Source organism: Castor canadensis, chromosome 1 (assembly GCF_047511655.1).
Source record: "Castor canadensis chromosome 1, mCasCan1.hap1v2, whole genome shotgun sequence".
Taxonomy (NCBI): Eukaryota; Metazoa; Chordata; class Mammalia; order Rodentia; family Castoridae; genus Castor; species Castor canadensis.
The window spans coordinates 156,389,009-156,516,454 of NC_133386.1; the positions used below are offsets into that span (position 1 = coordinate 156,389,009).

The 127,446-nt window shown below is 38.8% G+C and overlaps 3 protein-coding genes across 4 annotated transcripts; all 3 read left to right on the forward strand.

Annotated features, from left to right (window-relative positions):
* The first annotated feature begins 25,689 nt into the window (after positions 1 to 25,689).
* Ldha (lactate dehydrogenase A) lies at positions 25,690 to 37,844 on the forward strand. The gene is made up of 8 exons (XM_020178833.2): positions 25,690 to 25,848; positions 28,339 to 28,488; positions 30,374 to 30,491; positions 32,228 to 32,401; positions 32,854 to 33,027; positions 33,777 to 33,894; positions 36,453 to 36,576; positions 37,139 to 37,844. Exons 2-8 carry the CDS (start codon positions 28,363 to 28,365, stop codon positions 37,301 to 37,303), a joined length of 999 nt encoding a protein of 332 aa, XP_020034422.1. The 5' UTR covers positions 25,690 to 25,848; positions 28,339 to 28,362; the 3' UTR covers positions 37,304 to 37,844.
* Positions 37,845 to 41,140: 3,296 nt separating this feature from the next.
* On the forward strand, positions 41,141 to 68,082 carry LOC141421491 (L-lactate dehydrogenase C chain-like). 2 transcript variants are annotated; one of them, XM_074067220.1, is made up of 7 exons: positions 41,141 to 41,278; positions 47,104 to 47,221; positions 51,255 to 51,428; positions 53,926 to 54,099; positions 59,404 to 59,521; positions 63,412 to 63,535; positions 67,918 to 68,082. In XM_074067220.1, exons 1-7 carry the CDS (start codon positions 41,153 to 41,155, stop codon positions 68,080 to 68,082), a joined length of 999 nt encoding a protein of 332 aa, XP_073923321.1. In that variant the 5' UTR covers positions 41,141 to 41,152. The 2 variants fall into 2 exon arrangements, with proteins under 2 accessions (XP_073923321.1, XP_073923318.1); XM_074067217.1 differs by lacking the exon at positions 51,255 to 51,428 and having other exon boundaries at positions 41,153 to 41,278.
* Positions 68,083 to 80,115: 12,033 nt separating this feature from the next.
* LOC109696003 (L-lactate dehydrogenase C chain-like) lies at positions 80,116 to 112,717 on the forward strand. Its single transcript, XM_074067227.1, is given in 8 exon segments — positions 80,116 to 80,241; positions 90,948 to 91,065; positions 93,470 to 93,643; positions 94,081 to 94,254; positions 102,361 to 102,478; positions 106,361 to 106,407; positions 106,410 to 106,480; positions 112,553 to 112,717. Coding segments are annotated over 8 exon segments (993 nt in total).
* The last annotated feature ends 14,729 nt before the right edge of the window (positions 112,718 to 127,446 follow it).

Here is a 127,446-nt window from a genome sequence, read left to right on the forward strand (position 1 = left end):
TCTCAAAGTGCTTTTCAAATGTGTTATTACCACAGTCACTCTGAGTAATAGTGGAGCAAATAGAAAAAGCATTTTGAAGTAGGGATCTACTGGGAAAGGCAGACATAAACATAATATGCCTTGTTAAGTAAGTGCTGTGTTTAAAGATTAAATGATACATACAGTGGAGCTTGGGGAAGAAAAGATAATTTGGGTGTGGTGGTACACATTTATAATCCCAGCAGGAGGATTGAGAGTTCAAGGACAGACTGGGCTGCATAGCAAGACTCTGTCTCAAAAAAAAAAAAGTAATAATTGTAACTAAACCATAGAGATTGAATAGAATTTTGCAGGATAAAGAAGGAAGCCATTTGTTCTAACTGAGGGAAAAATATGGTTCTGAAAGACCCCATTGTGTTAGAGGAACAGGATGAATTTAAGATTGAAGGGTTGATGATAACAAGGGAGAGGCTGGGAAAATGGTTTTAATTCGGATTGCGAATACCTTTGTATATCAAGGTAAGAAATTTAGACCTTACTTAACCATTAGGCATGGGGACCTGGGAGAAACAAAAAAAAGGTCTGGCAGTCAGGAAGGCCAGACTGGAAATTAAGTGAAAATTAAAGTGGACTTCTGATAAATACAAAGAGGGACAGGGGTGAGTGAAGATATTTCATATTCCTAAAGTGTTTGTGACCAACTCTCAAAAATTCAAGGGTGGTTTCACCAGAGGTCTTAATTATATATTAAGCTTGTAATGTCCTTTAAAAATAAACTTTAGCAGCTGCATAGGCCAACTACAGCCCAGCCACCTTCTCGTTATGGAAGATGATAGCAGCCGCTGGTGATTGAGGGTCACCATAAGCCAGCACTGTACCGAACACTTTTCTTGCTTCATTCTCACACCAATGAAGCAGATACTACACGTTATTTTACAGATTAAAAATGGCTTAGACGTTAAGTCATTTTCTTAAATTCATCTCGCTAGAGCTGAGATTTACCCTAAATTGCTCAGCCTTCTCCAGTCACTTATACATGTGGTTTGAGCTTTTATTCCTGAGCCCATTCCTAGCCCATTGCCTAGTTCTCCTTTGACTACTACATCATTTCTGCCTCAGATTGTGTTGTATGCAAATCACGTTACAGGTTAGTAGATCCCATCAGCCTAGTGTGCTGCAAAACCTCATACAGAATGTATGTCTTGCCTGGGCAGAGTTTCTTCTGGAAGGAAGCATAAAGTCAGTAGTATTAGTCTATTTTGGACTATACAAAATGAGTAGGTACCTTGTGATACTCAGTCTGGAACAAAAGGAATATCAGAACATTGATATCTAGAAAGGTAACCAACCCTGTATCCAGACTGAAGATTTAATCCAGAAAGTGACTTCTCGTTGATGCATATGCCATCTCTGGAGCTGATGGTGCTCTGGGCTGGAAAATTGCCTGTTTTAAACTTAGATCTGCTGTCTCCAGTGTCAGGTCTTGCATGGGATTCCACAGGATTACCTCTGCCCTTTCCCAGTTTAGCTCATTTCAAGACTCAGCTGTTCTCCCAGTTCTTGAGGCCAAAGCAGCCTTAGTTATTTTCAGCTCTTAAATCGTCCAAAGCGTTGCCTTAACCTGGTTAAAGAATGATCAGCCTCAGTTTGTAGTCCAGTTCCTTGTTTGGGTGTGTATTAAGTCACAAAAAGGACTTTGGAAATCTTCCAAATAATGGTTTTCAAACTTTACAACCACAGAACCTTGTTTTTGTGAAGCCTTTCATAGACTTTTAATACTTATGCTAGACAAGGGATTATATGTGTTGAGATCTAGCTCCTCCCACCCTCCCTATCAGAATACAACATGAAAAATCCATACACTTGGGCTTGGGACTGCTTTCCTCTAGTCCCTCCCACAGAGAAGCCTTTGCTTTCCTTTCCTAATAAAATTTCTGCTGCTTTGCATCTCAAAAAAACAACCACCGCCATCAATACCCTCTTGGGCCACCTGTCAACCTGCTGTGTTTGTTGAGAGGCTGATACAAGGAGTGGGCAAAGTCGAAGTATTAGGATAAATTCTAGGCTGGCACAAGTGGTTCATGCCTGTTATCCTAGCTACTTGGGAGGCTGAGATCAGGAGGATTTAGGTTTGAGGCCAACCTGGGCAAATAGTTCCGAAGACCCCCATCTCAACCAATATCTGCACAGTTGCATGTACTTGTCATCCCAAGTTACACAGGAAAGTGAGATCAGGAGGATCACAGTTCCAGAGAGCCCTGGTCAAAAAGTTTAGGAGACCCCCATCTCAGTGGTCAAGATCTGGGTGTGGTGGTGTGTGCCTATAATCCCAGCGGTAATGGAAAGCCCAAAATAGGAGGACCTTGGTCCAGGCCAGCCTAGGCAAAAAGTAAGACCCCTAGCTGCAGAAAGAGCTGGAGGCTTGAGCATGTTTCCTGCAAGTACAAAGCCCTAAACCTCACTCAGTACCATCAAAAAAAAAAAAAATCTGGCTTCTATTTTACTTGTCTGTTGTCAAAAAAAATAAATGGCAAAATGGTAAAAAGCTGTAGTCTATCATCCATTACATTAAATGTAAATATACTGAACACTTGGGTAATACAACAAAACAACGTATGTTAGCTGTAATCACAGAAATATCCACACTTATCTCTGGCTTGTCATCCCATCGGGTATCAAATTCAGGTTCACTAGGTGTTAGATTTCAAAGGCCTTCATTACTCAGAAATTTACTTCTTTTTGGTCTTAGTAGCTAAGTGGGGAACACAGCTGACCATTATTACTGACCAATAATGACAACTTTAAAAACTAAAAGTGGCTGGATGTGTGACTCAAGCCGTAGAGTGCCTTCCTAGCAAGTGGGAAGCCCTGAGTTCAAATCCCAGCACAGCCAAAAAAATAAAAGCAAGTTGGCATGGCAGTTCATGCCTCTAATCTCAGCTACTTGAGAGGCTGAGGCAGGAGGATAATGCATTCAAGGCTAGCCTGTGCAAAGTGCAACTCCATGTCAAAAAAAAATTGGATGGGGCACAGCTCCAGTAGTAAGAGTGCTTGCCTACCATGCACAAATCCTGGGTTCAGTCCCCAGTACTCCCCACCAAAAAAAAAAAAAAACCTTAAAAGCATAATTCATGTTATTTGTTTGGGTAGTACTGAAGCATATAAAGTAGTATCTCTACCCTTACTTAACCTAAGTCTCTCCCTGGTAGTAACATTCTGCTTTATTTTCTGTATGTTTCTCTGCTCTTAAATTCTGTTCCTAACCTGCAGCCTGAGACTTTTCTTGCAGATACCTGTGCACATGGCCATGCCCTTTAATCCTTGACAAAGAAGCTCTCCTCCTAGGAGGAGAGTCCGTTAGCGCCCTATTTCTGTAAGCATATTTCTGAATGTTGTTGTTCTCTGTTAGCTTCAATTTCTCGCACCTGGTTACTTGTAAGAACAGGTTATGTCTGGGCTGAATACAAATCCTCAGAATTTCACCTGTACCAACCGGACCCTAATTGTGCTAGGACATTGAAACCCACAGAGCAGGAGTAGAGAGAATGAGTGTTCCAACGGACCTTCCCAGGCTTCATTGACTTCTTGACAGTAATAGACACATGATACATCAGAGCTGTCCAGCAGAGCACAGACTCTGGACTTAGGCTGTTTGGGTTCACATCCTAGCTGCATTGACCTCGAACAGTTTAGTTAACCTGTATGTCATCTAAAATAGACCTCACAGCAGCACTTAACTGATAGGGATATTGGGAGGGTTAACAGATTAGTCAATAATGTACTTGTAATATCTTACAACACAGTACTAAGTGAGTGTCTGCTATAACTGATGCTGATACAGGCTCCCTCCGGCCATACAATTCAAAGGCTACCACATCCTGATCTCATTGTCTAGTCTTAGAAGAAGATTCCCTCAAAGGACAACTGGGGATCTGGACGTGTTGCTCAGTGGTAGAGTGCTTGCCTAGCATGAGCAAAGACTCTAGGTTCAATCTCCAACATGACTAGGGGGAGGGGAGAGGGAGGAAGCTGAGTTCACAGGAAAGTAACCTTGATTCAGTAAGTACAAAGGGTTCACCTTCAAAACAAAGTCACTATCAGGCTGTAACTAGCATATCCTTAGACCTAAATATGGTGGTTTGACATCAAACAATTGTCATATCACAATTACAACTTAAGCAAAAGGAATTTCTGTAAAAACACAGTGATCCATTTTCAAGTCTGAAAAAAGGACAATCTCCTTAATGAACATTGACGCAAAAATCCTCAACAAAATAACGGCAAACCGAATTCAACAACACATCAAAAAGATTATTCACCACGACCAAGTAGGCTTCATCCCAGGGATGCAGGGGTGGTTCAACATACGAAAATCAATAAACATAATAAACCACATTAACAGAAGCAAAGACAAAAACCACTTGATCATCTCAATAGATGCAGAAAAAGCCTTTGATAAGAGCCAACATAATTTCATGATGAAAGCTCTAAGAAAACTAGGAATAGAAGGAAAGTTCCTCAACATTATAAAAGCTATATATGACAAACCTACAGCCAGCATTATACTTAACAGTGAAAAACTGAAACCATTCCCTCTAAAATCAGGAACCAGACAAGGATGCCCACTATCTCCACTCCTATTCAACATAGTACTGGAATTCCTAGCCAGAGCAATTAGGCAAGAAGAAGGAATAAAAGGAATACAAATAGGTAAAGAAACTGTCAAAATATCCCTATTTGCAGATGACATGATCCTATACCTTAAAGACACAAAAAACTCTACTCAGAAGCTTCTAGACATCATCAATAGCTATAGCAAGGTAGCAGGATATAAAATCAACATAGAAAAATCATTAGCATTTCTATACACTAACAATGAGCAAACTGAAAAAGAATGTATGAAAACAATACCATTTACAATAGCCACAAAAAAAACCAAATACCTAGGTATAAACCTAACAAAAGATGTGAAAGACCTCTACAAGGAAAACTATACACTTCTGAAGAAAGAGATTGAGGAAGACTATAGAAAGTGGAGAGATCTCCCATGCTCATGGATTGGTAGAATCAACATAGTAAAAATGTCTATACTCCCAAAAGTAATCTACATGTTTAATGCAATTCCCATCAAAATTCCAATGACATTCATTAAAGAGATTGAAAAATCTACCGTGAAATTTATATGGAAACACAAGAGGCCACGAATAGCCAAGGCAATACTCAGTCAAAAGAACAATGCAGGAGGTATCACAATACCTGACTTCAAACTATATTACAGAGCAATAACAATAAAAACAGCATGGTACTGGCACAAAAAAAGACATGAAGACCAGTGGAACAGAATAGAAGATCCAGATATGAAGCCACGCAACTATAACCAACTTGTCTTTGACAAAGGAGCTAAAAATATACGATGGAGAAATAGCAGCCTCTTCAACAAAAACTGCTGGGAAAACTAGTTAACAGTCTGCAAAAAACTGAAACTAGATCCATGTATATCACCCTATACCAAGATTAACTCAAAATGGATCAAGGATCTTAATATCAGACCACAAACTCTAAAGTTGATACAGGAAAGAGTAGGAAATACTCTGGAGTTAGTAGGTATAGGTAAGAACTTTCTCAACGAAACCCCAGCAGCACAGCAACTAAGAGATAGCATAGATAAATGGGACCTCATAAAGCTAAAAAGCTTCTGTTCATCAAAAGAAATGGTCTCTAAACTGAAGAGAACACCCACAGAGTGGGAGAAAATATTTGCCAGCTATACATCAGACAAAGGACTGATAACCAGAATATACAGGGAACTTAAAAAACTAAATTCTCCCAAAACTAATGAACCAATAAAGAAATGGACAAGTGAACTAAACAGAACTTTCTCAAAAGAAGAAATTCAAATGGCCAAAAAACACATGAAAAAATGCTCACCATCTCTAACAATAAAGGAAATGCAAATTAAAACCACACTAAGATTCCACCTCACTCCTGTTAGAATAGCCATCATCAGCAACACCACCAACAACAGGTGTTGGCAAGGATGTGGGGAAAAAGGAACCCTCTTACACTGTTGGTGGGAATGTAAACTAGTATAACCACTCTGGAAAAAAATTTTGAGACTACTTAAAAAGCTAGACATTGATCTACCATTTGATCCAGCAATACCACTCTTGGGGATATACGCAAAAGACTGTTACTCCAGAGGCACCTGCACACCCATGTTTATTGTGGCACTATTCACAATGGCCAAGTTATGGAAACAGCTAAGATGCCCCAGCACTGACGAATGGATTAAGAAAATGTGGTATCTATACACAATGGAATTTTATGCAGCCATGAAGAAGAACGAAATGTTATCATTTGCTGGTAAATGGATGGAATTGGAGAACATCATTCTGAGTGAGGTTAGCCTAGCCCAAAAGACCAAAAATCGTATGTTCTTCCTCATATGTAGACATTAGATCAAGGGCACACACAACAAGGGAATTGGACTTTGAGCACATGATAAAAGCTTTAGCACACAAGGGAGGGGTGAAGATAGGTAAGACACCTAAAAAATTAGCTAGCATTTGTTGCCCTTAACGCAGAGAAACTAGATACCTTAAAAGCAACTGAGGCCAGTAGGAAAAGGGGACCAGGAACTAGAGAAAAGGTGAGATCAAAAAGAATTAACCTAGAAGGTAACACACACCCACAGGAAATCAATGTGAGTCAATGCCCTGTATAGCTATCCTTATCTCAACCAGCAATAACCCTTGTTTCTTCCTATTATTGCTTATACTCTCTCTACAACAAAATTAGAAATAAGGGCAGAATAGTATCTGCTGGGTATTGAGGGGGTGGGGGGGGAGGGAGGGGGTGGAGTGGGTGGTAAGGGAGGGGGTGGGGGCAGGGGGGAGAAATGACCCAAGCCTTGTATGCACATATAAATAATAAAAGAAAAAAAGTTCATCTGGACGCTGGTGGTTCACCTGTCATCCTAGCTACTCAGGAGGGAAAGATCAGGAGGATCTCAGTTCCAAACCTTCTCTATACCCTGTATCAAAAATACCCAAAATAAAAAGGACTAGGGAGAAAAAAAAATTTTTTTTAACTTAAATGCTCAATTTCTACAGTTGAGCTCCATGGATTCAAATCCTAATTCTGCCACCTATAAGCTGTGTGTTTTTTGTTTTGTTTTTTTGGCGACACTGGGGTTTCAACTTAGGGCCTCATACTTGCGAGGCAGACTCTCTACCACCAGAGCCATTCTGCTAGCCCTGTTTTGTGTTGAGTTTTTTGGAGATAAAGTCTCGTGAACTATTTGCCTGTGCTGGCTTTGAACTGTGATCCTCCTGATCTCTGCCTCCTGAGTAGTTTTGATTACAGGCGTTGAGCCACCAGTAACTGGCATAGCTGTGTGATTTAGCACTCCATGCTTCAGTTCCTTAATTTGTAAAATGGACATGATAGTAATACAAGATTTATTGTGAAGATTAAATGAGCTTAATAGGTAAATGCTTAGGACAGGCTGTGACCCAAAATGAGACCTCAATAAATGTTCTTCCTACCGTTTGTTATTACCTATTACTAGGCTTCAGTTCAAAGCTTATTGACTCAGGCTGGTGTATGATAACAATATTGGCGGACTGCCAAGGCAAAGAGTAAGGGAAACAATCTAATATCTGTTAGATCCATTTAGCAATTATTTATCATGCTATATAGCCATATTTAATCCTTATGATTCATTCAATAATCTTAAGCTACTGTGTACCTTAGAGCTTTTATAAAGTCTCAGATTATTAAACAGCATTGTCATAGCCTGGCACAGTGGCTCACACCAGTAATCCCGGCTACTCCAGAGACAGAGATTAGGAGTATTTTGGTTTAAGGCCAGCCAGGGCATAAAAGTACAGACCCCCATCTCAACCAATAAAGCTGGGTGTGGTGGCCCCCATTACCTATCATCCCAACTACATGGGAAGGTAAATAGGATTGTGGTCCAAGTCAGCCCCTGCATAAACTCAAGACCCTATTTGAAAATTAAAGCAAAAATTGGACAGGGGCATGGCTCAAGCAGTGCAGTGCCTGCCTAGCAAGTGTGAGGCCCTGAGTTCAAACTCCCAATACCACCAAAAAAAGAACTACCCTCCCCTTCCTCCCCCCCAAAAAAGGAAAGCACTCTCCAAGAAGAGGTGTTGAATACACAGCTGCCCACATGGGGCCTACTTTCCAATAAAGTGAGGCTCAGCAAAGTGAAACAAACTGCCTGAAGAACCTAACTCCAACTTGAGAGTGGAGCGCTGAGATTCAGGCTCAGCTCTGGAATGCAAACTGCATCTGGAGAGTACTGACCTCTCCCGCCACTCCTCATCATCTCCCTACCTTGCATGCAGGCTGGAGGTTTTTCTTCTATCTGCTATAAATAATGGAAAGCCAGAGAGCTATGTTATTCTATCAGGCCACACATGACAAGCACAGATGGCTCTGAGTCTGACAGACTGCTTCACTTTCCTGATGTGCAATGAAGAGATGCTTAGATCTGAAGCTACTAGGGAGGACACACAGGCTTGAATTCTGCTTTTGGTACATGAAGATCTGTTGTACACTAGGCCCTTGGAAGAATTCAGTAAAAACTATCCTGTGTTTTCTGCCAACACCAACATTTGACTTTTAAATTTAATTTTGTTTTTTTACCAAAAATACATACACGTCCATAATTTTAAAAAATCAAAAGCACTGAAAGACTGGGTACTGGTGACTCACACCTATAATCCTAACTACTTGGGAGGCTGAGATGAGGAGAATGACAATTTGAGGCCAGCCCAGGCAAATACTTCGTAAGACCCCACCTCTAAAACAACCAGGGCAAAATGGACTGGAGATGTGGCTCAAGCAGTATAGCCCCTGTTTTACAATTGTAAAGTCCCAAGTTCAAACCCCAGCTCATCAAAAAAAAAAAAAAAAAGCACTAAAGGGTGCATTCCAAAGCATCATATCCACCAACCCACCACCACCCTGCCCCTTACTCCTTCTTCACTTTCAATTCCTTTAGCTTATGTTGTACCACTCTTCACTGGCTTACCAGTTTTATCTGCTGACTTTATTATGATAGATGAAGATTTACTCTTCTTACATCATTACTCTCTTTTCCTTGTCTCTAGCCTCCTATATATAGTAAAACTGTCTCATGGGCTTTTATAATTAACAGTGTTTATAGTTTTATTATGTAAATATTATTTAGTGCTTCGAACAGTGACCTGGCATCTTCAATTTGGGTAATTTGAGGAATTTTTGGTTTTTTCTTTTTTGGCAGTACTGGAGTTTGAATTCAGGGCCTTGTTCTTGCTAGGCAGATGCTCTACCACTTTAGCCACACCGCCAGTCCTTTTTGCCTAAGTTATTTTTCAGGTAAGGACTTGTATTTATGCCCGAACCAGCCTGGACTATAATCCTTTTATTTATGCTTCCTAAATAGGTGGGATGACAGGTGCATGTTATTACACCCAGCTTGTTAGTGGTGAGAATGGGTCTTCCTTGCTGTTTGCTGGGGCTGGCCTCGAACCTCAGTCCTCCAGACCTCTGCCTCCTGAGTAGTTAGGCAAAGAGATTGTGCCTGGTGAGGAGATTGTTACTGGGACTGTTTACAAAGGTGTGGGCAGCATATAGAGAAACCATAAGGACAGTGCATAACCCAAGCCTTAGGCCCATACATAGGCAGTGGAAGGAAGTGTTGCCAAAAGAGAAGACTCCAAGGACAGTAAAGGAGCATAGTCTGCCATGGTCCCACAGAGAGGGTGCATCATGCTCTCCCCCTCCCAGTCTTCACCAATAAGGGCGGGGAACATGTGACACTGCTGCTCTGTGTTTGGTTCTTCAGCCCTTGCCTCCCATAGCCCAGAGTGGTATAGAGAAGAAAAGAGTAGACCTGTAGAACAAATAGAAAACGCCCAGCACCATAGCCAGGCAGGGTATACTGTCAAGCCCCAGCTGGCCTTTTGATTTCAGTGAGATCTTTAAAGCTGACAAGAATGTCAGCTCAATGTCTATAGGCGGATCTGTCAGGAAAAGGGCTTCACTGGAGCAGGATTCCATGAAAGCTGCTCTTCCACCTGAAATCTCTGACATCAGTATTTATGAGACTTTCCTCTGAGGCCATTCTGACTCTCCAGAGAATAAGTCCCCAGGTTCCTATGTGGGAATGGAAGCTTGGATGCTAAGTTTTCTGGGAATTGCCTGGGGAAGTAGGCTGTCTGTATGTGACCATCCTCTATGCTCCTGCTGTTGGTCAGTACCTGTAACTGTTGTGCTGGTGCTTGGGCCCTGATTGCATTTCTTTTTTATTTTTATTTATTTATTTTTTTGAGGTCCTGGGGTTTGAACTCAGTGTCTACACCTTGAGCCACTCCACCAGCCCTTTTTTGTGATGGTCTCGTGAACTATTTGCCTGTGCTGGCTTTGAACTGTGATCCTCCTGATCTCTGCCTCCTGAGTAGTTTTGATTACAGGCGTTGAGCCACCAGTAACTGGCATAGCTGTGTGATTTAGCACTCCATGCTTCAGTTCCTTAATTTGTAAAATGGACATGATAGTAATACAAGATTTATTGTGAAGATTAAATGAGCTTAATAGGTAAATGCTTAGGACAGGCTGTGACCCAAAATGAGACCTCAATAAATGTTCTTCCTACCGTTTGTTATTACCTATTACTAGGCTTCAGTTCAAAGCTTATTGACTCAGGCTGGTGTATGATAACAATATTGGCGGACTGCCAAGGCAAAGAGTAAGGGAAACAATCTAATATCTGTTAGATCCATTTAGCAATTATTTATCATGCTATATAGCCATATTTAATCCTTATGATTCATTCAATAATCTTAAGCTACTGTGTACCTTAGAGCTTTTATAAAGTCTCAGATTATTAAACAGCATTGTCATAGCCTGGCACAGTGGCTCACACCAGTAATCCCGGCTACTCCAGAGACAGAGATTAGGAGTATTTTGGTTTAAGGCCAGCCAGGGCATAAAAGTACAGACCCCCATCTCAACCAATAAAGCTGGGTGTGGTGGCCCCCATTACCTATCATCCCAACTACATGGGAAGGTAAATAGGATTGTGGTCCAAGTCAGCCCCTGCATAAACTCAAGACCCTATTTGAAAATTAAAGCAAAAATTGGACAGGGGCATGGCTCAAGCAGTGCAGTGCCTGCCTAGCAAGTGTGAGGCCCTGAGTTCAAACTCCCAATACCACCAAAAAAAGAACTACCCTCCCCTTCCTCCCCCCCAAAAAAGGAAAGCACTCTCCAAGAAGAGGTGTTGAATACACAGCTGCCCACATGGGGCCTACTTTCCAATAAAGTGAGGCTCAGCAAAGTGAAACAAACTGCCTGAAGAACCTAACTCCAACTTGAGAGTGGAGCGCTGAGATTCAGGCTCAGCTCTGGAATGCAAACTGCATCTGGAGAGTACTGACCTCTCCCGCCACTCCTCATCATCTCCCTACCTTGCATGCAGGCTGGAGGTTTTTCTTCTATCTGCTATAAATAATGGAAAGCCAGAGAGCTATGTTATTCTATCAGGCCACACATGACAAGCACAGATGGCTCTGAGTCTGACAGACTGCTTCACTTTCCTGATGTGCAATGAAGAGATGCTTAGATCTGAAGCTACTAGGGAGGACACACAGGCTTGAATTCTGCTTTTGGTACATGAAGATCTGTTGTACACTAGGCCCTTGGAAGAATTCAGTAAAAACTATCCTGTGTTTTCTGCCAACACCAACATTTGACTTTTAAATTTAATTTTGTTTTTTTACCAAAAATACATACACGTCCATAATTTTAAAAAATCAAAAGCACTGAAAGACTGGGTACTGGTGACTCACACCTATAATCCTAACTACTTGGGAGGCTGAGATGAGGAGAATGACAATTTGAGGCCAGCCCAGGCAAATACTTCGTAAGACCCCACCTCTAAAACAACCAGGGCAAAATGGACTGGAGATGTGGCTCAAGCAGTATAGCCCTGCTTTACAATTGTAAAGTCCCAAGTTCAAACCCCAGCTCATCAAAAAAAAAAAAAAAGCACTAAAGGGTGCATTCCAAAGCATCATATCCACCAACCCACCACCACCCTGCCCCTTACTCCTTCTTCACTTTCAATTCCTTTAGCTTATGTTGTACCACTCTTCACTGGCTTACCAGTTTTATCTGCTGACTTTATTATGATAGATGAAGATTTACTCTTCTTACACCATTACTCTCTTTTCCTTGTCTCTAGCCTCCTATATATAGTAAAACTGTCTCATGGGCTTTTATAATTAACAGTGTTTATAGTTTTATTATGTAAATATTATTTAGTGCTTCAAACAGTGGCCTGGCATCTTCAATTTGGGTAATTTGAGGAATTTTTGGTTTTTTCTTTTTTGGCAGTACTGGAGTTTGAATTCAGGGCCTTGTTCTTGCTAGGCAGACGCTCTACCACTTTAGCCACATAAAAATGAATTAAAATAAAATGGAAAATAGAAAATTAAAAAAAAAAACAAAAAACTTCCAAGTTTATATGCAATGCAGTTTCAGTCTTAATAATTTGGGTGTCCATCTCAATCTCCAGTCCTGGAGTTGGTGCCTCAGATGTTGTTCTGTAGTTGTCTCATCAAAGGGGATGCATAAAGTAGAACAAAACTACACACTCACACACACACACACACACACACACATGCACGCACACACACACAAAAAGCCCCACCAAGTGTCCCCAGTTCAAATGCAATACAGTTTCAGTAAGTTTTTCGGCTTGCAGGTGTAATTCAGATGTTCTCTCATCAAAGGTAGGGAGAAAAAGAAAAAAAAGAGTCTGGAGACAGTTCTGAGAGTGGTATCTGCAACTGTGGCTTGCCTGCCTGCTGCTCTCAGCCTGTAGCTGGCGTTATTTATGCAGATCTCTGGGGTGAGCTAGCACTCACCTGGTCGCACAGGCTTTGTTTGCTCAGAGTTCTCCTGTGCGGGAGCCTCTGCTACAGGCTTTCCCCTTTCCAAGCACTGGGAAAGGTGACACTGCCCCCGCGTTGTCAGGCCTGCGTGTTTATTTACAGTTCATGTGGGAGGTGGGTCTCCCCCCTCTCCTCTGAAGTTTTCCTCCCACTGCCACTTTCAGCAGCTTTCCTGCTCCTGCTTACTGGGCGGTGCTGCTGCTCCTGCCAGCCACCATGTTTGTTTACAGTTCATGTGGGAAGTGGGTCTTCCCTCCTCTCACAAGCTTCCCCGCTTCTGGTTGCTGGGCGAGCGCCCCGCTCCCGCCAGAGCCTCTCCGGCCCGCCCGGCTTGTTTATTTACAGTCCCGGGAAGGGTTCCCTTCCCCCAATCTTCAGTGCTCAGGGTGCCCCACCCTCTTTCCAGCGTTTCTTAACAGTTCTTATTGCTTATTACTTAGTTTCTCTTTTTTTTTTTTTTCCCGGGTGGAGGTCAGTCTGTCCAGGGGGCTATGCTGCTCTGGTTGAGCCTTTTTTGTGTTTGATATTTTCAAGATAGGGTTTCTTGAACTATTTGCCCAGGCTGGCTTTAAACTGTGATCTTACTGATCTCTGCCTCCAGAGTAGCTAGCATTATAGGCATGAGCCACTGGCACCCAGCTTCAATTTATATTTTTAAAAATGTAACTACGTACCAGGCCCATATTTTGCTAAGTAAGAATCTAACTAAAAATAGTCAATTTAAAGTAAAGTGTAAAATAATAGGGTAAGTGCTAGTCAAGAATGGTAAACATTGTGACAATGACTCCACTTTGGTAAACACTAATCCTGCTGAAGAGCAGCTAGTTAGTGCTGCATGATCCAATACAGACTTTAGAAGCACAATTACTTCCAAAATAAGCCCAGGACTTGGGCACTTCTGTCTCCCAATCCCTCAAATGGAATGGAGCCTGTAAATAGTGTGCAATGCCAGCCCCCTTAACCTAGAAAATCACTATTTGTTCTGTGGAATGATGGAGACAAGTTTCTGTTCTGGTTTGAGCCTGTTGGTAGCAAAAAGTTCCCTGCAGATGGTGAGGACTAGAAAACAATGAATGACACCTTAGAGCCAAGTTTTCACTCTCTTCCTTTGCACCTTGCTCTGCTGCTCTGAGATGATGGCCAAGGATATGGGAGGAGCTGGTAGTTGACAGTTACTTGGGGTTCTGTTCTTAGCCTCCAGGAGAGGCTGACTCAAACTGCTCTGACAGTCAGCAGCAGGTTGGGAAGCAGTGGTGCTAAAGGTCTCTCCTGGCTCTTCCACCATCCTGCTAAAGTTGGGGGAGTGCCAACTACCTGAGTTCACCAAGGTTATTAGTTATCTTCAGTTCAACATCCCAAATTGGCTCAAAGGATAAAAGAAAAAGAAAAAAAGGCAATTAGCACTCAATGAGCAGATACTGGGTGTCCAGGTCCTAACATTTAAACCTCACAACAACCTCTAAGATGGCATTATCCCCATTCTACAAAGACCCTATAAGATCATGTACTTGTACAAGTTCTCCCAGTGAGTAGCAAAGGCAGGAATCAGACCAGGGCCATGTGAGACCAGAGCAAAGAGTGTGGTGGGAGAAAGACAATGAGCAAGACTTCCTGGAGACTCATGCCTCACTTCGCTACTGTCTGGAAAATACATGGCTGCCTCTTTCCAACCACAGGAAGGCCGGAACCTCCTGGGCAGGGACTGCCTGACTTTCTGAATCCATGTGAGGGTCAGAGATCAGGAAGCATGTGGCAATAGCCAAAAATATCCAGGCATTTACAGAAGACTAAGACACCATAAAAAACAGAAGCTGCTAGCCTCTCCCTGAACAGGCCGGCCCAGCCCTGTATATATAATTGCCTGTAGTGCTAAGTAATGTGTTCCTCTTTTATAAAAAAAAAGGGGGGGGTGGGTGGAGTGGGGACAGGTTCTAAAACAGTACACTCTTCACCTGAGCAAGGAGGCAAGGAGTCATACCTAGGCCTGCTTGCAAAGCCAAGAATTCTGAGCATCAATTACAGTCCAAAATAAATTAAACTGTTAGGACAGTGACCACAAATGCCTCTTCCTTCTAACTCATTTCCTGCGATAGGAGTATGGTTTGTTGAACAATCACCCTGTACCAAAGTCCTTGTTTGCTTTAACCTGACCTATTAGGTGGAGGTTATTATTTTTCCTATTTCAAAGGTACTTAAGGCTCTTAACAGTTAAATTCCTTGCCCAGAAGCACATAACAGTTTGAACCCAAGTCTTTCTGGTCCCCACATCTAAGGCTACCACTGTGTCATGATTACTGCCTGGGACCCTCCTCCTTGAGGATAAGGCAGTGCAGCTGGAGGCCCTGCTCTCTGCTCCTCCTTGTCCCTTGGAGATGTAATGAGCATCTCTCCAGGCATATGAAGAGGGGTGATATCTAAATTCTGAGAGGTCTAGGCAGAAAAACAGAAAGATAGGGCCTCCTCTAGGGAAAGGGAAGGAGCTCAGTCTGGACTCTGTGTCCCCCACTTTGCTCCAAAACACATGCTGGCAGGAGCCACTCGGCAAATGGCCACTTGGGCCCCCATGCATTCCTGGTGCTCAGTTCAGTGAGTGAGCAGCCTCTAGGCAGCCATGCAGCGTGTCACCTTCATTGGTTTTCTGCTTCATTAGGTCACTGAGAGCCCTCTTCAGCAAGGCCTGGCAGTTGGAGGCACTGTCCTGGCTGATACCAGAGGCAGTAGTTTGCCCCAGGTCACCAAGTGTGCCTGCCCAGATGCCGCATGGATTCCATGTCTTTAAAAACCTGTCTCTAGCACATTTGGCTTTGTGACTTGACTTCTGTAAGACTTGCTTCCTATAAAATGGGGATAATGATGTCCCCTACTGTATGGAACAGTTGTAAAGATTACATTAGATAGTGCACTTAAATATGAGTGATTATTATTGCAATTGTCACAGACTGGGTCCAGGAGGTTTGGTCTCCCATCACTGACTAAAGAAGCACTCTTCACAGTCAAAAGTAATTTCAAAACAGCTCAAATCTGTGTCTTTCCATTCTACATAGTGATGGCAGAGAAGCCGGGGGTATTTCCAGTAGCACTTAAGGAGAGTAGAGAGGCCAGACTTCTTCTGTAATCCACCCTGACTACAGTCCACTGAAGTTAAGACATCTCTTCTAATCTCTTCCCCATGTCCCCCAAGCTCCCATAGTTTTCTCTCCCTCTTTATTATAGAGATTAATACCTTATAGACCAAATCCTTCTCCCCTCCTTACTGTCCTTTATAGTCTTCTCCAATCTGGTAATCTTTATTCTGCATCACGGAAAGGCAAAGAACAAACTGAACAAAAACCCAACTTCCCTCTGAGGTTAGAAAAAGAAGCTGAAGGAATGCTTCAGAGAGACGTGAACTCTCGCCTGGTCCAGGAGTAATATGATTGAACCGTAGGCCCACTCTGGTCCTCGTGCCTTGAGAGTGCTGTAGTTGCAAGCAGAGAAGATGGGCGGGAGTGTGGGGGGGTGCGGGGACAACGACAGGAGGATCGGGAGTAACTGGCAGCAGTTCCAGTTTGTATGTGGATTTGTTTTTCTACTGGAAACAGAATCTCTCAGAACAGACCTCACCACCCCCACCACCAAGCCCTGCTCTTTGTTGGCTGATTCTCACTCTCTCTATCAAACCAACCATTTTATGGGGGGAGGGGAGAGTGGAAAAATGGATTGTTGCCTAGTGATTACAATCTATCTCCTGTACTCCTACTCCCACCCCTCCAGAGTAAAGTCTAAAGCCAATGAACAAAGTGGATTTTAATCTTTCACCCACTGCCCTAAAAAAAGTTTTAACCCTAGAACCACATAGCCTACCCTCAAGAATCATTTCCACCTAGGAGGGAAAGGGCTAGTTCCAAAAGAGGCCTTCCTAGCCTCCCACAACTCCTGTTGCATCTGAAATACTCCAGGGCAATCTAGCTGGACAGCCTCCTTAAGTGCAGGCTTGACTGCAGAGTATGTTGGGCCTGCTGCAAGAGCCAGCCTTCTTGGGGTCTGGGTGCAAGCTGTGGATCTAAGCAGGAAGGCAGGAAATTGCAGCCTCTAGTTACCATGGAGAGGCTGGCATCACAGCATGTGCCCATCTGTGATTGACAGCAGCCTCCCAAGGGAAATGGGAAGACGCATTTGGGTGCTTGAGAACCAGACCAGCTTGGGGAGGGGACAGTGTGGGACATCTTGAGCTTACAGATCTGAGGGCTGAGGCGGAAGCTGGGGCTGGCAACTTGCCACTAAAGTGGCCACCAGCTAACCCTGCAGCTTTAAAGGCTGGGCGTGGCCTCCTGCAGAGTAAGGAGCTGCCAACTCCAAGCAAGGGCTTCTGGAAGAGGCCTCAGTACAGTGGAAAAACCCAGTTGTCAGAGATTGGCAGGAGAGCCACACCCTAGGGTTGGGGAAAAGCCTAGACTTGTTGATTAGCAAGAGGAGAAAGCAGGAAACCAGGTGGGAGTTTCTGGTCCCTTAGTCACTACCACTGAAAAACTAAGGGAGCCAGGAGCACTTCTCTTCCCTTCTCTGCACCCTAGGCCCTCACTCTGTGAATAATGTCTGCTCTGTGGGCAGGGTAAGTGAAACAGAGGGTGAGGCGTGAGGGAGTCTGGAGGCTCCCAGTAAAGAAGTAAATGAGTCCCCTGGCCTCAATACCAATTCACAAATAACAAGAACAGGGTTTTGAGGAAAAAGAAATAAGGGTCCAGTGCTGGAGGCTCACGCCTCTAATCTTAGCTACTCAGGAGGCAGAAATCAGGAGGATCAGGATATGAAACCAGGCCAGGCAAACAGTTCGTAAGACCCTATCTTGAAAAAAACGGTCACAAAAAAAGGGGCTAGTGGAGTGCCTCAAGGTGTAGGCCCTGAGTTCAAACCTCAGTACTGAAAAAAAAAAGAGGAAATAAGGTTTATTATTCATGATGGTACTGGATTGCTATTCCCTGGGTTCATGTCCTGATGTAGTTGATGATTGAAAACGCCAGCCCAGGAGTTAAGAGTTAAAGCAAGCACAAAGTGTATTGAAAAGATAGCATAGCAAAACACCCTGACAGGTGGGACTCAGTGAGAGGACTAAGTCAAAGAAAGACTGAAGTACAGGAGATAATATAGGGCATTAATGGCTTAGGTCCAACTATTCTATATTTGTGATTGTTTGGCGCCTAGTCAATATCTCATTAAATCCGACCACCTGTCCACCCCTCTCCTTATCGAACTGGACATTCCAGGAGTGTCTGGTCAGCTCATCCTGGCCTTGGATGTTTGCCCAACTCGTGGTCTTAAGGCCTACTACCCACATTGTGCAGCTGCATCTTGTTACTATGGTGAGAGGCTTGTATTTCTCTGAGAAGCCCATTGTTTCCCATGCCTCTGTAGATGCCTGCTTTTAAAATGCCTCTCTCACCCAAAATGGAGTCACCTCTGTCACTGCTCACCTTACAATCAGATGAAGAGGAGCATGGGGATAGTCAACCTCCCAAAGCTCTTTCATCCCACTTCCATGAGAAAATGTCCACTTTTTAAAGGGGAGTTCATGGGCTCAGATTTTATTATAAAACTAACATCCTTCAATAGGTGCCAGCCTTGGTTCTCCCAGGTTACTGGTGCCACATCTCCAAATGTAACCTTGGTCTCTCCAGCATGGAAAGAGAGAGAGAGAGAGAAGAAGAGAGTGGAAAAAATGTCAGTTTGAATAAAAAGCACAGCAACCTAGCCAGCATGCAAGTTGGCCACACCAAAAGGTTGTTTTTATTTTATTTTTTTAGTCCTGGTTACATAAAGAAGGGCCAAGGCTGTGAGGACCTCCGGGCTTCCATCACTTCTGTGGCTAGCACTGGGAAATGAGCTAAGTTAAAATGTCCTTTGAAACTCCCTGACACTGCAAATGTTTATACAAAAGGCAGAGCTTGGCCCTGCTCACATGGGTCATGCAAGGCTAACACAGTGCTAGGCAAGAAGGAAGCTGACTAGACAGGGCCCTGAAGTACTCTGTGACCAGGTGAGCTGACTGGACCTCCCTGGCACCCTGGTTGACAAGGCTGGGCAGGACTGATCACCTTTGCCCTTGAATAGCCGAGAAACAAAGGGCTAACTGCTTTCTTGTTGGCAATAATGGCGCCGATAGGTTTCGGGTCTTATTGCACCCTTAAGCTTCCGTTTCCCCGGGTCACAGTCCTGCCTCAAGTCTAGCCTGAATCTTCCTTGTGCCCCAACCTCCAATCAGCATGAACCACAAGATCCTAACCAATCAGATCATGCTGAGTCTCACTGAGGGGTATTTAAGCCCCTTCTCTCTCTCTCTCTCTCTCTCTCTCTCTCTCTCTCCCTCCCCTCTCCCCTCTCCCCTCTCCCTTCTCCCTTCTCCCTTCTCCCCTCTCTCCCTCTCCCACCTGGCAATAAAGAATCTCTTGGCCAGATCAGTTCTCTCCACGTGGTCATTTTGGGGCCTACATTTCCAACAAAAATGATGTGCGTGGAAGCTTGGCTCACAAATTCAGAGCCTCCTTTGGATATAAGAACTTGAAGGGAGGCCAGGAGTTATGGTTTAAACCTGTAATCCTAGGTACTTGGAAATCAGGCTGAAGGCTACCCTGGGCAAAAAGTTGTCAAAATCCCATTTCAATCAATGGTTGTCATTCTTGTCATTCTTGTCATGAGGGAAATATAAATAGGAGGATCATGGTCAAGGCCAATCCCTGCATAAGGCAAGACCTGTGAAAAAGGGATGGCAGAGTGGCCAAGTGGTAAAACACCTGCCTAGCAAGAGTAAGGACTTGAGTTTAATTAAGAAGGAAGGAAGGAAGGAAGGAAGGAAGGAAGGAAGGAAGGAAGGAAGGAAGGAAGGAAGGAGGAGACCCTTTTTAGATCCTTTTATGTTTACAGTTGAGAATGCTGATGATACAGAGGGAATACAAAAGTCTCAGTGTCACCTGGGGACCCATGACCCTCTCCTTCAAGCTGCCCACTCATCTTTGTAAAATCATGTCCATCACTGTTCTTGCCACCCAAAATGTTAGAAAGAAAAGCTGTCACAGATTCCCATGGTCCTTCCCTGCTGTGATTAGGGACACTTTCTGCAAGGGGTTCCCACACTTGAACTGGAAGGGCCAGGATGCCCTTTGTAGCACTGGTTTCAGGGGTCCTCAGTTTGGAAGTCACTTATGTTTCTGGTCATAATTTTGCCTGGGAACCTAACTATAGTATATGAGGCTTGGGTCCCAGCTCCCCCAGCTCCCCCAGATCCTCCAGGGAAGGATGGAAAGAAAGGGGCACAGCTGTTACCTCTTTCTAGCATTAAGAAGATCCTGGGAGGGAAACCGGAGTTTCCCAGACAGGTTATCTTAGGAAATCAGGTGAGGAATGAACTTAGGAGGAAAGGACAAAAAGTCCAAGCCCAAAAGGAAAACAAGCAGCATCTAGTACTTGAGGATGAGCCTGGTCTGTATGGGCACAGGTGGGTGAGGAGGTGTCAGAGTCCCAGGAGATGTCACCAGGAGAGTTTGAGCTGTAAGGGTAGACTCTTCAGGCTTCACAGCCCATCCATCATCTGAGGGATGGATGGCTGGGGACCAGGGAGGAGTGTGTGTGACGCAAAGCAGCTTCTAAAGAGCAGGTGCCCCTCTCCTGCTAGAGAGAGGAACCTCTACTTTGGCACGTACACAGTGTGTCCTGGTGTGTCAAGGACAGACTGATGAGGTCGTCTGCATCTTGGGCACTGCAACTCTGGAAAGCCATCAATTTTGCAACCACAGAAAAGGTGAAAACAATCAGGCTGTCAGTGAGTGTTCAGAGGGGCTGTGGTACCGTGGGGCTGTGGAGGGCTGTGTCAGAAGTGTGTGTCCTATAACGGTGTGGCTGGAGCTGGAGCTCCTCTGCATATGTCATATGTGTATATTCTGTTCATTATCACAAAATAAGGTGCCTCCTTTCCACCACCTTGCTTTCATCCTATCCCTCTCTTTCTCCAAAAACTTCAGTGGCTTCTCCTGACCACCAAAAGCAAACAAAAAAACCATACCCAAATGTCTTAGGCTGGCATTTAAGGCTAAAGATTCCCCAGACATGCCTTGTATCTTCTGGTTTCAGTGCATTGCTTCATTCTATGTTCTCTGCTTTCTCAACATGAGCTTCACCAATTGAAGTCTTTTTCTAGAACCAGTTCAGATGCTGCCTCTTCCAGGAAGCCTTCTCTGATTTCCCTGACTAAATGCACTCTCTCTCCTCTGAATGCTACCTCTTGTGGTAGCCTTACAGTCTATCTTGTATTTTAACTATTGAGGGGGATGCTGTCAGTCTTCCCACTTTGGTCTCTGAAAGCTTATACATGTGTCTTTTTTTTTTTTTAATTTTGAGATAGGATCTTGCTATGTTGCATAGGCTGGTCCCGAGCTCATGAGCTCAAGCCATCTTCCCACCTCACCTCCTGAGTACCTGAAACTATAGGTGTGTGCCATCACTCCTAGCTGTCATCCATTTTTGTATCCTCAACAACTACCCTAGTGCCTTTATGTAAGAGGTATTTAATTCCAAATAAAATGTGTTAAACAATATGTTTGTGTTGGGATTTTGGAGGTGAAGGAGCTATTAGGAGCTTATAGTTTATTAGTGAGAGAAAAGGATGCACAGTTATAAGAATCAATTTAATGTGAAATCCAAGGAATTGAGCTGTGAATATGTGAGGCTCAGAGGGCCGGGGAGAGGACATTCAGGTGGAAGGCTGGAGATAGGACAGGGCAGGACACACTGGGGGGATGTGATGACTAGCTTTGAGACTGATATGCAGGAAGCACAAAGGACAATAGGAGATAAGGTTAGAGGGAGGGAACATAGGTCCTGGATCACAGAGGGCCTGATGTACCTGTCCAAGGACTTTGAATTTTATTCTGGAGACGACAAGGAACCATTGAATGGTTTTGAGGAAGGCTGTCACAAATAATAAAAGAATGACGCAGCACTGTGTTTTGGCCATTCTCTGGCCAGGCCCATTAAAAAAAAAATCTTACAGTGGTGTACCAGCCATTCTTTGAGGCCTGTCTGTCTCTGTGTTGACAGGGATTTTTGTCAACATTTGTAGGATTTTCCCTTTTAAAAGGGCCACATCCAAAGAATGCTTGGTCAGGTTGAAAAGTCAGTTCTACCCTCTGAAACAGTGTTTTCTGACCCATTCCACACTCTGCTTTGGCTTGAGTACAGAAGTTCTACTGCATGGGTTATATTAGTCAGGGTTCTCCAGAGAAATGGAACCAATAGCAGGTTTTATGTAAAGAGATGTATTTGTCAGGAATCGGCTCACAGAATTATGGAGGCTGAGAAGCCCTCATGATCTGTCATCTACAAACTGGAAAGCCAGTGGTGTAAATTCTCGTCCGAATCTGAAAACCTGAGAGCCAGGAGCACTGATGTCATAAGTCCCAGTTTAAGGGCAGAGGATTGCCAGTGTCACAGCTGAGGCAGGAAGGCAGAGACACCCATAGACACACACTGCTACTGTGCCTGAGACTGGCTTGAGCCTCCTGGGTAATTTCTTGCCCTATGCAGGAGATTGGGGTGTGATAACATCCTGGAGAGAGAAAATCATAAGCTTTGGTGTCAGTCAGTCCTGGGTTAAATTCCCAGCTAAAATCACATTATAGCTGGACAACCTTGGCAAACCCAGTAATCTCTCTGAGCCTTGGTTTGCTTATCTGGAAAATGGTACTAATTATCCCTACCCCAAAGAATTAAAGAGTATGAGTAATTCCTAAACTGCTGCCTGACATGTTAGCAGGTCCTCAGCAAATGGCATTTGTTTTATTTGTATGTGTGGAGTCAAATAGTGGCTGTTGTGCATTGGAAAAGCGAAGCTGTGCTTGGAGTGAGCTATTGTCAGGTGTTTTTGAAAGTGGAGTTTTGGACCCAAGGCCCAAACTCTTAGGCTTCTGCATGTCAGGTCTGGTGGCTCACCTCTACACATCAAACAAAGAAACATGGTGGAGCTGGACGTCAGTGGCTCACACCTATAATCCTAGCTACTCAGGAGGCAGAGATCAGAAGGACTGAAGGCAGCTCAGGCAAATGGTTTGTGAGACCCTATCTCAAAAAACCCTTCACAAAAATAGGGCTGGTGGAGTGGCTCAAGGTGAAGGCCATGAGTTCAAGCCCCAATACCACAAAATAACAAAATAAAGTAAAGAGATATGGTGGAGAGCAGAGAAAGGAGATTTGTTACATGGCCCACGACACACTGTGGGGAGAGGCAAAGTAAGCACTCAGCCCATCTTTAACTGTCTTTGCTTTAAATAGATAAAGAATTAGGGCAGGTGACAAAAGGTATGCATAACTAAGCAGTCCCAGTCACTAGTATGCCCTGGTTGGTCATTATCTCAGTCCTTGGTCTTCAAGGGTTCTGGAGAAGTTGTTATCACTACCATTACCTGAGGGGAATAATCTGGTCCAGACTGCAGCCTCATTATTATAGATAATTGTCCTCCTTTGGAGGGGTGGTCTGTCCTGAAGGGTTCTGCTGTTCCTTAGGAGTTTCAGTCCCTTGTCATAAAGAGGTCATCGATCATTCTTATTCTTCCTTGATTTCAAGGTGGCTGCAGAAGAGAATGACTCAGAGTAAAGGACAACAGGTACAAAATGGAGGCAGGGATGCCAAGCTTTTCTCCTGTGTTTAGTTAATTCATGGGTCCATGTAAAGAGTCAACTTTTCAAAAAAAAAGCAGTTTATGCACCTCATACACCTTGATTCAAGAATGAAGACTTGGTCTAGTGCGTTTTCACAGGTCATATCAGAGCTGCCCAGTCTCCAGGTGAAAATTCTCACCTCTCAGCCTGATTCCACTCTTGGCCTTCTGCCTGCACATTCTCAGCAGCTGTGGGTGTATCTGATAGGCAGGAAAAGCTTCCATGCCTTCTCTGGGCCCTGCATTTCTGGAGCTGGTGTTAATTTTCCCTTTGAAACCAAGAAACCCACAACTATGGATCTTTCTCAGGGTTGAACCCATGCTTAAAGTACAGGGAGAAAGTAGTCCCATCCATGTCCTAGAAGGGCTCACTGTATGATAGGAGAACAGAGTCCATGCCCTCTATTGCAAGTCTGTTTAAGGAATGTACAGACCAGTGTGAGGAGCAGAGAGGAGGGAGGTACCCACCTAGTGGGTATATGGATGGGTGGGTGTAAAGGAAAAAGCAAAGTTTTTCTCCTCTTACACTTACTCAGAACACTTCTGTGACCAGATGTGTGCATTTTTCCATACCAAGCAATTCTCCAGAGAACATCAGATGGATGTTCTATAATTCAGTTGTGACACTATCTACCTAGAGATAGCATCAGATTCCACAGGTTAAGGGCTCAGTCCCACAAGACTTACCCCCTACACACACTTCACACCTAATCACAATTAGTATGGTGTGATCTGTGCTTCTGACCATCTACTATAAACTGGGGTGTCCTTAACCCTCCACTTCTGGTTTGATCACTTGCTTGGATGGCAAAATAAATAACATTAAATTTTTTACGTATTTATTTATTGTGTGGTGGTGGGGATAGAACCCAGGGCCTTGTGCATACAGCCCAGTGCTCTACCACTATCATTGTAAAAGACAGGATACAGATGAACAGCCAAGTGAACAAACACATGGGGTATGGGAGAGAGAGCAAAGACCTTCCACGCCCTCTCTGGATGCTACAGTACCCTCTGAGCACTTACAATATTCAGCAACAGGAAGCACATGAAATGTTCAAGAGTTTTTCTAGAGCTCAATCTCTACCCTCTACTTCCTTTCCTGGAGGTTGGTGAGTGGAACTGAAAGTTACAACCCTCTATTTGCTTGGTCTTTCCTATCACTAAGGAAATTCCAAGGGTTTACCAAACATATTACATATTATACCTTAGTGGGAGAATACCATAGCTGAAAGGAGAAGCTAAAAGAACTAGCAATGAGTAAAGGTGCATAGGTGTAGGTAGGTAATTTGCTTGTATGTGTGGCAGTACTGGGGTTTGAACTCGACCTCATACTTGCTACGCAGACTACCACTTGAGCCACTTCACCAGCCCTTTTTTTGTGCTGACCTAAACCACAATCCTCCTGATCTCTGCCTCCCAAGTACTAGGATTGCAGCTGCTAGTCAGGCTGAAAATATGTTTAAAAGCCAAAAAGCTGAACTCAGAAGTAGAGGATAGAATGGCAGTTAGGGGCTAGGGAGGAGGTGATGGAGAGATGTTAAAACAAAATGCTGCCCTTATAGCTCTTGAGTGTGGCTAGAACACCATATGCCTGTGAGGTACAGTGGTAGGGAGTGCAGTCATGGATGGCATGACCTCACCTGAGAGGCCATGGCTCCTCTATGAGTTTGGGACTTGGAAGCTAAGCAGCAGGGGGAAAGGAGCATCAGAATGACTGACCATAAGACTGGACAGTCTGATGCTGTGCTAGGTATTTTCTTTTTCTCATTCAACAAAATAGTTATCGAATGCCTATTACGTGCCAGAAGCTGTTCCCTGCACTGGGAAATAGCAATGAAGAAACAGGCTAGGGGTTTCCTGTGAGTAACCTCCACATTTTACGAAAGGGGACACTGAAGGCCTGCCGGATTTGGGCTCACGGCTCTGGCCCAGGCCTCTGCGGCTGGAGGGCAGCATAGCTTTGGGCATTCCCTTAGATGTCCGGGCGCACGTGGGCCTGCCTGCTGCGCTGCCATCCGGCTGCGCGCGCCTCTCCACTCCCCAGCCCAGCCCACACGTGGGTTCCCGCACGTCCGCCTGGCTCTTGTCCTGACGTCAGCCTCGCAGTTCCATTTAAGGCCCCTCCCGCGTCCACTTCTGAGTGCTGGAGCGGTTGCCGCCGAGTCCGGATCCTAATCTGCTGCGTGTGCCCGACGCCCGCCCATCGTGCATTCCCGGTATGGTCAGGCTCCGCGTGCACTGTGGCCGAAGGGGAGGGAGAGCAAACTGCTTGTGGCTCCGCTGGCCGGGCGCTGCCCGCAAAGGGGTCCCTGCTTCCGGGGGTTGTAGGCGCCGTTTCACAGATGCAGAGTTTGCAGACCTGGGCGGTGGCCCACCACGCGTGGGATCGGAGCCCTCTGCGCTCGGCTCTTGCTCTAAGTGGCGTTCGTGGCCTCTGGCCGTGCTAGGGGACTGAGCTGGCGGCCCCACCCAACCTGGGGTAGAAAGCCTGGGTGGATGCGGAAGGACTAGATGAGCAGGTCTGAAGGGAGGGGGACATCTCAGGGCTCCAAATCCTCGAACCGCGCAAAACTTGAGGTACGGTTACCGGAGCCCATGGGGCTGAAAAAGCCTCACTCAGCAGATAACGGGGCGGGTTCTTGGAAGCCGGAAAGCCGCCAAGCCGCGCGGTTTGCATTTTTTTCCCTGGGACCCTGGAGAGGTTGGCTTCACGTGAACGGCTGCTGCCTGCAAAATTATAGGACGCTTTTTGTATAAGTGACGTTTATTAAGAAGTTCCTGGGCTTTCCAAAGGTGAAGCAAGCACAGTAGGATCGTCCCTTACGTGCTGTCTTTTGGAGAAATATGGAAGCCTAAAGCTAAGAGAGGGTTAGGGTCTCTCAGGTCACACGGAGTGGGTGGGCAGAGGTAGGTGCTTTCACCACAAGACGCACCCTCACCCCTACATTGAAGGGGATCCCGGGGCTGAGGTTTGGTGAAGCCGGTTCTCTGTAGCGAGAACCCTTCCCTTCCTCCAGACAGCCTGCAGAAACCTTACAAGACTGTCTAGAAATAGCAGTGATTTGTAAGGAGAGACTCAATTCCAGGTTGGTGACTGGGCTGCTTGCCTGGAGGTCCTCTCGGATATTTTTACTCTTTGGAACCATGTCAAAACTAGACACTTTGCTTTGGGGGTGCAACCAGTGATATTCCTTCCAGTGAGTGCAGTGCAGAGTCGGATGAGCAGAGTTGGAGGCCCGTCCCCTCCTCCTTCCCCCACCCCTCAAAAATTCGAGAGTTCCACCCAATATCTGTTAACTTTCGGCTTCAGGCCCTCTGCATCCTTTTTCTGCACTTCCTGTTACGACAAAATTTCCTCATGTTGGGCCTCATGCCTATGCAACAAGAAGTACTGCAGAAGCCACACCAGGCCTGCATTGTGATTGAAGTCTGGAGACCCGCCAGGCCGGCTTCACGATGCTCGCATGTGCTTCGGGGCACTAGTAAAGTCTAAAGTCTGGCCCACAGAGCCCGATCGCTACTGGTTGTCTCTAATCTAGAGCGGACGGAACATCGTCCAGTCTGGCGGAGTGCCTCTTAAAGACCAGAGGCCACTAGACTGCTCTGTTCAACCCCTACCCCGCTAGGCGGAGCATAAAACTGGCTCCTGGAAGCTGTGGGTTAGAATGCGCATGCGTAGACCTCAGAGCACGTTGTTTCACATTGGGATCTTGTGGCCGTTAGTGGCGCTTTCTGTGCTTAGTTTTAGTCCTTATGTGAGGGGCTTGGCACTGTACTTGCTGTAGGGTCCTGAGTGACCGTAGGAGAGTGGTACACAGTGATCTTGTCTAAGGAGAAGCTAGACTCTTTTGGGGTTAGCAGCCAAGATGAGTGAGCCCTCAGGAAGCTATACTTACACTGAAACATCAGTATTATTTTTCCATGCCAAGGTGAGGTCTTACATACCACGATTCTAGCCAGACCAGACCCTGGCATTATTCCTCTAAACGAGTTTGGACACCTTTTGGGTTTTTTTCTTCCACTCTGTTATCGTGACTTTTAGTGGCAAGTGTTCAAAAGAAAGTAAAATAAGCCTTTTATTCATTTTAAACATTTTATTAGCATATACTAGTTGTATAGGTGGGTTTCTTTGATTATATTGACCTCCCTTCATCATTCCTCATCTCCCCTTCCTCCTTCTTACAAATTTGAACAGGTTTCATTGTTCTATTTTCATGCAAGTGTACAAAATACATGAACATATTCACCCTCTTTCACCTCAGTTCCCCTCCCACCCCCTCTAGTACTGATTCCTGGTCAGGACCTGTTTCACATTCTTGACTTTCGTTTTTTTAGTGTATATTAATTGTTCAAAGGGGTTTTACTGTGTAATTTCATACATGCATATATTGTACTTTAATCAGATTAATCCCCTTTATTATTATATTTCTCTATCCCACCTGTCTCCCTAATACTCAACAGCTTTCAGTGTGGTTTGTTATGCTATTTTCATACACAGATGCAACGTATATTTACACTTTTATTCTCTTTCTCCCCTGCCTCCCCTTGGTCTCCTCAAACCCTCAAACAGTTATACTATTACAAACGTGTTTTTATATACATATATATGTATGTATATTTGTTAAAATAAGCTTTTAAAAAGAATAACTCTTGGTAAATGAACATTAAAGAGGATGCAGTGACACTGAATGTTTTTGCTCCTATAGAGTCCTTTTGGTTCCAAGTCCAGGATGGCAAGCCTCAAGGATCAGCTGATTGTGAATCTTCTTAAGGAGGAGCAGGTCCCCCAGAATAAGATTACAGTTGTTGGGGTTGGTGCTGTTGGCATGGCCTGTGCCATCAGTATCTTAATGAAGGTAAGTGAGAGCTCCCACTCTGGAAGCCCATACATTAGCCCCACCTTTCCCCCTCCCCAAAAACTGCCTTATCACACTGTATATAAAAATATTTAGGTTCATGCATTCATTCAGAAAACTTTATGTGAAACAACATTTTGAAGTATGGTATTACACCAAAAAGGTTATGTGAAATAAAAAGTATCAAAAGTTATCAGAGTAGACAGTTCCTAAAATTTGCTGTACTATATTAGTTCTACCAATGAGAAGAGTCTATGCCTTTAAATGAGCCAAAACTCTTTTAAAAGTAATTTTTAATTGAAAATAACATGTACATGTGATACAATTTAAATCATGTAAAGAATTTTAAGCCTTATTCCCATCCAAACTCTATTTTTTTCCTCTGCCCCTGCATAACAATCTATCAATTATGTAGCTAAACTTTATTTTTTTTTTGTAGCTAAACTTTAATTAGAAAAAGAGAACTTGTGAATATAAAACTTTTTACAGTATTCAAATCTGGTTTACATATTTATATATAATATATAGTATATTTATAGTATACATATATAGTATATATATAGTAGTATATATATACTATATATGTAGTTTATATATATATGTAAACTAAGGCAGATTTATTACTCATTTATTTGTAGACAAGGTCTCAGTATGTACTGCAATCTGGTCTCAAACTCATGATCCTTTTGCCTTAGCCTCCTGAGTACTGGGATTACAGGTGTGTACCACCATGTCCAGCTAAGGCAGCTTTCCATATTAAAATATTTTAAGTTTAGATTTAAAATTCCTAACAATAGCAAAATATCAAATTCTGTGTTCTGAACAGAAATGAATTAAAGTGAGAAGGAACTGATGGCAGAAGTGAGTACTGTAGAAATCTAATAACAACACAGCTTGTTCTTTATGTATTATACTTCTTTCTTATCCACTGGATCAGAAATCTGATGCTGTCTTCCCACATGTATGAACCACCATGGTCTTTTTGTCTCTGGTCTCTGACTCAGGTGTGGGTAAGAAGAATATCTAATAGGCTGGGTGCCAGTGTCTCATGCCTGTAATCCTAGCTACTCAGGAGGCAGAGATCAGGAGGATCTTGACTTCGAAGCCAGCTGGGGCACATAGTTCAAGAGATCTTATCTTGAAAAAACCCATCACAAAAAAGGGCTGATGAAGTGGCTAAAGGTGTAGACCCTGAGTTCAAGCCCCATACTGCCAAAAGAAAGAAAAAGTAGAGCACTGACCAGATCATTCATTTTACTATAGTTGGTTTTGGGGGTAAATCTGCAGATAAGATAACCTTTGTGGTAATTACTGACCATATTTCATTTGTATTAAAGCTATTGTTGGTGCTCCTGCTCCAACTTAAAGGTTCTATTGGAAGGATATTCTTCACCCATATTAGGCAATGCACAAGTCTTAGCTATACAAAACTGTTAGTATTGGTTTGTTTGTGGAAAATAACAAGAGAATGATCCAGACTATTGCTTTTTAATTCCAAAGTTTTGATACTGTTTGACAGCACCTATTTAATGAATACCAACCTAAAACTGACGTGTAAAACTGAGTTTGACAAAGTAAATAAAGCAGTTTTGCACACTTGGAAGTTATTTTGACTATTGCCAATCAGTATTCTGTTTTCACACCAGCAGTGGGAGTGGAAGAACTCCTGTAGAAGTTGTTCCAGTGGGAACATAGGGCTGGAAAGAGGATCAGTGCTATGTAGGGGGCCATCTGTGAATCTGCTTTTTAAATGGTGGCCTATCTCTAGTTTGAAGTGTATCCTGATACTAATACTGATACCAAAGTAGCAGATCTCTTGCATAGGTTTCTAAAAAATCTAGAAATAGCAATTTCTCATTTAACTAAAATTTTTTATGTCTTTTAGGACTTGGCAGATGAACTTGCTCTTGTTGATGTCATAGAAGACAAACTGAAGGGAGAGATGATGGATCTCCAACATGGCAGTCTTTTCCTTAGAACACCAAAGATTGTCTCTGGCAAAGGTTGATTTCAACAAGTTTTTATTATAGTCCATGCTAGATCTAAATTCTTTATCAAATTGAAATCCTAGCTCTTCACAGATTTTCTTTTTCATACAGAATAGGAGTGCCTTGGAATAATTTTGCCTTGGTACCTATGAATATCAAAGTTTCAATTTCTAGTAAATGGTTTTAAAGGGGCATCCAATTTGTCTGTGATGTGGAAACCTTCTGAAATAGAATGCAATGAGGAAAGCTCCAAAACTTAGGTCCATATTTGACCACATTGTTTCAAATACTTTTTTTGTGTGTGGCTGGTAATGGGTTCCAACCCAGGTCCTGCATGAGCTAATAAGCAAGTGCTCTTCTGCTGAGCTATATTACCAGCCTTGATTTTTTTTTTAATTTTTATTTTATTCATATGTGCATACAATGTTTGGGTCATTTCTCCCCCCTTCCCCCCACCCCCTCCCTTACTCCCACACCCCCTCCCTCTCCCCTCCACCCCCTCGCTACCAGGCAGAAACTGTTTTGCCCTTATCTCTAATTTTGTTGAAGAGAGTATAAGCAATAATAGGAAGGAACAAGGGTTTTTGCTAGTTGAGATAAGGATAGCTTTACTGGGAGTTTACTTGCATTGCTTTCCTGTGCATGTGTGTTACCTTCTAAGTTAATTCTTCTTGAACTAACCTTTTCTCTAGTTCCTGGTCCCCTTCTCCTATTGGCCTCAGTTGCTTTAAAGTATCTGCTTTTGTTTCTCTGCATTGAGGGCAACAAATGCTATCTAGTTTTTTAGGTGTCTTACCTATCTTCATACCTCCCTTGTGTGCTCTCGCTTTATCATGTGATCAAAGTCTAATCCCTTTGTTGTGTTTGCCCTTGATCTAATGTGTGCATATGAGGGAGAACATAGGATTTTTGGTCTTTTGGGCCAGGCTAACCTCACTAAGAATGATGTTCTCCAATTCCATCCATTTATCTGTGAATGATAACATTTCATTCTTCTTCATGGCTGCATAAAATTCCATTGTGTATAGATACCACATGTTCTTAATCCATTCGTCAGTGGTGGGGCATCTTGGCTATTTCCATAACTTGGCTATTGTGAACAGTACCAGCCTTGCTTTAAATCTTTAAATGTTCTTACCTCTCTATTCCCCTTCCTTTCATACACTAACACATGTTTGAGAAAAGGGTAACTAAGCCTGTTTCACAGATTTTCTTGGCTTTGCCTTTTCACAGTTAAGTAGCACCAAGTGGAACTGAAAGTCTTTGGCTTCTTACATGATAGGCAGCTTCCTGGGTCAAGTGTCCTGTGCCACAGGGTATCAAGAAGAGAGAGAGAGGAAAGAATTGCTTGTCTCTTGGTAACAACTAAGTAGCTAAGTAAAAATAGGAGTAGGAAATGTATGACCTTTGAGCTTAGGTAGAAAAAAATTGGAGCATCTATAAGAATTTTATATGAGAATTAAACAAATTTGATTCCTTCCAATCCTCCCAATTACAATTAAATAAAGTTAAAGTGTGACTAAAAACAACATTATAAGGAAGGCATTGACATACTCCCTCCACGTAAGGGGATACAATTATAAAACTCCAAAAACCAAAGGAAAGGTCTAGGAGGCATAGTCATTTATCTGCCACATACACAAAATCTGTATGTGACTGTCCACAAAAGACATTTATCGAACAAATTTTTGCTGGCTCGATAAAAGTTCTCTTAAAGGCCTTAACCTAATTATCGTTTCCTTTTTCTCTAGACTACAGTGTGACTGCAAACTCCAAGCTGGTTATTATCACAGCAGGGGCACGTCAGCAAGAGGGAGAAAGTCGTCTTAATTTGGTCCAGCGTAATGTGAACATCTTTAAGTTCATCATTCCTAATGTTGTGAAGTACAGCCCAAACTGCAAATTGCTTATTGTTTCCAATCCAGGTGAGTTTTCACTACAAGAAAACAGTCAAGCCACAGTAAAACTGATAGTATATGTTATAGTCTGTATATACATGTACACTGATTAATTTCTTATGTTTCATTTCCCTCCTGAGAGTAGATTTGTGTTTTAAAAAAATATTTAACTTAAAAATTAAAGGAACATAATAGTTCTGAACATAGTTGGAATTTAAAAATAGTTACTTACCCAAGATCTTGGGTAAGAAGTAAGTTTCTGAATAATCATATTCTCTTAATTGGTGGGCAATTTATTTTCACAAAATAATACTTCTTGAATAGTTGATGGACTTGAGATAACTAGTACAGAAATTTAAAAATATTAACAAAAATACTGACTAGTCATGAATCATATCAAAATCCATACAAAAACATATCTTGAGAGCCAGTTGTATATTGAGTCACTTAGTATCTTTGCCTAATTATTTTCTACATAGTGGATATCTTGACCTATGTGGCTTGGAAGATAAGTGGCTTTCCCAAAAACCGTGTTATTGGAAGTGGATGTAATCTGGATTCAGCCCGGTTCCGTTACCTGATGGGGGAAAGGCTGGGAGTTCACCCATTAAGCTGTCATGGATGGGTCCTTGGGGAGCATGGAGACTCTAGTGGTAAGCATAACTTATTTTTGCTTTTTGTTGCCAAAGGAGTTTGTAAAAATTTTCCAGCTATTTCATTATCAAATTAGAGCCTAGTTCAATTATCCACTAAGTTGGATAGAATGGTTTCCTGGAATCTACCATTTGTATAATTATAAACTAAGGATTGTTCAGATTTTAGTCATTTTATGGCAAGGAAGATAGGAAATTAATTACATTTCAAGGAAAGTAAGTAAATAACTATGGACATGTTACTTATTTTGGTGCTGGGTGGTGAACCCCCAGGCCTTGTGTATGCTAAGCACACACAATACCATGGTGTTGTATCCCCAGCCCCAGGATATGTTAAAACCTCAGTTCTATCAGAGTTGTTTATACTTGACTTGATCTGCTACACCCTGAAAAAGTCATGCAGCCTAAATGGAGTGCATGAAAACATTCTGTTATTGTCACACTGAAAGATATTACATTTTGTATAGAGTTCTCAGAGTTCCCTATGCCAAGAAAATTCTCAATGTTCATAATCCCTGATGTCTTTATATGTTAGATGTAAATGGACTAAACATTTCCACAGATAAGAAAAACAAGTTAGAATGCATAATTCCTAACTAAATGAAAATCTAAAATCTAACACTAAGGACATTAGCAGTCTTGACCCTCTACTAAAAGTGGGTAACCTTCCTCTGCAGGTAAGAGAATTAAAATTATCACAATTACTATTGGTGCATGGAAATAAATATATTATGTACTATTTCTTTTAGTGCCTGTATGGAGTGGAGTGAATGTTGCTGGTGTCTCCCTGAAGAATCTGCACCCAGATTTAGGCACTGATGCAGATAAGGAACAGTGGAAAGCGGTTCATAAACAGGTGGTTGACAGGTAATAGATTTCACAATTTAACAACATGGAAGATTAAAATTATTTTTATCTAAAAGATTAAGATTTTAATAGCATTTGCAATTGAGTACTTTTTGTTAGAGAGAAAACTTTTTTTTAAAGCTTTGTTTAAAATCCTAATATAAATGAACCAAGCCTTGTATGCACATATGAATAATAAAAGAAAAATGAAGAAAAAAAAAGGAATAAACATAACAAAAATAAATAAATAAATAAAATCCTAATATAAAAACCAAAAGAAAAGATTGGCTAAAAAAACAATACACCAACCAGCAATGTTGTAATTAAGAGGCAAACCCATAGGGAGAGGCATATAAGAGATCAACCTAACTGAGGTATTCCAGCTGATATTATACAATAATGATGAGTAGTGTACATGCCTCAAAGACCCAGGATTTAGTTCTAGCTGTGTTGGGTAAGCAAACATCTTGCAAAACTGGAAGAGTAATCCAAATCTTGTTTATCTCCTGGGGAAATGCTATAAAGCTCACATGAAACCATGTGCAGAAATGCATCTTATCAACTAAAAAAATGTTATAAAATGATAGTTACAAAGCTAACAGTGAAGACTGGGGAAACAAAACAATAGCACCAAAAGTTGGCATAATGTGGAGATACTGGATCACTTATACACTGTTGGTAGGAATCCAATATGGTACCCTAGGTTGGCAGTTCCTTTAAAACTAAAAATGGATTTATCAGAAACTGCAGATAATGGATTTCAGAGAAATAAAGCACATAAATTAGTAAAAATATGAAAAGTTAATGGTAAAGTATCTTTTTTTTAATGCCATAATTCTTTAAAGTCTGATAAATCAACACTTTTCAGCATTTTGGCAAAGATAAAGTAGTCTGATAAATCTTCCTTTGCCTATATTATAAACTATTAACATAATCAAGTTGGGTTAAGTCTACCCTACTGAAGGATAGTGTTTACCTCAACAACATATGTGATTCATCTGCTTGAGACTTAAGATCTTTTATTTATTTTATCTTATTTATTTTGGTAGTACTTGGGGTTGAACTCTGGGCCTCCTGCTTGCTAGACAGGTGCTCTACCATTTGACCCATGCACCCTAGATCTTTTTGTTTTGGATTATTATTTTTTTTCGGGGGGGGGGAGGTGGGACTGGGGTTTGAACCCAGGGCTTTGCTCTTGCTAAGCAGACACTTGACTGCTTGAGCCATACCACCAACCCTACTTTGATTATTTTTGAGATAGACCTGCCTGAACTGTGATCCTCCTATTTATGCTTCCCAGGCAGCTGGAATGCCAGGAGCATACTACCATTCCCCATTTTTTTTCTGTTGAACTTTTTTCATGAACTGTTTTGCCTGGATTGGCTTCAAACTGAGGTCCTCACGATCTCTGCCTCCCACCTGTGCCCAGCATGAAGTAAGATCTTTTAAATCAAAGTTTATATTAACATCACACATGCTAAGCAGGCAATCTTACCACTTGACCTGCACCACTGACCCTTAAGTGTGTACTTTTGTTTTTGAGATAGGGTCTTGCTAACTTTGCCCAGACTGGCTTCAAACTCACAATCCTCCTGCCTCTGACTTTGGAATAGCTGGGATTTGTAGGCATGAACCACCTAGCCCACCTCCCCTATTACACTCTTTATGAACAGAAACACAGCTAGCTTGTTTATTCAGATAATAAAAGTTATAAGCAAGGTCTAGGTTCACAGTGGTACTGAAAAAATAATCACTATTAGAAATAGTTGAAATAGGGAAGGCTTCAACTTTCAACTTGGTGGCATTATTTTATAAACTTGTCATATGTGGACATCAGGTCTATAAAACTGAAAAATAACTCATAATCCTTGGTTCATGATATTTTCATGATTGGTCTCGTTATGTAGTCCAGGCTGGCCTCAACTTATGATCCTCCTGCCTTAGTCTCCTGAGTACTGGGATTACATGCATGAACCACTCTGCCCAGCTCTGGGTTTATTTTTCATTTTATTTTATGGTAAAAATAAATTAACTGAGGCCTACTACACCTTGAGCCACTCCACCAGCCCTTTTTTCGTGATTTTTTTTCAAGATAGGGTCTCATAAACTATTTGCTAGGGGCTGGCTTCAAACCTAGATCCTTCTGATCTCTGCCTCCTGAGTAGCTAGGATTACAGGTGTGAGTCACTGGTACCTGGCTCTGGGTTTACTTTTTAAAATTCAGTGTTGTGCTTTTTTTTTTTCTGTGCTGCTACCACTCTTATTGTATTTCTAAGAATCACCAATTTTGTTGTAGGTAGCTACACTTAATTGTTTTGAGTTATGTAATATTCCTTACATGAATACAAAACAATTCATCCCTTCTGTTGAAGATCACTGGACTCACTATCTTATTTTGCTATTACTAATAGTATTGTTGTGAATATTTCTCTTTTGTAATGTCTTGGTGTTCATGTGCAAGGGTTACTGCTACATATATAATGCAACATGAATTCAGGGAAAGCTTGGTTTTTCTGTATTTTCCCTCCATGCTTTTTTCTGTCCTTGCTCACCCTTTCCTATCCTTATCTATTCTACAGTGCTTATGAGGTGATCAAACTGAAAGGCTATACATCCTGGGCCATTGGACTGTCTGTGGCAGATTTGGCAGAAAGTATAATGAAGAACCTTAGGAGGGTGCATCCAATTTCCACCATGATTAAGGTAGGTTTGTGTAGTGATAATATGTATTCCAATGCTTTTTTCCCTGGTTTTTTAAAGAAAAGATTCTTCTGAGAAAGTCGTTAGATTAATGGAAGTCCACAATCACTGATTGAAATGAAATAGATTAAATGCACTCACAACTTTCTCTGTTAGAAATAAATGATTGACCCATAGGATTCATCTCCACTAGGACTATTTAGCATATAGTTACGTGATTATTTTATTCAGAAACTCTCATTGAGTTATGTTGAGGTAGGTGGAAGACTGTAACACAGATTTTTTATTGGGAAAAACAGAAATCACAGTTATCACACTGTTATACAATAAAAACTGGAACGTACTATGTATAATGGTAATAATTAAGGGTTTCTTTTAGAATGGACATCTTACTGCCAATTTAATGACTTCCTTTGACCTTGTTCATTGCATCATATCCTATTATCAGGAAACGATTTTCTTCTTACCAAGTTGTACCAAATAAGCTTCATAATTATAGAGAATATAAATCTTGGGAAACCCAGAATGTACAGACAATGTAAAATGTTTTTCATTTTGTTTTCAGGGTCTCTATGGAATACAGGAAGATGTCTTCCTTAGTGTTCCTTGTATCTTGGGACAGAATGGAATCTCAGATGTTGTGAAGGTGACTCTGACTCCTGAGGAAGAGGCTCGTTTGAAGAAGAGTGCAGATACACTTTGGGGGATCCAAAAAGAGCTGCAATTTTAAAGTCTTCCAATGTACCACTTCACTGTTTAGGCTATGATGGGATTTTAGTTGGAGGTTATGCATGTTGTCCCTTACATCTGATCTGTGATTAAAGCAGTAGTATTAAGATAACCTGGGAAAAGCATCACTTTCCTAAAGTTATAAATACAATTGGTTCATAAAACCCTGTATCCTGATGCTGGATGGTACTTACCTTGTGTAGTCGTAAACTGCTTAGTGAAAAATAGTTCCACTTTCTCTGAGATACCACTGCCAGTGCTGTACAGGCTCTAGTTGTCCTTCGAACCAGATGTGTTACTGTGTGCTATAGAACTTCAGCAAATGCCTACTCCAACATTTTCTCCAACCATACATCCTGGAATCCATTGTATAAATCCATTATTGCATGTCTTGTGCATAACTGTTCTAAAGGATCTTATTTTGTGTATTATATGTATCAGTGTATATTATCGTATAATGTAAAAAGAAAATCTACATATGAACAGTACAACCATCTTAAATGTCATACGAACTAAAACACCAAATAAACCTTGAACAGTGACTACTGTGATTACTCTGTTAACTTATGAAGATTTAAAGTCATGAAGCTATTTTTTACATTAGTTTATTTGGGTATATTAAGTTCTTCTTGGATGACCCTTCAATGACTTTTTTTTTTAAGTAGGGTACTATTTACTAAAGAGCAGATTATGGTTTGATAATGAATTTATATATTAAGGGTATAACTAGATGAACTGGGTTGTTCTGATATTTCCATTATAATCAAGCTTTTAATATATTAAACTCAAGGTATATACTTGATGTTAATTCTAATCATAATCAGTACCCTAAAATTCATGTAGGTATTGTTTTATACATGAGTGTAAATACTTCAAACTGAACATAAGCAGTGGTATTTTGTCACTATATTGGACACTTTTTTTTTTTTTGATAGTACTGAGGTTTGAACTCAGGGCCTCACAATTGCTAGGCAGGCACTCTACCACTTGAGACACTCCACTAACCCTTTTTTGTGTCACATACTTCTGAGATAGGATCTAACAGACTATTTGCCTGGGCTGGCATCAAGCCTCAAATCCTGATTTCTGCCTTGTGAGCAGCTAGGATTGCAGGTGTGATCCCTGCACCCAGCAATGGGACATATTTTTGAGGTTCTTTGACATTGGGAGGTAACGATGCCTAACATAGTTTTTTCTTTTTCCTAGAAAACATGTTTATCAATTTTTGTATGTATGGTAGTGGAGTTTGAACTCAGGGCCTTGCACTTGCAAAGAAAATACTCTTATCACTTGAGCCACCCCTTACTCCATATAGCCTTTTGGCTTTAGTTTACTTTTTAGAGTCTTTCACTTTTGCCTTGGGCCAGCCTTAGTCTGGCATTCCTACCTCCATGTACTGTGTAACTGGGATTACAGCTGTGCCCCACCACACCCACCTTTTTTTTTGAGATAGGGTCTGGTGATTTGTTCAGGTTGGCCTCAAATTATGATCCTCCTATCTTTACCTCCAGAGTAGCTGGGGTTACAGATGTGAACACTCCACTCAGATCCTATCTATTTTTAAATAAGTGGTGAAGCTCCTGTTCAAGGAACAATGCTTAACAATTCTAACCCAAGTAGCCCTGGTGGTGCATAACTCAGTAGTTTTCCTCTGAATTCCTTCAAAATGTTTCTGTGACTGACTTTTACCCAGATCTAAAAATGACAGAAATTTACTTTAATAACCTTATCGTCATCATTCCTGCTTCCAGGATCTTTTTCCAAAGTCTTCTTCCACAGAGCTAGTCAAGAGAAGGAAAATTAGGGGTCTTTCCACTCAAATATGAAAAGACAGGATTGGTCAAGGTGGTCTTGACAATTAACTATTATAATTGAACTTGCTATCCTATAGGCTTAACTTTAAAAAAAACAAGGCTTGTTAAGGTAATTTACATTACATACAATATAGGTGTATGTTTCTGTGAATTTTTTTCTTTTTTCCCCCTCCCTCACTTCTGTGAATTTAATGCTCCCAGAAGAAACCAGTACTAGCAATGAACAATGTAACCTATTATTCAAGTGCCACATCATGCCCATGAACTTCTGTAAATTTTGAAGTGCCTTCAGTCTTTTTTGGAAAAAAATGGTACTAACATTTATTTTTAATTTCTTATTTGATATAATAAATTAGTTGACATTACTAAATATTAAGAAATACATTTATTCAATTACTCTCTGATAAATTTAGATTTAATCTTGTAAAGCTTTGTTACTTTGGCATAGTAAGTATTCCTGGTTCACTTCAGACCGTCCTGCCCCAGGCAAGAAATAGTCCAACTCTGTAAGCAGTTCTTTTCTGTCTTAGTAACAATGGGGAGTGGATTAAACAGGCCCTAGACCTACCTTCTCATATTGACCATAATCAAGTAAAGTACTAAGCAAGCCTGGAGGCATGAACAGTTATTTTTCTTTACCTAGTAGTCTGGTCACTACCAAGATGATACCTCTTTTTGCTACCAGGGGCATGAGGCAAGTGTATAGTTGGAATTTGCAGGTATTCTATGCCTTCGGTATCCCTCTCAGCCTGGTGGTGTAAGATTGCTCTAGAAGCAACTCAAATGGTGGTACCAACATGTAGGTGCCACTCTTGCCTTCTATGTAAGCCTCTAGCTTGGGGTTGGTAGAGGGTTGAGAAAAGTGCCACAGAAGAAATAGGAGAGAGAAGGGAAGTTGTGGTAGTCCACACTTTAACCAAGGAACGCTAGAGTGAATTCAACTTACCTGCAAACTGGAAATAAGTACCTCAAAGCCTGGGGGAAGAACATTCCAGAGACAGAGAACAGTAAAAAGTTCTGAGTCAAGCTGTTCAAATCCTGGTTGGAAGAGAGTTTGGTGAGTTCTTGGGATGAAGTGGGAGTAGATTAAGGCCAAATGTTGAAAGTATTCTAGGTAAAACTTGGTTATTCTAAGTATAATTACAAAGTAAGAATGGTTTTCAGTAGGATTATTGGGTGATCTCAACTACATTAAAGCCTACAATCACCACAGGCTACTGTGTATGGAAAACATATCATTTCTGTTTTGCAAAAGGCTCAATCGCAAATACTTAGCAAGGTGATTTAGGAGATTGTGACTGCTTCTGTGAGTTATACATCCTCGGTGTAAATCATGGTGCCCTTGGAAAACTAGACATGGCCTTTGCATTTCATCACTACCCTGTGTTCTCTCAGGAGAAAGTCAAGCAGCAAGTTCGGGGGGCTCAGGTCAGGGCTCCTTTTGAGACTAGCTGCCTGTCTTCAGCCTAGGGGCAGCAAACACCACACACACTGCAGACAGCACTTGGACGCCATTAGTAGCAACCCTCGTGGCCCCAGGGCTGCAAGGCCGGCGCGGGCCAATGCGCCTGCGCATGTTGGGGGCGGAGCTTGCATGCTGACGCACGCAGGACGGCTGTGCGTGCGTCCCTCTGCCCGTCGGTTTGCCGCCTCCCGCAGAGCATAACGGTTACCCAGCTTCGCACCTCAGCTGCTGCTGGTGCAGTTTTCTGATGTCCCTGCTTTTGTTTCCATAGTGGCAGTGCGTTGTGTTTCCAGCCTCAGAGTGGCAGCAATCACAGCATTTGTGAGCGTCTGTGGGGGTGGGGGAGGGGAAGGTCAGCCTGTGGGTGCCCTGGCCCATGGCCAGACGCTGGGCCTTGCTGAACCCACACTCTCTGGCCAGGGACTCCTTTCCTTGGCTTCCCTCCACGCTGGGCCCCGCATTCTGCAAACCCAAGAGTGGTACCCAGGTGGTTGGCACAGCCCACTGAGAGAGTGGTTGGTTTAGGGCGTTTGATTCTGCTGCAGTAGCGTTCTCCCCATCAGGTCTCACAATGCCAACTGTCAAGGAGCAGCTCATTGCGAGCATAAGTGCAGAAGATAAAGGCTCCCAGTGCAAGGTCACCGTTGTTGGAGCTGGCTCTGTAGGCATGGCCTGTGCTATTTGTATCTTACTGAAGGTTAGTGAAAAACATCCATGGCTGCGGGACAAGTCCGTCGACAGCAGATATATATCTTCTCCTCTGATTTTGGTCCAAGATAAGATGCATTTAGCCTGGGATGGTGCACACCGTAGCTGTAGGCTTAGGTAGGAGGGTCACCTTCGTATATAGTCTAGGCAAAAGCATGAGACCCTGTCTGAAAAAGAACTGAATCAAAAAGGACTGGGGGCGTGGGTCAAGTGGTAAACCACTTTCTACAAGTTAGGAGGCCCTAAATTCAATTGCCCAGTAAACTCTCTCCTCCCCCCAGCCAAAAAAAGAAAGAGAAAGCCATTTATTAGGACATTGCTAGAGTGTTTAAATTTACTCATAGGAGGGAGATTTATGTAATGTTAATATTATTACATTTTCTGTGGAAATTATTCAGTACCTTGTATTCCTTGAAGAATAATGGATGAAATTCGTATTTTCTAAGGGGTTATTATTGTTTTAGATGTACATAATTATTACATGCTCATTGTTAAAAAAAGTACCAAATTTGATTAAATAGCAATAGAAGTCCTTTCCTTTTTCTTTCTCCTTTCTGTTTTCAGAACATCTTTTTTATGTGCTTATTGACCATTTGTACATAATCTTTAGAAAATACTAAATTCTTTTGTTAATTAAATAAGGTTATTTTTGTTGTTGAATTGTGGCATTGTTTGTATATCTTCGACATTAACCATGTGTCATATATATGATTTGCAAATATTTTCATCCATGCCTTATGTTTTATTTTCAGTCTGATGACTTGTCTTTTTGATACACTGATGTTTTACAATTTAATGTCTAATTTATTTTTGCTTTTTTGCCTGTGCTTTTATTATATCCAAAAACATGATTGCCACACTTGGAGGTATGGCAAAGTGGTAGAATGCCTGCATTCTAGCAAGCACAAGGTCCTGAGTTCAAACTGCAGTACCACCAAAAAGAAAAAAAAAAAACCGATTGACAAATTCAATATTGGGGAACTTTTCTCCAGTGTTTTTCTAGGACTTTTATAGTTTTGGGTCTTACATTTAGGTCTTTGGTCCGTTGATTGATCTGTTGATTGGTGGGACTGGAGTTCAAACTCAGGGCTTTTTGTTTGCAAAGCAAGAGCTCCATTGCTTGAGCTACACCTCCAGTCCATTTTTCTCTGGTTGCTTTGGAGATAGGCTCTGGAAAACTATTTGCCTGGTTGGGCCTTGAACTGAGATCTTCTCATCTCCATCTTCCTAGTAGTTAGTGTGGGGAGGCTACTGGCACCAGGCTTTGGTTCATTTTGAATTAACTTTGTATATGAGTAAAGCAAGAGTCTATAATCATCCTTTTGCATGTAAATAGCCAGTTCCCCCAATACCCTTTGTTGAAAGATTATCGTTTCACATTATATGATTTCAGTACCCTTGTTGAAATTTTCTGGACTTCTTATTCTATTCCAGAAGTCTTTGTGTGTCTTTATGCTAGTTCTACGCTGTTTTGAGTACTGTATCTTTGTAAAATGTTTTGAAATCATGCAATATAATACCTCTAACAGTGTTCCTAATCAAGATTGTTTTGGCTATTTGAGGTCCCTTCAGATTCCATATAAATTTAGGAAGTATTTTTTTTCTGTAAAAAATGTTGGACTTTGATAGGAATTCATTAAATTTTAGGTTGTTTGGGGTAATAGTGACATCTTAACAGTATTAAGTCTTCCACTTCATAATCATGGGCATCACTCCACTTATTTGTGTCTTAATTTTTTAGCAACATTTTGTAGTTTTTATTGTACAAGCCTTTCACCTGTATAAGTATTTAAAAAGTATTATTTAAGTTTTATTTCAACCTTTAGAGATGAGTAGTGTTATCTTTTTCATTTATAAATGAGAATATTGAAGCACTGATGTAAAATAACTTGCCTGTGTCCAAATACCTAGTAGAAAGAAAGGATATAAATCATGGGAATCTTAAAGATCCTGTGCTTTTAAGTACCTCAATCTGTTAGACAATTTTGGGAAACTTGTAGGTTGAGATAATGAGAAGAAGCAAAGCCAATTCAATTCCAGAGCCAGAAAGGCTCATGAATGGGAAGTATGAGGTACTTCACAAGGTGGGGAGGTGAGGGAGATAGGGCCAATAACAGGAGGATTGGTTGAAATTTTATATGAGGAGAAGGAAAACATCCGCATTCTCTTCTGTATACTTATCAACCACACACCCATCTCTCACATCCCTGTAGGCAAGGGGATGGAGTTTATTCTTTGGGGAAATTGAATCAGGTTCTGTATTGAAGTTACCAAGGATAGTGGAGGACCAGCATCTTATTGAAAGCCATAGGAGTAAGTGAAAGTTTACATGTCGGACAGTGAGGTGCAGGCTTTCTTAACTCCCATTGGGCTACTAGAAAGCATACTGTCAGACAAATACTGAATATAGGAAAGATGGAATTAGGGGATCAGTCAGGAATTCCAGGATGATTAACGTTTTAGTATGAAACAAGAATGAGAGTGAAGAAAATTAGTAAAGATAAAAACCAAAATTCTGAAATGGAATGACATTGAGTGGTGGCACTGCAAATCAAGAAGAACTAGTCTACCCAGACTCAGGAGTCAGAGACAGGGGATTGTACATTCAAGGCTAGCATGGGATACATAGTAAGTTTGAGGTCAGCCTGGGCTACATAGTGAGACTCTGTCTGAAAAAAAAAATAAGGTATACTCCAAAGCATATTATAATGAAATTTTAGCACTCTTAACTGTGAGAGTTCTGATACTTTCGGATTTTTTTTAACTAGAATTCACTATATTGTGGCAAATAGCCAATAGAGCAGAGTAATTTTGGACATGCTCTTCAGGTCATATTCATGTATATTATGGGATAAATGTAATACTGAAAGATATTAAAATATACATATTAATATATTCTGTTGATGTCAAGGAAGGTGGACTGTAATAAGAAACATGACATCTGTATATGTCACTAAGAGGTGCATTTTAAAGCATTTAAAAGTGTTCAGGAGTAGGTAACATTACGACCTAGTTCCTTGTCCTGGATAGAGCAAAGTGGTCATTGCAGTTTTCCTTAGGCAGATTTTAACGCTCTTGTTCTTTACCTTACTGTGGTTACTCTGGTACTCCCTGGAAAAAGATCCTGGAACACTCATTATAATTAAAAGATTCTGGCACTCTAAGCAAGCCTAAGCTGCTTCTTTGGAATTCTTTTTGAGAAATGTCTCACAAGATGCAGTAAAAGTTTTTTGGTGGTACTGTGGGTTGATCTCATGGCCTTGTGCTTGCTATGCAGGCACTCTACCACTTGAGCCACTCCACCTACCAAAAATGTAGTAAAATCTTTATTTTTATTTTTTGGTGCTGGTGATCAGACTCAGGGCCTCACACATGCTAGGCAAGCACCCTGTCACTGTTGTATACCCCTATTACTGAAGGTTACTGTTATAAAACAAACAAGCAAGTAAACAAATGTTTTAGAGATTATTTGAGCTCTATTTTTAACAAACAATTGCAGCTAGAAACATTCCTTAATAAAAGAATTTCCTGGTAACTCGTTGAAAGTGAAAAAAAATCAAGTTGGAAATAAAATTTAAAATCAAACTGTCATGGCTATAAAATTATTACTCTGCTTCTAGACTCTCTATATTCTGCTTTGTGATGTTTCTGCTAGATCTCTGCATATTTTCTTTGTCAGTTTGCATCTTGTTAGGTTCTGCCAACAAGAGACCTTAGAGGGAAGTTGAAAGACAAGAAGAGAAGATAGGTCACCTCCTCATTTGCTTGTTGTTCTGGTCATTGATAAACCACATATTTTTGTTCTAATTTTAGAGATTAGTTCTAGCTTCCAACTTCTTTTGGAACTCCTGGCATTGGCCTCATTGTTCCCATTCAGTGGTATCAGAGGCACCCAAGCTTTACCTGGCCTCAGAGGTCTTAGCAAAGCTCCGTGAGGTACTTCTTTTAGTCTTTTTTTTTTTTCCTGTTCCCTCAACCTTAGGTTCTAAGCAGTTGCTGTTTCTGGGTTATCCCAAATGTTCCCTTTTTGTTCTGGTCCTCCAATATCTGTTTAACCAATTCCCTATATTAAATTCCCTCTGTTGAAACACTTAAAGTGGTTGCTGTTTTTCTGACCAGACCCAGGAGGAGGTGGACTGATGTAAAAATTGACTTGTAGAGATAATCTGGTTTTATTATCAGTAGAATGAGAAGTATTATGTGGCCCTTTAGAGTGAAATTTCTTATCCTTCTCCCATTCCTGATATACACACATGATTTGGTAAATTTTGGAATATGTTCTGTGTATACAGATTCAACCAATAATGGACTGAGCTTTAAAAAAGTTTTGCTTCCTGAACTTGTATAGATTTTTTGTGTCATTATTCTCCCAAACATCACAGAGTAACAACTATTTGTATAGTATTTATATTGTTTTAGATATTAGAAGTGTTGACATTATTCAAAATATAGTTGGAGGATGTACTTGCATCATGCAAATAGTATACTGTTTTATAGAAGAGTTGTTAGCATCCTCTAATTTGGTATCTGATGCTAGTTTTGTAACCAGTCCCTTTGCATACTGAAAGATACTTTTATACAGTGTTTCAGAAAGGCTACAAGGTACTTGATCTCAGAAAAAAACATAGTAGTATATAGGGCCTTTGACCCTTTATTGTGCATCATTGGAATCTAACCTCTGGAATCTAAGGGAATACATTCCTTCTGTATAGTGTTGTGCTGTATTGCATGTGATTAAAAAGTCAATGGAAATTAGAGTAAGCAGGCTGGCTGTGGTGTTCCCACCTGTAATCCTAGGTTGAGGCAAGGGGATCACAAGTTCTAGGCCAGTTTTTGCTACTTAGCGAGACCCTGCCCTAAAAAAATAAAGAAAAACAAAGCAAAAAGAAATTAGGGCAAGCAATAAAGAGACTATATATTGTTCATGTAACTGGAAAATCTAAGAACCAAACTAGCTTTAGGTACTATTGCATCTTGGAGTTCAGGCATATCAAGATGTCATCTACTGACTTAATTGTTAGGCAGGGTCTTTCTGTGTGATGGTCAAGATAGGTACACAGTTTATTCTTAGAGTTTTATGTCATTCTTGAGTTTGTGATTCCAAAGAAAAGTGAGACCTAACCTCCCATTTTCCATGTTCTAACCTCATAAGACATTGAGTTCATTAATTATGCCTAGGCCATATGCTCATTTGTGAACTAGTTGCTGTGCCTAGGGGAAAGAATGGAATAGTTGCCTGGGTTTAGTTATGTTTTGGAGGAACAATGTTAAATTTTATCGTCCTGAGCCACATGCAATGTGTTCCCATTAAAAATAATTCTATTACCAGAAAAGGGACAATATGAAAAAAATAACAAGTGAAACAATATTCATCATAAGTGGCTTGCTTTCTATTTTGTCAATGAATGTATATTTAAGAGCAGCTTCAGCCAAGGCAGAAATTTGGTTTAATGTTAAATACAATAACATTATTGAATTTTACAACTTTTCTAATATAGAGTAGTAACCTATTGAATTACATAGAATTTTGAAAGAATTTTACAACTTTTCATGGGTTGTAAACTGTTGTTTAAAAGGTAAAAACCCCAACTCTTAAAAAATTCTAACAATGATGTAGATGCAACCAATAATTTTTCCTATATCCTATTGTTTACATTGACTTTCGTTCACTCTTGGTCCATTCAGCATGTACCTTTATCATTTTTTCCCAATTAAAAATATGACTCCTTTGATTATAATGTAGCCATTTGAAAATTCTTCTTATTCTTTTAAAGCTTAAGTAGGAACATTTCATTCAAAACTTTTATTTTTTAGGATTTGACTGATGAACTTGCCATTGTTGATGTTGAAGAGGAAAAATTGAAGGGAGAAACATTGGATCTTCTGCATGGCAGTGTTTTCCTTAGTACTCCAAAGATTATCTGTGGAAAAGGTTAATTTTAGCTTTATAAAGTTATTTTCAGAAAGTATAAATTTTACTAACATACTGTCAATAAATATAAAATTCAAAATATCAGTATGTCATTAGGACATATAGACACTTTTTTAAAAAAGTATATTTCATTGTAATTAGAGGAGATTTGGAAAATACAGAAAAGTGTAAAGAGTAAAAAAATTTTGAATCTCTTCAGCCAATGACATCATTTACTTTTTTTTTCTATGCATTTTTTTTTAACTTTACTGCATATCCCAGGGATATATGGTTTTGAATAGCTTTGTAACATACTCTTTCACTTGGGTTTCTTTTTATGTTTGTAGAGGTCCAGGTTTCAAGGCATTGAATAAAGCCAAAGAATACAGGAGATGGAGAAGTTGGCTCTATTAGCGTTAGCATCATGTATTGACCAACTAAGAAACCTCAGAAAACTGGGGAAATAATTATTTTGTCATACACTAGAGTGAATAGTACACTTTTTGGAAATGTAACTCAATAGGTTACTACTCTACATTAGAAATTCTCCTATCTAACATGATTGGCACTGAAGGTGATTATTTCATTTTAAGTGTTAGGAAGAGCCATCATGAACATATTATGTTGACCTAAGACATGTAAATGTACTTAGGAGTTTATTTGCTGATCTTCTGATTCTAGGTTAAGACCTTTGAGTATAGCTTAGCTGATTGAAGTTTTGTGATCAGAGTCTTTCTTAAAGCACACCAGTAGTGATCATTTTGATTTTTTTTTTCCAGAGCTGGGGTTTGAACTGAGGGCTTCATGCTTGCTAACCAGGTGCATTACTGTGTAAGCAACACCTCTAGCCCTTGATTTTTTCTTAAAAAAGAACAATAAATTTAAAGGCACTCATAAAGCAAATTGATAATGAATCTCTACTAAATTTTCCTTTGTTTTTGTTTCTCTTAATACTAAAAGGACAATTTTAATTTTTTTCTTTTTACTAGCATATATTAATTGTGTAAAATAATAAGTTCCATTGTGATATTTTTGTACAAGTGCATAATCTACTCTTCCCTTATCCCCTTTTTCATCTTTTTAATGGTCTCCTTCTTTATTTTCTGTATTCTAAGTTTTTGTTTTGTTTTTTTGAGATAGCTGCTGGCAGCTGCCATCACTTACAAATTCCTGAACAATACTGTAGTATACAGATGACCTAGAAAGAACTCTCCTCCGCCTACTTCTGGGAACCATGAAAGTAAAATTGAGTTTTTTAGACACTTAAGTGGCTGCTAAGGATTTTGAGCAACAAACTAGCTCTTATTTGAGTTTCAAAAAATCTTAACTAATCAGCTGGTCTCTGGAGGAATGTCACTTTATTTCATGTCTCAAAGAACTTCCACAAATAAAATTTCAAGGAAAATGAACATCTCTAAGTAGGAATAATTAAATCTATAAGAAAATGCATGACAAGGACCAGCAGACATGGGAGAAACAGGCCATTATAGATTTCAAAATTATCAAACACAGCCAGGTGCCAGTGGTTCACACCAGTAATCCTAGCTACTTGGGAGACTGAGATTGGGTGAATTGCAGTTCAAGGCCAGTCCAGGCAACTAAGTCATGAGACTCCATCTCCATAATAACCGGAGCAAAATGGACTTGGAGGCATGGCTCAAGTGGTAGAGTACCTACCTTGCAAGTGTGAAGCCCTGATTTCAAACCCTAGTCCCACCCCTCCAAAAAATGATCAAATTACAAAGCAAGATAGGATTATTCCATTTAAAGAAACAAAATATGAACTTGAAAGTAGTATGGAACTTTAAAACAATAAAAATCAAATATAACTTCTAAGTATGCAATATAATGAAATAAAAACTCGAATTGTTTAATAACAAATAGATTTAAAGAAAGAAATGGTAAATCTAAAGCAATCACCCCAAAGTCATCAAGCACTGGAAAATATGGTAGGTTGAGTCACAGAGTATAGAATGATAAAGTGTAATGTAGCTCTAATTAGAAAAGTGAAGGGAGACGAGCAAATATTTGAAGATATTCTGATTGAGTATTTTTAAGAACTACTGAAAAACAGCAACCCACATATTTAAGATGCTAAATAATTTTAAGAAGGATAAATATGAAATCCCCACCTGGACACATTCTTATGAAATTAGAGAACACTAAAGGCAAAGAGAAGATAAAAAATCATCAGAGGAACAGGGCACAGTGCACTGCACCTGTAGTCCCAGCTACTTGGGAGACTGAGGCAGGAGGATGGCTTGAAGCTAGGAGTTTGAGGACAGCCTGGGTGACATAATGAGAACCTGGCTCTTGAAAAAAATTACAGAAAAGAGTCTTGAAAAACAAGGTTGGGTACTTGCTTTACTATGTATTAAGACTTATAAAGCTAAAGTAATTAAATGAGACAAAACATGGTTCTATAACACTAATAATATCTAAGCAAATGGGAAATTTATGAGCTTACAAAATTTTACAAATTTTTTAGTTATGGCAATGATTATTTTTATGGAAGGAAATAAAATTGAACCCATACCTGAAACTCCACACAAAAATTACCTCAAGGTTGATGAAAGTCCAAAATGTGAAAAGCAAAATTTCAAAGCTTCTGCTGACAAGATAACAGAGTATCTATGACCTCTTGAATAGGGAATAATCTCTTACTAATACACAAGAAACAAACAAACTAAAAAGAACGTAAATTAAGAGTTTGTGTTAAAAAAGGCATTTCCATAAAAAGTGAAGAAATAAGCCATAAACTGACAGAAGATATTTGCAGTATAACTGACAAAGGAATAGTACTCAGAATAAAAATAGTTGTACAATAAATAAGATAAATATACATAGCCTAATTGAAAAATGGGAAAAGTATTTCAGAAAAGATAAAACTCAAATGTCCTATATTATTTTCCTACATTAAATACAGGAAAATACTATCGCATATACATACCAAGGAAAGGAAAATAAAAATCCTTACCAATACCCTTTTACATACTTGGCAAAACACCAAGTGTTTGTGAGGAGGTTCTCAAGTATGGCCTGTGGGAATATGTCATCGTAAAACCATTTAAAAAAATTCTCAGCACCTGGTTGGCTTGAATAGAATCTACCTGATAACATAGAAATTCCACTCCTAGGTATGTTCCCAAAAGAAACTTTTGCACATTTATGGAAGAATACATAACACAAGAATGTATTGTGGTTTAACTTGTAATATGCCCAAAATGAATATTATAGTGAATATCAAGACTAAGTTTTATAATTTACTCAATATAATATTATAGAGCAATGAAAGTGAATGAACTACAGAGACACTCATTAACATGGATGATATCAGAAGCATACTATTTAGCAAATGGAATATATAACTTATGGCTCAAAAATAGATAAAACTTAGTTATTTAAATATGCATAAAGGTAAGGTGGTGATTTTCACCAATCAGAAGAGTGTTTGATAATCTCTGAATATAAAAGATGGATTTAATTTATTAGGGGTACACAGGGGTGTTCAGGTGTTGACAATAAAGAAGTGCTTGACTATAATAATAATAAGCATTGTGTCATAGCCATTGGATTAAAAAAGTAATAGAATTTTAAGATTGGTTATATTTCATATTTTCTTGTGAAGATCAAAAACTTGTTTTGATCTCAAATACAGTCCCTTATAATTAAAAGTAAATATATTCTCATTTTTGGCATCCTAAAATAGACACACAAATCCTGAGTGCTAAGCTTCTGATTCATGATGGTGTTTGTAAGATGATTATTTTCATTGCCTTGAGCCTAAATAACTAATGGGAATGTGGGTAAAAGAGAGTGATAGCTTCCGTCATTATAAGAACTTTGGAGGTGCCTATGTGAAAATTGGCAAGTAGTATTGACAAGCCTTCCTTCTGTTCATACAAGGTAATATTACTTCATGGTAAATCTGTCAATCTCTAGATGCCAGACATGAAGGTAGATGAGTACTTCAATATCATGAGTATACAACAGACTTAAGGCACAGTGACTATGACAGTCTAGATCCAAATACTGTCTTTTATTTCCTTTTTAGATTTCAAGGTATCTGAAAACTCCAAGTTGGTTATTGTCACAGCAGGTGCAAGGCAGAAGGAAGGAGAAACTCGCCTTGACCTGGTCCAACGTAATGTAGCCATCATGAAATCAATCATTCCTAATCTGGTCCATCATAGTCCTGACTGTAAAATGATTATTGTTACAAACCCAGGTGAGTATTTTCTCCTTCTTTTAACTGCATAAGGATGACCACTTCATATCATTTCCTGTTTTTAAAACTTCATTGAGGTAATATGTATAATAAACTGCACTCATTCAAACTATATCATGCACTGAGTTTTCGTAGATATAATCACTCATGACACCCCACAAACCAAGATACAGAACATTTCTGTTACCTTTGACACATTCCTTGTGCTCCTTTGCAGTTCATTCCTCATTCCACCTCTAGCCTCATTTTCTGAAATTTATATAAATAGAATCATAGTGCATACAATCTTTTCTATCTTACTCCTTATTTTGAAATTCATCCATGCTGTTGGGTATATCAGTGATTTGTTACTTTTTTTTATTGAAGACTAATCTTTTGTTTATATTTTTAAAACACTTTTCTGACCTGTTGCCATTTAGGCTACTTCCAGTTGGGGCTACTGGGAAAAAAAACTGATATGAACATTTGTGTATAAGTATTTGCATTTTCCTGTGTTTTCATTTGTGTAAATACCTGTGAGGAACATAGCTGGGTTATATGATTGATATATTTTGTTTAGCCCTATTAGGAACAACCAAAGAGATTTTTAAAGTGGCTGTTCCTTTTTGCATTCCCATCAGCACTATTAGAAAGTTCCAGTGTTCTTGGGCTGGCAGAGTAGTTTAAGTTGTAGTGTGCCTGCCTAGCAAGTGTGAAGCCCTGAGTTCAAACCTCAGTGCTGCCAAAAAAAAAAGTTCTAAAGTTCTAGTGTTCTGCATCTTCCTGAGATTTGGTATTATCGGTCTTTTTAATTTTAGCTTCAATTTCTTCATTTTTGATAGTTTTTCCAGATAAAGTATATACTGGTACCCTTAGTATGGCTCAGAAGACTCTTAAGCTCTATTCATTTTTCATCATTTAAAAAAATGAATGAAATCCATATAACATACAGTTAATTAAAGTGTACAGTTACGGTTGGGGACACATGACTCAAGTGGTAGAGTGCCTGCCTAGCAAGCATAATGCCCTGAGTTCAAACACCAATAGTGCTAAAATAAACAAGCAGAAATGTGTACAGTTAAATGATATTTAGTGTGTTCACAATATTTTGCAACTATAGCTCCTCATTTTTCTTTCTGTTCTTCGGATTGAAACACTTCAGTTTATCCATATTTTAGTCTGCTGTTGAACTCTTCTAGTGAGTTTTCATTAGTTCCCTTTTCATAATTTGTATTTATTTGTTGATATTCTATATTTGGTGAGGCCACTTTCTTTTATTTCCTTTAAATACTTTTTTTAAGCACTACCAGGTCTTAAACTCAACCTCATGCTTGCTAGGCAGATGCTCTATCACTTGAGCCACTTCACAGGTCCCTTTTTTTATGTGTTGAGTATTTTTGAGATAGGATCTTACTTTTTGCCTGAGTTGGCTTCAAACCTAGATCCTCCTGATCTCTGCGTCCTGAGTAGCTAGGATCACAGACATGAGCCAACAGAGCCTGGTTCCTTTAAATCTTTAAACATGCATTCCTTTGGCTCTTTATGTATATTTCAAATAGTCGATTTAAAGTATTTGTCTAGTAAATCTTTTCTGGACTTTCTTTGGAACAGTTTCTATTGATTAGGTTTTTTTTCCTGTGCATGGGATATACTTTTTTGTTTCTTTGTGTTTCTTACAATGTTTTGTTGAAAGCTGATCATTTAAAACTTACATGAAAACTCTGTAACTCAAATTCTCTCTATCTACCAAGTTTGTTGTCATTGCTACTTCTTGTAGTTGTTTGTTTCATGAGTTTTATGAAGTAATTTTGTTAAGTCTATTTTTGTTGTGCATGGCCATAGAAGTTCTGGTTCCATTTGATTAGTGGTCAGCCAATGACCTTTCCTCAAATGTCTGGAAGCAAAAACTATCTCCCAGTTTTGCCGGAGAGCTGTGTAGGTATGCTGGGACATGTCTTCAGCACTTAAGAAGTTGACAACTTCCTGCTTGCATAGAGCTCCAAGGTCAGACAGAATAAAGCTTAGGGATTTCTCTTGTTTCTTGAGCAGTCACACTTGGAGACAGCCCGGGGCAGGCCCATGGGATCATTCTAAGTAGCAGATGTTGATAGCTTAGATAAGGGAGGCTGTGGCAACTTGAGAGAAGACTCTAGGATATTAATTAAGGAGGTAGAATTGAGGGGCTGGGATGTAACTCAGTGTTTTAGTCTTTGCATAGTATGCATGAAGCCCTAGATTCGATCCCCAGTACTGAAAAAAAAAAAAAAAGAGGTAGAATTGAGTAACTGATTACCAGATATACAGATAGGCACTTACAATATTTTAAAAAAGGAGTTTTTTGTTTTCAAATTCTAGTAGTGAATTTTAAAAAGTTGTGTAAGTGATTATATTTCTTTGCTTCCCTTTTAACTCTGTAATGAATCTGTATTTGGCTCCCAAGACAATTCATCTATTCAGAATAAAATATAAAAAGATGTTACTGTTAATCTTTTTTCTAACATAAAATTGTTCTTCCTAGTGGATATTTTGACATATGTGGTCTGGAAGATAAGTGGCCTACCTGTAAGTCGAGTAATTGGAAGTGGTTGTAATCTAGATTCTGCCCGTTTCCGTTACCTAATTGGAGAGAAGCTGGATATCCATCCCACAAGCTGCCATGGTTGGATTATTGGAGAACATGGTGATTCTAGTGGTAAGTATAAACTAATGATCACTATGTAACTATTCTTCTTATCTCTAATGATGCTTATTTTCTTTAAAAGCTCTTTTTTCCTATAAATAGATTTATGTAACTCTCATTATATTGGTATTTCCTAGTGTACCATTTTCCTGTTCCTTTATTTAGTAAAAGTTTTTACACTTAAAACCATAATTAATTGTCATTAGAGGGTACAATGTGATGATCAATACATGTACATTGTTTAATGATCAAATCAGGATAATTATGTTATACATTATCTCACAATTTCTTTGTGGTCAGAGCATTCCAAAACTTCTCTTCTGGCTGTTTCAGAACAGATAATATATTATTATTAACAATAGTCACCCTATTGTGCAATACAGGCCTGGCTTTTATTTATTTATTTTTTTCATTTTTCTTTTATTATTCATATGTGCATACAAGGCTTGGTTCATTTCTCCCCCCTGCCCCCACCCCCTCCCTTACCACCCACTCCACCCCCTCCCGCTCCCCCCCCTCAATACCCAGCAGAAACTATTTTGCCCTTATCTCTAATTTTGTTGTAGAGAGAGTATAAGCAATAATAGGAAGGAGCAAGGGGTTTTGCTGGTTGAGATAAGGATAGCTATACAGGGCATTGACTCACATTGATTTCCTGTGCATGTGTGTTACCTTCTAGGTTAATTCTTTTTGATCTAACCTTTTCTCGAGTTCCTGGTCCCCTTTTCCTATTGGCCTCAGTTGCTCTTAAGGTATCTACTTTAGTTTATCTGCGTTGAGGGCAACAAATGCTAGTTAATTTTTTAGGTGTCTTACCTATCCTAACCCCTCCCTTGTGTGCTCTCGCTTTTATCATGTGCTCATAGTCCAATCCCCTTGTTGTGTTTGCCCTTGATCTAATGTCCACATATGAGGGCGAACATATGATTTTTGGTCTTTTGGGCCTGGCTAACCTCACTCAGAATGATGTTCTCCAATTCCATCCATTTACCAGCGAATGATAACATTTCATTCTTCTTCATGGCTGCATAAAATTCCATTGTGTATAGATACCACATTTTCTTAATCCATTCGTCAATGGTGGGGCATCTTGGCTGTTTCCATAACTTGGCTATTGTGAATAGTGCCGCAATAAACATGGATGTGCAGGTGCCTCTGGAGTAACAGTCTTTTGGGTATATCCCCAAGAGTGGTATTGCTGGATCAAATGGTAGATCGATGTCCAGCTTTTTAAGTAGCCTCCAAATTTTTTTCCAGAGTGGTTGTACTAGTCTACATTCCCACCAACAGTGTAAGAGGGTTCCTTTTTCCCCACATCCTCGCCAACAGGCCTGGCTTTTAGTCTTCTCTCATAAGTTTGTAACTCATTGTCCTTCCTTTTCTCTTCCCTTCATCATGCCACTATTCTATTCTCTAGCTCAATGCTGTCATTATTTTTAGATTTCATATTAAGTGAGACCAATAAGTCTTTCTATGTCTGACTTATTTTGCTTAGTATAATGTCCTCCAGTTCCATCCATGTTGTCACAAATCACAGGATCTAAACTTTTTGATGTCTGAATAAGATTCCATATACTGCTTTTTAAAATTTTTTGGTGGTGGGACTGAGGTTTGAACTCAGAGTTTCACACTTACAAAGCACGGGCTGTACACTTGAGCCATATCTCCTGTCCATTTTGCTGTGGTTATTTTGGAGGTGGTGTCTCTTGAAGTAATTTCCTGGGCTAGTTTCAAATTGTGATTCTCCTGATCTCAACATTCCAAGTAGCTAGGATTACAGGTGTGAGCCACTGATACCTGTCTTACATGAATTTTTAAAAAAATTTTATTTATTTATTAATGTTTAATGATCTGTTTTTAATTATAATTTTTTTATTAGGATATATTCATTATACAGGGGGGGATTCAAAGTGACAATTCCAGTCAGACTTATATTGTACATTATTTACTTTTCCCTCATCATCTCTCCCCTTCAGTCCCCTCCCCACCCCACCCAAAGCAACTGAAAGAGATTTTTTAGTTCTGTTTCATATAGTCCATATATGATGAGCTTCATATATGAAGTCCATGAGCCATATGCCATCACCTTAATCTCCTTCATTCAGCCTCCCTTCTCACTAGTATCCCCCCGACCCTGCAACACTGTGCCTATTTTACAGTGCTGGTTTTCATTATTAATATTTAAGTTGATGTTCAAAGGGATGTCTTAATGTATGCCCACTGTGGGTGTGCTTTATTTTGGGCTGTTTAATCCCTTCAATTGTTCTCTCTTACCCCTTTACCCCACCCCCCTGCTGTTTTTCAACAACTTTCAATACACATCCTTATATCCTCTACCTTCACATCTTATGTTATGTGATATTACTATGCTCTATCATTCTCTTTTCCTTTCCTTCTTTCCCCAAGTTCAATAGCGTAGTTCCACTGTTACAAGCATTACATACATTTTTTAAAATCACTCATCTGTTGCACATTTAGGTTGATCCAAATGTTGGCTATTGTGAATGGTATTGTTTTAAAATTCAGTACCATGGATAAAGATTAAGTAAAAATGGATATACAGATACCTTTTTAATACACTGATCTCATTCCTTTGGATATATTTCTACCCAGTAGTGGGATTGTTGGATCATATGATACTTCTAATTTTAGGGGATTTTTTTCTGTTTGTTTTGTTGTGATGCTGCAGATCAAGCCCAGGCCTTTGCCCCCGTGCTTTATCACTGAGCTATATCCCTAGCCCTAATTTTTGTTTTTTTGAAGTACCTCCACACTGTTTTCTATAATGGTAGTACTAATTTACATTCCCACAAACAGGGCATAAGAATTCCCCTTTCTCCATAGCCTTGCCAGTGTTTGTTATTTCTTACCTTTTTGATAATAACCATTCTGAGTGGTAAGAGATGATATCTAATTGTAGTTTTGGTTTGCATTTCTCTGATCAGTGATGCAAGCATGTTTTCATATACTTGTTGGCCATTTATATATCTTCTTTTTATAAATATCTGTTCAGTGTTTTGCCTAATTTTAAGTTCAGTATGATCTCCCTGCTGGGGGCTGGGTTGGTGGAAGGATACTATCCAGCAAGTGGTACACAGCATAATCTGTGCTGGGGGTGAGATTGCCCTGTGCATATGGGTATGCAGTGGGGGCCTTGGCTTCCCAATCTGGGCTCAGGGCACTGTACCTACTGTGTGAACACAGTGCAGTGGCAGTGAAGCCTTAGGAATGGGGTAATAAGGTGGCCTCTGGTTCCCAGAGCAGCACACTGCCTTGTAGTAATGGATTTAGCCTTAAGATGGTACTATACAGCAGCTGCCTTAGTTCAGTGGAAGGGGGACAACATGTGTCCCTTCGTAAGACCAATGCAACCATGTATGCATCAGGCAGCTCCCTATAGTGGTTTCATGGACTGTGAGGACTATAAAATTCTCCAGCTTTAAAGATTGTGGGTGTTACCCTAAGATTCCACCTCACCCTTGTTAGCCATCATTAGCAACACCACTAACAACAGGTGTTGGCAAGGATGCGGAGAAAAAGGAACCCTTGTACACTGCTGGTGGGAATGTAAACTAGTACAACCACTCTGGAATAATATTTGGAGGCTACTTAAAAATCTAAACAATAGATCTACCATATGATCCAGCAATACCACTCTTGGGGATATACCCAAAAGAATGCGACACAGGTTACTCCAGAGGCACCTGCACTCCCATGTTTATTGCAGCACTATTCACAATAGCCAAGTTATGGAAACAGCCAAGATGCCCCACTACTGACGAATGGATTAAGAAAATGTGGTATCTATACACAATGGAATTTTATGCAGCCATGAAGAAGAACGAAATGTTATCATTCGCTGGTAAATGGATGGAATTGGAGAACATCATTCTGAGTGAGGTTAGCCTGGCCCAAAAAACCAAAAATCATATGTTCTCCCTCATATGCGGACATTAGATCAAGGGCAAACACAACAAGTGGATTGGACTTTGATCACATGGTAAAGTGAGAGCACACAAGGGAGGTATGAGGATAGGTAAGACACCCAAAAAACTAGACAGGATTTGTTGCCCTCAACACAGAGAAACTAATGCAGATACTTTAAAGTGATAGAGGCCAATAGGAGAAGGGGACCAGAAACTAGAGAAAAGGTTAGTTTGAGAAGAATTAATTTAGAAGGTAATACACATGTACAGGAAAGCAATGTGAGTCAACTCCCTGTATAGCTATCCTTATCTCAACCAGCAAAAACCCTTGGTCCTTCCTATTATTGCTTAAACTCTCTCTTCAACAAAATTAGAGATAAGGGCAAAATAGTTTCTGCCTGGAAGCGAGGTGGGGGGAGGGGGGAGGGGTGGGGTTGTTAAGGGAGGGGCGGGGAAGGGGGGAGAAATGACCCAAACATTGTATGTACATATGAATAAAAAAAAAAGATTGTAGGTGTCTGCAGTTTTAGTGGTTGTTTATGTATTGTTTTGGTCCTGTGTGTGTGCGTGTACGTGTGCCTGTGTGTGGTGGAGGAGGTTGACAAGCAGTGGATCTCACTAGATTCAGCCGTGTTTCACTGCCTCCTCTTTTCCTTTCCTTTCAGCATTTTGCATTGTTTACTTAGCTACATTTCATTTAAAAAAAAGTGCATGAATCATGTAGCTGTTTTAAAAGTCATTTTGTTCATGGTAGTATAGGCTGCGGAGGTCTCAAAATAGGGAGAACAGATTGAGACCTGTACTCAATGCTTCAGGTTCTTGTCACTGTCAGAGAAAGAATTCAGAGATGAGACTAAGTGAGGAATTTAGTGGAAATTTGATTGCAGAGTAGAAGTACACACTTGAGAGAATGTGGGCTTTTCAGGAAAGAGTATCATTGTTCAACACTTTGGATAATAATCTTATGAGCAAACTTTAATGGAGGGTATAATTTTTCATGAGTTAAGGGAGAGTAAAGGTGAGGAATTTCAGGAGTAGGTCAGGGTTTTCTGAACATAGGGTTTACTCCCCTTTTTGTCCTTGTATGGAGTTTTTGGATGTGTCATGGCATCAGATGCATGATGGGAATAGCCAATTTTATGAAGCTAATGACGTGGAGATACCATTATAATGATGCAAAGAAGAGTTAGCAGTCCTCTGAGTCAATACCAGCCTGGGTTATATAACAGGACTCGTCCTGAGAAACACACACACACACACACACTTACATAAAATCCATACTTAAAACTAACCAACTAAAACAGAGAAGCCAACAATGAACTAAAAAGATCTGATGTAGTATTTTCAAGAAGTGTTCATTTTGAGATACTTGGGTTTTTTTGTTTTTTAGTGCCCTTATGGAGTGGCGTGAATGTTGCTGGTTTTCCTCTGAAGTCTCTGAACCCTACATTGGGAACTGATTCAGACAAGGAACAATGGAAAATCATCCACAAACAAGTTGTTCAAGGGTAACAGTACTCATTCAATTTCTTAATGCCTTAGATCAGTATTAAGAATAAATGTCACACACAATAAGGCCATATTAAAATTTGTTTTTGTGAGATAAATGACTGTAGGCTTTTGAAAATACCCACATTCAGGCACATTATGCATAACATTAGTTTGAAACAATAAAAAAGTACTTATGTTTTCACAGACTGTTATGTACAGTAGAGGGGTAATAAAACACAGTAATGAAGGGCATGGACTTTGTAGTCAGGTTTGAAACTTTGTTTCACCATTTATTAGTAGCGTGATATTGGGAAATTACTTAGAATATCCAAAGCTCAGTTTATTAAAATGGGGAAAATTATAGAACTTATCTTAGGGGCTTCTTAGGAACAGAAGATAGGTTAGTCCATATAAGATACTGGAATAGTGCCTGAAACTTATTAGATGTGCATCACATGATATAAAAAGAAAATGGAGCTGCCACAGATGACCAGAATTCAACGAACTGTTCTGACTGCTTATATATGTGTGTGTGTGTATATATATATATATATATATATATATATATATATATATATATAATGCCTTAACAAACACAGATCTCCTCATGCTTTAGCCAGGTGTGTATTAGAAGAAGTCTAAAACTTAAGGACAATTTTTGGATATTTACAACTTCTATATTAAATCTAAAAAAGCCACAAGTCTGCTCTATGTATACTTATGATAACAACCCTCCAAAAATGTGGAAGAGTTGGGGCAGAGTCTAAAACGTCACAAATATGACAAAAAAGTAATTAGGGACAAGTTTTTATTCTTTAAATGCCTTTCAGTTTAAAACGTTAAAATGATTTTTTATTTCCTGGTTCTAAAACCTAATATGGGCACCTGAATGAGTATAGACTTTCAGTTTGGGAAGGTGAAAATGGAGAAGATGGTGGGAATGATTGCACAGCAATGTAAATTTTCTTAAGTTCACTGAAGTGTATACTTAACCTTGGTTAAAAAGGTGAATTTGGGGTTGGGGTAGAGTTCATGTTTAGCATTCACAAGACCCTGGGTTCAATCCTGAACACTACAAAAAGAGGCAAACTTAATATAGTTTAAAAAATACATAGTAATTAATAGTGGTCCGAATGAAATTTAATCTACATCAGGTTTATCTAGTGTTTTGAAAGGATGCCAGGTAGAAAACATAATATAGAGTATCACATTTTGTTCAGGAGGTATTGCAAATGCTTAGGTATAGTTTCTTGGCATTATCACTGCATGGGACATACTATCTAAGAGAGGAAAGCTGCATACAGCCTTTGCATCTTTACAGATTTAAATATGGTTCTTGTCACATCACCCTTAGAGTCTTCATGCTTCCTCCCAGGCCTCCCAGTCTGATGCAGTACACAAATCAAGGGTTTCATAGTATTAGATATAGATAGCCTAGTTCTATTATGGTTAATATTCCACATTCATCTGAACTCATTTTTATACCTAGAAAACTGTTGCACAAAGGCAAACTGAGGGTCACCTTCCCAGTTACTACTGGCTTTTTGAAAAGACCTTTGTGGTTCATTCCTGCTGTCAACCTCTATCCATGGTATCTCTCCATGACCTTTGTACCATGTTTGCCAAAGTTACTTTGACAAACATCTATGAGATTTTTTTTTTTTTGACGGCACTGGAGTTTGAACTCAGGGCCTCACACTTGCTAGGCAGATGCTTTTATCACTTGAACTACTCCACCAGCCCTTTTTTTGTGATTGTTTTTTTGAGATAGGGTTTCACGAACTATTGCCAGGGGATAGCTTCCACCTGAGATCTCTGCCTCCTGACTAGTTAGATTTTTAGGTATGAGCCAGTGGAGCACGGCTGTATGAGATATTTTATATAAGAAAAAGACAAGTTAGTATACCTACTGTATGTAGGTATACATGTGTAATATCCAGTAGTTAACCAGAATGCCTCACAAGTATTTTGGTAAATATTCACCAATTACAGTATTGTTTTTTCCCCTGTTTTGTTTACTATCATTATCTCTTTGATATGCTGACTTCAGGATATATAAACAAAAGGGAGATAGTTGGGTCATCTAGAGACACATTTTAATTTTTGGAGGAACGTGCATGCTGTTGTCCATAATGGTTTACAATTTTACATTCCCACCAATACTGTATGAGAGTTCTTTTTATGATATCCTTTCCTACATTTCTTCTCTCTCTTTTTTTTAATAATAACCATTCTAACTGGGGTGAGAAGATACCTGATTGTAGTTTTGATTTGCATTTCTCTGGTGACTAATGACATTCAGCATTTTTCATATGTTCATTGACCATTTGCATTTTTTTCTTTTGAAAAGTGTATATTGTGATCTTTGGGAATTTTTAATTGATTACATATTTGTTTAAAAGTTTTCTGAGTTCCTTATATATCCTGGATATTAATCTTTTGTCAGATGGATAGTTGGCCAATATTTTCCCCCATTCTGTAGGTTTTCTCTTTAGTCCATTGATATTGTTCCTTTGCTGTGCAGAAGCTTTCCAGCTAGATGTAATCTCATTTGCCTTTGTTTCCAGTGCTTGGGGGTCATATCCAAAAACGTATTGCTTATACCAGCATCTTGAAATGTTTTTCCTATGTTTTCTTCTTGGTGTGGCAACCAAAAGATTATATTCTTATTTGTTTCATCTCAACTTTTTCCTTTTTTCAATCCATTTTGAATAATCTTGAAATGATAAATCTGTCATCTAGATTTCACTGATAAATTTTTCCCCAGTAATCTACTGCAGAATTTTATTTCAACTCAGACAGCATGACATTAATCAATTAATCAGTAAGTAGAACCTCCCTGCATTTTTTTTAACATATTCCACAGAGTCTCAGTGATACTGAATTCAGTGTCTAAAAGTACTTTTGATATGCTCGCATAGTGGCCCTGGTATTGGATTGACAGTGAAGTCACAGGACAACATATAAGATGAAGTTCAGGCTTAACCCCCTGAACTGAGGAGTTCCATATGTACACCACCCTTATGCAGTCACGTGTGTTATGTGCAGTCCTGGGGCTTTAGAACTGTGTTTGAGTAGTTGTGAGACCTTCTGATGTGAACAAGGATGGACATTCTGTGTTTCCTTTATCCTTTGTCAGAACTAAATAATCTCTGTGCTTAATTGAAGTCTCTTTGTCCTATGAGATTGATTGTCAGTGTCAGTGATACTACTGTTGGTGGTAATACAAAAATAAAATACATATTTATTGTATAAAACAAGAAAAATCAAAAAATCATAAAGCTCAACTTTAATCTTTAAGTCAAATAATCAGTTAATAACTTGGTATATTGATGCAATTCTAAAGTTCCTATAATTTTTATTTTCTATAAGCTAAAGGTAAGCAAGTATGTAATACTTAAAGACTGTGCTGTTTTTCTTTGAAAATATATTATGAACATATTCCCATCAATTGATTATTATTGATTTGATGACATATTCATAGGGAAAATATGTACATATGGCTTAAAACTATATACAGTTACATTAGCACACCAGTAATGATGTAAATGGTCAGATATGTGTATGATAACTTTCAAGACGCTCAGATTCTGTTTAGATATTTAATGAATGATTAAAAATCTTCAAAATTATAATCTAGATAAATTTTTACTGGTACATATGTCCTAGTATTCTGCCTTTATGATAAAAGAAGGTGGAATTGATTCTTACTTAAACAGAATAATGGCATTTTGTGAGATATTGCATTTTAATTATTATAATAGCATGATAGTTCATAAATAAATTCTAGAAGAAATCTGAGAATATGTTACTAGAGTGGCATTGTCATGTAGATTGTTTCAGAATGTATATTTGAAGAACGTTATGCTTTCTCATGAATTTGATTTCCTTCATTCTATGCCTGCAGTGCCTATGAGGTCATTAAACTGAAGGGGTACACCTCTTGGGCTGTTGCACTGTCTGTGACAGATCTGGCAGGATCAATCTTGAAGAATCTTAGGAGGGTGCATCCAGTTTCCACTCTGGTTAAGGTAGTCTTGAACATTTTTTTTTATTTTTTCATTCTTTCCTTTAATAGTTATTGAGCCAGGCATTTTACAAAATGTTGAGCACATAATGATGAACAAAAAAGACAGAGACCCGACCTTATTAAGTATAATGAGAGAAATGGACTCAATACAACAATTACAAAAGTAAACATATAATAGCAAATTGTGGTAAGTGCTATAATAAAAAAATGTAAAATGCTAAGAATATGACAGGAATTTTGACTATTCTGGTGAGGGGGCATGGTCAGTACGTAGTTAAGGAAAACTTTATGAGGAAATAAAATGTGACTTCATCCAAGTAATAGGTCAGAGTGAATTTGGAAGGTTGGACCAATACTCCAAGCAGAAGGAGCACATGTGCAGAGGATGTGAGGTAGCTATAGGAGAGGGCACTTGGGCATCTGAAAAGGAGTTTGGTTTTTGAAGTGCAGGGAACAAAGGGAAGGCTGTGTGGTGAGGCTGGAGAAGTGAGCAGGTCAGGCCACATACCTTTATTAGTGTGTGTGTGTGTGTGTGTGTGTGTGTGTGTGTGTGTGGTGGGGGGTGGCTTCTGACTTCAAGAGCAATGGAATGCAAGGGTTTGAACATTCTTCAGGTGAAAAATATTGTTGTGGTCTGAGATGTAGCTCAGTGCTTGCCTAGCATGCTGAAGACCCTGGGTTTGATCCCCTGCACTGCTATATTTATTGTTGTGGCCATGATGGACAGAAGAGATTTGATAAGGCCAACAGTAGATGTAGGGAAACATGTTAAGGAGTTAATACAGTAGCCTTGACAGAGAGGATAGGAGTAGTACAAGTGAAGAGAAAGGGACAAGCTTAAGATCCCTGTATTTAGGAGGTAAAATTCGTAGGAATTGGTAGTGGAGGAAAGTCATTCTTTGGTTTCTGTTTTGCACACTTAGATCAGTGGTGATATTATTCACTGAGCAAGGGATGAATCAAGAGAACCATGCTTGAAGATCCTCTTGGCAGTTTTGGTTGAGTTGAATTTGAGATGCCTTTGAGATACCGTGTTTTTAGTTAAAAGCAATAAAAGCCAACTCAAAGTTGTTCAAACAAGAAAGAAAATATATTGGCTTATGTACTGAAATGCCAAAGATGGCTGATCCAAGTGTTCACCAACTATGCTATCAGAGCTATCTTTACTTTGTGTTTTCTAAGATCATTCTTTTACTTTATGGCTTTAGTCTCAGGTAGCTTTTTCCATGGGGCAACAAAGATGCCTCCCAGTGGCTGCAAGTTTTGAACCTTGGCCAAGACCCTCCCTCTCATTTTACCTATGTTAATTTCCAAATAAATGGAGGTTCCAGAATCACATACCTACTCCTATGATACCTGTCAGTAGAGAAGAGAACAGTTCCTAAAAGGAATAGAGAGGTCTGTCAGCAGAAAAAGAGGGACAGGTATCAGACAGAAGGTAGAATATATTTCCTAACATATGATAACCGAAACTGTGAATTTTAGTGAGTTGCCTAAGATGATTGTGTACAGGTGAGAGGAAAGATTGAGATTGGGCCTTGAGTAGTTCCAGTATTAAAAGTTGAGTTTGTAGTGTATGTCCACAAAGGTACCTTATTAGTGGTGACCAGGGAACAAAACCAAGAGCATCAAAGAACTAAGAAAAAGGGGATACTTGAAGGTGAAAAGATTGGTCTTCTGTTGTTGTGAAGTCATGTAAAGAGGACGATTAAAAGTTCCAGTAATATAAAGTGACAAAAGTCATTATGGCCTCCTAGAAGTTGTTTAATGAACTAGTAGGTATCACAGCCTGATTGGAAAATGCCAGAATTTATACAACCTTGTCACTGTTGACTTTTGGGCCAGATAATTTTCATTGTGGGGAGTCACTCTGTGCATTGTGAGATGTTAGCAGCATACCTGACCTGTTTCTATTTTTTAAAATTTTCTTATTTCTTTATTTTCTTTCAAACGTCATCATGGAAGGAACATACTCCCTATTTTTGTTTTGCATTGGATTTGAACTCAGGGCCTCATGCTTGCTAGGAAGGCCCTCTACCACTTGAGCCCCTCTGGTAGCCTTTTTTTATGTTGGGTATTTTCTAGATAAGATCTCATGAACTATTTGCCCTGGCTGGTCTTGAACCACAATTCTCCTGATCTCTGTCTCTTGAGTAGCTAGGATTACAGGTACCTGCTCCCTATTTTGATGCCAGTAGCAGACCTACTACACTAATTGTGATAATAGAAAATGTCTCCAGGGGTGGGATGCATGGCTCAGTAGTAAAGCATATACTTTGCATGGGTAAGGTCCTAGGTTCCATCTCCAGCAACACCCCCCCTTCCAAAAAAAAAGAGTATTAGGTATTGCCTAATATCCCGTAAGAGGAAAAGTTACTGGTCCTTGATAATGATTGGAGTAGACTGAAAAAATTAAGGAAAATATTAATGGGTATTTTGAGGTATCTGCCTGTGGAGGTAACGAGAGAGAGAACAGTTACTGTATAGGAAAAGCAGTATAAAGGAAGTTTATTTTTAAAGATAAGGTACTGATGGTAAAGATAAGGCACCAAGGGAGAGGTGAAGATGAAGTAGTAAGATTGGGATGTGGGATCTGGGACAGAGCAGAGGTGGAGACCTTAGCCCTTGAAGGAAGAGTGACAACTATCTATTGTAAGAGGAGAAAAGAGAGGATGGGTCTGATGTATTACGCATTTGCTTGTTTGGGTCTAGAAGCACCTGATGATGTGTCTTTTTAGTGATAAGGATCCTGACAATAAGAGAAGCACAAGAAAGTCAGAGATTTGAGATTTGAAATAGTCTTTGGGGATAATAGGAAAGACAATTAAAAAAAAAAAAGAACTCATTCCCAGATGGTAGGGCATGCCTGTAGTCCTGGTTACTTGGGAGGCTAGTATGGGAGGATCACTTGAGCTAGGAATTCAAGACCAGCTTGGTAATATACCAGGTCCCCATCTTCATAAACAAATGAATGAATGACTGAATGAATAACTTTTGAAAAATCACAGAATTTTTGTCAGGGTGAATGCTTATTTGAAGTTGGTAAGCATTAATGTGAAGTGTTCCGTTGGTAATGTAAGTTATGTATCAGCTTAGTTGTTTAGTTTTTCCAGTGACCTGAGTGCATGAATAGAGAAAGCAGATAGCTAAACTCATCTGAGTTTGAATTTTCCTTATGGATGGTGAAAAAGAGAGAGAGGGAGGGAGAGAGAGGGGGAGAGAGGGGAGAGAGAGAGAGAGAGAGAGAGAGAGAAATTAGTGCTTTGGCTTTTGGCTTGTACATGTTGAAAATGAGTTTGACCTTCTGCTAAAGGGTCACAGACACATTCAGGACCTTTGCCCTTGCAGTGTTCTCTATACACACACGAATACATTATAAAAATAAAGATTTTAGGAAATATTTATAAAAAGTGAAAATTAAAATGGCACAGGAGCTTATGGATATGGCAAAAGAGTTATAGAATGATGGATTATGGAATCTAAGTGGGTGTGGAAGAACCCCAAAACAAAGTCCAGAGTGGGATAATTGAAGTGGGAAGAGAGGCATCATGAAGTTAAGAAGTCAAGAAACTGGAAAGAACTGGAATTGGTCATTTGTCCATGTGGAAGTCAGCAAGGATAGTGGTGGAAATTGAGAGGCAGGGAAGACAGTGAACCATGTGTCAGTGACTTTTGAGAATTAGTTGGAATAACCAGAAGGTTAGTAAATCACCAGAAAGGGAAGAAGAGCTGAATAATATGAGTATCAAAAAGTAGGAGATTCACAATTTGGAAGAGGCAAAAAGGAAGGAGTACAAAAATGGGTATCACAAACCCCTTCTTCTTTTGAGGATACAGAGGCTGTGGTGGGGAGTAACTAAATAACTACCACTAGTGGGCTTCTGAGGAAGAGTCAAGGTGGCATCAAATGAGTGCTCTGAGAACAGATTCAGTAATATGGGAATTTAGTCACCTTAACAGAACAAGTGGATAATGAGTTATTTTACAGGAAATACTCACATATTAAGAGTAAATAATCATTTGTCTGGATGTGGTGTTCACATCTATAATACCAGCACTTGGAAGGCCTTGAGCTCAAGGTTAGGCTGAGCTACCAAACACAAGCTGCTCAATTTCAGTCCTTCATCAGATAAAGTGACCTCATGAAGGACTGTACACTGTGCTCCACTTGGTCATAAAGCTCCCCTGGTGAGGGGTAAAGTAGATTGTACTTTTCCTGATCCTTTTCATGTCCTCTGGCACCCTCCCTTAGTCACTGAACATAACATCCACATGGTCACAGGCATAAGGAGTAATTCTTGTTGAACTTTAGTGTCTCCTGTATGCTCTCATGCTGAAGCTCTCTTACAGAGAACTGAACAATACTGTAACCTCGCATTTCAGGGCTTATATGGAGTAAAGGAAGACATCTTTCTCAGTATTCCTTGCATCTTGGGGCGGAATGGTATCTCAGATATTGTGAAGATTAACTTGAACTCTGAAGAGGAGGCCCTTCTTAGAAAGAGTGCAGATGCGCTTTGGAGTATCCAAAAGGATGTGTCACTTTAAGGCCTTTTAATGGTTCACTGTTTTATAGAACAGAATGTAGAAGATTTATGTTTTACATGATGGAAGTGTTATTATCTGATGTATACAAAAATAAAGAAAATTTGAAATCTGTGACATAACTACTCTGGTCTCAAGATTAGAGGAATCCCTTATGCCTCTATTTTGATGATACCCAGTCTGCACAAGTGTAACTTATGCTTCTGAAATTGGTCATAGCTGTAAGACTTGCCCTCAAGTCTAGTTGAGGGCATTATAATATAGAACTTAAGATTATTCTCACAAAACAAGTACTTTTTCTAGTATTGAAATTTCATTGTGTGCTTTCTTCCATTATGATACCCTTTGTATTGCTTCAGGAGTTCATGGACCTATATAATCTTTACTGAATACTTATTTTAAAATCCTGTATTTCAGAAGAAAAATAGAGATATCACTTTATGATGTTAAAAAACTAAATGACATATTCAATTCTGCCAGTATACAGGTTCATGTAAACTCAAACAGTAGATTTGGTGTATCTGTTAAAATATCACATGGGTACTTTAGACCATCTTCTGTGTCATTTGTTCAGCCATTACTATTACACTTGCTATGTTGTGGCCATGAGTTTGTGATTCTGTGTCTTTAAGTATACACAGTATTTAGGGTACCTCAAGTAATTGATTATTGACTAATTCTACAGAACACTTAATTGGTAGCTTCCTTTCAGTGTCTGCGATAGGAGTGATTTATATATACACACATATGTGCATATATATTTATGAAATATTTTCTAGATTCCAGAAAGAACTTAAGGTAGCTATTGGGAATATACAATGAAACAAAAACTAAGAAACAAAGACCAAGGTAGGTTACAAATTAAAGACTAGGACACAACCAGTAGGAAAAACCAGACAGCAGATATGTAGGCCCTAAGGCCTTAAAGTGGTTCTGGTAAAGGTGTACCCATTTGGTCAGAGAGTGTGGTTCACCCTCATGGTCTGTTGTTCTTGCTATCTTGATAGTGCTCATTCTGGTCATCCACTGCTGATCATGATTAGTATCCCATTATTTTGCTTTTTTTTTGTTGTTGAATCATGAAATATGGTTATAAGTTTTGTTAGAATAATGGAAAAGGGGGGTCTTCTGTGGGTTTGGCCTTGTTAAAAAAAAATACTGTTGGCCAGGTGTCTTTTGGCTCATGCCTGTAATTCTCATGGTTGGAGGCCAGCCAGGTAAATAGTACATAAGACCCCCATCTCTAAGATAATGAGAGCAAAACAGACTATAGGTTTTGCTCAAGCAGTAGAGCACCTTCTTTGCCAGTGCCTGCTTTGCAAGTACAAAGCGCTAAGTTCAAATCCCAGTCCCACAAAAAAAATTACTATTGTATACCAAGTTAAGCCTTCATTATAGGAATTCTTGTAGAGACTGAAAGGCTGAAAGCTGCAGTGTCTACAGGGAATATTCCAGGAAGTTAAACTCCCTACATTATGTATTCCCAATGGGATAATACTGTCCTTCAGGAGGTGATAAACAAGAGTTTGGCTCTCCCTGACAAAATCTTACTCCTTTTAATTTTCCCATGAGGCTCTCTGGTGGGTGTGTTCTGGACCAAGAGTACTGTGGTCCATAGCTGAGGTGCTCCAGCCTGTTGTGTCTGCTGCACTTTGAAGGCTTGGAGCACAAGGAGTGGTTCTGAAGCTGCCAAGCACAGACTGTGCCGCACACTCTGACATGCAGGTAAGAAGCAGTGAAAGTGAGGCACAGGTCCATTGCCTCAGAGTCCACCTCCTGGCTCTGTGCCTGTGCCAGGTATAGTGGGAAGCCCACATCCATCCTGAGAAGCTAGCAGGAGCTTTCCTCCCCTCCCTGCCCTTCCCTCCTCCTCCTTTTTCCTTTTTTTTTTTTTTTCCAAGGGATGGCTCCTTGTTTCTCTATGGAACATATTGACCTCTTAATGGGAAAACAGTGACCAAATAGGGGAGAACTGACCCAGCTGTTGTCAGACTTTTTCATAATTCCTGTCCCCCTTCATTTTTTTTGCTCCCCTCAGTAATGGGACTTCAGACATCCTATAAGTGCTCCACCCCTAAGCTACATACCCAGCCGACTTCACCACCCCTCAACTCTGCCTACCTTCCTACTCCTTCCTCTGGTTTGCCTTAGAGAGCCTGAGCTCTTGGCCAGAAACTATACAGCTTCTTTGCTGGTGTATGTTCCACCTTCTTCCACACTAGTGCCCAGGAATTCTGTATACACTGCTTCTCACTACGGACCAATTCCAAATTTGGAGATGGCTGTACAGTTTTCCAGGTTTTCTTGAGGTTTCCAAATGGTGACTGATACAAAGGAGCTTAAGTTTTCCACTTCAGAGAAAGTCATAAGATTTCTTTTGTTGGAACCAAGCAGTTGGAGAGATCTGTGCCATCAGCATCTTAAAGGTAAGTTATGTGCTCTGTGCCATAGGGCTAAGCACTCCTCAGTTGGAGGCAAGAGATCTATTGGCCCTTACCAGGTTATCCTGGAAGAACCAGGTACCCTTTTCTAATTGTTCCACTGAGGGTGGAGGCTCTTTTTTTCCCCCTCTAAGTTTATAATGGTAGAAGTGTTAGAAATACCTCTTTGAAACCAGGTGCTGGCGGCTCACACCTGTTACCTTAGCTACTCAGGAAGCAGAGATCAGAAGAATTGCAGTTAGAAGCCAATCCAGGAAAATAGTTTGGGAGACCCCATCTTGAAAATATCCAACATTTAAAAAAAATATGCAGCACCTTTTTACTTGATTAGGAAACAGTTCTCTGGTTTCAAAACTCGGAGAAATAGTGGCAGTAAGAGTACATGACAATACAGTTTGTGCTAGGTTCTTGGTAGTACCAAATACAAGAATCATTCTTTCATCTTATTTTTTTCTAGTGTTAGGGATTGAACTCAGGGCCTAGCCAATGCTAGCCAAGCACCATTATCACTTGGGACACACCTCCAGCCCTTTTGTTTTTCATTTTGTTTTTGAGACAGGATCTCCAGGCTACCCTTTCCTGGGCTGGCCTTGACCTCACAATCCTTACACCTCCTTATTTGAAGTACCTTGGATTACAAGTGTACACATTCTGTTGCAAGAATCTTATTTGCATGAAGATACACACATGAAAATCTATACATTTATAGCATCAGTAACAACCCTATGTTTTGTATCTTTATATATCCAATATAGCATCCCTGAAAACTACATTTAGATCTATTTTATAAAGGAGAAAAAAGGCACAGACTATCTCAAATTGCAGAAATAGATAACTACACAGAATATATACATATATACATGTATATACATATATGTATACACGTGTATCTATGTATATGTATATATAGAGATATAACTATATATACATATGAAAGCTTGAAGGAAAAGAATCACCATCTCTGCTTTGAAAGGCCTTCTTTTTGGAGTGGTGGGGGGATTGAGCCCTATCCCTAATAAAAGAAACTAAGCAGAAGCTCCTGAGTTAAAGTGCCATTTTCATCATATCCAGGGTATATACTATCAATACAATTCATCAATGTTGATGCAGATCTCAGTCACCTGACTGATACAGGGTTAGCTAGGTTTCTCTGCTGTGAAGTTTCTCTTTTCCCCTTAGATAGGAAGTCTCTGTGTACAGCCCACACGGAACGGGTGGGAAGTTATGCCCTCTTTCTGTTAGCTGGGATGAGTGGTTCATGAAGACCAGTCTGAAAGGTTCCAAGTTCTTGTGTCATCTGAACAGAGACCTGGACAGAGACACAAACTGCAAAGTAGTAGCAAAAACTTTATTGAAAGAAAAGAGTAAGGAAAAAATACTGCCAGAGAAGCAGAGGGCCCCTGCCAGATGGCATGGAAGCATTGATCTCTTTGTTTAAAGACCAATTTATAAGTTGTAAGGCAGGCAAATCTGGGCAGTTCTTAGGGAGAGGCTGGGGTGGCTGACAGGTATACTTAACACAGCCTTGTCATATAACAAGGGGTATCCTGTGCATGTGCTTAGGCTAATTGTAGGCTTTTAATTTCATGTATGAGATTCAACCAATATTCATAAGGTCCTAAGTAAGAGGATTTAGACTGGGAGGTCAAGTTGGGGGCAGGCCTCCTTTAACAAGCCAGTCAGACCCAAAGGTGCCTCTTTTGATGCTATCTTGCAAAGATATCTACTCAGGGTATTTACAACTTAGAGGGGATTTATTGATCTAGAGGTGACTCCAGGCTATGCTGGGAGATGCCTATTTGCTTAAGAGAAGGAAGTCCCTGGTGAGTTACTCTGCCTATTTGCTAACCTGCCTCATTTCCATGAAGGTAGAATATCTGCCCTCCTGAAGCATTAAATTATTTTAATTCTTTTGCATAGGAGATTTGTTTCTTCTCTGCTTATTTAATTCATTTATTGATACCATATGAACACATAGATCTTATTTTATCTTTTAGGCTATATTGTAGTACTTGTATCTGAAACTATTCTAGCTTTGGCCTTTGGGACCTCTCTCTTGGCCTGGTTCCCTTTGACTCTATCAACAAAAGGTTTTTGGTTTTCTTGTGTAGTTCCTTACTTTCTGGCAATTCAGAATGTTAAAAGGTTCTTCATGTTGTTTATTTTCTGCACCAGTTCTAGAATCTGCCTAATTTTTCCTTCCCAAGAACCCTAGTCACTTTTATCAGAGAAACCAGTATCTAGGATAGGAGTGCTCACTGCTACCAAAGTTAGGGTACGTTTTAAAAACTATCTTTGAAATGAGGGGGTGAATCCAACTAAGATATATTTTAAACACATAGGTAAATATCACAATGTATCCCCCTGTACAACTATTATGTGCTAATAAAATTTGAACAAAATTTAAAAAATGAAACTCTTTTGGAAAGATAATTTTATCAGTACCACATAATTCTGTTTCATTCTACTAGAGTATCTAGAAATTGTTAGCATCTCATTAAGCAACAACCTGTTCAGGCTAATCAATTAAAATCTAGTTTAAAATATAAAATGCTTGACTGTGGATTCTCACTAATTAGATCACACAGTAAAAAGACTGAACAATGTAAGTTGGACTGTTATATAGGTACTTGATCACTTGTAGGTACTATAGTAGCACAAAAGCATTTTCTCAGGGAAAACTTTACTATATAATAGAGATAAACTACGTGGTTATAACATTTCTCCCCAAAAGTTAATTAATTCACAAGGTTCAAAAATGAAAGTAATTCAAAGAATTACATATGGTGAAATCATACTCTTACCCAGTTTCCATCCAACCTTTTCCCCCAAGAGCTGCTATAGGCAACAATTTAAATCAGTTTCATGGCTATCTTCTGTTTCTTTTGCAAATATTTCATATTCTTTATTACATATGAAGTAGCATGCTAGAAATGTAGTAGTATTTTTTGCAGATAATATTGACTGATCCTGGAACTATCAAATTTTGGAGCTGGAAGGAGTCTTATGTTTTAATTCATTGATTTAAAAATCTTAGCAGCACCTGGTGCTAAGAACCAGGTGGGTAGAGACGAATCAGACTTTTATTCTCAAGGATCTCATAGTCTGGTGAGAAGTTCCTTAAACTAAATACCTGCTTTATTACTGTGCAGCTTTAGCTTAAACTGAAGTGGTAGTTACTAGCTTAAGAGAATTTTTCTGACTTGTTTTTATAATGATGAATTGAAACTTTCCTACTTGTTTCTCTTCTGGTTGGGATATTTGTATCGTGGTAAAATACTGAGATCTATTAATCTTCTCTGAGTCTAACATTTCACAAGCTAAATATAGATCTTTTTCATTCTCTAATTCATCAAGAGGTATTTCTCCTTCCTCCACCTGTGACTAATGCCTTTTAGGGTTTGAATGGAGTTAGCTCTGTGAATGCTGATGTAGGCAAACTGAAGGGTACAGCCCTGGATCTTCAACCTGGCAGCCCTTTTATGTAAATGCTAAATATTGTCTCCAGCAAAGGCAAATGTTATAGTTAAATACTACAGATATTCTAATAGTACATCAACAAATATTGAATATATCTTTATTTCCTATTATGAAGATGTGCCTGGATTTTTTCTCTTATTTTGACCGTACTGTGGTTTGAACACAGGGCCTCACACTTGCTGCGCAGGCACTCTACCATCTGAGCAACTTTGCCAGCCTTTGTATTACTTTCTTTTTTTTTTTTTATTTGTTTCAATTTTTATTTGATGTTTCCAAATGTAAAAAAAAAAAAGTCAAGATTCTTACACCAGTTAGGAGGAGACCACCTCAAATGAGACATGCAAAGCAGTTCCGTGTGCACATTTCTCTCCTTCACTTTTGTTGCTTTATACAATGGTGTGATGGACAGAAAACTGGATGACATGTGCTTGGTTGGAAAGTGTCATCTCAAAAACAAAAACTTTTGCATTACTTTCTAATTCTGAGCACTACAATGATGTTTTGCAGACAATGTATTTATAAATTGAGGTTTTAAAAGGGATGGAGTAAGGATTTGAACCTGCTTCTATTTGACTCCAAAGCCTAAGATTTTTTTGAGATAGGCTCTCACTAAGTAGCCCAGACTTGCTTCAAATTCACTAGTCCAAGCTGGTCTCTAACTTGTGAATTTCTTGCCTCTGTCTCCCAAGTGTCTTGGATTACAGGTGTACACCACCATGCTGTCTCTAAGTAGTTAACTACTATACTTTATTTACTTGGCACCCAGAAGATAATTATTTGAACAAATAAATGAACCAAAGCCTCCAGAGCTATGGTCTTTTCATGTCATGTTTATTTCTATGTAATTGTTCTTTCATTTGCTAGACAATTCACATTTTAACCTCTTATACTAAATAGTACAAATTTTGGGGGTACATTTTTAATGGGTTTCATTGTGACATCTTTTTTGGTAGTACTGGTGTTTGAACTCAGGGCCCTTGCTAGGCAGGTGCTCTACCACTTGAATCACATCACAACCCTCATCATGACATTTTAATACATACATATATGTGTATATATATATATACACACACACATATATATGTGTATAGTATACTTTGATCATATTCTTGCCTCACAGTTTTTTTTTTTTAATGAAAACTGAGCACTGATTTCCTGAAATTAATAGTACTATGAGCCAAGTACAGTGGTACATGTCTATAATCCCACCTACTCAGGAGGCTGAGAAAGGAGGGCTGTGAGTTCAAGACCAGCCTGGGCCTGAGTGCCAGTGGCTTGTGCCTGTAATCCTAGCTACTCAGGAGACAAGAATTGTGGTTCAAAGCCAGTCCGGGCAAATAGTTCCACGAGACCATGTCTCAAAAAACTCTTCAGAAAAATAGGGCTGGTGGAGTCACTCAAGGTGAAGGCCCTGAGTTCAAGCCCCAGTACCACAAAAAAAAAAATAGACCAGTCTAGGATACATAGGAAAACCCTCCAACTTCCCCCCAAAAGTACAATAAGCATAACAGACGATTTAAAGGAATCTATTCTTGATAAACCTACTGTGGTGATTGAGATAAACAGGAAATGTGTACTTAAGTGTCAGATATTTTCTTTTTCTTAATCTAATTCTTTTCTTCAAATCTTTCCTCAGATTACATTTTCACTGCAAACTTCAATCTCTTAATTATCATAGTAGGTACATGCCAGAAAAAGAGAAGAAATACGCCTTGATTCAGTCCATTTTAATATGTCTGCCTTTAAGCTAATAATGCACAGTATTACACAATATGGTCTCTACTGGGAAATTATTGTTACCAATTGAGCTCAGTAACTTCGAAGTCGTGGGTGTGGCTCAAGTGGTAGAGCCCTTGTGTGGGGCCCTTAGTTTGATCCCCAGTAAAGCATTAAGTAAATAAATAAGAGTTTAGTAACTTTGTAGAAAAAAGAATTAAATGAATATTAAATACTAAACTACCAATATAATTTCAAAATCTCTTTGTGTTTTGTTAGTGTAGCATGTATTTTGCAGTTGTAATCAGTGTATGTACCATAGTGAAGATTTTTTTTAAATACTAGTGTGTATGGAAAGATAATTTGCTTAATAATGTGACTTCGTGGTTTACACTGTTACAGCTGTGATAACAGTTTTCCAGATTACTGGGTGAGAAGTGAGGCAGCCCTACCTTTCACTGCAGGAGGCTCCAGAATTGTCCTAGACTCCTCACGGGAGCATAAACAAGTGCACAAATTCAAGGTGTACTATGGAGATGAAATGTGTTGGACTTGTGACAGATTTCATGTAGTGAGGGAAAGGGAGAAATACAGAGTAACTTCAGATTTTTCCCCCTTTGGCATAACTGATTGGATAGGCATTCCACTCAACTAGCTTGGGATGCTTTCAAGGTGGTGGGAGTCAGGGCAGTAGGAGGAGGTAGTAGATTTAGAAGAGAAAATGCAAGATTTCCAATTGGGACATGTTAGATTTGAGATATTTGAATACACTGAGTAGGAAATATCAAACAGGTAGTTGATTATGAGTCAAAATCTTGTAAATTTAGGGCTATTCAAATTACTCTAACATCATTTGGAATAGTTTTTACCTATGGGTAATCCAAAATTGAGTACCCAATTAAGTTTATTTGTTCATTTAAGTTTGACAGAGATCTGCTATATAAGGGAGCTTCATAGATCTATAATGTATTATACATGTGTCTAACATCAAATTTAGAGAATAAAAATTATTTGAAGAAGTGTAGTTTTGTCCCTGCCCTTTTTCCATACATATAGTTGAGACAGATTGTCATGCTTTTGCCTGGGTTGGCCTTGAACAGTGATTCTCCTATCTCTACCTCCTTTGTAGCTGTAATATAGATGGGAACAACCATGCCTAGCCCCACTTAGGTGTTTTTAAATTTTTTTTCTGGTATTTGCTTGTTTTGATAATACTGGGATTTGAACTCAGGGCCTCATGCTTACTATGCTGGTAATCTGTTTGAGCCAAACTTCCACTCCATTTTGCTTTGGTTATTTTTGAAAAAGGGTATCAACTTTTTGCCCAGGCTGACTTGGACCCTGATCCTCCTCTTTTACACTTCCGTCCATATCTGGAATGAGATGTGCAGGCCACCATGCCCAGTTTTTTTCCTTTGAGATGGGGTCTTGTGAACTCTTTTGCCTGAGCTGGCTTTGAACTGTGATCCTTTGGTTCCCAGGCTCCTGAGTATTTGGGATGACAGGTGTGTGTGTGTGTGTGTATGTGTGTGTGTGTGTGTGTGTGTGTGTGTGTTTGTGTATGTGTCCAGCTATTGGTTGATATTGGATGTGACAAACTTATTGCTCTGGCTGGCCATGAACTGCAATCCTCCAGATCCATACCTTCCATGTCTTCATATGTCTTTTTAGTATACGTAGTGATGTTCCTGTTCAAGGAACACTGCTTAACAATTCTAAGTCAAGTATCCCTGATACTGCTCTACTCAAATGTTCTCTCTAGATTTCCTCAAAATAAGGGTCAGTTTCCGTAACTGACCCTTATCCAGGGCTGAAAATCATCCATAGAGAACTTTCTCACCTAGTGCTGGGAGCACATGCCTGTAATTCTAGCTATTTGGGAGGCTAATATTGGAAGGAACAAGGTTTGAAGCCAGCCAGGCAAATAGTTTGAGACTCCATCTCCAAAATAACCAGAACAAAATGGACCAAACGTGTGGCTCAAGCGGTAGAGCATCTGCTTTGCAAGCATCAAGCCCTGCATTCAAACCCCAGTCCCACCAGAAAAAAAAGGAAACCAGTAACTTTATGGTCATCATTCCTGCTTGTAGGATCTTTTCCCAAAGTTTCCTTCCTCAGAACTAATCAAGAGAAAGAAAATTAGGGCCTTCTTCCACTGAACTATGAAATGACAAGATTGGTCAAGGTGATCATGACAATTAATTATTATACTTGAATTTGCTAACTTATGGGCTTAATTTAGAAAAAGAACCAGCTTCGTTAAAGTATAATTTATATACCACACAATTCACTCTTTTTAAGGAGTACATTTCTGTGAATTTAATTACCACCCCCAAGAAACCAGTACTACCAATGAATAATGGAACCAAACTATCATATACGCCCAAGGACTTTTGTAAACATTGAGGTACCTTCAGTCTTTTTGAAAAATGTACTTACATTCATTTTGGTTTCAAATTATTTGATATAATAAATTAGTCAATAGCAACATCACTGAAAAATAATAAGCAAAATAGGTTATTTAATTACTCTTTCATGAATTTTAATCTTGTAAAGCTTCCTTGCTCTCTGAGACAATAAATGTTACTGGTTTCTTGCTCCAGGCAAGAAATAGGCCAACTCTGCAAGGAGTCCTGATTCTTTTTTCATCTTAGTAGCAATGGGAAGTAGATTAAGCGACCCTAACCCACCTCACCCAAGTGGCCATATAGTAGAAAAGCAAATGGAATGCTTAGAATATAGTCCTTCTTTCATGTTACCAAAATAAAACTATCAGGAGCTTAAAGCTATGATGCTTGAAAATTCTTTACTAAGTGCCTACTGATAAGGAAACCTGGAAAAAGATCAAAGCTGGGGGAAGGGATCAAAGAGGAGTAAAGCCCTTCCCCTTAGCTGGGGTCCCTGCATTCAGCTATCTTGCTAGAAACTTCAGATGGCCTTGGTCCACAGCTGTGCTGACATGATCACTACTGTATTATAGTAAATGCAAATTTTGACTCCGATACTGACTATAATCAAGTAAAATCTTAAGTAAGCCTGAAGGCATCAAGAGTTATTTCTCTTTACTTGGTAGTGTGGTCACTTCCAAGATGATACCTCCTTTGGATAACAGGCCTGAGGCAAGCATACAGTTGGAATTTGCGGTTATGTAGGCCAGCCATGTCCTTCTCAGCTTGGTAGTATAAATGAGATAGGTGTAGAAGCAACTTTAATGGTGGTACAAACTACTGTCTGCTATGGAGGGCCTCTAACTTGGGGTTGGTAGTAGGTGCCATGGAAGAAACAGGAGAGAGAAGGGAAGTTGTGGTAGTTGACACTTTAATCAAGAAAAGCTAGAGCAAGCACATCTTATGTATATCCAAACTAAAAATAAGGAATTAACTTAGTCTGAGAGAAGAGATTTCCAGATATAAAGAACAGCAAAAAGTTCTGAATCAGTAAAAAGCTCTCCAGTGTCTTGGAGGAGAGCTTAGCCAGTTCTTGAGATGAAGTTAGAGTAGAAGAAAGCCAAATGTTAAAGGTTGTGGTGAAATTTAGTAATTCTAAGTACAATGGCAAAGCCCTGCTTTCAACTACATTAAAGCCTACAATCACCACAGGCTACTGTGTATGGAAAACATATCATTTCTGTTTTGCAAAGGGCTCAATCGCAAATACTTAGCAAGGTGATTTAGGAGATTGTGACTGCTTCTGTGAGTTATACATCCTCGGTGTAAATCATGGCCTTTGCATTTCATCACTACCCTGTGTTCTCTCAGGAGAAAGTCAAGCAGCAAGTTCGGCGGGTTCAGGTCAGGGCTCCTTTTGAGACTAGCTGCCTGTCTTCAGCCTAGGGGCAGCAAACACCACACACACTGCAGACAGCACTTGGACGCCATTAGTAGCAACCCTCGTGGCCCCAGGGCTGCAAGGCCGGCGCGGGCCAATGCGCCTGCGCATGTTGGGGGCGGAGCTTGCATGCTGACGCACGCAGGACGGCTGTGCGTGCGTCCCTCTGCCCGTCGGTTTGCCGCCTCCCGCAGAGCATAACGGTTACCCAGCTTCGCACCTCAGCTGCTGCTGGTGCAGTTTTCTGATGTCCCTGCTTTTGTTTCCATAGTGGCAGTGCGTTGTGTTTCCAGCCTCAGAGTGGCAGCAATCACAGCATTTGTGAGCGTCTGTGGGGGTGGGGGAGGGGGAGGTCAGCCTGTGGGTGCCCTGGCCCATGGCCAGACGCTGGGCCTTGCTGAACCCACACTCTCTGGCCAGGGACTCCTTTCCTTGGCTTCCCTCCACGCTGGGCCCCGCATTCTGCAAACCCAAGAGTGGTACCCAGGTGGTTGGCACAGCCCACTGAGAGAGTGGTTGGTTTAGGGCGTTTGATTCTGCTGCAGTAGCGTTCTCCCCATCAGGTCTCACAATGCCAACTGTCAAGGAGCAGCTCATTGCGAGCATAAGTGCAGAAGATAAAGGCTCCCAGTGCAAGGTCACCGTTGTTGGAGCTGGCTCTGTAGGCATGGCCTGTGCTATTTGTATCTTACTGAAGGTTAGTGAAAAACATCCATGGCTGCGGGACAAGTCCGTCGGCAGCAGGTATATATCTTCTCCTCTGATTTTGGTCCAAGATAAGATGCATTTAGCCTGGGATGGTGCACACCGTAGCTGTAGGCTTAGGTAGGAGGGTCACCTTCGTATATAGTCTAGGCAAAAGCATGAGACCCTGTCTGAAAAAGAACTGAATCAAAAAGGACTGGGGGCGTGGGTCAAGTGGTAAACCACTTTCTACAAGTTAGGAGGCCCTAAGTTCAATTGCCCAGTAACCTCTTTCCTCCCCCAAGCTGCCCAAAAAAAGAAAAGAAAGAGAAAAAGAGCCATTTGTTGGAGATTTCAAGATGGCGGCTAGAGTGAGAAGGCTGAAAGTGTGCTTCCTAAAGTAAAATCTTGGAGAGATGTGGGAGAAACACATTACAGGAAAAACCACTGAGAAGAGGCAAAACTTTGACTCCTTCACACCTCCAGCCCACGCATAGCATTCCCACTTCACGTTAAATGGAGAAACCAGGAGGGCTCCTGCGCTGCCGCCAGATGCCACTGCCCAGATGGCTTGGGAAGATGCAGACCACAAGGTGAGCTAAGAAACATGCAGTACTCCCACAGACAATCCTGGGCCAGATCAGCGTAGCCCCCTGGACAGACCAACCCCCACCCAGGGAAAAAAGAAAAAAACCTGAATAATAAGCAATTACAACAAAAAAGACACATAGCAAAGAGGGCGGGGCACCCTAAGTGCCGAAAGGTGGGGAGGAGAAATCCCTCAAAACAAGCTGGCCGGAGAAGGCAGGAGCGGCATCACAAGCCCAGCAATCAGGAGCAGGAAAGCTTGTAAAAGTGGCGGTGGGAGGAAAACTCCACGGGAGAAGGGGGAAGATCCACTTCCCATGTGAACTGTAAATAAACACACCAGCCTGAGAAAGCTGGTGCAGTGTCACCTCCCCCATTGTGCTTGGAGAGGGGAAAGCTTGTAGCAGTGGCAGTTGCGCCCAGGAGAACTCTAAGTAAACAAAGCCTGAGGGACCAAGTGAGTGTTAAGCTCACTCCTGAGATCCGTATAAATAAAGCCCCAGAAACAGCTGGCTGATGGCAGTGGGCAGGTGAGCCACAGCCTCACATAGCCATTTACAGAACTGTCTCCAGACTCTTTTTTTCTTCCCTTCCTTTGATGAGACAACAACCAAACTACACCTGCATACTGAAAAATTTACTGAAACTGTATTGCATTTGAACTTGGGACACTTTATGGTTTTTTGTTTTGTTTTGTTTTGCTTGGTTTGGTTTGGTTTTTTTCCCCTTTGATGAGACAACGACAGAACTACTTCTGAGACACTGTCTCCAGGATTGGAGGCTGAGGAACTAACACCAAAATTATTAAGACTGAAACTTTATTGCATTTGAAGTTGAAGATTTTTTAATTTTTTTAATTTTTTATTTTTTTAAATTATTTTTTTCTCAATCCTCTCTCTGTCTCTCTAATGCCTGTTAAGCTTAGTCCACTATCTCTCCCTGTTTATATCTTTGAAAGTTATTTTTGTTTGTTTTGTTTACTTGTTTATTTGTTTTTCCCTCTTTAACTTCTTTGCTTTCCCTCTCCTCTCACCCTTCATTCTAAATATCACCATTGTTATTATTACAACCTAGAAAATACTTAATTGAAACAGTACTGGGACAATAACAACACCAAAGGCAATGACAGGAAGACAGAAAAAACAGGGAAACCAGTTTCCCCACAGCAAAAAATTAGTACAGGAACCAGAGGGAAATAAAACAGATACTGAGATCCAGACTCCAACAAAATGAAGATAAACTATGCCAAAGAACCCAATGAAGCCCCCAAGAATAATCTGAACAAGAAATACTACAGGTACTCATTGAGAATTTTATAGAGATGATACTGGATATGGTCAACCAAAATGTACAGGAGACACTCAAGAAATTCCAAGACAACAAAAATAGAGAATTTGAAAAAGCACAAGAAGAAATAAAAGAAACCATAGAAGCACTGTATAAACACCAAAGTGAAACAAAGAACATGATTAATAAAAAGATAAATGAACTCAGGACAAAAATAGACAACATTAAAGAGGAAACAACTCAGGATATGCAAAACTCAGCAAAAAAGAATGAAACAGAATTGCAAAGTAAAATGGAAGGCCAATCCAGCAAAATAGAACAAACAGAATCTCAGAACTCGAAGATGAAATGGTAATTAAAGGAAAAAACTGAAGACTATTAGTTAAACAACTCAAGAAGTGTGAAAAGAAAATGCAAGAACTCACTGACTCCATCAAAAGAACAAACCTGAGAATCATGGGCATTGAAGGAGAAGAGGTGCAAGCAAAGGGAATGTGTAATATATTCAACAAAATAATAAGAAAATTTCCCAAATCTAGAGAAATCTATTTTCATAAAGTTGCAAGAGGCCTTCAGAATACCAAACAGACCAGACCAAAATAGATCTACCCCACGGCATATTATCATTAAAACAACAAATACAGAGACCCAAGAAAGAATACTGAAGGCTGTAAGAGAGAAAAAACAAATAATATACAAAGGTAAACCCATCAAAATCACAGCAGACTTCTCAACAGAAACATTAAAAGCAAGAAGAGCTTGGGGTGAGATTTTCAAGGCACTGAATGAAAATAACTTCAACGCTATGATACTCTACCCAGCAAAACTATCATTCAAAATAAATAGAGGAATAGAAGTCTTCCATGATAAGCAGAAACTAAAACAATATGTGACCACAAAGCCACCACTACAAAAGATTCTTCAAGGGATTCTGCACACAGAAAGTGAAACCCAACATAACCATGAAAGGGCAGGCAGCACCAAACTACAGGAAAAGAAAAAGCAAGAAAGTAGAGAGTAACTTCAACTTAGGTACACACAATCAAACCTTCAAACAACTAAGACAACTAAATGACAGGACTCACCACATACCTTTCAGTACTAACAATGTTAACGGACTTAATTCCCCCATCAAAAGGCACCATTTGATGAACTGGATTAAAAAGGAAGATCCAACAATTTGTTGCTTACAGGAGACCCATCTCACCAACAGAAATAATCATAGGCTTAGAATGAAGGTTGGAAGAAGATTTACCAAGCCAATGGCCCCCGAAAACAGGCAGGAGTAGCAACTTATCTCTGACAAAGTAGACTTCAAAACTACATTGATCAAATGAGATAAAGACAGACATTCCATACTAATAAAAGGGGAAATAGACCAAAAAGAAATAACAATTATCAACCTATATGCACCCAATGTCAATGCACCCAATTTCATCAAACATACCCTGAAGGACCTAAAAGCATATATTAACTCCAACACAGTGGTTGTGGGAGACTTTAGCACCCCATTGCCATGAATAGATAGGTCATCCAAACAAAAAAATCAAAGAAATCCTAGATTTCTATATCTATACAATAGATCAAATGGACCTAGTTGATGTCTACAGAACATTTCATCCAACTTCTACACAATATACGTTCTTCTCAGCAGCCCACGGAACCTTCTCCAAAATAGATCATATTCTAGGGTACAAAGCAAGCTTCAGCAAATATAAAAAAATAGAAATTATACCATGCATTCTATCTGATCACAATGCAATAAAACTAGAAGTCAACAACAAAAGTAAAGACAAAAACATGCAAACAGCTGGAAACTGAATAACTTATTACTTAATGAACAATGGGTCATTTATTAACTAAAACAGGAAATTAAAAAGTTCCTGGAAGTCAATGAAAATGAAAACACAACCTACCAGAACCTATGGGACACAGCAAAGGCAGTCCTGAAAGGAAAGTTTATAGCCATGAGTGCATATATTAAAAAGACTGAAAGATCCCAAATCAGTGACCTAATGATCTATCTCAAACTCCTAGAAAAACAAGAACAAGCAAATCCCAAAACAAATAGAAGGAGAGAAATAATAAAAATAAACTGAAATCAATGAAATAGAAATCAGAAAAACATACAAAGACTTAATGAAACAAAAAGTTCTTTCTTTGGAAAAAATAAACAGATGGACAGACCCCTGGCAAATCTGACTAAAATGAGGAAAGAAAAAACCCAAATTAGTTGAATCAGGAATGCAAAAGGGGAGATAACAACAAACACCATGGAAGTCCAGGAAATCATCAGAGACTACTTCGAGAAACTGTATTCAAAAAAATTTGAAAATCTTAAAGAAATGGACAGATTTCTAGATACATATGATCATCCAAAACTGAACCAAGAGGAAATTAATCACCTGAATAGATCTATAACACAAAATGAAATTGAAGCAGCAATAAGAGTCTCCCCAAAAAGAAAAGTACAGGACCTGATAGATTCTCTGCTGAATTCTATCAGACCTTTAAAGAAGAACTGATACCAACCCTCCTTAAACTGTTCCACAAAATAGAAAGGGAAGGAAAACTGCCTAACACATTTTATGAAGCCAGTATTACACTTATCCCAAAACCAGGCAAAGACACCTCCAAAAAGGAGAACTATAGGCCTATCTTCTTAATGAACATTGATGCAAAAATTCTCAATAAAATAATGGCAAACTGAATTCAACAACACATCAAAAAGATCATTCACCATGACCAAGTAGGGTTCATCCCAAGAATGCAGAGGTGGTTCAACATATGAAAATCAATAAACGTAATAAACCACATTAACAGAAGCAAAGACAAAAACCACTTGATCATCTCAATAGATGCAGAAAAAGCCTTTGATAAGAGCCAACACCATTTCTTGATAAAAGCTCTAAGAAAACTAGGAATCAAAGGAAAGTACCTCAACATTATAAAAGCTATATATGACAAGCCTACAGCCAGCATTATACTCAATGGAGAAAAATTAAAACCATTCCCTCTAAAATCAGGAACTAGACAAAGATGCCCACTATCTCCACTCCTATTCAACATAGTACTGGAATTCCTAGCCAGAGCAATTAGGCAAGAAGAAGGAATAAAAGGAATACAAATAGGTAAAGAAACTGTCAAAATATCCCTATTTGCAGATGACATGATCCTATACCTTAAAGACCAAAAAAAACTCTACTCAAAAGCTCCTAGACACCATCAACAGCTATAGCAAGTTAGCAGGATATAAAATCAACATAGAAAATTCATTAGCATTTCTATACACTAATAACAAACTGAGAAAGAATATATGGAAACAATTCCATTTACAATAGCCTCAAAATAAATCAAATACCTAGGTATAATCCTAACAAACGATGTGAATGACCTCTACAAAGAAAACTATAAACTTCTGAAGAAAGAGATTGAGGAAGACTATAGAAAGTGGAGAGATCTCCCATGCTCATGGATTGGTAGAATCAACACAGTAAAAATGTCTATACTCCCAAAAGTAATCTACATGTTTAATGCAATTCCCATCAAAATTCCAATGATACTCTTAAAGAGATTGAAAAATCTACTGTTAAATTTATATGGAAACACAAGAGGCCACAAATAGCCAAGGCAATACTCAGTCAAAAGAACAATGCAGGAGGTATCACAATACCCAACTTCAAACTATATTACAAAGCAATAACAATAAAACAGCATGGTACTGGCACAAAAATAGACATGAAGACCAGTAGAACAGAATAGAGGACCCAGATATGAAGCCACACAGCTATAACCAACTTGTCTTTGACAAAGGCACTAAAAATATATGATGGAGAAATAGCAGCCTTTTCAACAAAAACTGCTGGGAAAACTGGTTAGCAGTCTGCAAAAAACAAACTAGATCTGGGTATATCACCCTATACCAATATTAACTCAAAATGGATAGAGGATCTTAATATCAGACTACAAACTCTAAAGTTGATACAGGAAAGAGTAGGAAATACTCTGGAATTAATAGGTATAGGCAAGAATTTTCTCAATGGAACCCCAGCAGCACAGCAATTAAGAGATAGCATAGATAAATGGGACTTCATAAAACTTAAGATCTTCTGCTCAACAAAAGAAATGGTCTCTAAACTGAAGAGACCACCCACAGAGTGGGAGAAAATATTTGCCAGTTATACATCAGACAAAGGACTGATAACCAGAATATATAGGGAACTTAAAAAACTAAATTCTCCCAAAATTAATGAATCAATAAAAAAATGGTCAAGTAAACTAAACAGAACTTTCTCAAAAGAAGAAATTCAAATGGCCAAAAAACACATGAAAAAATGCTCACCATCTCTAGCAATAAAGGAAATGCAAATTAAAACCACACTAAGATTCCACCTCACCCCTGTTAGAATAGCCATCATCAGCAACACCACGAACAACAGGTGTTGGCGAGGATGCGGGGAAAAAGGAACCCTCTTACACTGTTGGTGGGAATGTAAACTAGTACAACCACTCTGGAAAAAATTTGGAGGCTACTTAAAAAGCTAGACATTGATCTACCATTTGATCCAGCAATACCACTCTTGGGGATATATCCAAAAGACTGTGACACAGGTTACTCCAGAGGCACCTGCACACCCATGTTTATTGTGGCACTATTCACAATAGCCAAGTTATGGAAACATTCCCACTACTGATGAATGGATTAAGAAAATGTGGTATCTATACACAATGGAATTTTATGCAGCCATGAAGAAGAACGAAATGTTATCATTCTCTGGTAAATGGATGGAATTGGAGAACACCATTCTGAGTGAGGTTAGCCTGGCCCAAAAGACCAAAAATCGTATGTTCTCCCTCATATGCAGACATTAGATCAAGGGCAAACACAACAAGGGGATTGGACTTTGAGCACATGATAAAAGCTTTAGCACACAAGGGAGGGGTGAGGATAGGTAAGACACCTAAAAAACTAGATAGCATTTGCTGCCCTCAACGCAGAGAAACTAAAGCAGATATTTTAAAGCAACTGAGGCCAATAGGAAAAGGGGACCAGGAACTAGAGAAAAGGTTAGATCAAAAAGAATTAACCTAGAAGGTAACACACATGCACAGGAAAGTAATGTGAGTCAACTCCCCGCATAGCTATCCTTATCTCAACCAGCAAAAACCCTTGTTCCTTCCTATTATTGCTTATAACCTCTCTTCAACAAAATTAGAAATAAGGGCAAAATAGCTTCTGCTGGGTAGCGAGGGTTGGAGGTGGGGAGGGAGGGGTTGGGGTAGGGTGGAGAAATGACCCAAACATTGTATGCACATATGAATAAAATAAAAATTAAAAAAAAGAAATGGTGAGGGTGAATCCAACTATGATACAGTATAAGAACTGTTGTAAATATCACAATGTATCCCCAGTACAAAAATAATAATAAAAATTAGGAGGAATTGCAAAAAAGAAAAAGAGCCATTTATTAGGAGTTGATACGTATTAGACATTGCTAGACTATTTAAACTTACTCATAGGAGACAGATTGATGGATTATTTTGTTAATATTATTACATTTTCTGTGGGAATTATCCAATAGCTTGTATTCCTTGAAGAATAGGTGAAATTCATATTTTCTAAGGGATTTTGCTTAATGTTTTAAAAATTACATAATTACTACATGCTCATTGTAAAAAGTAGCAAATATGATAAAATAACAATGGAAGACTTTTCTTTTTCTTTCTGTTCAGAGCGTCTTTTCATGTGCTTAGTAGCTCTTTGTATATCGTCTTTGCAGAAATCTCTGTTGAATCCCTTTGTCACTTTTAAAAATGAGGTTGTTTTAGTTATTGTTGAGTTGTGGGAACTTTTTTGTTTAGTGGGACAGTGTTTGAACACACGGTTTCTGCTTGTGCAGAAGGCTCTTTACCACATGAGCCACACCTCCAGTCCATTTTGCTCTAGTTATTTTGGAGATGGGGTCTCCTGAACTATTGGCCCAAGCTGGCCTATACATGCTGCCCTCCTGATCTCAGCCTCCCAAGTAGCTAGGATTACCCATGTGAGCCACTTGTGTCGGTCTAGAGTTCTTAATGTATTCTTGACATTAACCGTGTACCAGATATATGATTTGCAAATATTTTCATCTATTCCGTGAGTTTGCTTTTCTCTCTGATGAATGTATCTTTTGATGTGCTTAAGTTTCCCTGTTTAATATCTTATTTATATTTTACTTTTGTTGCTTACGCTTTCATCATTCCCCAAAAAATGGTTGCCAGGCTTGAGGCATGGTTGAAATGGTAGAGAACCTGCCGACCAAGCATGAGGCCCTGAATTTAAACTGCAGGAACACACACACGCACACACACACATATACACACACACATGGATTGCCAAGTTTGATATCATGAAAGTTGTTCTAATATTTTTCCAATTTTAGGTTTTATTTGAGTCTTTGAATCACTTTGAATTAACTTTTCATATGGTATAAATTAAGGGTCCATAATCATCCTTTTGCAAGTAAATATGCAGTTCTCGCTGTGTCTTTTCATGAAAAGACTATCTTGTCCTCACTGAATGATCTTGCTGAAATTTTCTTAACCTCTTATTCTGTCCCATTAGTCTATGTCCGTCTTTATGCGAGTACTATGATGTTTTGAGGACTATAGCTTTGTCATAAGCTTTGAAATCAGGATATATAACACTTCCAACATTGTTCCTAATCAACATTACTTTGGCTATCTGAGGTCCCTTCAGATTCCATATGGATTTAGGATGTGTTTTTTTTTTCCTGTAAAAAACATCATTGGAATTTTAATAAATTTCATTGAATCTGTAGATGGGTTTGGGTAATATTGACATCTTGAAAGTATTAAATCTTCCAGTCCGTAAGCATGGATGTCACTCCATTTATTTGTATCTTCTTTAAGTTTCTCTGCAGTATTTTGTAGTTTTTGGTGTACAAGCCTTTCACCTGTATAAATGTTTTAAAAGTATTATTTAAGTTTTATTACAACCTTCATAGATGAGTATTACAACCTTCATATCTTTTTCATTTATAAATGAGAATATTGAGGCACTGATGTAAAATAACTTGGCAGTGTCCAAATAGCTAGTAGGAAGAAAGGATATAAACCATGGAAATCTTAACAAAGACCTGTGCTTTTAAGTACTTCATTCTGTTAGACAATTTTGGGAAATTTGCAGATAGAGATGATGAGAAGAAGCAAAGCCAATTCAATTTCAGAATCCCCAAAAAAGGCTCATGAATTGGAAGTACCAGGTGCCTCACAGGTGAAGGTTAGAAGGATAGGGCCAAAACCAGGAGAATTGGTTGAAAGTTTTTATGAGGAGAAGGAAAACTACCAGGTTCCCTTCTGTATCTTAATCAGCTTAATGATCTCTCATATCCTAGCGGGCAAAGGGATGGAGTTTATTTGGAGAAACTGAATCAAGTTCTGCACCGAAGATATGAAGGATAGTAGAGGACCAGCATCTTATTGAAAGCTGTGGGAGTAAATGAAAGTTTAAATGTTGGACAGTGAGACACAGGCCTTCTTCCTTCCACTGGGCTACTAGAAAGCGTATTGTCAGACAAATGTCGACTATCAAAGAGATGGAATTAGGGGATCAGTCAGGAGTTCCAGTATGATTGATGTTTCAGTATGAAAATAAGAATAAGAGTGAAGAAAATTACTAAAGATAAAAACAAAAATTCTAAACCACAGGGAATGCATTTATAAATACAAAGATTCACTGAGGGCTACTACTGTGAATCAAAGAAGGCCTACTCCCCGGCACTTAGGAGGCGACAACAGGAGGAGGCCAGCCTGAGCTACATAGCAAGACCCCCAGCTGGTGAAAAAAAAAATGTACTCCAAAGCATATTATCATGAAATTTCAGGACTCTGAACTGTGAGAGTTCTGATATTTACTTTCTGTTTGAAGTCATACTAATTTTTTATTAGAATTCACTATACTGTGGCAAATTGTCAATGGAACAGAATAGTACAGGACCTCTTCTTTTGGTCATGTTCATGTATATTGTGGGATAAGTGGAAACTATATTAAAATATTAATTAAAAATTAACATTACCCAAACATTGTATGCACATATGAATTAAAAAATTAATATTAATTAAAACATATTAATACATTCCATTGATTTGGAGGAAGATGACCTGTAAAAAGTATCATGATATCTGTATATGTCATTGAGAGGTGGACTTTAAAGGTGGACTTTAAAGGACATGTAAAGTGTTTAGGTGTAGGTAACATTATAAACTATTTCCTTGTCCCAGATAGAGCAAAGTGGTCATTGCAGTTTTCCTTTGGCAGATTTTAACGCTCTTGTTCTTTACCTTTCTATGGTTATCTGGGACTCCCTGGAGAAAAGATCCTGGAACACTATTCTTAAAAGAATCTGGCAGTTTAAGCAGAAAAGATGCGGTATGAAAAAGTGATTAAACAATGTTCACCATTAGTGACTTACTTTATGTTTCACAGTAAGGATGCATATTTAAAAACCTCTTCAGCCAAGTCAGAAATTAACTTAATGTTAATATAATAATGCTTTTAAAGAATTTTTAAATTTTTCATTGGTTTTATAAACTGTTGCCTAAAAGCAAAAAACTCAGTCCTAAAAATTTCTAACAGTTATGTGAGTGCAAACAGTAATTTTCTTATATTCTGTTGTTTACCTTGACTTCTGGTCACTCTAGGCACATTTAGCAAGTATCTTCATATCATTTTTTCTAATTAAAAACATGAGACTCTTTTGATTATGAAGTAGCCATTTGAAAATTCTCTTTCTATTAAAATTTAAGTATGAACAGTTTATTCAGAACTTTCATATTTTCTAGGAATTGGCTGATGAACTTGCCATTGTTGATTCTGATGTGGACAAATTGAAGGGAGAAACATTGGATCTTCTGCATGGCAGTGTTTTCCTTCGTACTCCAAAGATTATCTATGGAAAAGGTTAATTTTAGCTTTATAAAGTATTTTCAGAGCTTTAAGAAAGTAATGAATTTTAACAAACTAATGCTAATAAATATAAAATTCAAATTATCAGTATGTCATTAGTACATAAAATGTAGAAGCTTTTTTTTTAAAAAAACACATTTCATTATCATTGGAGGAAATTTGGAGAATATAGAGAAGTATAAAGTATAATTTGAATCTCTTCTGTCAACAACATCATTTGCTTCTTTTTCTTTTCTATGCATTTGTTTTTTGATTTACTAACTTATATCAACCCTTTTAAACTTGTCATTTTGTCTTACATATTTTCCCAAGGATATGCAGTTTTGAATAGCTTTGTAATATTATCACATACTCTTTCACCTGGGTTTCTTTCTGTGTTTACAGAGATTTAGGTTTCAAGGCATAGCATAAAGCCAAAGAACACAGGAAATGGAGAAGTTGGCCCTATTAGCATTAGCATCATGTGTTTGTCAATTAAAAAACCTCAGAAAACTGGGGAAATAATTATTTTATCATACACTAGAGTAGATAGTATACTCTTTGGTAATGTGATTCAATGGCTTAGGTTATTGTGCTACATTAGAAACTCTCTTACCTAACATGATTGGCACTGAAGGTGATTGCTTCATTTAAAATATTAGGAAGAGTCACCATAAACATTTTATGTTGACCTAAGACATGTAAATGTACTTAGGAGTATATTTGTTGATTTTTCTGGTTATAGGGCAAGACCTCTGAGAATAGCTCAGCTAATTGGAGTTTTGCAATTAATGTCTTTCTTAAAGCACACCAATAATGATCATTTCAATTTTTTTTTTTTTTTGCAGAACTGGGGTTTGAACTGAGGGCTTCATGCTTGCTAAGCAGGTGTTCTACTGCTTGAGTGACACCTCCAGTCCTTGATTTTTTTTTTAAAGTACAAAAAATTTAAAGACACTCAAAAATCAAACCAATCACAAAATTCTACTAAGTTTTTATGATTTTCTTTCATTTTTATTTCTCTCACAATGCTAAAAGGACAATTTTAATTTTTTACTAGCATATATCAATTGTACAAAATAATGAGTTCCTTTGTGATTTTTTTTGTACAAGTGTATAACATACTTTGTTCACATTCAGCTTCCCCATTACCCTCTCTTATCCCTTTTCATCCTTTCGCTGGTCTCCTTCTTTATTTTCTGTATTATGGGGTTTTTTTTTTTGTATTTTTGATTATTTGTTTTTTTAGATAGCTGCTGGCAGCTGCCGCTACTTATGATCTCATTATTAACAAAGAAATGGAAAATAAAAACCTTACCAATACACAATTACATACCCATTAGTTTGGCAAAACACTGTTAAATGGGAAGGTTCTCGGAAGCATGGCCTGTTGAATGCATTACAATAATGCTATTTTTTTAAAAACTACCTGATCAACTTGAACGGAATCTACTCGTCAAGATAGGAATTGGACTCCTACGTATATTTCCAAGAGAAACTTGTGCACATTTACCGTAGGATACATACCCAAGAATATATTACAGATTAATTTGTAATATCCCCAAACTGGAAAAGATTCAGGGAAAACCAGCATAAGTTTTATAAATTACTCAGCATGATAGATTAATGCAGGTGAGTGAACATTACCAGGATACTTATTGATATGGATGAACAGCAGTACATGCAGAGCAAAAAAAAACCATGGATGAATATCACGTAATATTCAGGTAAAGGGATATATACCTTATTGCTCAAAAACAAATAAAATGATTTAAATATGCATAGGTGATAAAATCTTCTTAAGGTAAGGTTTTGATTTTTCACCAGTCAGAAGAGTGGTCTGAATATGAAGGATGTAAATTTAATCTATTAGGGACACACAGGGGTCTCTAATACATTGGCAATGTTCTATTAATTTGTGTGGTTTATACCAGAGTTGTTAATTTCATAGTATAAAAATTGGACATATATTTCTTATACACTCTTCTATAGGAATGAAGTCAAATACAGCCCCTTATAATAAACGAAAATATACTCTCACCTTTGCATCTTAAAACAGATGCACAAATCATCAGAGTGCTAAACTTCTGATTCATGATGGTGTTTGTAAGATGATTATTTTCATTGCCTTGGGCCTAAATAACTAATGGGAATGTGGGTAAAAGAGGGTGATAGCTTCTGTCATTATAAGAACTTTGGAGGTGCCTATGTGAAAATTGGCAAGTAGTATTGACAAGCCTTCCTTCCATTCATACAAGATAATATTACTTCATGGTAAATCTGTCAATCTCTAGATGCCAGACATGAAGATAGATGAGTACTTCAATATCAAGAGTATACAACAGACTCTTTTTAAAGAGTTAAGGCACAGTGACTATGGCAGTCTGGATCCAAATACTGTCTTTTATTTCCTTTTTAGATTTCAAGGTATCTGAAAACTCCAAATTGGTTATTGTCACAGCAGGTGCCAGGCAAGTGCATGGAGAAACTCGCCTTGACCTGGTCCGACGTAATGTAGCCATCATGAAATCAATCATTCCTGACATAGTCCATCATAGTCCTGACTGTAAAATGATTATTGTTACAAACCCAGGTGAGTATTTTCTCCTCCTTTTAACTGCGTAAGGATGACCACTTTATATCATTTCCTGTTTTTAAAACTTCATTGAGGTAATATGTATAATAAACTACACTCATTCAAACTATATCATGCACTGAGTTTTTATAGATTTAATCACTCATGAAGATATCTAGGAGATTAGTTAAGAAGGTAGAGTTGAGTGACTGATTCTTAGATACACAGATAGGGACTTACAGTAACTTAAAAAACGATTTTTGGTGTTCAAGTTCTAGTAGTGAATAATTAACATTTAAAAAAGTTGTGTAAGTGGTTGTATTTCTTTGCTTCCCTTTTAACTCTGTAGTGAATCTGTATTTGACTCCCAAGGCAAGTCATCTATCTATTCAGAAAGAAAAATTTAAAAAGATGTTACTATTAATCTTTTTCCAACATAAAATTGTTCTTCCTAGTGGATATTTTGACATATGTGGTCTGGAAGATAAGTGGCCTACCTGTAAGTCGAGTAATTGGAAGTGGTTGTAATCTAGATTCTGCCCGTTTCCGTTACCTAATTGGAGAGAAGCTGGATATCCATCCCACAAGCTGCCATGGTTGGACTACTGGAGAACATGGTGATTCTAGTGGTAAGTATAAACTAATGATCACCATGTAACTACTCTTCTTATCTCTAATGATGCTTATTTTCTTTAAAAGCTCTTTTTTCCTATAAATAGATTTATGTAACTCTCATTATATTGGTATTTCCTAGTGTGCCATTTTCCTGTTCCTTTATTTAGTAAAAATGTTTACAGTTAAAGCCACAATTAATTGTCAATAGAGGGTATAATGTGATGATCAATACATGTACATTGTTTAATGATCAAATCAGTGTCGTTACCTCACAATTTCTTTGAAATTGGAATGCAAAGTTTTCATTCCAAAACTTTTCTGGCTATTTTGGAACAGACAATACAATATTGTTAATAATAGTCACTCTATTGTACAATAGAACAAATACACATCTCTCTACTTGTAAGTTTATACTCATTGACTTCCCTCTCCCCCTCCCCTTGTCATACCACTATTCTATTCTCTACTTCTATGCTGTCAACATTCTACATTCCATATTTAAGTAAGACCATACTGCATTTGTCTTTCTGTGTCTGGTTTATTTTGCTTAATGTAATATTCTCTAGTTCTGTCCGTGTTGTCACCAGTGACAGGATCTATTCCTTTTGATGGCTGAATAAGATTCCATTGTGTATGTATACTGCTTTTTTAAAATCACTCATCTGGTGTTGCATATTTAGGTTGATCTGAAACCTTGGCTATTGTGAATAGTATTTTAAAATCCAGTAACTGATTAAACATTCAATAAACATGGATATGCAGATCCCTCTTCAATATAGTGATCTCTCATTCCTTTTAGATATAATATATGCCCAGTAGTGGGATTGTTGGATCATATGGTAATTCTAGTTTTAGTCTTTTGAGGTACTGCCACACTGTTTTCTATAATAATAGTACGAATTTGTAGTCCCACAAATAAAGCATAAGAGTTTCCATTGCTCCACAGCCTTACCAGTATTATTTTTTCTTGTCTTTCTGATAATAGCCATACTGAGTGGGGAGAGATGATATCTCATTGTGGTCTTGGTTTGCATTTCTCTGACCAGTGATGTGAGCATTATTTTGTATATCTTCTTTTCACAAATACATGTTTAGATCTTTTGCCCAATTTCAAATTGTATTTTTTTTTTGCTATTGAGATGTTTGAGTTCCTTTTATATTCTGAAAACTAACTCTTGTCAGATGAATAATTTGTCCATACTTGTCCCATTCTGTGGTTTGTCTCTACACACTATTGATATTTTCCTTTATTGTAAAGAAGCTTTTTAGTGTGATGTAATTCCATTTTGCTATTTTACTTTTTTCTTGAATGTGTTTCTGTGAACTTAAAAAAATACTCATCTATTATAAGGCCATGAAGTGTTTTCCACTATTTCCTAGTAGTTTCATAGAATACAGGTGTACAATGCATTCTTCTTTGTTCTTTTTACTCAAGATTACTTTGGGTATTTGGGGTCTTGTGTGGTCCCATAAAAATTTTAAGATTGTTTTTCTTCCATTTCTGTGAAGGATTTCATTGGTACTTTGTTGAAGATTGCATTGAATCTGTAAATTGCTTTAAGTAGTATAGTTTTTCATATAGTTTTCTATTGCCATGTAGAAACACTAGTCCAGTGAACTTTGCATGTTGAGCTTATATACTGCAAGACTACTGAATTAATTATTAATTTATTCTAAGAGTTTTTGTTGGAATCTTGTGGGTGTTCTATATATAAGATCCTATTGTCTACAGTTTAACTTCCTTCTTTCCAATTTGGATGTCCTTATTTCTTTCTCTTGCCTAATTTTTCTGGCTTTGGCTTCCAATACTATATTGAATGAAGTGGCAAGAGTAGACATCATTCTCTGGTTCCAGAGTTTTAGAAGGAGTTTCCATTTGGTGCATTAGCTGTGGGGTTGTCATATGTCATCTTTATTGTGTTGAGGTATATTCCTTCTATATCTAACTTATTAAGACAAAACTTTTTTTTTTTTGAGTACTGGGAACTGAGCCTAGTGCCTCACGCATGCTAGCCAAAGAGCTATGAGGTGCACATTAAGATTAAGCCCTTGGTAATAGTTTTTTTTTTTTTTTTTTTTTAGTGAATGGATTTTGAATTTCATCAGATGCTTTTTCTGTATCTGTTGAAGTGATCATCTGGCCTTTGTCCTTTATTCTATAAATGTGATGTATATAATTTGTTGATTTATGTATGTTGAACCATTATTGCATCCCTGGGATGAACCCCACTTGATCATGGTGAACAATTTTTTTATGTGCTGTTAATGCTGGTTTACTAGTATTTTGCTGAGAATGTTTACATCTGTGTTCATCAAAGATATTTGTCTATAGCTTTCTTCTTTTGTATTCTTGTCTGATTTTGGTATAAGGGTTATGCTGGCTTTGTAGAACAAGTTTGAGAGAATTTCTATACTTCAAGTTTTTAGAATAGTTTGAGAAGAATTTATATTATTTCTTTAAATATTTACCTAGTAATTAGCAGTAAAACTATCAAATCCTTTGCATTTTTTTTATTAATGGGAGTTGAACTCAGGTCCTCACATTTGCTAGGCAGTTGCTCTACCCCCTTGAGCTCCTGGACATTTTTTGATAGATGACTTTTTATTACTGGTTTCTAGTTTGTTACACTTGTGCCAAGATAATATACTTGAAATGATTTCTGTCAACTTAAACTTAATTTTTTTGGCCTCATCCAGGATTCTAGCCTCATCCTCCCTGCAGGGGCTGATTACAGGCGTGACACACCACACTGAGATTTAAATTTGCGAAGACTTGTTTGTGGCCTAACATGATCAGTCCTGGATAATGTTCCATGTACTGTTGAGAATGTATATTCTGTAGCCATTTTATGGAGTGTTCTATAATTGTGTATTTGGTCCAGTTGGTCTAGAATGTTGTTTAAATCTGACAATGTTGCATTGATTTTCAGTCTGGATGATCTTTTCTGTTGCTAAAAGTGGACTGCTAAAATCCTCTGCTATTATTGTATTCTTTCTTTCCCTTTACATCCAATAATATTTTTAATAATATTCGCTGTATAAATTTGGGTGCTCAATATTAGGTCAAATATGTTCACAATTGTTACATTTTCTTGCTGAATTGACTCCTTTATTATTATATAATAACCTAAGTCTCTTATGTTTATGAATTAAAGCCTATTTTATCTATCTGATGTAACTATAGGTATTTCTGTTCTCTTTTGCTTTCCATTTGTATGGAATACCTTTCTCCAACTCTTTGCTTTCAGTCTGTGTGTGTTCATAAAACTTGAAGTGTTTATTGTGTGTGTGTGTGTGTGTGTGTGTGTGTGTGTGTGTGTGTGTGTGTATGGATGGCATGGAGTTGGGGTCTTGGAATTTTTAGCCATTGAGCCACCCTATGTCTTTTTTTTTTAACTTTTATTGTTTTATTATTCATATGTGCATACAATGCTCGGGTCATTTCTCCCCCCTGCCCCCACCCCCTCCCTTACCATCCACTCCACCCCCTCCCTCTCTCCCCCACCCTCTCGATACCCGGCAGAAACTATTTTGCCCTTATCTCTAATTTTGTTGAAGAGAGAGTATAAGCAATAATAGGAAGGAACAAGGGTTTTTACTGGTTGAGATAAGGATAGCTATACAGGGAGTTGACTCACATTAATTTCCTGTGCATGTGTATTACCTTCTAGGTTAATTCTTTTTGATCTCATCTTTTCTCTAGTTCCTGGTCCCCTTCTCCTATTGGCCTCAGTTGTTTTTAAGGTATCTGCTTTAGTTTCTCTGCATTGAGGGCAACAAATGCTAGCTAATTTTTAAGTGTCTTACCTATCCTCACACCTCCCTTGTGTGCTCTCACTTTTATCTTGTGATCAAAGTCCAATCCCCTTGTTGTGTTTGCCCTTGATCTAATGTCTGCATATAAGGGAGAACATACCACCCTATGTCTTTTTTTTTTCTTTTATTATTCATATGTGCATACAAGGCTTGGTTCATTTCTCCCCCCTGCCCCCACCCCCTCCACCCTATGTCTTTTAATTGGGGGAGTTTACTCCATTTACATTCAAGGTATTTTTGAAAGTTAGTCATTTTCTGGTTATTTTATAGATCTTTTCCTGTCTTCTTGTTTCCCCTGTGATATTGTGGAGGGTTTTTTTTTGTGTGTGATTTATTTCTCATTTGTGAAAAATCTTATTGTTATAAAAGACTGATTTAAAATAATAATAATAGCTTAATTTTGTGCACAAATACCCCAGACTTTCAGACTTTTATCCTTTTCTCTACAATTTGCAATTCCATTGCCTTTATTTCCTCCTTTAGGTGATGTTTGCTTGAGAAGGATCTCACTACATAGCCCAGGCTGGCCTTAAATTCACAATCCTTCTACTTCATTTTACTGAATACTGGGATTACAGCCATGTGTCTTTATTTCCTTCTTTTTATACTGTGTATTCTTTAAAATCTTGTGGTAGTATGGTTATCATTGGCCATTTTGAATTTAAATTCCCCTACAAGAGACTTAAAAGTTTATGTATCACTACAACAATAACATTTAGAATTTGATTATGAATTTACCTCTATAGTGAGTTTTATATATTTATGTTTTCATGACAATAATTATTATTCTTTTGATTCTAGTTGAAGTACTCTCTGAAGCATTTCTTGTAAGGTGAGTCCAGAGGTGATGTATTCCTTCATCTTTTGCTTTTCTAGGAACAACTGTATCTTCTCCATTTCTGAAGAACTGATTTCTAATCATAGGATTCTTGGCTGGCAGTTTTCCTCATTTAGCCCTCTGAATATATAATCCCATTCTCTACTGGCTCACCAGGATATTGCTGAGAAATCTGCGGTTAGTCTAGTGGGGATTATATGTGACTTCACAATCTTCTCTTGCTGCTTTTAGAATTTGCTCTTTGTCTTTGGTTCCCCTCACCCTTTCATGGTACTGGGGATCAAACCCTAGGCAAGTGCTCTACCCTTTGTAAGAGCATTGCAACCATGTGTGCATCAGGCAGCTCCTTGTAGTGGTTTCATGGACTTTGAGGACTGCAAAATTCTCCAGCTTTAAAGATTGTAGGTGTTCAGTTTTAGCGGAGACTGTTAAGTGCCATTTGCTTTCCTTTTTCCCTATGGGAGAAGTCCCTCTTGGTTTTGAGCTATTCCTGAGTAAGCAGACAGGGCTACAGAGTTAGAGGATCTTATTCCATTTTCTTTTGTAGCCATACTGATTCTGCATGCTACAAGTGATCTCCACCACTCTCTGCTGCACTGCAGTGCCCTCCCCTGACATGCTAGTCAGAACATGGTTGTTTATGTATTGTTTTGGTCCTGTGTGTGTGTGTGTGTGTGTGTGTATGTATTGCAGTGGAGGTTGACAAGCAGTGGATCTTGCTAGATTCAGCCATGTTTCACTGACTCCCCTTTTCCCTTCCTTTCAGTGTTTGCATTGTTGATCTAGCTACCTTTCATAAAAAGGTTCATGGATCATGTAGCTGTTTTAAAAGTCATTTTACTCATAGTAGTATAGGCTAGGGAGGTCTCAAAATAGGGAGACCAGACTAAGACCTGTACTCAAATGTTTCAGGTTCTTGTCACTATCAGAGAAAGAATTCAGAGATGAGACTAAGTGACGAATTGGGATGAAGTTTTATTGCAGAGTAGAATACACACTTGAGAGAATGTGGGCTTTTCAGGAGAGAGTAGCATTGGTCAAGATTTTGGATAGCATTTTATAGGCAAACTTTAATGAAGGGGATGATTATTTATGAGTGAAGGGAGAGAAAAGGCAAGGAAGCTAATGAATAGGTTATGATTTCCTAGACATAGCATTTACTGCTTTTTTGTACTTGTATGGAGTTTTTGGATGTGTTGTCATGCATTTGTCAGATGCATGATGGGAACAGCCAATTTTGCAAGGCTGATGATACAGAGATGTCATTACAATGTAGGAAAGAGGAGTTAGCAGTCCTCTGGTTGGCCACATTGGTCTGTCTGGGTTTTTTGAGTGGTATTGTTTTTTTGCTGCTAGTGCACTCACATGATGTTGAACTCCATCAGCCTTTAACCACCATGCTGTTTGCCTCTTTTTTCCATATGCCTGTCTAGCCTACTTCAAATCTTGAGTGTTTCTCTTTTCTGGAGTATATAATTTTCATGAATTTTCACTTACTTAAAATTATTAGATTATTATTATGTTCACAGAGTTGTCTATCAATTATAAAAATATAATTATAGCATATTTTCATTAGTAGAAAAAGAAATCTTCATTCCTAACTTCATACCAACCCCAGAGAACCACCAATGTACCTTCTGACTCTGTTATTTATTCTAGATTTTTCATATAAATGAAATTAAATACTTGATTTTACCTGAAAGCCACACCAAGCTCTTTCTTTTCTGAATTTATTAACTTAATCTCTGTTATGTAGTTAGAGCTTTATACTCTTTACAGTGCTAATTGTGTCATGTACAAATGATTTTTTTCGCAGTGGCAGTGTACCCGTTGAGAATAGGGATCATCTGTTTATTCATTCTGTATAAACACATTAAAATATTTAATGTGTTTGTTGCAGTGGTACATGCCTGCTCAGTGGTGCATAGCTCTGGTGGAAAGGTCACATGAGCCCAGTTATTAGAGGCCAGCCTGAACTACATAAGAGATCCTATCTAAAAAATGTTAAAAATTACTGTACCCTTGTCTTTTTTTTATACTTTAAGAGTTATAGTATTATAAATAGGTTTTATTTTGGAATGGTACTAGGGATTAAACTCAGGGCCTCAAGCTTGCTAGGCAAGTGCTCTGCTGCTTGAGCATACCTCTAGCTATTTGGCTTGGACAAATACTTCTTAGCCAGTTCCTGAATTTATCCCTTTCCTTTGTGTTTATTGTTCTAAGTCAGCTCTTCCTGAGAAGTTCATTAAAGATAATTTTTGCAAATGTATTTTAATTTCTCACATTTAATATTCTTTGGCTTTATTTTTAGAAAAATAGGATATTCTGACTGGTATTATTTGAGTATATTTAGTACTCTATTTGGAGTGATTTCCTTTAGTTTCTTTTTTCTTTATTTTTTATTGGGTTGATTGAACATTCTTTCATTTCTTCTGCTGCTTTGGATTACATACTCACTTTGTAAAACTTTAACATTGTTACTTGTCTTCAAGGCAGTTAGTGTGGATCTGAGCATGATAACATGTTAATAGCATGTACAGGTAGTCTCAACTGCTTGAGATGTAAAGCAGGTGGGTCACTTGAGCCTAGGAATTGGAGACCAACATAGAGAGTCTGGTTCAAAAAAAAATTCGAGTCTTTACTCTTCTTTGGAACAATGCAAAGATTATAAGAAGCTTTGGGGTAATAGTGTGATCACCTTCTCTCTTCACATATGGTCTGTCCTATTTTTATATCCAACAAAGTTGTTATTACTATTTCCATAATGAGTGTTTGGCTCAATTTATATATGTTTGCCACATTTATTGCTTATCTTTATTTTCTGTATCTAACTCCTATCCCTAGATTTTATTTTCTTCCTGAACTATATCTTTTCAGTGTTGTTTATATGAAGGCATATAATGGAGGTTAGTTTCACCTCCATTCCTGAATAACAGTTTACCTGGTTATGAGATTCAGTTCTTTGTTGCTGTCAAGATGTATGGTATTTATTTGTTATTTTCCCTCTAATTGTTTACAGTATTTTATCCTTTTTAGTCAATTCTCTCATGGTGGAATCTGCATTTTGTGCATTGTTTTAAAATACCTCCTGTACCACACAGTTATAAGAAAACTGTATGTTTTCTAACTCTTTATAATGTTATTTCTTATAATCCCCTCTTTTGTCTATTTAAAACTTATTTTTATAAAAGGTAGTAACATAACAAAAAACACAACAGCACAAGCTAAGCATAGTTGTCCAAGGCTGTAATACCAACACATAGAAGGTGGAAGCAGGTAAATCATGAGTTTGAGACCAGCCTGAGGTATATAATAAAACTCTGTTTAAGAACAACACACATACACACACACACACACTCAAAATCCAAACCAATAACAAACCAATCACAAAAAGTGAACTGAAACAACTGATGCGATATTTTTGAGAAGTGTTCATTTTGAGATACATGTTTTTTATTTTTTTTAGTGCCCTTATGGAGTGGTGTAAATGTTGCTGGTTTTCTTCTGAAGTCTCTGAACCCTGCATTAGGAACTGACTCAGACAAGGAACAATGGAAAACCATCCATAAACAAGTTGTTCAAGGGTAACAGTACTCATTCAATTTTTTAATATCTTAAATCAGTATTAAGGATAAATTTCAAATAGGCTATGGTTAGAATTTATTTTGTGAGATAAATAACTACAGGCTTTTGAAAAATCTCTACATTCAGGGAGATATGTATACCATTAGTTTGGAGCACTAAAAAAAGTACTTTTCATTTCACAGACTGTTATGTACATTTGAGGGGTAATAAAACACAGTAATGAAGGGCATGGACTTTTAGAACTAGGTTTGAAACTTTGTTTCACCATTTATTAGTAGCATGGATATTGGGAAATTACTTAGAATATCCAAAGCTCAATTTATTAAAATGGGGAAAATTATAGAACCTACCTTAGGGGTGTCTTAGGAACAGAAGATAGGTTAGACCATGTAAGATACTAGAACAGTGCCTAGACCTTATTAGATGTGCATCACATGACATAAAAAGAAAATGGAGCTGCCACAGATGATCAGAATTCAACGAACTGTTCTGACTGCTTATATATGTGTGTGTGTATATATATATATTTATGGCCTTAACAATGTGCAGATCTCCTCATGCTTTAGCCAAGTGTGTATTAGAAGAAGTCTAAAACTTAAAGATCATTTTTGGATATTCACAACTTCTATATTAAATCTAAAAAAGCCACAAGTCTGCTGTATGTATATTTATGATAACAACCCTCCAAAAATGTGGAAGAATTGGAGCAGAGTCTAAAACGTCACATAATCTGACAAAAAAGGTGATTATTCTCTAAATGCCTTTCAGTTTAAAAAATTGAAATGATTTTATTTCCTGATTCTAAAACTTAATGTGGACCCCTGAATGTGTATAGGGTTTCAGTTTGGGAAGACCAAAACTGGAGAGGATGGTGGTAATGATTACACAACAATGTAAATTTTCTTAAAAACACTGAACTGTATACTTAATGGTAAGTTTGGAGTGGGAGTAGAGTGCGTGTTTAGCATTCTCAAGGCCATGGTTTCAACCTCCAGAACCACAGAAAAGAGGTAAATTTAATATAGTTTTTAAAATACATGGTAATTAACAGTGGTCTGAATAAAGTTCAGACTGACAAACTCATAGGACATAATAATTTTAATCTACATCAAGTTTATCTAGTGTTTTGAAAGGATGCCAGGTAGAAAACATAATATAGAATATCACAGTTTTGTTCAGGAGGTATTGCAAATGTTTAGGTGTAGCTTCTTGGCATTATCACTGCATGGGGCACACTGTTGCAAGGGATGGAGCTGATAGGGGAGACAGAGAGGAAAGCTGCATGCAGCCTTTGAGTCTTTACAGTTTGAAGTACAGTTTTTATCACATCATCTTCAGAGTCTGCATGCTTGCTCCCAGGCCTCCCAGTCTGATACAGTACGCAAATCAGGCATTTCATAATATTCTATGTAGATAGCCTAGTTCTAGTATGGTTAATATTCCACATTCATCTGAACTCATTTTTATACCTAGGAAACTGTTGCACAAGGGCAAACACAAGGTCACCTTCCCAGTTACTACTGGCTTTTTGGAAAGACCTTTGTGGTTCATACCTGCTGTCACTCTTTAACAATGGTATCTCCCCATGACTTTTGTACCAAGTATTCCCCAGAGATCCTTTGACAAACACACATGTGTTATTTTATATATAGAAAAAGGCAAGTTTTAGTATCCCTACAACCACCAGAATGTGTAACATCTAATAGGTAACCAAAATGCCTTACCAGTGTTTTGATAATTCTCAACCAAAACCACTCTTGTTTTTCCCTCTTTTATTTTCTATCACTATCTCTTTAGTATGCTGATTTCATTCCCTTAGAATATCCACCCAGAAAAAAATATATATGGGTCATATAGTAGAACCATTTTTTTGAGAAACTTCCATGCTGTTCTCCATAATGGTTTATAATTTTACATTATTTCTATTTAATTATTATTATTATTATCTTTATTGTTGTTGTACTGGGGGTACATTGTGACATTTACAAAAGTTTTTACAATATTTCATAGTTGAATTCACCCCTTCATCATTCTCCTTTATACAATTTTACATTCTTGCCAAAAGTTTATGAGAGTTCCATTTATGCTATATCTTTGTCTGCATTTCTTATTTTTGTAGTAGCCATTCTAACTAGAGTGAGAAGATATCTCCTTACAGTTTTGATTTTCATTTCTCTGGTAGCTAATGGTATTCAGTATTTTCATATGTTTGTTGGCTGTTTGTCTTTTTTTTTTTTTGAAAAGTGTCTATTGATGTTGTTTGCCCATTTTTATTAATTACCTTTTAAATTTTTCGAATTCCTTATATATACTGAATATTAATCCTTTCTCAATTGATAGCTGGCAAAATGTTTTCACCCATTCTATAGGCTGTTTCTTCATTCTGCTGATTTTTTATTTGCTTTGCGAAAGCTTTTTAGTTTGATGTCATCCCATTTTTTTGCTCTTGTTTCCAGGGCTTTGAGGGCCATATTGAAAAAAATTATTGGCTATACCAATGTCTTAGAATGTTTTCCCTGTGTTTTCTTCTTGGAGTTGCTGGTTCATGTCTTACATTTAGTTGTTTGATCCATTTTCAGTTGATTTGTGTGCAGCATGAGAGATAAGGCTCACATTTCAATCTTCTGCATATCCTCCAGCAGTTTTATTTTCATCAGTATGATCAGTAGTAAACAAAGGATTATACTCTTCTTTGTTTCTTCTCAACTTTTATCTCTTTTCAGATTCCACAAATAAGTTTTGTCCCTGGTAATCTACTGCAGAGTTTTATGTCAGCTTAGACAGTATGCTACCAACCAACCATTCACTAGGCAGAATATCCCTCCATTTTTTTTAATGTATCCCACAGAGTCCCATGATACTGAATTCGGGGTGTAAAAGTACTTTTGACATCCTCTGATACTGGCCCTCGTTTTGGATTGAGAATTAAATCACAGGACAACACAAGAGATACAGTTTAGGCTCAGTGTCCCTGGGCTATATGTACACTACTCTTATGCAGTCAGGTGTCTTATGTGTAGTACTAGGGCTTTAGAACTGTGTCTGAGTGGTTATGAGGCCTTCTTATATGAACAAAGATGTGGGACATTCTGTGTTTTTGTATCCTTCCTCAGAGCTAAATAGTCCTGTGCTTAATTAAAGCCTCTTTGTCCTGTGAGATTGGCCTATCAGTCCAAACTGACACCGCTGTTGGTGTTGATTAAAAAAATAATACATATTTAATGTAGAAAATAAGAAAATTCAGAAAAGCATAAAGAAAGCTCAACTTTAATCTTTCACTCAAATAATCAACTTGGTAGGTTGATGCAATTCTAAAATTTCTATAATTTTTTTTTGTTTTTTTATAGGCCAGAGGAAGCAAGTAGACAATATGTAAAAGACTGTGCTATTTTCCTTTGAAACTGTTTTATGAACATTCTTTCATTATCTGTTTATTGTTGATTTGATGACATATTCTTAGGGAAAATATGTACACATGGCTTACAACTATATACAGGCACATTAGCACACCAGTAATGATTTTAAATAGTCAGATAAATGTGTATGGTAACTTTTGAGGTGCTCAGATTATGTTTTGATATTTAAGGAATGATTAAAAACCTTAAAATACAGCTTCATCTTGAATGACACGTGTATTCTGCCTTTATGGTAAAAGAAGAGTGAATTGATTCTTACTTAGAATGATGGCATTTTGTGAGATAATGCATTTTAAATATTATAATAGCATGATGATTCATAAATAATTTCTAGAAGAAATCTGAGAAAATGTTACTAGAGTGACATTGTCATGTAGATAACTTCACAGTGGATGCTTGAAGGACATTATGCTTTCTCTAAGTGAACTTCTCATGAATTTGATATCCTTCTTTCTACACCTGCAGTGGCTATGAGGTTCTTAAGCTGAAGGGGTACACCTCTTGGGCCATTGCGCTGTGACAGATCTATCAGGATCAATCTTGAAGAATCTTAGGAGAGTGCATGCAGTTTCCACTCTAGTTAAGGTAGGATTAAATTACATTAATGCTTCATTCTTTCTTTTAATAGTTATTGAGCCTCTGCTATGAGCCAGGCATTTTACAAAATGTTGAGCAATAATGATGAACAAAAAAGACGGAGACCCGACCTTATTAAGTATAATGAATGAAATAATTGTTGTTAATACAACAATTATAAAAGTAAACATATAATAGTAAATTGTGGTAAGTGCTATATTGACAATATACAAAATGCTAATAATATGGGAGGAGTTTTGACTATTCTGGTGAAGAGACATGGTTGTTAGGTAGTTAGGGAAGACTTTATAAGGAAATAAAATGTGACTTAGTCCAAATATTAGGTCAGAGTTAATTTGGAAGTTAATTCCAAGCAGAAGGAACATGTGCAGAGGATGTGAGGTAGCTATAGGAGAGGGCACTTGGGCATCTGAAAAGGAGTTTGGTTTTTAAAGTTCAGGGAACAAAGGGAAGGCTACGTGGTGAGGCTGGAGAAGGGAGCAGGTCAGGCCACCAGAAGCCTGTGTCTTCTATTAATGTCTGTATGGGGAGTGGCTTCTGACCTTAAGAACATTGGAATGCAAGGGTTTGGACATTTTTTCAGGTGAAAAATACTTTTGTAGTCTGGGATGTAGCTCAGTGCTTGCCTAACATGCTGAAGGCCCTAGGTTTAATCCCCTGCACCACTGTATCTATAGTTGTGACTGTGATGAGAGATTTGAAAGGGTCAAGAGTAGATGTGGGGAAACTTGTTAAGAAGTTATGAAGTAGCCTTGAAAGAGAGGATGGGAGTAGTACAAGTGAAGAGAAGGGGACACACTTAGTATTCCTCTATTTAGGAGGTAATGGAGGGAAGTCATTCTTTGGTTTCTTTTTTGCACACTTAGATAGGTGGTGATATCATTCACTGAGGAAGGGACCACTCAGAAAACCAGGCTTGAATATCCCATTGGAAGTTTTGGTTGAGTTGAATTTGAGGGCTTTTGAGGTATCATCTTCTTAGGACTCTTGATTAAAAGCAATAAAAGCCAACTCAAAAGTTGCTCAAACAAAAAAGAAATATATTGGCTTATGTACTGAAATGCTAAAGAGGACTGATCCAGGTGCTCACCAACTATTAGAGCTGTCTTTGCTTTCTGAGTTCTTAGTTCATCTCCTTTTACTCTATGGCTTCAGTCTCATGTGGCCTTTTTCCACGTCAACAAAGATGACTCCCAGTAGCAGCAGGACTTGAACCTATAATGTTAGGACACTGCGTCTCATTTTACTCATACTAATTTCCAGATAATGGGAGTTTCTAGAATCACATACCTATTCCTATGATACCTGTCAGTAGGGAGGAGAGCACTTTGTAAAAGGAAAACAGAGATCTGTCAGCAAAAAAAAAGAGACAGGTAGTAGATAAAAGGCAAAATATATTTCTTCACAAATGATAACTGAAGCTATGAATTTTAATGAGTTGCCTAAGGTGGTTTTGTGCAGGTGAGAGGAAAGGTTGAAATCGAGCCTTAAGTAAAAAGTATTAAACGTTGAGTTTGTAGTGTGTGAGTCCACAAAGTGTCTTACTAGTGGTGATCAGCGAATTAAACCAAGGGCATCAAGGAACCAAGAGAAAAGAGGATACTTGAAGATGAAAAGATTGGTCTTCTCTTGTTGATTGATGTTGTAAAGTCATGTAGAAAAGACAATTAAAAATTTCACAAGGATAAAGTGACAAGCTGATCAGCTGAGCAGAAACTGTTTAATGAACTAATAGCATGAAAACCTGATTGGAAAACACCAGGGTGTACACAACCGTGACACTGATGACATTTGGGCCAGATAATTTTCATTGTGGGGGTTACTCTGTGCATTGTGAGATGTTAGCAGATCCTTGATTATTTTATTTCTTTATTTTCTTTCAAAAGCCATCATGGTAGGAAACTGCTCCCTATTTTGATGCCAGTAGCAGACCTACTACTCTAATTGTGATGATGAAAAAAGTCTCCAGGGGTAGGAGGTATAGCTTAGCATTTGTTAGGTCCTGGGTTCCATCTCCAGCATTGTCCCCCACCACCCTGCCAAAGTCCAGGAATTGCCTAATGTTCTGAGAGGAAAAGTCACTTGTGGTTGAGAACCACTGGAGTAAACTGAGAAAATTAAGAAAAATATTAACGGCTATTTTGAGGTATCTGCCTGTGGAAGTAATGAGAGAGAGCAGTTACTGCATAGGAAAATCAGGGCAAAGGAAATTTGTTTTTAAAGATGAGGTACTGATGGTAAAGATAAGGCATCAAGGGAGAGGTGAAGATGAAGTAGTAAGTTTGGGATGTGGGGTGCTGGGACAGAGCAGAGGTGGAGACCTTAGCCATTGGCAGAAGAGGGAGAGCTATCTGTTATAAGAGAAGAAAACAGAGGATGGGTCTGATGGCATCACACATTTGCTTGTTTGGGTCTGGAAGCACCTGATGATGTCTGTCTTTTTAGTGATAGGGAGAAATGACACTGTCTATAAGAGAGGCACAAGAAAGTCAGAGTTGAGATTTTAAAAAGTCTTTGGGGATGATAGGAAAGACAATTTGATTTTTTTATTGTCATATTGTTGTATGGGGGTACATGGTAATGCTTGCAAAAGTTCTTACAATATATCATAGTTGAATTCACCCCCCTCCATCATTCTCCTTTATTCCCCTTCCCCCCATACCTGGAATAGTTTCCATATGTTTCATTTTTCCATTTTCATACATGAGTAAATAATATTTCCACTATAAGAAAATCATACCCAGATGGTGGTGCATGCCTATAGTCTTGGCTACTTGAGACAATAAAGTGGGAGGATCACTTGAGCCCAGAATTCAAACCTAGCCTGTCAACATAGTGACTCCATCTCTATAAAGAAAGAAGGGAAGGAGGGAGGAAGGGAGGGAGGGAAGAAGGAAGGACAGAGGAAAGTGGGAGGGAGGGAAGAAAGAGGGAAGGAGGGAGGGACAAAGGAAATAAAGAAGGAATAAACAACAATAAATACCTGTTTTTTAAAAATCACAGAATTTCTGTCAGGGTGAATGCTTATTTGAAGTTGGTAAGCATTAATGTGAAGTGTTCTGTTGGTAATGTAAGTTATGTATCAGCTTAGTTGTTTAGTTTTTCCAGTGACCTGAGTGCATGAATAGAGAAAGCAGATAGCTAAACTCATCCTTATAAAAGAGAGAAAGAGACATTGACAGGGAGAGAGTTGGAGAGGGAGAGGTAGAGAGAGATAGACACAGAGAGAGAGAAAGACAGAGCGATAGAGAGATAGACAGAGAGACAAAGACAGGCTATTTTGGCTGGCACAAGTATTAAAAATGGGTTTGACCTGCTAAAGAGTCACAGACAAATTCAGGATGGTTGCCCTTGCAGTGTTCTCTATACACAGATGAATACACTATAAAAAATTTAGGAAGTATTTATAAAAACTGAAAATAGAAATGGCACAGGAGCTTATGGATATGGCAAAAGGGTTACAGAATTACGGATTATGGAATCTAAGTGGGTGTGGAAGAACCCCATAACAAAGTCCAGAGTGGGATAACTGAAGTGGAAGGAGAGGTATCTTGAGGTTAATAAGTCAAGAATCTAGAAAGAACTGGAATTGGTTCATTTGTCCACATGGAAGTCATGAAGGATACTGGTGGAAATTGAGAGGGAGGGAAGATAGTGAACCATGTGTCAAAGTCTTTTGAGAATTGGTTGGAATAACCAGGAGGTTAGTAGATGGTCACCAGAAAGGAAAGAAGAGCTGAATAAGATGAATATCAAAACGTAGGAGATTCATGATTTGGAAAAGGCAAAATGATAGGAGTACACAATGGATACCACAAACCCCTTCTGTTTTGAAGACACAGAGGCTGTGGGAGAGTAACTAAATAACTACCACTAGTGGGCTTCTGAGGCAGAGTCAGGGAGCTGTCAAATGAGTGCTCTGAGAACAGATTAAGTAATATTGACAACAGCTCAGGAGACCACATCTAAACTGAGGGAAGCACAAATAGGAGGATCATGGTCTACTTCCTCTACCCCCGCTCCTGGGCATAAAGCTAGACCCTATTTCAAAAATAACCAAGTCCCCAGCATCTCCACCAAAAAAAAAAACAAAAAAAACAAAAAAACCAAAAAAAAACAAAAAACAAAAACAAAAAAAAAAAAACCAAGGCAAAAAGGGCTGATGGAATGAATGACTCAGGTGGTAGAGCATCAACCTCGCAAGTGTGTGGCCCTGAGTTCAACTCCCATTACAATGAAAATCAAAGAGCAAATCATTAGTATACTCTTATTCTTTTTTTCCCGTTTACTTCATTTTTACTACTTTACATCACTACTTTACAAATCAAGGTGCACATATTTTTCACATTAGTATACTAACTGGATCAAATAAATAGGGAATTTTCTTTAAATAAACATCTTACCTCTTGGTCAGTCCAAGAACAAATTTTAATGCAATAGGGCATGTTGCCAACCACACATGAAGTTTAAATAGAGGCAGGCAGGCATGACTGGCAGCAGTAATGGTCAGCACACAGGGCCAGACCAGGATTTGGGACTCTGCAGACCTGTTACCCAGCTACTTCTTGTAGTTCTTAAATGGTATGATGAGATGGACACGAATTGTCCAAGTTTAGTTCAAGAAACAACTTCTAGATAGAAGAGAGATGACAAAGGTATAGAGAAACCACTCCAGAAACACATTAGGGAAGCAGAGGGGCCCCAGGCCAATGGCACACAACTTGTGGAAGCTGGCGTTAAAGCTCCAGAAGTCAAATAGAAGAAGTAACTGAGCGACCAAGGGAGGGACTCTTCCGGAGTCTGGCTGAACGGAATGCAGGCTAACGTTCTGGGGGACAGTGGCCTTCCCACACACAGCCAGGCATATGCCAGAGTAGAGGGAATGTAAGTATGGCCTGGCTGCAGGCCATGGGAATGATAGTTCCAGATGTGATTGGAGCTCATGAGGTTGAGCTTATCATGGCTCCAAAATGAGGGAGCTGGACTGTGATGGGGGAGGTAGCAAGAGAGTTGCCATGCAGGAGAAGCTGCTTGAGCAGAGCAGAAACAAGCAGGCCTGTGGGCCTGAGTAAGGTCTCAAAGAAGGTGAGAGGAGAGTATGGCTGAATCATGGGCATGGACTCCAAGGTAGTATGGGAAGCTGGGAGTCCAGTGTCAGGGGGCCTCTGCCTTCTCTCTATGCTAGCTCCTGGCAGATGTTTATAATAATTGACCTGGAAGAACAAAGCCCTCCCATCACCTTCCACACACTCAGCTCCAGCCCCAAGAGAGGAATTGAAAAGCAAAGAGTGGTTGGAGACAGCGAGATGTGAAGGGTCTCCTGGGTGTTGTTATCTCCCAGGGGCAGGGATAGGGAGATGGCTTGTTCATAGGTGTGGGCTGCCCGGGTTGTAATAGCCTCTCACAGCTGCTTCTGTTGCCTTGGCTTTGACTGCAAGAGTGGCTGTCTAACCAGAGTTTCTGAAGGCTGAGGATTGAGCAGTGGTGTTGGCTGCACCTCACGGTTCTGTCCATCCTAAGAGATGCTATGTGGTGCTCTGGTACAGCTGATAGTTTGTGGCACATTCCATGGCAGCTGGGGAGGGGAAGGAAAAATGTTCTGCATGGCATGTAAGAAGATCCATAGGCTCCATTGGGGATTTCACCTCTGGAGGCTGGAGATGCCACATGGAATACATGTCCAAACTCGGTGGTACCTTCTGCTGAAAAGGTACAAAGTACAGCTGTCCCAGTGAACTCTTGCTTCAGCCTTTACTGTTCCCTTGATGTACCAAACACAGGCTGCTCGATTTCAGTCCTTCATCAGATAAAGTGACCTCATGAAGGACTGCAAAGCATGCTCCACTTGGTCATAAAGCTCCCCTGGTGAGGGGTAAAGTAGATTGTACTTTTCCTGATCCTTTTCATGTCCTCTGGCACCCTCCCTTAGTCACTGAACATAACATCCACATGGTCACAGGCATAAGGAGTAATTCTTGTTGAACTTTAGTGTCTCCTGTATGCTCTCATGCTGAAGCTCTCTTACAGAGAACTGAACAATACTGTAACCTCGCATTTCAGGGCTTATATGGAGTAAAGGAAGACATCTTTCTCAGTATTCCTTGCATCTTGGGGCGGAATGGTATCTCAGATATTGTGAAGATTAACTTGAACTCTGAAGAGGAGGCCCTTCTTAGAAAGAGTGCAGATGTGCTTTGGAGTATCCAAAAGGATGTGTCACTTTAAGGCCTTTTAATGGTTCACTGTTTTATAGAACAGAATGTAGAAGACTTATGTTTTACATTTTGAAAGTGTTTTTATCTGATCTGTAAAAATTTTTTTAATTTGACATCTATGACATAACTGCTTCAAGATTAGAGAAATCCTTGGGGCTGGTGGAGTGGCTCAAGTGGTGGAGTATCTACCTAGTAAGCATGAGGCCCTGAGTTCATACCCCCTTACCACCAAGAAAAAAAAAGACTAGAGGAATTCCTTATGGCTCTATTCTGATGATGCCCAGTCTGCACAGGTGTAACTTATGCCTCTGAAATAGATCATAGCTGTAAGAGTTGCCCTCAAGTCTAGTAGATGTGTAACAACCCATTATAATATAGAACTTAAGGTTCTTCTCACAAAACAAGTACTTTTTCTAGTATTGAAATTTCATCTTGTGCTTTCTCCCATTATGGTACCAGCATACTCTGTTCATATTGCTTCAGGAGTTCATGGCCTACATGATCTTTACTAAGTACTTATTTTAAGACTCTATATTTTAGAAGAAAAATAGAGGTATAACTTCATGATGTTAGAAAATGACATGATATATATAGCTCTGCAAGTAGTATATCAGTTCATGTAAACTGAAATAGTTGATTTAGTGTCTGTATTAAAATATCACATGGGTCCTCTAGATCATCTTCTGTGTCATTTTTCAGCCATTACTATTACGCTTGCTATGTTGTGGCTGTGAGTTTGTGATCTGTATCTTCAATTATCCACAGTACTTAGGGTACCTCAAGTAATTGACTATTGACTAATGCTACAGAACACTTAATTAGTGTCCAAGATAAGAGTGATTTATACCTACATACTTATACACATATGTACATACATATGTATGAAATATTTCCTAGATTCCAGAAAGGACTTAAGGTAACCATTGGAAATATAGAATGAAACAAAAACTAAAAAACATGATAATATTGTCCTCCAGGGGTGATAATTGGCTCTTTGGGGAGGGAGAAAAAATCATAGATTTTACAAGGATTCAGCTTTCTCTGATAAAATCTTTTTCCTTAATATTTAATTTTACAATGGAGCCGGGGAGTGGAAGGATCTGGGTAAATGTCTAAAATGCTCTTGAAGAACTGATAATGAGAAAAGCTTGAGAAACATTGCCTTATATTTTATAAGACGTTTCAGATGTGTGTTATGTACTATGATTCACAAAATCAGAAAGCATTTAATTAAGTCAAGGTGGTGGAAGAAAAGTAGAAACCTTTCTTTATCCCAGACTAAGAGATTAGGGGAAAGTTTTAGATTCTGCATTTAAGTCTTCACAAAAGAATAAGTTGAGTTTTCCCACACATTTGTAGAAATGGCTATCAATTATCACTATACTAATAAAGCCCTTAGGGTTTCGTAGTTTATTTCAAAATTTCTTTTGCATGTAGGGTTGTACTTCATTTTTCTACTTCAATGCACACCAAGGTGGTAAAAAGCAGCCCTAGGGTCATGGTGCTGGTGAAAATTTCCCAAATGGAGGCTTAAAAACCTGTAGTGGATACATCCAGGTAGGGTTTGGTTTGGGCTCTCTGGTGGATGAGTTCTGGGCCAAGAGTACTGTGCTCCACAGCTAAGATGCTCTAGACAGTTGTGCCTGCTGCACCTTGCAGGCTTGAAGCACAAGGAGCCATTCTGAAGCTGCCAACCATGGGGAGTGCAAGCACGCCCTTTGGCGTGCAGGTGTGAAGCAGTGAAAGTGAGGTGCAGGTGAATTGCTTCAGAGTCCACCTCCTGGCCTGATGCCTGTGCCAGGTGCTTTGGGGAACCCAGATCCATTCTGCAAAGCCAGCAAGAGTTTCCTTCCTCTCCCTTCCCGTCCTTCTTCTCTTTCCTTTTTCTTTCTTTTTTTTTTTTTTGCCTAGGAATGGCTCCATATTTCTCTAGGGAGCATATTTACCTCTGAATATGGTCAGAGGGTATGGAAGCCAGGGACAAGGGAAAACAGTGACCAAGGGAAGAACTGTCCCAGCTGTTGTCAGACTTGGAGTGGAGCCATCTCTTTGCCTTCACTCATAATTCCTATCCCCTGTCCATTTGTTTCCCCTCAGGGCTGGGACTTCATACATTCTAGGCAACTTCTCATCTTCTGCGCTATGTCCCCAGCCAACTTCACCCCTCTTAACACTGCCTGCTTTCCTTCTCCTTCCCCTGGTTTGCCTTTTGGAACCCAAGTTGCTGACCAGAAACTATACAGCTTCTTTGCTGGTGTGTGCGCCATCTCCTTCCACACTGGAGCCCATGAGTTCTGTATACACTGCCTCTTATACAGACCAATTCCAAATTTGGAAATGACTGCAGTTTTCTTCACTGTGTGGTTTCCAAATGGTGACTGTTAAGAAGGAACTTGAGGCTTTCACTTCAGAGATGGGCTGTAAGATCTCTTTTGTTGGAACCAAGCAGTTGGTGAGACCTATGCCATCAGCATCTTAAAGGTAAGTTATGTGTTTTGTGCCATAGGGCTAAGCACTCCTTAGTTGGAGGAAAGGCCACTGCATATAGTTATGTCTAGTTCAATGAGTGAGTGGCACCTAGCAGCTCCTGCCAGGTTAGCTCAGAAGATCCAGGTACCCTTTTCTAATTGTTCCCCTGGAGGGGGGGAGGCTATTAATTCTCCTGGATTTATGATATATGTGTTAGAGTATCTCTGTGAATGTATGTTAACATTTCACTTTTTATATATAAATCTGGGTACTCCCTATGCTCTGCTCTCATAAGATACTCAGATTCCATTAAGTTGTACTTGGTTTACAAGGTTTCCTACAGCACCAAACTGAGTTCCTTGTGAGCAGCAGTGATCATTATACTGAAAGCTATCATTAATAGATTCCCTGCTGTATGCCAGACATTAACCTAAACACTTTAGATGTCTTTTCAATCCTGAGAATCACTATAATGTTTTATAGATGATGCATTTGTGAATTGAGATTAAATAAAAGGGGCAGAACAGGGATTTGAACCCAATTCTATTTCACTCCAAACCTAAGCTCTTTTTTTTCTTTTTTGATAGGGTTTCACTATGTAGTCTGGACTGTACTCAACTCATAATCCTCTTGCCTCAACTTCCCGAGTGGCTTGGATTACAGGTATGTACTACCATGTGTGGCTCTAAGCTGTTAATTACTGCACTTGATTTACTTGACACCCAGAAGAGAATGAATGAACCACAATCTCAATGATCTTTACACATAACATCTATCTCTAAGTAAGTTTTATTCATTTACTAGACAATTCACATTTTAACCTCTTACAAAAGTTTCTAGTACATTATTAATGGGTGTCATCATGACATTTTCATACATGTATATGATATGGTTTGTCCATGTTTACCACCCCATAAAATTTTTTTTAATAAAAACTGCTTCTGGGTACATGTAATCCTAGCTACTTGAAAGGCTAAAATGAGGAGGATTGCAGTTGGAGGCCAACCTCAGGCAAGTTTTCAAGACCCTGTCTCAAACAATGTTGCAGCATGATAGTGCACACCTGTTATCCAAAGCTGAGTGGGAGGCTGAGATCGGGATGATTGTGGTTCAAGGCCAGACCAGGCAGAAAAGTTTTGAAGATCCCATCGCAATGGAAAAAAGCTGGGCGTGCTGGTGTACCCCTGTCATCACAGTGAGAGCAGGAAGTGTAAAATCGGAGGATCGTTGTCCAGGCTGGCCTGGGAAAAAACAAGACCTTATCTTCAAAATAACCAGTGCAAAAAAAAGCTAAGGTGGTAGAGCACCTGCCTAACAAGTGCAAAAGCCTGAGTTCAACTCCAGTACTGCCAAAAAACAAACATCAAACAAACAAACAAAATTAAGCACTGATTTCCTGAAATTAAGAGTACTACAAGCTAGATGTGGTGGCTCATGCCTATAATCTCAGCTACTCAGGGCAGTGAGGCAGAAGGATCCTGAGTTTAAGGCTAGCCTGGGCAGATAGCAAGACCCCCATTCCCCAACCCTAAAAACATACACACATAGTAGACAGTTTAAAGGAATCTACTCTTCAGTAAACAAACTGTGGTGAATGACGTAAACAGGAAATTTTATACTTGAGTGTCAGATGTTTTCTTTTTCATAATTTTTTTTCCTCATATCTTTCCTCAAATTACATATTTACTGCAAACTCCAACCTTGAAATTATCACAGCAGGTGCATGCCAGAAACACACTTTGATTTAGTTCATTTACATGTGTTCATCTTTTAAAAAAGCATTTTTAGTAGCATATATTAGTCGTGCATGGGGTTCATTGCCATATTTCCATATATGTTTACAGTGTACCTTGGTTCAATCTATCCTCTCCAAATATGTCCATCTTTAAAGTAGTGATTTCTAGAATTCCCCAATATAGTCCCTACTGGAAACTGATTATTTTTACCAATCAGCTCTAGTAACAGATTGGCGGTAGAGTAATTGTGTGAGGCCCCTAGTTCTATTCCCCAGAACTGCATTAATCAATTAATAAATCAGTAAGTTTAGTAACTTTGTAGAAAAAGAATTAGAGTATCAAAAACTAAACTATCAACATCATTTCAAAATCTCTTTGTGTTTTGTTAGTGTAGCATGTATTTTGCAGTTGTAATCAGTGTATGTACCACAGTGAAAATTTTTTAAATACTAGCGTGTATGGAAAGATAATTTGCTTAATAATGTGACTTTGTGGTCTATATTCTTACAGCTGTGATAATAGTTTTCTAGATTACTGCATGAGAAGTAAGGCAGCACTGCCGTTTACTGCAGGAGGCTCCAGAATTGTCCTAGACTCCTCACTGGAGCATACACAAGTGCACAAATTCAGTGGAGATGAAATGTGTTGGACTTGTGACAGATTTCATGTAGTGAGGGAAAGGGAGAAATACAGAGTAACTTCAGATTTTTCCCCTTTTGCATAATTGCCTATCCAATTTTTGATTGGATAGGCATTCCACTCACCTAGCTTGGAATGCTTTCAAGGTGGTGGGAGTCAGGGCAATAGGAGGAGGTAATAGATTTTGAGGAGAAAAGGAAAGATTTCCAATTGGGACAGGTTAGATTTGAGATATTTGAACACACTGAGTAGGAAATATCAAACAGGTAGTTGATTATGAGTCAAAATCTTGTAAGTTCAGGGCTATTCAAACGATTATATTTTAAAGCCATTTAAAGTTCTTTTTAATCTGTGGGTAGGCCAAAATTGAGTACCTGATTGTTCATTTAAATCTTGATATAGAAACTTGCTACTTAAGTAATTTCACAATTGTTTAATGTATTTAACATGTCCCCAACATCTAATTCAGAGAATAAGAATTACTTGAATAAGTGTAGCTTTTATCCCTGTCCCTTTGTTCCTGTATCTGCCTTACTTTATAGGTAACAGTTTAAAGTTTTTTTATTTTATAGTTTATTGTTATTATATACATTTTCTCCATCTTTTGTTTTCACTTTAACAATGTATCATAAAGCTCACTCCATAGAACCCAAAGATGTATTGATTACTGTAGTTTTGTGGTACATTTTGAAATCCAGAGGTGTGAAGTCCCTCAACTTTGTTCTTTTTCATTATTGTTTTGGCTCTTCTTTGTCCTGTGAATCTCCATGTGAAATTTTTTACAGAAATTCTCAGTTTCTGTAAAAAAAGCCAGCAGGAAATAGCGATTTTTGATTGGGACTGCATTGAATCTGTGGACCAGTTTGAGTAGTATTTCTGTCTTAACAATAATAAGTCTTCTGATCCATGCATATGGGTTGTCTTTCCACTTCTTTAAGTCTTTAATTTCCTTCAGCAATATTTTGCTGTTTTCTGTGTACAGATCTTTTGCTTCTCTTGTTAAATTTATTCTCAAGTATTTTCTTGTTTTGAACGCTATCATGGATGGGATTATTTTAATTTCATTTTGGATTGTGCATTGCAAATATATGGAGATGTTGCTTGTTGTATGTTGATCTTGTGTCTTGTTGGTGTGCTGAATCCATTAATTATAATATTTTAGTAGTGCCTTAGGATTTTCAGTATACAAGATCATGTCATCTGTGAATAAAGTCTTATGTTTCTTTTCTGATCTGGATGCCTTTTATTTTTCTTTTTTGCCTAATTTCCTTGGCTAGAACTTCTAGAACCGTGCTTCAGAGGTGGTGAGAATAGGCATCATTGTATTGTTTCCAAATTTTGTCATTTACCATTAAATCATGAAGTATAATGTTAGCTCTAAGTTTTTAGTAGATTTTTTTTATCACATTAAGGAAGTTTCCTTCTATTTCTGAGTTTTTTGAGGTTCTTTTTTTGGGTGGGGAGAGGTTTTTGTTCAGATTTTTTTTGTTTGGGTGCTGGGGATTGAACCCAAGGCCTTGCCACTGAGCTATATAATTAGCCCTTGTTGAGGTTTCTTTTTTTTTTTTGTTTAAATCATAAGTTGTTGAATTTTGTCCAAAGCTTTTCCTGTGTCAATTGGAACAATTATGTGTTCTTTGTACTTTATTAGTGTACCATATTAATTTATTTTTGTATGTTAAAACAACTCTGAAATAATCCTGCTTCATCATAACATATTATAATCCTTTTTAAAGTTATTGGATTTGGTTTGCTAGCATTTCGTTCTCTCTTCTCTTTCATCTCTCTTTGTAGCTCAGGATGGCCCTGAACTCTCAATCCTCTCGCTGCCTCTTCCCGAGTGCTGGGATTACAGAGATGCACTATCATACTGGTGAGTCTTCCATTTTTGTTCTTTTTCTTTAAAACAATGTTTTGTACTTTCATTCATAAATTAATTCCATAACATACTGCTAAGCATGACAAACAACAAAGAAAGTTCATGGCTTCCATGCTTTATGGCTTGAAAAATAAATTATTTTAATAGCTATCTAAATCTGCCTCCTATTTCCAGAGAAATTAATGTATTACATATACACATTTTTGAATTGTCTCGAACTGTCACACAGCCTTAATAGTAGACACTGCTCTATCTTTACATCTATTTCAAGCGGTTTCTTTAGAAGCTAATTTAGAGAAATTTTCTACTAATAGGAAGAGAACTTCATAAAACATTAATACTTTATAAATCCTGTAATCAAGGTAATTTAATTATTATTAATCTGTGAATGTATAAGTACTAACCTATGAGGTATCCATAATTAGACACAATTACATATTTAGAATTTTATAACGATCGGAAAAATTTTTCATATTCTTGAAAGGTGGCGTTATTCCCAATTTTCTTCTTACTGCTTCTGTATACCTTAAAAGAACACATTCTCAGTCTAACTGTGTCCCATTACTTGACTGTATTTTTTCTTGCTTGAAACTTTGTTTTTACAGGTTTGATCAGCACTGATAAGGTTGGATAATAGCTTCTTTTGTGATGCCTTTTCAGTCTTTCTCTTTTTCCTTCATTGCTGGAGTAAGTTCTTGTTCTTTTTTTTTTTTTATTCTTGGTAACACACATTATATGGGTTTAGACAAACATGTAACATTTACTGTCATATAAAGCAGTTACACATAAAAGTCCTCTGTGTTCCACATACTAATTCATTATTCCTCTCTTACCAGATCTTTTCACAGATCTTTTGACTGTCTCCATAGTTTTCCTTTTCTAGAATGTTTTTTTTTTTTCATTTTTCTTTTATTATTCATATGTGCATACAAGGCTTGGTTTATTTCTCCCCCCTGCCCCCACCCCCTCCCTTACCACCCACTCCACCCCCTCCCGCTCCCCCCCTCAATACCCAGCAGAAACTATTTTGCCCTTATCTCTAATTTTGTTGTAGAGAGAGTATAAGCAATAATAGGAAGGAACAAGGGGTTTTGCTGGTTGAGATAAGGATAGCTATACAGGGCATTGACTCACATTGATTTCCTGTGCGTGGGTGTTACCTTCTAGGTTAATTCTTTTTAATCTAACCTTTTCTCTAGTTCCTGGTCCCCTTTTCCTATTGGCCTCAGTTGCTTTTAAGGTATCTGCTTTAGTTTCTCTGCATTAAGGGCAACAAATGCTAGCTAATTTTTTAGGTGTCTTACCTATCCTCACCCCTCCCTTGTGTGCTCTCGCTTTTATCATGTGCTCAAAGTCCAATCCCCTTGTTGTGTTTGCCCTTGATCTAATGTCCACATATGAGGGAGAACATACGATTTTTGGTCTTTTGAGCCAGGCTAACCTCACTCAGAATGATGTTCTCCAATTCCATCCATTTACCAGCGAATGATAACATTTCGTTCTTCTTCATGGCTGCATAAAATTCCATTGTGTATAGATACCACATTTTCTTAATCCATTCGTCAGTGCTGGGGCATCTTGGCTGTTTCCATAACTTGGCTATTGTGAATAGTGCTGCAATAAACATGGATGTGCAGGTGCCTCTGGAGTAACAGTCTTTTGGGTATATCCCCAAGAGTGGTATTGCTGGATCAAATGGTAGATCGATGTCCAGCTTTTTAAGTAGCCTCCAAATTTTTTTCCAGAGTGGTTGTACTAGTCTACATTCCCACCAACAGTGTAAGAGGGTTCCTTTTTCCCCGCATCCTCGCCAACACCTGTTGTTGGTGGTGTTGCTGATGATGGCTATTCTAACAGGGGTGAGGTGGAATCTTAGTGTGGTTTTAATTTGCATTTCCTTTATTGCTAGAGATGGTGAGCATTTTTTCATGTGTTTTCTGGCCATTTGAATTTCTTCTTTTGAGAAAGTTCTGTTTAGTTCACCTGCCCATTTCTTTATTGGTTCATTAGTTTTGGGAGAATTTAGTTTTTTAAGTTCCCTGTATATTCTGGTTATCAGTCCTTTGTCTGATGTATAATTGGCAAATATTTTCTCCCACTCTGTGGGTGTTCTCTTCAGTTTAGAGACCATTTCTTTTGATGAACAGAAGCTCTTTAGTTTTATGAGGTCCCATTTATCTATGCTATCTCTTAGTTGCTGTGCTGCTGGGGTTTCATTGAGAAAGTTCTTACCTACACCTACTAACTCCAGAGTATTTCCTACTCTTTCTTGTATCAACTTAAGAGTTTGGGGTCTGATATTAAGATCCTTGATCCATTTTGAGTTAATCTTGGTATAGGGTGATATACATGGATCTAGTTTCAGTTTTTTGCAGACTGCTAACCAGTTTTCCCAGCAGTTTTTGTTGAAGAGGCTGCTATTTCTCCATCGTATATTTTTAGCTCCTTTGTCAAAGATAAGTTGCTTATAGTTGTGTGGCTTCATATCTGGATCCTCTATTCTGTTCCACTGGTCTTCATGTCTGTTTTTGTGCCAGTACCATGCTGTTTTTATTATTATTGCTTTGTAATATAGTTTGAAGTCAGGTATTGTGATACCTCCTGCATTGTTCTTTTGACTGAGTATTGCCTTGGCTATTCGTGGCCTCTTGTGTTTCCATATAAATTTCACAGTAGATTTTTCAATCTCTTTGATGAATGTCATTGGAATTTTGATGGGAATTACATTAAACATGTAGATTACTTTTGGGAGTATAGACATTTTTACTATGTTGATTCTACCAATCCATGAGCATGGGAGATCTCTCCACTTTCTATAGTCTTCCTCAATCTCTTTCTTCAGAAGTTTATAGTTTTCCTTGTAGAGGTCTTTCACCTCTTTTGTTAGGTTTACACCTAGGTATTTGATTTTTTTTGAGGCTATTGTAAATGGAATTGTTTTCATACATTCTTTTTCCGTTTGCTCATTGTTAGTGTATAGAAATGCTAATGATTTTTCTATGTTGATTTTATATCCTGCTACCTTGCTATAGCTATTGATGATGTCTAGAAGCTTCTGAGTAGAGTTTTTTGGGTCTTTAAGGTATAGGATCACGTCGTCTGCAAATAGGGATATTTTGACAGTTTCTTTACCTATTTGTATTCCTTTTATTCCTTCTTCTTGCATAATTGCTCTGGCTAGGAATTCCAGTACTATGTTGAATAGGAGTGGAGATAGTGGGCATCCTTGTCTGGTTCCTGATTTTAGAGGGAATGGTTTTAATTTTTCTCCGTTAAGTATAATGCTGGCTGTAGGTTTGTCATATATAGCTTTCCATGGTGTTTGTTGTTATCTCCCCTTTTGCATTCCTGATTCTACTAATTTGGGTTTTTTCTCTCCTCATTTTAGTCAGGTTTGCCAGGGGTCTATCGATCTTGTTTATTTTTTCAAAGAACCAACTTTTTGTTTCATTAATTCTTTGTATGGTTTTTTTGGTTTCTATCTCGTTGATTTCAGCTCTTATTTTTATTATTTCTCTCCTTCTATTTGTTTTGGGATTTGCTTGTTCTTGTTTTTCTAGGAGTTTGAGATGTATCATTAGGTCATTGATTTGGGATCTTTCAATCTTTTTAATATATGCACTCATGGCTATAAACTTTCCTCTTAGGACTGCCTTAGCTGTGTCCCATAGGTTCTGGTAGGTTGTGTTTTCATTTTCATTGACTTCTAGGAACTTTTTAATTTCCTCTTTTATTACATCGATGATCCATTCTTCATTAAGTAATGAGTTATTTAGTTTCCAGCTGTTTGCATGTTTTTTGTCTTTACTTTTGTTGTTGAGTTCTACTTTTACTGCATTGTGGTCAGATAGTATGCATGGTATTATTTCTATTTTCTTATATTTGCTGAGGCTTGCTTTGTGCCCTAGGATATGATCTATTTTGGAGAAGGTTCCATGGGCTGCTGAGAAGAATGTATATTGTGTAGAGGTTGGATGAAATGTTCTGTAGACATCTACTAGGTCCACTTGATCTATTGCATATTTTAGATCTTGGATTTCTTTATTGAGTTTTTGTTTGGATGACCTATCTATTGATGATAATGGAGTGTTAAAGTCTCCCACAACCACTGTGTTGGCGTTTATATATGCTTTTAGGTCTTTCAGGGTATGTTTGATGAAATTGGGTGCGTTGACATTGGGTGCGTACAGATTGATGATTATTATTTCCTTTTGGTCTATTTCCTCTTTTATTAGTATGGAATGTCCTTCTTTATCTCGTTTGATCAATGTAGGTTTGAAGTCTACTTTGTCAGAGATAAGTATTGCTACTCCTGCTTGTTTTCGGGGGCCATTGGCTTGGTAAATCTTCTTCCAGCCTTTCATCCTAAGCATATGCTTATTTCTGTCGGTGAGATGAGTCTCCTGTAAGCAACAAATTGTTGGATCTTCTTTTTTAATCCATTTTGTCAAACGGTGTCTTTTGATGGGTGAATTAAGTCCATTAACATTAAGTGTTAGTACTGATAGGTATGTGGTGTTTCCTGCCATTTAGTTATCTTAGTTGTTTGAAGGTTTGATTGTGTGTACCTAACTTGATGTTACTCTCTACTGTCTTGCTTTTTCTTATCCTGTGGTTTGGTGCTGCCTGCCTTTTCATGGTTAAGTTGGGTGTCACTTTCTGTGTGCAGGATCCCTTGCAGAATCTTTTGTATTGGTGGCTTTGTGGTCACATATTGTTTTAGTTTCTGCTTATCATGGAAGACTTTTATTGCTCCATCTATTTTGAATGATAGCTTTGCTGGGTAGAGTATCCTGGGGTTGAAGTTATTTTCATTCAGTGCCCGGAAGATCTCACCCCACGCTCTTCTTGCTTTTAATGTTTCTGTTGAGAAGTCTGCTGTGATTTTGATGGGTTTACCTTTGTATGTTACTTGTTTTTTCTCTCTTGCAGCCTTCAATATTCTTTCCTTAGTTTCTGAACTTGTTGTTTTAATGATGATATGTCGTGGAGTAGTTCTATTTTGATCTGGTCTGTTTGGTGTCCTGGAGGCCTCTTGCATCTGTATGGGAATATCTTTCTCTAGATTTGGGAAATTTTCCGTTATTATTTTGTTGAATATATTACGCATTCCCTTCGCTTGCACCTCTTCTCCTTCTTCGATGCCCATGATTCTCAAGTTTGGTCTTTTGATGGAGTCAGTGAGTTCTTGCATTTTCTTTTCACAGGTCTTGAGTTGTTTAATTAGTAGTTCTTCAGTTTTTCCTTTAATTACCATTTCATCTTCAAGTTCTGAGATTCTGTCTTCTGTTTGTTCTATTCTGCTGGATTGGCCTTCCGTTTTGTTTTGCAGATCTGTTTCGTTCTTTTTTCTGAGGTTTTCCATTTCCTGGCTGTTTTCTTCTTTATTGTTGTCTATTTTTGTCCTGAGTTCATTTATCCATTTATTCATTGTGTTCTCTCTTTCACTTTGGTGTTTATACAGTGCTTCTATGGTTTCCTTTATTTCTTCTTTTGCTTTTTCAAATTCTCTATTTTTATTGTCTTGGAATTTCTTGAGTGTCTCCTGTACATTTTGGTCGACCCTATCCAGTATCATCTCTATAAAATTCTCATTGAGTACTTGTAGTATGTCTTCTTTTAAATTATTCTTGTAGGCTTCATTGGGTCCTTTGGCATAGTTTATCTTCATTTTGTTGGAGTCTGGCTCTGAGTTTCTGTTCTCTTCATTCCCCTCTGGTTCCTGTACTAATTTTTTGCTGTGGGGAAACTGGTTTCCTTGTTTTTTCTGTCTTCCTGTCATTGTCCTTGGTGTTGTTACTGTCCCTGTACTGTGTGTAATTAAGTATTTTCTAGCTTGTAATAATAACAATGGTAATATTGAGAATGGAAGAGTGAGCTGAGATGGAAAGCAAGAAGTTAAAGAAAAGGGGAAAACAAATATACAGACAAGAGGGAGAAAGCAGAACAAGGTATCAGACAAGAGAGTTTCAAAGGTATAAACAGGGAGTGTTAGTGTACTAATCGACAGTAAGCTGAACAGACAATAGAGTGACAGAGAGAGGATTGAAAATCAAAGATAAAAAAATAAAAAATAAGTATATGAAAGTAATATCTATTTATAAAAATGAATTAAAATAAAATGGAAAATAGAAAATTAAAAAAAACAAAAAAACCCCAAAAAAACCAAAAAACTTCCAAGTTTATATGCAATGCAATTTCAGTCTTAATAATTTGGATGTCCGTCTCAATCTCCAGTCCTGGAGTTGGTGCCTCAGATGTTGTTCTGTAGTTGTCTCATCAAAGGGGATGCATAAAGTAGAACAAAACTACACTCACACACACACAGAAGAAAAAAAAAAAAAAGCCCCACCAAGTGTCCCCAGTTCAAATGCAATACAGTTTCAGTAAGTTTTTCGGCTTGCAGGTGTAATTCGGTTGTTCTCTCATCAAAGGTAGGGAGAAAAAGAAAAAAAAGCGTCTGGAGGCAGTTCTGAGAGTGGTATCTGCAACTGTGGCTTGCCTGCCTGCTGCTCTCAGCCTGTAGCTGGCGGCGTTATTTATGCAGATGTGAGCTAGCACTCACCTGGTCCCATAGGCTTTGTTTGCTCAGAGTTCTCCTGTGCAAAGCTACAGGCTTTCCCCTTTCCAAGCACTGGGAAAGGCGACACTGCCCCGCGTTGTCAGGCCTGCGTGTTTATTTACAGTTCACGTGGGAAATGGGTCTTCCCTCCTCTCACAAGCGTCCCGCTCCTGGTTGCTGGGCGCGCCCTGCTCCCGCCAGAGCCTCTCCGGCCCGCCCGGCTCGTTTCTTTACAGTCCCGGGAAGGATTCCCTTCCCCCAATCTTCAGCGCTCAGGGCGCCCCACCCTCTTTCCAGCGTCTTAACTGTTCTTATTGCTTAGTACTCAGTTTCTTTTTTTTTTTTTTTTCCCAGGTGGAGGTCAGTCTGTCCAGGGGGCTATGCTGCTCTGGCCCAGGCTTGTCTGTGGGGGAACCGCGGTACCGCGAAGCTCACCTGGTCCGCGACTTCCCAAGCCGTATGGGCGCCGGCCACTGGCGGCCCGGGGGCCTCCTCGGTTCTCCGTTTAACGTGAAGTGGAGATTCTCTGCGCCGGCTGGAGATGTGGAGGAGTCAAAGTTATGCCTTTTCTCGTGATTATGCCTGCAAAGTGTGTCTCCAGCGTCTCTCCAAGATTTCACTATAGGAGGCTCGCTTTCTGCTTCCTCCCTCTAGCCGCCATCTTGGAATTTCTAGAATGTTATATTACGGAAAATCGTATAGTGTTTAGACCTTCAGGTTGGTTCTCTTCACTTAGTAATACACTTTTAGGTTTTTCATTGGTATTTTGATTAGTCCTTAATGGACATATGGATGGAGCATATTTTCATATGCTTATTTTTCAAATATACACCTTCTTAAGCAAGATGTCTATATCTTTTTCTTTATTCATTTATTCGTATGTGCCTACATTGTTTGGGCTATTTCTCCCTCCTGCCCCAGCCCGCTCCATCTCTCCCCCACCCCCTTGCTTCCAGGCAAAACCCGTTCTGCCCTCTTCTCTAATTTTGTTTAAGAATAGACATAAGCAATAATAAGAAAGACATAGCATTTTTGCTAGTTGAGATAAGAATAGGTATACAGAGAGATTCCTAGCATTACTTCCATGCACAAGTGTATTGCAACCCGAGTTGATTCATCTCTACCTGACCTCTTCACAACTTCCCGGTCACCTTCCCAAATTGACCTCTGTCATTGTAAGGTTTCTGTATTAGCTCCTCTGCAGTGGGGACATCAAACACTTTCAAGTTTTTGGTTTCCTGCCTATCTCCATACCTCCTGTATGTGCTCTCCCCTTAGAATGTGACCCAAGTCCAACAGCATTGCTGCCTTTGCCCTAGATCTAAAGTCCACGTATGAGGGAGAACATGATTTTTGGTCTTCTGAGCCAGGCTAACTTCACATAAGATGATGTTCTCCAGTTCCATCTATTTACTTGGAAATGACAAGATTTCATTCTTCTTCATGGCTGACTA

Excerpts from the sequence above, each read along its gene's own strand:
- LOC141421491 (XM_074067220.1), top strand. The coding sequence starts at position 41,153 with ATGCCAACTGTCAAGGAGCAGCTCATTGCGAGCATAAGTGCAGAAGAT. Across the intron at positions 41,279-47,103 it reads CTATTTGTATCTTACTGAAG|GATTTGACTGATGAACTTGC; the intron begins GTTAGTGAAAAA and ends TTTATTTTTTAG. Across the intron at positions 59,522-63,411 it reads CACAAACAAGTTGTTCAAGG|TGCCTATGAGGTCATTAAAC; the intron begins GTAACAGTACTC and ends CTATGCCTGCAG.
- Ldha (XM_020178833.2), top strand. The coding sequence starts at position 28,363 with ATGGCAAGCCTCAAGGATCAGCTGATTGTGAATCTTCTTAAGGAGGAG. Across the intron at positions 33,028-33,776 it reads GGAGCATGGAGACTCTAGTG|TGCCTGTATGGAGTGGAGTG; the intron begins GTAAGCATAACT and ends TATTTCTTTTAG. Across the intron at positions 33,895-36,452 it reads CATAAACAGGTGGTTGACAG|TGCTTATGAGGTGATCAAAC; the intron begins GTAATAGATTTC and ends TCTATTCTACAG.